Source organism: Lissotriton vulgaris, chromosome 4_1 (genome assembly GCF_964263255.1).
Source record: "Lissotriton vulgaris chromosome 4_1, aLisVul1.2, whole genome shotgun sequence".
NCBI lineage: Eukaryota > Metazoa > Chordata > Amphibia > Caudata > Salamandridae > Lissotriton > Lissotriton vulgaris.
In genome coordinates this window covers 729,512,116-729,656,294 of record NC_141691.1, presented here as the reverse complement: position 1 = coordinate 729,656,294, position 144,179 = coordinate 729,512,116, and positions in this window count along the sequence as shown.

The window sequence follows — 144,179 nt, the reverse complement described above, 5'->3', positions numbered from 1 at the left end:
AGGCCCACGCCAACGAGGTTCCAGGCAGGATTTTTGCAGGTGCTTCTTTACCAGGACCCAGTCACCAGGGCACAGGTCATGCCATTGCTTTTGTTGTACCGCAGTTGCGACATTTCCAACCTGGTGAGGCACAGAATGCACCACATCAGCCAAACCTTTACAATATTCTAGTACCAAGTCATTAGTAATATTCAGAAGCTGATTTGCTGAGACTGTAGGCTGTCTCATAGCCCTCCCAACAATTATCTCATGAGGGGACAGTCCAGTTTTTCTCTCTGGGATACTTTATAGACTCATCAACACCAAAGGTAGAGCATCAGGCTATTCCAGGGATGTGGATGCACACACTTTTGCCTAGCAGGACTTTAGAGTTCCATTCACCTGTTCAACCACTCCAGACGCCTCAGACTGATAGGCACAATGCAGCTTTTGTTCAATTTGCAAGCCAGCCCAAAGCATTCGTATTACTTCATTAAAATGTGTACCGCTATCCGGTTCCAAAGAGGACGTAAAGCTGAATCGTGGTATCAATTCTCTAAGAAGCAGTTAGGCTACTGTTATTCTGTCCTTGCATTTGTAGGATAAGCCTCCACCCAACGAAAGAATAAGCATACAATTACAAAGACATGTTTTAGTCCATTGCAAGGTTGCATTTCAACAAAATGAACCTGAATATGGGTGTAAAGACCTCCTGATTTTCCTAACTGACCAATGTTTTTCTTCCAGCATTTTGTTGATGACACAGACTCTCTGTAATGGCTTTGAATCAGGGATTATACCAGGTCTGTCTAAAGAGAGATTACATGGAATCTCTTCCCACATGTGCAGGATCATGGCAATTCCTTTCCATAGGTAACAACAGACTATCTGGTAACACTGGTTTCCCATACCAACACTTCATCCTCTTGTTGACGAGTGCATCCTGCTTTAATCCACCCTTCTCTTTCAATTTGGGATACTGCATCCTGTAATTATTTAATAATTTCCCAGTTTTCTATGACTGAAAATATTAGTCTGCATTATGTGTCATCAGACAGTTCCTTCAAAGGCTCCCCATTGAATGCATAAGAATTAAGGGTGCAATAGCACGCAGTCTCATCTGCATATCAATTGCTGACCATCACAGAATCATGGCCAGTTTGGTGGGTGGCACACTTCACCACCACAATCTGCACTGGAAGATGTAGTGCCATCAGTAGGTTTTTCACACACTCTCCTTTTCGTATGGATGAACCCAAAGAGGTCACAACCCCACCCTGAAACCACAACTGCCCAACGTCGCAGACAACTCCAAAACCATATTGACTGTCCGTAAATATGGTTACTCTCATTTGTTCAGTAATGCTGCAAGCTCTGGTACGTGCAATCAATTCAGCCACTTGTGCTGAATACACTCCTTTCAACCACATGGCTTCAACTATATCCACCACAGTACAGATAGCATATGCAGCTCACTAGGTACCTCCGGAATCTCTCAAAGAGGATCCATTCACAAACAAAACATGATCTGACTTAGGCAATGGGACATCTTGAATGTCAGGACGTGGTTTGGTACATAATTCAGTCCGTCCGAACAATCATGATCTGCTTCATCCATCACAACTTCATAACCTGGTAAAGGAATCAAAGTAGCTGGATTCAGACTCGTGCATCTCATCACAGTCACATTTTCGGTTCCCAAAATCACTTGCTCGTATTTAGTTAATCGACTACTTGTGAGATGTTGCGTTCTAGTTCAAGTAAGCAGAATCTCAACCAAATGTGGCAAATACACTTTCAAAAGATGACCCATCACAATGTTTTTACACTGCTCCAAACTCACACATGTTGCAGCAGCATCTTTCAAACACCAGGCAACACAGCAGCTACGGGATCTAAAGTAGCTGAAAAGTATGCAACAAGTCTGCGAGCAGTTCCATGCATTTGCGTCAGAACTGATAGTGCACAACCTTTGCGCTCACTACAGAACAGAGTAAAGCTCTTGTTAAAGTCGAGTATTCCCAATGCTGGAGCTCGACACAGATTGTCTCGCAGTTCATGAAAAGAGCACATGCATTCCTCATCCCATGGAACAGGATCAGACACATCTTTGTGTGTGAGTTTTTGAAGTGGCTTGGCTATCGGGGATAAGTTTGGTATCCACTGCCAACCATTCCTAAAAAACATGCAATCCTCCTATTGGGTACTTGGCGGATTCATCTGCAAAATAGCAGTGATCTGATCCTGTGACACTTTTCTGACTCCTTTTTCTTTTTTTTTTTTAAATTTGTTTTTATTGTTGCAGTCACAGTTTAAATATGCATTGGTATTCTTTTCTACTGCGCGGCTTCAACATTCTGCCGACTGCAGTCACTTGTGCAACTTTTCAATTTAACAATTTTCTCTTTTATAACTCAACCATAAAAAGGGTCTTGACATTTCCTAGTTTGTATACATTTACTGAATATTTTTGCGAGAGTATAGGTTTCCCGAAGTATTGTACATGTTACCTCTCCAGACTGATATCATTTTCACTTCTATTCGCAAGGCTCAAGCATCCTGCCTTAATTTATGTCCCTGTCTCAACCCCCATTCCTCCCTCTCACGCCAACTCTTCATCTTCCCCTTCACTATCAGTATCTTCATCCTCGGGTAGTGGCTCACAGATCTCTCCCCTATATACATTCCACGGTGACCATATTTTATTCCATTTTCATGGGTTGAGTCTCTGTTGGTAGACTGCCCCTTTCAGTAATCATTAACATATCCATGTTTCTACTCCATTGAGTCAGGGTCGGGGTAGTGCTTGCCCCCCAGTTCAGTGCTATGTCACGTTTTGCCAACATCATCCCAATAATTACCCATCCTTTCCCATGCTGTGTCAGGTCTGTCGGGTCCCATACATTCAGTAGGCAGAGTCTGGGTTCAGGTGTAAATGAGGTGTGCAATGTCTGGCCCATTGTGCGTGTAACCCTCCTCCAGTAATCCTGAATTTTTGGGCAGGTCCACAGCGTATGGAACAGTGTACCCTCCTCCCCACAATTTCTCAGACAGTATGGGTGATCTGCCCTCTGGATTCGGTGTAGTGTCGTGCGGGTGTAGTAGACCCGATGTAGGATTTTAAATTGTACTAGTCTAAAGCGTGTAGATATACCCGCCTCCTTGGGTGATGCCAATGCTGCATTCCATTCTGCCTCGTCCATTTCCCCAACCTCGTCCTCCCAGCGTTCTTTCAGTTTTACCAGCGGGTCCGGTAGGTTATTTAGCAGTTTACGGTAGGTAAGTGAGGTAGCACCCGCTTCCATGTAGTCTGTTAGTAGCCGGTCCTCTAACGGTGCTGATTCTGGGACCGCAGCGCCCGGTTCCAGCACAGACAGGAGTGCATGCCTGATTTGTATATATCTATATGTTTCAGTTATCTCCATCTCATATTGTTCCCTCAGGGCCGCGAATGTGATCACCCCATCCCTTGTCCACATGTCCCCCACTGTGGAGATCCCAATGTCGTCCCACTGGTCAAACCCCTTACTACGTCGTAGGTTACCTAGGCTTTTGGCATCCCATAGCGGTGTGAGCTTGGTGATTACTCCCTCCCATGCCAGTCGCCTTTGAGCTTTATGCCATATAGCCACCGTGTGTTTGGTCGGACCTCTCAATTTTGTTAGCAGACTTTTGTTATATAGCGGGGCCAGTAGGGTGTTCATGCCTAGTTGCCTCCTGTCAGCCATGTACGCGGGTCATCCTGTGCTATATGCAGCCATTGGTTAATCACCTTAAGGTGTGCTGCCCAGTAATACAATTCAAGGTGTGGGAGCGCTATCCCCCCGCTATACCAGTCCCTCACCATTTTCGCTTGTGCGACCCTGGCCGGTTTATCTCCCCACAGTAGGCCTGACACTTGCGCCGATACCTGTCTGAAAAACGATGGTGGAACCACTGCTGGCGTGTTTTCTAGGACATACAAGAAGCGTGGCAGTGCCATCATCTTGAAAAGCGCCGCCCTACCTAGCAGAGTCAGTGGGAGGGTCTTCCAGTGTCGCACGTCCGCCTTGAACCTATCCAGCAGTGGCTTAAGGTTCAGGTCTAGAAAGGTCGCATGTTCTCGGGTGATTTGGATCCCCAGGTACTTGAAGGAGTGGGATTCTATCAGCAACGGGCAGTCGGCAGTCAGGGGCGGTGGAGTGCCACTCAGCATGTAGAGTACTGATTTCGACCAGTTAATTTTATACCCCGATGCCGTGCCATGTCTCTCGCATAAGGCCAACAGGACCGGTACCCCACGCTCGAGGTCCGTGAGGTAGACTAACATGTCGTCGGCGTATAGGGAGACTCTGTCTTCCCAATCACCCCCCATTGAATGCCTTTCAGCAGCCGTGTGGTTCTGATGACTGTCGCCAAGGGTTCCAATACTAAGGCGAATAGCAACGGTGAGAGTGGGCACCCTTGTCTCGTGCCTCTTGCTAGTGGGAACTCCCTCGATATGTGGCCATTGGCCGCCACTCGTGCCACGGGTTCAGTGTACAGTAGCCTGACCCACGATATGAATTTTGTGCCAATACCCAGGTGTGCCAGAACTGCAAAGAGGTAGTTCCACTCCACCATGTCGAATGCCATCCTGGCATCTAAGGAGAGCACCGCCGCTTGTTCCTCCAGTAGTGGAACGCGTGCCATTACGCTGTGAAGCCGACGAAGGTTCATCGCCGTACTCCGGTGTGGCATAAACCCTGACTGATCCGGGTGTATCAGGTGCGCCAGATGTGGCAGCAATCTAGTGGCCAACAGTTTCGCCAGTATTTTACTCTCTGCGTTAAGGAGGGAAATCGGGCGGTATGATCCGCAGTCTTCCGGGGGTTTACCGGGTTTTGGTATTGCTATTACCGTGGCCGTACGCTGATCGGGCGGCAGTTGCCCTTTCCCCAGACACTCTACGTACATTTGGAGTAGGGGCGTAGACAGCGTCTCCGCCATGGCCTTGTACCACTCAATCGGCACCCCGTTGGGGCCGAGCGCCTTCCCTGGGTGTAATGCCGCTATCGCTGCCTGTACCTCCTCGATTGTCAGGTCCGAGTCCAGCTCGTCCCGTTTATCCTGTGGCAGAGTGTTGGTAGGTACGCCTTCTAGAGACCCCTCCGCCATTTCCTGGGTGACCACGAAGTCAGGGGAATATACGGATTGGAAATAATCCGCCAATACTTCCACTATTCGTGACGGGCTGGTCTGTACCACACCGTCAGGGTCCCTCAATTTCAGAATGGCCTTCTGCCCTCCCCTTTTTTTTTCTAGCCAGGCCAGCAGTTTTCCGGCCTTGTCGCCCACGTCGTGCACCCTGTTTGTTGTCGCTGCCAAACTGTCCAACGCCCTGCGGCGCTCATGGTCTGCGTGACGTTGCTGACACAGCCGGAGCATGTGTTTTGTGTGCTCGGTCGGGTCTCTCTCATGATCTCGCGTGGCCCTGTCCATTTGTTCCTCCAAGTCTAGCAGTGCCTGACGCTTTTTGTGCTTATGGTGTGTTATAGCAGAAACGGCCTGCCCGCGCAGAACTGTCTTGTAGGCTTCCCACAAGGTTGTATGGGAGCGCACTGACCCTGTATTCTCGGCAAAGTAAGATCTAGTGCCCCTTTTTAGTGCTTTGACCACTAATGGTTCACGAAGGTAGCATGGGTAGATAGGGTAAATGCGTTTGCGTGTATGTTCATGGCTGGAAAGAGACAGTGTCAGCGGGGAATGATCAGAGATCCCTCGTGGACGGATTTGGACTTCGGCTACAGTGAGGAGGCCCCCCCCCCAGTGTGAGGAGGTAGTCAATTCTTGATAGGCTGTCATGAACCGCGGAATAGTATGTGTACTGACGGTCTTCTGGGTGGGACTGCCTCCATACATCTACCAACCCCTGTGCTTCCATGAAGTCGTGCAATCGGGAGGGCCCCGGTGTTTGTGTGCGTACTGGGAAGCGATCCAGCGTGTTATGTGCCACGGCATTGAAGTCGCCCCCTATAATGAGATCTCCTTCCGGTAGTTCCAATAAAAAGTTCCCCAGCTCTGGAAGAGCAGTGGTATGTAGTGCCGGCGGGATATATACTGACACCACGTTGAGCGGTCTCCCCTCCCACTGCCCATGTATCGCTGCAAAGCGTCCCTGCGTATCGATCTTAGTGGATTGGGCTATGAATTTTGATGTTCGGTGCATTAAGATCCCCGTGCCACGGGAACCTTTTGTAAATTCAGAGTGAACAATCATGCTGTATCCCTGCCTATCCAGGGCCCGTGTCGCCACGCCTGTTAGATGTGTTTCCTGCAGTAGTACCAGAGCGGGATTCAGTCTCTTTATGCCCTGTAACACTAGCCCTCTCTTTATTTTGTCTCCCAGGCCCCTCACATTCCAGGACATAATGTTCAACGGGATTGCCTGTCCCACAACGTCACCTCCTCCCACCATGCTTGGACAGGTAGTGAGCATTCATGCCGTGTCTTGGTACCTTTACTCTACGCGCTTGCGCCCTGTACCTCCTTCCATCATGCTGGGACAGGTAATGAGCATCCCTGCCATGCCACTGTACCTCTACTCTGCGCGCTTGTGCCCCGTGTGTTCTGTCCAGACCCTGTGAACATTCTAAAACCCCAACATCTGTCCTACCCCCAACTCCCCCCCTCCCTGCCCCCCTGCTCAACGGACTTCGAACTGCCCGCCCCCCCAACTCAGCAGAGTGCTTGATCCCAACCCATAACATAGTACTTGCTCGCTGGGGTGAAGGATTCTCCGAAGTCGGCGGCCCCCTCCTTGGCAGCGGAGGCCCTCAGCCCAGTGTCCAAGGCGGCATTCTCGGGCCGCGGTATTTTCAGTTCAAATGGACAGCATCCGGGGATCACTGTTCTCCGTCATCGCCCCCCTCCTGAATTTCTTGCAATGGCGAAAGTGGCTCCGCCTCGTCACCGTTTGATTGCAGGCCCCGCTGGGATCCTCCATTACGGTTTTTGGTTTGTCTGCTGGAGCGACGGGGGAGGCCTGTCGTTCGCCAACCCTCCAGCCAGTCCTGTGCCGCCTCCGGGGTGTCGAAAAACCAAGTCTTATTGTCGGCCACAATCCGAAGTTTTGCTGGGAAAAGCATTGAGTAAGGGATCTCCCTGGCTCTCAGTTCCTTTTTGACCTCGAAGAAAGTTCTCCTTCTCCTCGCGACCTCCGCCGTGTAATCTGGAAAAAACGCTAGCGTGGCGTTTTGAATCTTAATGGGGGGTGAGGTTCTTGCCGCCTGTAAGATGACATCTCGATCCCTAAAATTAAAGAGTCGTGCTATAATCGGCCTGGGGTTGGCGCCCGTTTGTCGGCGCCCTCCAGGGACTCTGTGCGCTCTCTCTACTGTGAAAAAATTGGAGAGTCCCTTAGGTTGTAGGTGCTGTTTGATTAAGTTCTCCACATATAGGTCCATCGACCTCGTGTCTTCCGATTCTGGCACACCTATTATACGGATGTTGTTCCGTCTCGAGCGTCCTTCCTGGTCATCGAGCTTGTCTCTCAGTTCTCTGTTCTCTTTTGAGATACGTTCCATATTAATCTGTAGCTCCGACACCTCTTCCACCAAGGCTTTTGTCACAATTTCCATCGTGTTCACTTTCTCCGTCATCTTGTGGAAGTCTGCCCGAATCAGCGTGATTTCGGCTGAGATGGACCGCACCGTAGCCTGCACCTGTGTGAGGGCCCGCATGACATCGTCCAGGGTAGCCTTCTTGCTCCCCGTCGCCTCCACTGTCTTGCCCGTCTGTGTCCTGGCGTCTGGCGGGGGGGTAACGGGTTTTTCGTATGCGAAGCGATCAAGGCGGGATTGCGTCGCGTTGTTTTCGGCCCCTAGCCAGCCATTTTGATCGTGGAGCCGTGCACTCTGACCCCCGGTCGATGATAGCCGGCCCCCCACTCTCCTCCGGGGCAGCCCCTCGCCTCACCAGTCTCCCGGCCTCACACGGCGCACTGTTCACCCTCGGTCGTGGCCCTCAGAGCCCCGGTATGGCACCCCAGGCTCGTCTCCGGCTCTGACTCCTTTTTCAATGTGGTGTCCCAAATAGAGAACTTCTCTTTTGGAAAATAGGATTTTCTCTGGTGACACCTTATGTCCACTTATTGACACATCATCTGCGTATTGCACCAGCACAAAGTGATTTGGCCTTTTCAATCATTCCAGATTTCTTTTCAATATTTGGTTGAAAATCGAAGGACTCTCTGTATACCCTGGTGGAACTCGGCACCATACCAAGACATGGTTTCCGAACTGGAACGCAAACAAATATTGGCTATCAAGATGCAGGGAGATCGAGAAAAAGGCTTAACAATACATAAGACAATCACACAGCAGGATTTGGTATAATTGGGCAACATGGTATCACAACTTGATTTATTTTTCTTAAATCACGCATTATTCTATATTTTCCATTTGGTTTCCAAATACCCATGATAGGTGAATTACAAGGGCTTACCAAAATCTGTTTTAGGATTCCTTGTTCATTCAGGGTCTCAATCAAAGGAGTTATGCCTGAAATGGTTTCTGGGCTTAGATTATACACTTGAGTTCTATGAAATTCTGTATTTGGCTTCACTGTTATTTGAATTGGAGCTACCCCTTTCATCAAACCGATATCCTTTCCTGTAAAATCCCACACTTCATGTCCAAATGTATCTTACAACTCAAGTGGTAAATTGTTCTAAGTAAGTAAGGAATATAACCACTCTACTTCAGTCTTTTGTCTGGCCATTTTAAACACCATGTTTTCATCCTTTGTATGGAATTCTATTCCCTTTGGAGTACAATAGATGGAACAATTAATTTTGCACAATAAGTCTCGCCCTAACAAATTCACTGGACTAGAATCACAAACCACAAAGCTTTCTAAATCTTCAAAAGACCCAATGTGTACTCTTACAGTTTCTGTCACTTGGGTTGATATAAATTGGCTGGATACTCGTACAACTTGGATTTTTTCTCCCGAGAGGGGTAGGGTGGGAATTTCCACAGTTCTCACAGTAGAACGGGTAGCACCAGTATCAACAAGGAATGACATTGGTGTTCCATTTACCTTGCCATTCACATAGGGACCATTCTGATCTACCTCTAAGGATTAGCCAAGCATGCATTCCTCCTCCCCTCTCAGTCACCATCATTGAGACATTTCTGAGTCACTTTCATCGGTCTGAAAAAAGTACTGTGATACCACTTGCTCATTCGAATTTACCTGATTATTGGTATGAAATCCCTGATCAGCATTGTATCTCTGCACTTGTCCATTCAATTAATGCATGGGAGTTTGCAGCATATTTTGATTTTGACCTCTCGCCATCAGCACTGACTAATTTGGCATTTCATGATTTACCTGCGGCAGTAGAGTTCTACCTGTAACTGTCTGTCTCCTGCCTGCTTAACTGTGTTAAACTTACACTCGCATTTCCAATGCCCGATCTTGCCGCAAATGTGACACGGATACGTCTTTTTCAATACAGCTATTTGTGATCCCCTTCCTCTTCCTTGAGGCACAAACATTTGTGAAGGATTTCCTGCCACACCTCACATTCCAGTCATCGTATTGAACATTTCCCTGTACCATGCCTGAAAAATCAGACTCAAAACCCACACAACCTTTCTTGGCTTCTCTCATCTGTGCCAACATTAATTTCTCTTTTAATTTCTTGTGACGTGAATTAATGTCATCTCCACTGTATATTGCATAACAAAGAAACTCATCAATGGGCTTACTCTGTCAACAGATCAAGTTTTGCTGTATCATGGCACTTATCCCAGAACTTGAGCCGTACAAAAACCGATACACAAAATGTCCCATATCCTTTTCTGTTACATTCTTGATTCCGCTATATTGCTTAAATGCCTACAAAAGCCTTTCATAATATGCATGCACTGTCTCTTTTAGTTCCTGAGTAGGTATGTCTATTTTTACCCAATCTCTTTATTTCAGCAAAAATGTTCCTTTCAGATAAGTAATAACCTGGTTATACTTCCTAATTACTTTCACTGATGGCACACCAGTTTTTCAATCTCTCGCAGGCTCTGTTTCTGGCCAAACAACACCGATTTTACATTCAGTCCTCAAATCAGACGGAACTACGATGTTAAACAGGGTGTCTAAATCTTTTAACAGAACTTTTGAAACTTTCACAAATCTCTCCACTTGCTCATACCACTCAACAGACTTCTCTCCCAATTTTGGAAAGTCAATTGTAAAAGACAAAATAGCCTCTCAACTCCAAGGGACATGACCATATCCTCCTCCTGGTACTTCTCTCATAGGATATGCTGTTGCTTCTGCCTCTCCATTCCCTATCTCCATCATTGGATATAGAGGCAAGACCATCACCATATCTTTCTTCTTTTTAGCCCATCTGCCTTCCCATCTTTCCTCTTTTACCCATCATTTCAAAGAAGTTAACAGTTCTTTAATCCCCCCAGAAGGGTTTAGACTCTCTAAATCTTTGTCCCTAAAATCCAATCAATATGTTTTTGTAAAGCCCTAGATTTTTCTACAACCACTCCATATTTTTGAGCTAAATCAGCAAACTTTTCATGAGTATTCCTAGCTTTTCATGTTATATCTTTGCACTTGAAAAATAATTCTTCATCACAATATTTTGCCAATCTTTCTGGACTAATTGTTCCCAATATAATTTCTTCCAATTCCATTTTTAATCTGCTTAGGTCTATATTAGTATGGGGGTCGTTTTCCACTCATTTTACTTCTCTGCCTACATTACCTTTTGCAATGGCTGTAGGAACTATGTCCCTAATCTAATCATCATGCTCCTCTGGGGATGGCCCTATTGACATACATATCTCCTCTCTCTGAGACCCCCCACTAGTTTCTCCTGCTACATGAGTATTCCATTTTTGATTTCCCATCTGTAAACCCTTTCCTGTTATTACCTGGGGACCTCTATTTGGCGTTCCAAATGTTTTCTTAGTAATGTTAATTAATGATTCCACTTACCCTTCTACGGTGGAATTTACTCTTTCACCCATTATCATTCCCTCGTGTTACACTTTTCTCTCGGGTAGATGATGCATTCGGATCTGCCATCTTCTTCTTTACCTCTTGCGAGGGATCATTTTCTCCTTCTGTCCCACTAGGTATTGTTATAGCATGTACCTAGTCCTGTCTGATATAACGGGACAACGGATCTATAGTAACTGGGACGGATAATGCATCTGGACCATTTGTTATAGCAGAATTAGGAAATCTTGCTCCTTCTGGAGTTTGTCCTGCGACAGGAAGATATTTCTATGAGATGAATCTAAGGTTACAGGTGGTGCTTCTAGTGTCATACCCATGAACGGGGTTGTTTCTGAATGTATCTGTTCTTCATTATAAGGTGGAGGTCTGTGCAACAATAACTCATTCAGCAATTCATCATCTATTTCATCCAGATTCGCTTCTGTTAATGTAAGAACCTGTGTTTCTGGCTCCTCAATATGTTTCTTTCTCTCTTTTCATGTTTCTCCTTCCTTATTCTCAGTTACCATTACAGTATACATTTGTGCACCCTTGGCAACATCCGGTCTCCACATCTTTTTCTGTGAATCTAATTTCGCTTCTGCATATCGATTTAAGGTATTCTTATATCGGCCGTGAAATTTCTCTTTCTGTCTCGGATGGGCTTCATGTTCCTATTCTTTGAGAGCCTCATATTCCATGGGTCTAGGTGTCGGTTTCATATAATTCATCTGTCTTCTCATATTTTCTAAAATCCGTATATTAAATGTTACATATTATGGGAAAGCTAGGGGACCATTCGTTTTGGTGTATTTTACCCAATTCTCTAACCAGGTACAAGTGTGATATCCCCTCTCTAGAGACATGGGCAAAACTGGTGTACCCTCCATAGCTACAGGAACTCATTCTCTAGTAGGAATAGGCTCATCCTTGCATATTAAGGCTCTTAGGGCCCAATGTAGGTATCAAATACCGGTCGGAAACGGCCGATTTCGGCCGTTTCCGACCGGTATTTGGCCTACTGAGATGTAGGGGACCTTTTAATGTCCGAATCGGTATTTTACCGATTCGGTAAAATTACCGAATCGCAAAAATCCCGAATCGGTAATTTTACCGATTTTTTAAATTTGGGATGTAGGTGGGACTACTTTCAGTCCCACAGGCCCTTCAGATTCGGTATTTTAACACCCAATCCAATTGGGTGTTAAAATACCGAATCCAGGTGTGCATGCACATGTGTGCATGCACACCTATGCCATGTGACAGACAGACATGCCCTTAGGGCTCACATGGCTCACATGCCTGTTTTGGGGGTGCTAGAGGGTGTCAAAGTGACACCCCCTGCACCCTTGCACAAATCAGTAATTAACAACAATTGTACAGAGTTCCCCAGACTAGGTCTACTAAAGTGACTGAATCTAACCTTTCTCTAGATGAGTGTGACAAAAAGGGAATGTGATAGACCCTTTGCGGAATTAAGGATGCCTCACACAAGTCAACGGTTGGACTTTTTTTAAACTTCACTCACGCTCACTATTGCACAATTTTTTTCCTAGGCCCCTCACACTCATACACCCATTGGCAAAGGAATAAAAGAACTCCGCTAAAGTGCAGCACCCAGTGCTGCCCGACGGGCATTGCACCGCCAGCCTGCCGTAGGAGCAGGAAGCCAATGATGACACTGGACGATCATCGGGTGGGATGGTAACAGTCGTCCAACCGTTGACTTGTGTGAGGCATCCTTAATTCCGCAAAGGGTCTATCACATTCCCTTTTTGTCACACTCATCTAGAGAGAGGTTAGATTCAGTCACTTTAGTTGACCTAGTCTGGGGAACTCTGTACAATTGTTGTTGATCTCTACGTCACAGGACATGTACATTGGACCCCGTTAAAAATTGTCCGCATCTGTTCCCCCCTCTTGATATTATTCCTAGCGTGCACTCTGCACGGGAACCCCCCTTTTAGGTTATCATTGGTGAAGAATTTTCACCTTTTAGGTCCACTCCGAGTCAGTACTTACTGCGCAAAAAGTACCATTAAACACGCTCTGCTCTGGCTGGCGTAGTCCTTTGCACCGCATCCTTACGTACATAGAAAACCCGGTTGCCAACATGGAGGATGTTCCGGGTCTAAGCTTCGATGAGGACACCATAGCCGAGGCATTAAGAACAACGCCATCAATACTAACCAACCCTCCGGTCTCCACATCTGATGCATCTTCCGATGAATCGACAACTCTGACGGAGATGAAAAAAGAACTTATAAGAATTACGATCCACGGGATCATGATGACGGAATACTTGAGAAGTAACATAGCCCCACAGGGCTTAATTGTCAACATAATCCCAAGACTCTTTTTGGATGATAAACGTTTCAAAGTAGACTGGTGCCAGGTCTCCTGGAAATGCACCAAGGATCTACTATTTCTGATCACTCAAACAGCAAAGCGCCTCTCCGACGCGTTGCTAGAGAAAATCTCAGCCCTAGAGGCCACCATGAAGAATGCAATATCGAAGAATAACAAGACAGCTTTCACCACCAAGTTAACTGAGATCAATCAAGAAATGGCTGACCACCATGAGTTCTTACTCAAACAAAAGACAACAAAGCTTGAGAAGGATATTGCCAAGTTTGAGAAAGAAAAAGTATATCCCTATCTTAAAGATGATTTCAAAGGGAAAAAGAATAACTATTCATCCGATGATAACTCAGGCAGTGACAACAGACGTGGACCGACAAGCAGCGATTCCAGTGGTGGCTATTCCTCTAGGAATCCACGAGCTCCACCACGCACTTGGCAACAAGGTTACCATCAAGGCCCAGTATTCTACGGCCCACCTCATATGACACCACCATGGCAATACCCTTTCTATCCGCAAGCCCCCCCGCAATTTTACCCCCTCAATCCGCCACCTTTTCAAGGCAGAGGCTGGGGCAGAGGAAGAGGGCGAAAGCGAGGCGGGCAGAAAGGAGTACAATGGCAGGACCAGCCGCCAGTACCAACAGCAATGGAGACCAGGAGCACAGCAGCCAGGGGGAGACGAGTCTGATCGTTAATTTGTCAAATAGAATCCTTTCACCAACGGAGAAGAGTGTTTTGGAAAAGGGTCTTGGGTTTGTTCCCACCCCAACCCCTGATAGCTTCCAAGAAATGATTGAGCTTAAACAATTCTTCAGGAAAATACGCCTTCGGGCGTTCTTCGAGAATCGACCTGAACCTCCCAGTCAAGACACTGGTTTGAAGAAACCATCCACCTTCACCCCAACTGATGGGATGGTTCCACCAGAAGTCTTAACCTTCGAACGAGCGGTTCTGATGAGCTTGCGGAATAAACCAACTATCAAACCCTTCCACAATTTAACAGCTGCGGAAAGACAAGCATCCATCGATCTGGGCAGGGATGACTCCATCGTCATCAAACAGGCAGACAAAGGGGGAGCCACGGTTATACAAAACTATGAGGACTATGACCGTGAATGCAGACGACAATTGTTGAACACTACACATTACAGACCACTCATAGAGGACCCCACTAAACGGCTAACCACAACCATCACGAGTCTTGTCATTGAAGCTGAGACGAATGAGTGGATAAGTAAAAAGGAAGCTGAGTTCCTGGTGACATTGGATCCTGTCACACCTTATTTTTACACCCTCCCCAAAATACATAAGGGTACCACTCCAGTCCCGGGGAGACCTACTGTCTCCGGTATCGGATCCTTGTTGGAGCCTTTGTCCCAATTCTGTGACGCCTTCTTTCAACCTTTGGTGAAACAAATCCCATCATATTTACAAGACACCAGAGACGTCCTTCGTCTGATTAATGACATCGATGGAAGAGAAGACGTCGATCTACTCCTAACCCTAGACGTAGAGGCGTTGTACACTAATATTCCACAACAAGCCACATTAGAAGCTGTCGACTCACTGATGCGACAAGAAGAATGGATGTCCCCCACCCCAATAGCCTTCATCATGGAGCTAGCCCACATAGCCCTGACTGAGAATTTCTTCAGATACGAATTACAACTGTATCATCAGGTCCGCGGAACCTCGATGGGTTCGACATTTGCACCGAGCCTGGCATGTATTTACATGGCCTCGTTTGAAAAGAACCACATCTACCCTCCAGAACATAACCCCTTTTGAGAGAATCTTACTCTCTGGCGTCGATATATCGATGACATTTTGATTTTCTGGAAGGGTGATCGACCCAGTTGCGAGGCCTTTTGCACTTGGATCAACCAGCAGGACCCATTCTTAAAGTTCACGGGCACCATCTCTGAGACATCAATACCCTTCTTGGATCTAACCATTCAATTAGATCCGTCAACGATCAGTACCACCCTTTTTAAGAAGGAGACTGACAGAAACAGTTTACTCCTCTATAATAGCCATCACACGAGAGCCCTGAGGGATAACTTGCCCTTCGGGCAATTTCTCCGCCTTCGGAGAAACTGCAGTTCTGTTCAAAACTACAAACAAGAAGCGAGTATCCTTCAACATAAGCTCCAGGATAGGGGATACCCTACACGACTCCTAAAGACATCATTCAAAAGAGCACTAAATATAACAGAGAGTCATTGCTTGAAGTCCACACTAAAGAGAAAGATGACACAATTACGTGTGTAACATCCTACACCAAGCATTCCATGTTCATAAAAAAGACTGTGAACTCACACTGGGGGATTCTCAATACAGCGGGTATGGAACTACTGCGCCCCCGCTTTGCATTTAAGAGAACAACGAACCTTAAAGACACTTTGATTCACACTCGCCCCAAAAAATCGAGCACTCGCCCCGTCAAGACCTTATGGGACCTCCCACCGGTCACTGGACACTACCGCTGTGGATCATGTGTAGTGTGCCCCCAAACCATCCAGGGCAAAACCATTGAACTTTCGAGGGATTTCACCTGGATCATCAATAAACATACCAACTGCAATAGCTCAAGATGTATCTATGTTCTTATATGCCCCTGTAAGATGATCTATATTGGGATGACGATGCGTCCTGTGAAACAACGTATCATGGAGCATAATAGTAACATCCGCTGTCTAAAGACCCATACAAGACTGTATGACCACTGCAGAGAACACAATCACTCAGCAGAGAACATGCGATGGACTGTCCTAGAATGTCACTCCGCAATAAGCCAACAAGCCCTCTTTAGAATGGAGCAAAGATGGGTTCATCGTTTACATACCGATGAACTCGGCCTTAATGATGCGGTGCCTTGGACGATGCTAGCCAGATAATTCAAACTCGGACCTCACTATCCTTGTCCAGGTATACATTATCGCCAACAATTAATCTTCTTTCCCTGTTCCAAGATGGCGCCTACCTCTACCAACTCATCTATGCTTGGTAATCCTCGCTTTCCATACCCGCGTCGCGTTGCCTAGCAACACGCACTGGACACGCCTATCACGGCGCCCGCGCAACTCGCTATCTTGAGCGGCGGGTCCGCTTTACGGTTTGACCGGCTGTCCTGTGAGTGTACCGACGTGGGCGGGGTAGGTGTCTACATGCCCGATGCCAGAAGCGAGCAAGGTAAGGTGCACTGGTCCAACGCGATAGTCACCACGGGCGTTTCTTTGCGATCGCCGTGGTTGAACACCGATCGGCACCACAATAAACGGTAAGCTTCGCCGCTAACCAGCCCCATGACAAGCGGTGGATTTTACTCGTTTCAGGTGAATTTCATATAGCTCTGGCCCCACCAGGTCAGTCTGTGGGATCTCCGACCGGGGACTGCGGGTAAGACCTTCCCTGTTTACTACCTCCCCGGGGTGTCTCAATACGAAATACTTGTATTAAGGATGTTCATCACACTGGTGCTAGCCACGACTTGCCTAGTTCTAGTAGTTAGTGTGTTACAATGGTTCTTTCTTCCATTTTCAATTTTAATTGTTTTCTGTGTGTGAATGCGCACACTCACCAACGCCTGCATGACACACATATGACATCCAGCATGGTGTGATACGCCATATATGTAAATACTATTATGCATGCCAATTGCTGATCACATATGGCGCTAGCAGGACGTTTGTTCCACCTCGTTCTTACTTTACCTTCTAATCCTCTCTCACACGAGTGTTATCACTTTACGGGGTCTGTGTACCCCCCACCGGAAGACATCTCCAGCATGTTATTTTTACATGTAACAATGGTCTCAGAAACAGACATATCATTGACTGTACCCTTCTTTTGTCTCCTTTCCTAGTCCCAGGGAGGGCCTCAATAAAGGGTTAATCCTACGACACAATCCAGGTCGTATACTCGATTCCTTCAATCTCTGGGGAATCGTTAGCAATTTTATGAGCACTTTGGTCCTGATGAATTGCCTTAGAGGCATGAAACATGTCGACCACACTTCAATTGAGGGTTGAATGAGGCTTGATTACCTTATCCGTCACGCCTCGATACCCCTCATTTTTCACTTTTAATAAAGCAGTGAGCCATGCTATTAAAGCTTCGCCTAATGGACTCTACTGACTTTTTTAAAACTTCACTCACGCTCACTATTGCACAATTTTTTTCCTAGGCCCCTCACACTCATACACCCATTGGCAAAGGAATAAAAGAACTCCGCTAAAGTGCAGCACCCAGTGCTGCCGGACGGGCATTGCACCGCCAGCCTGCTGTAGGAGCAGGAAGCCTATGATGACACTGGACGATCATCGGGTGGGATGGCAACAGTCGTCCAACCGTTGACTTGTGTGAGGCATCCTTAATTCCTCAAAGGGTCTATCACATTCCCTTTTTGTCACACTCATCTAGAGAGAGGTTAGATTCAGTCACTTTAGTTGACCTAGTCTGGGGAACTCTGTACAATTGTTGTTGATCTCTACGTCACAGGACATGTACATTGGACCCCGTTAAAAATTGTCCGCATCTGGTCCCCCCTCTTGATATTACAAATCAGTAATTACCGAATCAGTAATTACCGATTCGGTAATGCCCATTGATTCCTATGGGCTTCAAGGCCCATAGGAAGCAATGGGGGATACCGAATAGGTATTTACAGAATCTGTAAATACCGAATATTACAGATTCGGTATTTACCGAATCTGAAATACCTACATCTCCCCCTCTCTAATTTACCACTTCATAAATACCGATTCGGTATGATTCGGTATTTATGAAGTGGTAAATGTAGATTTACCTACATCGGGCCCTTAGTCATTAAAAATAAATGAATGATATCTTCCTCTCAGTGCGGTCTAATCTTATTTCAACAAACCTTCCTTCAGTATTATTGTTTCAGCTTTCAATTACTGCACAATTTCAGCAACCAATCCTAGCATGGCTCCACACCAACAAACCAATTCCAGCGTGGCACTTGTATTTCACCAGTCTAACTCCTCACAGCAACTTACCCTTCCATTACAAATCTCGTCATCTTTTTTGTTTTTTAATCAATTTCATGCAAAACAGCACAGAATATAAAACAACTCTTGTCTGCTCCACTGAAAAGAATTATAGATCCTCACACAATCAGTAGTTTCATTCACTCCCAGTAAAATCTCGACCAGCACAATCTCACCCTTTGAGTAAAAATCCTTAGGTTTCCTCCTGGTGCATTCTAGAAGAAACCCCAACAAAGTTTTAACTCATCACACTTTCAAAAAGTTCCCTTCCTGGTGGCACTGGCAATGACGTCTCATGCACAGCACCCTCCTTACAGCAGACAAACTTACTTAGCGTATGCCACACTAAGACCCATCTGTAGGTGCATATAGCGGAATCGTAGGCCTCAACGGACCCGTGCTCAACTTCAGTACAACGCAAACATACAAACTTCACAATATGACATAATACTTCTATGATCACAATTCCACACTAGTCTCTGTAAGTTAATTTTTATCGTCAATTGAAAACTCACTGAACCTCTAGACTACAAAGGGGTCTTTATGACCACGTCTCCTCATATCCTAGTTTCAATCAGTCAAACTAACCATCTGACACACTACCAGAAAACTGATGCAGCGTGAAGCTTACCAGGTTTTGCTTCACCCTTATAAAAATCTTTAAATAACTAGGCCCATTTCATTATCAACCCCCAAACTCTCAATAGTCTTGATTGATACTCATATTAACACTAACCATGGTCCTCCGATGAATCTTTTGTTGAGCTGAGAGGTACTAGAATACTTGGAAATCATGAACAATTATTTTATGAGGGCCTGGAATAAAATACTTGTTATCTCAAATCTACTTCAAAACCTTTCTCAGCCACATACACAAATGCCTTGAAAGAGAGAAATATGACTAAAAGAATGAGACAGAATCAATAAAGATAATTTAGGAAAAACATTTATCTAATGCCTCATTTTGCATAAACAGGTCAAATAAATGCATTTCAAATCAGATTTGATGACAAAGTATTATTGCAAGTAACCTCATAGCCAAGTACTGATCATTATTAGACAGCTGTTATTTGTCTGTGGAGAGAAATAGGATACATTGAGGTTCAGCTATTAATCATGCAAACCAAAGAAAAGCTGATTGCTTCAGGTTCGTCCTCAGTCAGATCTGGTCAAGTCTGAACTACAGCAGCATGTGCCACAGTTGTAGTCGGCTAACATTTCCGCTGAAAGGTTATTTTCCCTGCACAACTTTACCAGCCAGCAAAGTACAGGATTAGAGGTCGCAGTTAGATATAGTTCAGTGTCATTAAAGTCTATTCCACCCAGTGTAGATGGAAAGGGTCGTAGAAAAGACAATCGGATCAAGAGTCTGACCGATGCCATGCCAGGCAGTATAGGAAAAAATGGCAGCCAGCCCCGACTCCTCCTCCTCTGGGGCAATTATACCTCAAATGTTCCAGGTTTACACCCCTTAACATATCAATTCCATCAGTCCATGGGGTTTTCACTGGTCACTCACAGTGAGCTGTTGAGGGGTGATCAGTAAATCACACAAATCCTGAAGAATTAAGTAATCCTTTTCACAAATTCCATTAAGATACATTAGGTCCAAATGTATTACCATTTCGTCACATCCACAGAAGTGGGTGGAACTTTACTTTGCTCATAGTCCGTCCGTTACCCGGTACTTTTCCCTGGTTTTGCAACAATATTGTTACAATTCCATCATATGTGCTTCTTAGCAAGTAGTGAGTCCATTGTTAGCTAATACAGAAATAAAACTTCACAGAAAGTTCTCATAGGGCGAGGTGACTGCCTCACATGATTTTAAATTAACGCAGGAAAAGAAAAGCATTTGAGGCCTACATGAACACTTAGCTGAATCACTACTATTTAAAATTATTATAAATCACAAATTCATAAATGCATTTTAATTTTCTCCATTACTTCAGTTATTGTTTTCTTCAGGAACTACATATCAATGTTTGGTACTATTAAAATATTTCTAGGCATTATTTCTATGTTATCATTTTCAAAGCATAATTATTAATGTGTCACTCTCAAATACATGTATTTATTGAATAAACGGTACAGAAGCTCAGGTTTGCACCATGTCAATTCTTTCTTAATTAAGCAATTTTACATTTCAAAAACCTCATTATGGATATTTATGCATATATATATTTCATGTTCGATGCACGATTGAATGTTATTAAAACTCTCTATGTTAACATGTATTTTTATTTTTCTCGCAACTCATAAATGTGTTTGTGTGTAGTTCTCATTGTTTATCTCTGTTTAAATTTTCATATCATCATTTTGTAACACAGTGCATGCTTTTACGATGCAGCATGTACTCCCACGTTTTTCGACTTATTAGGTTAACATGTCTTCATCAAGAACTATTTGTCATAATGATCTTTACTGGTGAGAATTGATAAAAGTAGACGTCAGATTAACATCCAAACTCCATCACTCTCAATAAGCAAACATTCATGATGAAAAATGTTACACTCCTTGAACATTACACACACCTGCTACATGTGTCTCAAAGCTCTCCTGAACAAGCACATGAAGCAGTAATTCACCAAGTGGAGTTAAGGAGCACAATGCATGCAGCAATGACCAATACATGTATTCACCAACAAAAGGAATGCTCTGAGCAAGCAAATTTGAAGATCTATCCTACAGCCATAGCAGGGGTCGTGAGAAAACAAGGTCGGTCATAACATCCATGCCTGTTGCCTTCTGTCTGTATTCTGCCCAAAAAGAACTGGACCTTCTTGGAATTTCAGTCAGACAGCTGCCACTGCACCTCTTCCTGCTGTATGGTCCGAGATGCCCGCCACCCCTTCCACCACCAATCCCAATGGTAGGAGACAGACACATTTTGAACTTTTGGAAGGCAGGGGCGCCTCGCGACCACCCCGGCCGTATTTATTAAAATATGAAACAAAATTTAAAACTTTAAATTTAAAACGTTTCATTTATCATGTACAAAATTCAACTTTCATTATACTTGATGAAGACAGGTATCCAAGCTAACCTTAACAAATCTCTAATACAAAATTTTTCTAACCGAGTCTGACATCATGCATTGCATACAAATTTTGTACATCCTATCGTTAGGGGCCAAATTCAAGGTCTTAACCGGTGTCAGATCCCCATTACCAAATTTCCACTCTCACGTGTGAGTGGCGCATGCGCAGAGGGCTTTACCCTCGTAGCCAACCGTAACTTCCCTTGTCATGGGGGCCCCCTTCCACTCGGCGCCATCTTAAGGACGTCCGAGTTCCCGTGCCGGGTAACCATAAGAAGGACAGCGTGGACTCCCCCCTTTCCCCGCACTCTCTTCCACCGCAGCGGATATCCGGCCCCCGGGAAATTCGTGGGAGGGGCATATAGCCGTCTCCCCCTGGGAGGGGCCTATGGCCGTCTCTCCCTGGGTGATCCCATCCGTAATAGGTGCCGCCCCCCCCGTGGGAGGGGCCAATGGCCGCCTCCCCCCGGGCGCTCCCATCCATAATGGGTTGGGCCTTCAGTAGGGACCTTGAAATCACTGCTCACCGATCATGACTTTACCGCCACAGGCCAGATAGTTGACCGACTATCTGGCCCGCCCACAACTCCTATAGGTCATGTCTCCTCAATCCCACTAGCCAAGCTATCATGTCTCCTATCAATATGTCATTCCCCACCCTGGACAGGTGTACCCCATCATCTGAATAACAGTGGTCCCCCCATATGCACCCGTGAGGTATATTTTGAAGGTGGTTAGATCGAAACAATTTCTCCATTTTATTGTTGACCCTCTTTACCGAATGGTTCAACGCTGTCGTGGACAACCCACCCCTCCATGGAATCTTGTGTGACCAAGCTATTGTGCACCCCGGAGTGTCTTTGCTAACCAACTAACTGCTGAAAGTATGTGTTCGATTAAAGCCCGTCTGCCCAACCTCACCAAGTCATTGCCCCCAATGTGCACTATGACTACTGATGGCGGTGACCTGTGCCGCCCTAACAATTCTTCCACAAAACTTTGCAGTCGGTCAATACACAAACCGCCCTTCCCATGGAAGGTCACCCTGAAACCATATTCCTCAGATGTGTGATTCGCATCACCTGCCCTGAATATGTCCGTGGCCCGTCTCACGTATGAGTGGCCCTCGACCCAGACCACTCGTCTTCCATTCCTCGCTCCTGAAGTGGTGGTTAGCTGATACTGGGCCGGTCCCAATTTCCGCCCTGCGTCACAGGCTCGTGAAACTGTAATCCAAACAAAAAACAACAAGCGTTAGTGCACTTCTCAAATAAATTACAACATGTGCAACCGCACGTAACGTTTGAAACAGTTTGAAGACCATCGCCCCAACTGTTTAACATTGTCTGCCTGCAGACCCCCGGCCGTCGCTTCTGTAGCGGTCCCTATCCTGAATGAATGAGTTCCAAAATCACTCGGGTTCAAGCCCGCAGCTGCAATCGTGATCGCCAGCACCCTTTGGAACTGAAACTTTGTTAACGGGGTGCCGTCAGCATGCTGCAGCAAGGCCCCCCCCCCACGTCGTCACCCTTTGTTTTAGGTAGGCCTCAACGTGCATCACCGGACAACAGGGACTACCATGAGTGCGCTGCAACACAATGCTACTCCCCTGGGCCTCCTGGTCTGTCTTTGACCTGGCAATCGTGATCAGCAGGGAATCCCCCCTCACTTGCGTGTGGTCCCTGCGCAGACCCCCCTCGGTATCCCTTTTATTGGCAGCCACTAGTTCGACTACACTCAGGGCCCCATAGAATGCCAGTGCAAATGCTGCCAGGAATAGGACAACCTCACTAGGTGAGGAGCACGTCTCCTCTAGTGTAGCCAGCAAGGCGGTCAACCTGTCAAATCCTATTGGATGCCTGGTATCCTTTTTGCGCCCCTCTGGGCGCCGCCAGCCGCGCAGCGCCTTTCTGACTATAAAGGAGTCCGTCGGGTCCCTGATCCCTTGGAGCTGAGCCATAAACGATATGGCGGCCTTATACCGACTGGCGGTTGCCGCCGACCGGCCCTCCTCATGAAGTGCCACTAAAAAATTGGGTAAAGGACCCCTCCTGACCCCATATATGCTCCCATTCAGGGCCCAAAAAGGCGCAGTACGAGCGGAACGCCCCTACATAAGCTTTCCTTGTCCTGGGCACTAAACTGGCTGCCACGAGGTTTTTTAGTCCGGGGCGCCGATTTGCCATAGTGCTTCGGGAAATGGCGCTGCCACTAGCTCCGCTGAGGGTAAACAATCCCTGAATGCCTGCATTTTGAAACGAGAGAGCGCATCAGCTGCATTATTCAGTACTTCCGGCACATGTTTTGCCCTGAATTGTACATTTAGCTTCAAGCATTTCAACACAATTTGTTTCAGCCTGCTGGTTAATGCACTCCACCACAGTCATGTTATCAGACCAGAATATCACTAAGTGGTTTCGGAACTCTTCTGGCCAGGCCGACAACGCTACCCAGATCGGGAATAACTCTAGGAAACCAATGTTGCTCGTCAAGCCACTTGCCTCCCATCCTGCTGGCCACTTCTGGGCCGACCATCGGTTACCAAGGATCGCGCCAAACCCCACACTGCCCGCAGAGTCAGTCCATAGACCTAACTCTGCTGACAAGGCCAGGGCTTTGCTCCAGACTACCCGGCCATTGAAATCCACCAGGAATGCCAGCCAAATGAGCATGTCCTGGCGAACCTCTGCCGACAGTCTTGTGCGATGGTGCCCTTCCTTGAGGCCAACCAGGGCCTGGGCAATAGATCGTGAGAAAGGGCGAGCCATCGGTATAACCCTCAGCGCAAAATTCAGCTGTCCCACTGTTTGCTGCAGTTGATGCAGGGTCACCTTGTCGTTCCTAAGACATTGTAGCAAGGAGGCCCTGAATTTGGCAATCTTCTCCGCCGGCAGACAGAAGCAACCCTCCACGGAGTCTAGTTCAATACCCAGAAACTCCAGGGAGGTAGTTGGCCCCACTGTCTTACCTGGCGCCAACAGAATCCCGAAACCCCACATGAGCACCCAAAATTCCTGCAATGCCCGTGCACAGTCCCGAGAGCCCGCCGGGCCGAGAAACAGGAAATCATCGAGATAATGCATCACATGTTGGTGCCCTGAGGCCCTCGAGAATGCCCACTCCAGGAATGAGCTAAACATTTAAAAGTAAGCTCAAGAAATTGAACAACCCATCGGCATGCACATATCCATGTAGTACTTTCCCTGGAATGCGAAACCCAACAAGTGCTGATCCTCGGGATGCACCGGCAATAATCTAAATGCGGATTCAATATCTGATTTTGCTAACAATGCCCCAGGGCCTAGGCGATTCAACATGACCACTGCGTCATCGAACGATGCATACCTCACACTGCAAATTTCTGCATCGATTGCCTCATTCACCGAAGCCCCCCTTGGCGCAGACAGATTATGTATGAGCCTGAATTCGCCCGGCTCCTTCTTGGGAACTACCCCTAATGGGGAACACACAAAATTGGCAGCTGGTATTTCACCAAACGGTCCTGCAACCCGCCCCAAGCGAACCTCTTTTGCAATTTTTGTGGCGACCACAGTAGGGTTGTGCGTAACGGACAGTTGGTTCCTGCATAAGGGGGCCCCCCGAAAATCACCCGCCGGGATCCTGAAGCCATACGAGAAGCCATCCCGCAGGATCCCGGCGGGCACATGATCAGGGTATTTGCTCAGCCAGGGGGTCATAGCCCAAATATCCACGGGTGATTGCTTAGTCATCCGAGCTACCGTGTCAATCCTGCTTGGTACCCCCTTTTCCCCCAGTAACATTGCCTCTGGCTCGGCAGCTAGTTTCGGGGTGGGAGCTGTTGCCACAACCTGCGCAGGCATGCCTTAACCTGCATGTTCCCTGCGGCCTACTACACGTTCCTTGTTAAAATCCCAACATACCCCTCGCTTGTTCCAATTCCCGCCCGATCTCGACTGAGTTTCTCCCCCGTGGGCTGGTCGAAAGGGCTGCGGTTGTTTCTGCTGAAAAGCCCTGAAACCATTCGCACTCGACCCTGTTCCTGCCGCCGAGCATGCCATGATACAGTGTCCAAACAATCCCAAGTCAGCGATTCATTAAACTCTTTCGCTTTTCTAAACGACACATTGCACCCTTTCCATGCGTCCCCCCCATATTTCTCATGGAAGCCCGTGATCCTGCTCTGGTAGCAAGCAAGGTCGCCCAACAATTCCGGTGTTCGCTCACCCATAATTGCCACAAACACAGAAAAAGCCCTGATCCAATTCATCATAGACTCCTCCACCCTGAATTCTGCCATTTTGGCCCTCCATTCACTTGGGTTCAACCATTCCTTCTGGGTTTTGGCATACTCTAATTCACGATTGTCCGTCAACAATGAAAACATATTAATATATTTGTTTGCCCACACCATCTCTTTCGTGGCCATCGGAACATGTTGTGCCAGGCATTCCCGCCTTGAAGGCACAGCGCCCTCCCCCATTATTGGGAGCGACCTCTTACCATTTTCCGTCGTACCTCCGGTCGTGTCCGTCGCCTTATTCTGGTTCTCGACCGCGGCCGTGTTCGTCACCTGCAGAGGAATAGAAGGCACGTTCCCTGCCCCAGAGCCCCTTGCCTGCCTGAGCTGGTCGATAATTTGCCTGGCCTCCTCAGCTGGATCTTCCGCCACCGCGGATCCCCCAGCTCCCTTCTTCAACCAAGGCAATACCGCCGCTAGATGCATCGCCAGTTCTGGGGGTACCTGTTCCTTATCCAGTGGTGTGATAATCACAGGGATTGGCAATCCCCCATCCGGTGCGGGCACTGGGCTGGCCACTGGGGTTACAGGGACCAGTGGGACGTCCATCGGGACAGGGACCTCGCTAGGACCCCTTTTCTCTTTCTTCTTTTTCCCCTTGTCCCCCCCTGGAGTAACGTTTGGCAAAGCAGGCCCCACAATCCTCTTAGGTCTCCCTGAGGGCCCCGCCTGAGCTTCCACTTTCTTCTGGAGTGCTGCTAAGCTGCGACCCATTTGTTCCACCTTACCAAACTTCCTGTCCATTGCCGACACTTGGTTTACCAGTGTGCGAAGCATCCATTCCATCTCGGAGCTCTTCCCATTCTTCTTTCTTCTCCAGGCATATCCGACGTTCTGTTTTTCTCTCTGCCTGTTTTCCAGCAGCTCTTCGGATCCCAGATAAGCCTCGACGACGGAAACAGAAAAAACAACGATTACCACGTTAAAAAAACTGCTGCTTGTTCCCTTGGGGGCTCACGAGTGGTGCAGCCTTCAGAGGGCGGGAACAAGAGGACGCCTGCCTGGACTCCCGCGCCTTTTAACTTGCAGCGGGTAGGCGGTTGGTTTTAATGTATATTGAATTAACAAGCTGTTTTAATGCTCATCTTTAAATTGCATAAATAGCGCCCCCATGTGGCAGCTGTCATAAGTGCAGGTTCCAGCAATAAAGTGCCAGTGCTGGCAATAAAGTGCTAGTGGCAGCACCAGAAACCTCTGGCTCAAATTAAGCACTGGTCCCTTTCTGCTCACTAAAGAGGAACCAGACAAGCCTCTTTATAATTTTTCCCACTGGGTGAAAGGCCATTCGCCCTTAGACGAATCTCCAAGTACAAGAGTCTTCCAAACTGTTGCCTTTTTCATATCTCGTTTTGGGGGGTCCTTATCCTTTCGGACTGTGGTGCCGTGTTTACTTCACCTTCGGATTTAAGCCTGCAGCAAGATTTAATTTTTTTTCTCTGTTTTTTTTTATAGTGTGAACTCGACCTGAAGGTATTACAGCGCTTTACATGAGCACCGGTTACATTACACAAGGTCACATTCAATTTTTTTAGGATAGAGAGATGAAGTAATACACCCAGAATACCAAGATGTTGTGCCGACGCCGAGACTCGACCTTGGTTCCCCAGTTCCAAATCATTTCCATATTTGCAGGCTTCCTCATTCACTTGCTTACTCATTCTTTCCATTTCTGCTCTCCAGCCGCTGGTCTGTGCCCCATCAATGGACTCAGGCCAAAGCTGCCCCATCACTACCACCAAATACTGTGCTGCCTTTCCCCGCTGACTCTTGTCCCTGCAGCAGGGCTCAGGCCCTCCATTGTTACTCAGCTCCCAGGGCACCATATCCTTTCCCCAGGCTCTCACTTCCTCACTATCACTATTAAACTACCAGGGTTGCAGTGCGCTCCAGGGCAGGATTGAGGAGATTTGGCACCATAGTCAGGGTCTATGTTAGCATTGCTTATCTCGTATATACTGACAGAACAAACTCAGACGTTAGACTCACGATTTTTGAAGGCGAAGGTGGCTTTATTGGAGCTGTCTGCCGCCTAAAATTGCCTCCTCGTTGGTGCAAGGCTATGAATAAAATACATTTCCCCGACTATTTTTTCAAACTCTCCCTCTTTGATATTTAGAGGCACTGGTATATATGTCATCTTTTTGCGATAACCATTACTTTTCACAAGGTAAAGACTAAGGGCCATATGTATCATCATGACCATTTGCGATTTCTAAATAGCGATTTTTAAGGAATCCCTATTTAGAAATCGCAAAATGGTATGTATGTAGGAAATCGCATCTATTTAGCGATTCCTTAACATTCCTAAATTGCGATTAGCAAATTGCTAATCACAAATTTCCCAGTCATTTCTATGGACCAGGAGGCCCATAGGAATGAAGGGGAAATTTGCGATTAGCAATTTGCTAATCGCAATTTAGGAATATTTTCAAGGGTGCAGGGGCGTCACAAGAACACCCTGCTGCACCCCTGAAAATTACATGTGTTGGCATATGGCGCCCATACATGCCCTAAGGGCATGTATGAGCGTCATATGGCCCCTTTGGAATTTAAATAAATTGCTTGTTTAAAAGAATTCGCAACTTACCACCAACTAGAAGTTGGTGGTCATTTGCGAATCCTTATGGGCATTTTTGAATTAATTTTCCTTTGATACATTGCATTTAAGGAATCGCACAATTTGCGATTCCTTAAGTGCAATCGCAAAATAAGGAATAGCAAATTTCTCCCTCTTTGATATTTACAGGCGCTGGTATATATGTCATCTTTTTGCGATAACCATTACTTTTTTCACAAGGTAAAGACTAAGGGCCATATGTATCATCATGACCATTTGCGATTTCTAAATAGCTATTTTTAAGGACTCCTATTTAGAAATCGCAAAATGGTATGTATGTAGGAAATCGCATCTTTTTAGCGATTCCTTAACATTCCTAAATTGCGATTAGCAAATTGCTAATCACAAATTTCCCAGTCATTTCTATGGACCAGGAGGCCCATAGGAATGAAGGGGAAATTTGCGATTAGCAATTTTCTAATCGCAATTTAGGAATATTTTCAAGGGTGCAGGGGTGTCACAAGAACACCCTGCTGCACCCCTGAAAATGACATGTGTTGGCATATGGCGCTCATACATGCCCTAAGGGCATGTATGAGCGTCATATGGCCCCTTTGGATTTTAAATAAATTGCTTGTTTAAAAGAATTCGCAACTTACCACCAACTAGAAGTTGGTGGTCATTTGCGAATCCTTATGGGCATTTTTGAATTAATTTTCCTTTGATACATTGCATTTAAGGAATCGCACAATTTGCGATTCCTTAAGTGCAATCGCAAAATAAGGAATAGCAAATTTTGCGATTCCTTATTTTGCTGCCAAAATGTGTCATACATACCATTTAGCAAATTAGCATTCGCAAAGGCCGAAATTTTGCGAATTTCGGCCTTTGCGAATGCTAATTTGCTTGATACATATGGCCCCAAGTCATGTTGCATGGATTATTTATTTCTGGAGTTTTATATAGGGCGAACTTGACCAAAGTTATAAGATTGCTTTACATGAGAACCAGTTGCATTACAGACAGACACATTCGTTTTGTTAGGCATGGCAAGATTAAGTGATTTGCCCAGAATCACAGGATGTTGAGCGTCCATGCCGAGACTAGAACCAGGTTTCCCAGCCTCGACGATCTAGCCATTAGGCTATCATCTCATTTCCCAAAGGCCTGCTTCCATAAATGGCCTGAGCATCGAGGTAAGGTTTATTCAACTTGCATGCATCCAAGACCAGTGATGAACCCCTACAAAAAATCTCCAGGATGTGTTTATTGTCCATGCATCCAAGACCAGTGATGAACCACTACAAAAAATCCCCAGGATGTGTTTATTGTCCATGCATCCAAGACCAGTGATGAACCCCTACAAAAAATTCTCCAGGATGTGTTTATTGTCCATGCATCCAAGACCAGTGATGAACCACTACAAAAAATCCCCAGGATGTGTTTATTGTCCATGCATCCAAGACCAGTGATGAACCATTACAAAAAATCTCCAGGATGTGTTTATTGTCCATGCATCCAAGACCAGTGATGAACCACTACAAAAAATCACCAGGATGTGTTTATTGTCTAATACTCATGTAAAGCGCTCTAATATCTTCAGGTCGAGTTTGCGCTATATAAAAACTGCAGAAAAATGCACAGGGATAAAAGCAAAAATTTAGCATAAAGACAATTAGATACCCATTTAGTGGCTGATTTGTACTGCAGCAGCAGGAGGACAACTTGTCACAGAAGCTAAAAGCACCGTAGCAGCAAGACCCACTTCCACAGTCTTTTCTTCATCAGCATCTTTGGGTGGCAAGAAACATCATCAGCATTCTCAAAGTCTCCCCTTATTATCACAGGTTGTGTTTTTATTTTAATTTTTTAATTGCTGTTTTATTTGCTTTGTATGGTTCTCAATTTACCTATCGTTGTTAAATTGGATTTTATGGTGCATCGCTGCTGATGATTTAAATTTTGTTTTGACAAATGTTCGATTTCTGTATTTAAATCATGATGATTTTTGAGTGCGATATATTGTGTATTCTTGTCTTTTATGCCGGATTGGCCGAATAAAGATTCTTTGGACTTGACTTTGATCACAGGTTGTGTACCCATGATATAACCTCTGCAGTGAGGTGAATCCCAAACAAACTTTGGACCTATTCTCTGTTCAGACCAGGCCCAAATCACAGATCTATAGATGTTATCACAAATTATACATATTACTGCTTTTTTTTTAATTTAGAGTATTTGCTACAATTTTGCATTGTAGTATTGATGGCAACAAATGAAACACATTGGCATGCCTATGTTCTCCGCATGCGTCTATTTGGTACATAAAATAGAGTCCATTCCAAGTAGGTATCTTCATGTATCTTTATTCAGGTAAGATGTTATATAGAGAGCCCCACCAGGAGCAGCCTCCCTACTACTCAGCCCATCCACCAACTGACTCAGGCACTCCATCATTCCACATACCAACATTCTCTCACACAATCATCCTGGCTGAGCAGCAGGTATAACAGTCTACCATTTCCTTCATGTACAGAAAGGTGAATTGCACCATAGTTAGTCCAAAAATCCCCAGGAGGTGTTTATTGTCACCCCTGTTCCTTCCATTCTTCTCCTTGACTCAAGTCATACACCTCGCCTGTAAGTTTCTCCAAGTTGAGCTGGTACTCATAGTTCTACTACACATGAGAAATGTTTTTCCATGCAAAGATGTTCCTTCTGCCGCATTCCCTGTGAAAATAAAAGAAATTGGTAACATTTCCCATACTTAGGCCTTGTTTACAAATGCCCCTGTGTTGGATGCAATAATATTTAACTCCAATAAAACTCCATGCTTCAAGGTGAACGAGCCACTGAAAGCTCGAGCTGGGGTCGACCCGGAAGCCTATCTCTGGCTCGGCTCGAGGTCCTGTTGGAGCCTCGAGCCCATAACGAGCCGTGTTTTGATGTGGCTTCTGCCTGCCTCCCCTCACCCAGGATACGGGGTTTCGCCATAGCGGCATACCAGATTCGAGTCTTGACCTCAACTCAACATCCTGTATTTCACTTAATCTGCCCCAGCCTATAAACAACGAATGTAAGCACAAAGCTTGTGTAATATAACTAGCGCTCGTGTAAAGCACTCCAATATCTTAAGGTCGAGTTTGTGCTATTTAAAAACTACTTTGCTTCATTTAATAGACAGTAGTGTTTCTTTATCATAATCTGGGATATGCACAAGGTTTTATGTCAACTGGCTTGCCTCTTAGTTTACCAATGGGTTATGCTAAAAAACTATCACTTTTAAAAAGCACTCTTCTGTGCAGTGCTGCAATATTATCAATTAATGTCAAAGCTTCATGTGTTAAAGAAATACACTTCTTGAATTTTGAAGCCGCTTTATCATATGCTCTTTGGTGCTGCGCGCATGAATACGATGTTTTGCAGTACAATCTATTTTTAATCACTTTGCCTGGAATTTTAAACGGCGCTGCTTTTAGCGCGCTCTGCTAACACTTACCTGTTTGATCTCCCGCCAGCGCCTGCTGCCACCACGGGTGTTCCCGATTGTCGTGGAGGGCGCCGGCGAACAGCTGCAGTCTCCATCCCCATTGGCCTGAGCGGGTCACGCTGGCAGTGGCACTGAAGCCCAGCCCTATTTTATTGGTTTGTGGCGTGAACCAGCGTTTGATGCTCTTTGTTGCTGCGCGCATGATTACGATGTTTCGCAGTACAATCTGTTTTTAATGACTTTGCCAGGATTTTTGAACTGCGCTGCTTTCAGCGCACTCTGCTAACGCTTACCTGTTTGTTCTCCCGCCAGCGCCCCGGTCCACCACGGTGTTCCCGATTGTCGTGGAGGGCGCTGAAGCCCAGCCCTATTTAATACTTTATGTCTATCTCCGGGCCCAGCGGACGTGCTCAGCGGACTCGCACCGAAGTCGCGCCAAAGTCCAGCACGTCTGCGCCGAGTCCGCGCTGGGGGCCGGGCAGGCTGGACCTCGGTTCCTTATCTCTCAGTGAACTAGTCTCTATTCAGCGGATTCTCTGTTGGCCTTGAGACCTACTAAAATCCTGCCGTCATACATTTCCCCCTGAGGCTCTATCTTATCTGCAGTGCAGTACATGTCACCGAGTACCCCGCAGGGCACGGAAGGTCAGGAGGCAATTTACGGATGTTGCAGTGACCATATCCACTCCTCCAGAAGCTGGAGTTGAACTGGGATTCCTGATTAATGCTAGATCCCTGATCAAGAATAACATTGCTTTTAGGGACTTTGTGTCGCTAAGGAAGCCTGCCTGGGTGTTTGTCACCGAGACCTGGATCTCGGACTCGTCCGGTCCAGACCTGGTTGAGGCGATCCCCACGGGCTATGCCCATGCGAAATTAGATAGACCTGGACGCAGAAGAGGAGGGGTGGGCATTCTGTATAAGGCTTCGTCTATCTGTCGAACTGAACAGCTCTCCACCCCTGCTGATTCCTTTGAAGCTCTTTACTTCTCTATTAATTCCACACCCACCATTTCCTTTTCTGGTATTCTAGTGTATAGACACCCTGGCCCTAGAACCTCCTTTAGTTGTGATCTGATGAGGCTTTTAGAACCTTTCATAGAGAGACCCAATTTCACTCTCTTGGGTGATTTTAATTTTCATTTAGAGAATTTGACCTCAAGGGATACTTTGTCCTTGATTGAACCTCTGCAGGCCTGTGGTCTGCTCCAACTTGTGGATAGTCCCACCCACTTGGCTGGTCATATATTGGACGGGATTTTCTCGAATGACCATAGATTAAAATCCGGTATGCCTATTCCTTTGATATGGTCAGACCATTTGGCTGTACCATTTGAATTTAAATATGAGAATATCCCCCCTCTTGTCCCTGACTCAAAGAAATGCCAAATCAGGAGGAGTCTAAGACACATTAACAATGAATTGCTTGCACCATTCCTGCATAGTCTCAGTCCCCTTGTGAATAAGGACACTGATTCTGCCGCAACAGAATTGTTTAATTCCATCGCCGGGGCGGTAGACATCTTAGCCCCTGCAAAACTTCATTATTCGGCCAGGAAGGCCCCTTCTGCTCCCTGGTTCTCTGACAATCTTAGAGAACTTAGAAAAGGATGCAGAAAGCAAGAAAGGCGCTGGCATGCTAATCTGGACTCCACTAAGGAAAAACAACGGTATAAAACCCTTTTGAAAGGATATAAAAATGCCATTATTGAGGAGAAAAAGTCCTATTTTCTCAATTTGACCACCTCCTTGAGTTCTTCTATGGGAGCTTTTTAAGATCATCGACTGCCTTTCTGTCCGTCGGTTACAGATGGTCCAGAATGCGGCAGCCAGGTAGGTGCTTAACCTCCCTAGACTTTTGTCAGCTTCCTTGGCGAGGAAAAACCTCCACTGGCTGCCCATTCAGGCAAGGATCTCGTTTAAACTTCTCTGCCTAGCCCATGGGGCCATTTATGGCTCAGGGCGGAGGGTATTAGGTCCCTGCTTGTTCCTTACCTTCCAACCAGAGCTCTTCGAACCTCTACCAAAAAACTCCTTCAAGTGCCCAGATTTGTTAAAGCCAGATGGGGGGGGGAGCTTTTTCCTTCATTACGTCTAAGCTCTGGAATTCCCTTCCCCCCCGACTTGATGACACAACCATCTCTGGCCTTGTTTCGCAAGGATTTAAAAACCTGGTTGTTCTGTGAAGTCTATCAGTAAGCAATGTTCCCCGCAACTTTGAGATCTTTTGTTTTTATTTGGCTTTGCCCTGCGCCTTGGCGCCCTTGGGCTAAGTTGCGCATTATAAAATTTGTTTCATTCATTCATATTTGACTTGATGTTTGCAGTGTGATGTACATAGTAAATATTTTCAGGGCTCGGCTCGTGCACGGCCTCTAAGATCTGAGCCCGAGCCTTGGCTTAGCTCGGCCTCAGCTCTCCCTGTAAATGTGTTGGCTTGTCCACTTTTACCCAGGCAAAGACATGCCACAACAGCTACATCTAAACATGTACCAAATAATCCGCCTGATGTCGCACAATCACAACTGGTGACATGCATGGGTCGGCACAGAAATGACCATCACACATTCACTGTTGAAGCAAACAATTAAACTTTATTGAAAGAACACAGAAATCAAATTTAGACACATGGCGGCTCCCCTCGACACATCCCGTGGATCACAGCCTACAAGATAAAAAGCATGATGAGAAGGAGTGTCCTGCGCACATTAAAGAACAGAGAGAGAGCAAAGGAGAGAGAGAGAAAAAGAGAGGGGGAGAGAGAGAGAAGAAAGAGAGAGAGAGAACAGAGGGGATAGAGAGAGAGCGAAGAGAGGGGGAGAGATGGAGAGAAGAGAGGGGGAGAGCGAGAAGAAACAAGGGGGAGAGAGAGAAGAAGAGAGAGGGAGAGAGAGAGACGAGAGGGGGGAGAGAAAGAGAGAGAAGAAGAGAGGGTGAGAGAGAGAGAGAGCCGACCCTGTGCACTCAGGCCACACTGCAGCCTGCACAGCTGCTCAGCCCAATGGGTGCTACTCACTCTGTGAGCCCAGAAGCGGGGCCACGTTGAGGTAGGCCCACGCGGGACACTGGCGCAGCCTACACTGTGGTCCAGCAAGGCACACAAATCCTGGGCAGTCCAGACCGCCAGGACGGGCCATCATCGCAGGCTGCACACCCACTCAGCAGCTCAAGGTGCCACTGACTCAGTGCACCCTAAGACAGCATCCTGTGGCGGTGTGCCGGCCGCAATGCAGCATCTGCCACAAACCATGTCCAACCCCAGTCAGCCTCCTGTGGCAGGGTGCCTGTGCAGGCCACAATGCAGCATCTGCCACAAACCCTGTCCAACTCCTGTCAGCGTCCCGTGGTGGGGTGCCTGTGCAGGCTGCAACGCAGCGACTGCTGCAAACCCCGTGCAAATCCAGTCAGCGCCACATGGTGGCAAGGCCATACCGGCCTCAAGGCCTTGTTCCCTCCATCCAGTCACCACCGGCAGAGGATTAGGAGATGTCGTCGGCCCTTTATATTTACCGGGTCACATGGCCTGTGACGCCTGTGCCGGGTGGGTGTGGTGTGTGTGCAGACCTGCCCTCAGGGATTGGCTGTGACATGCTGAGAACTAGACTAGTGACCTGCACACCACCAGCGAGTAAACCTGCTATGGGTAGCAACAAGGCCCCCCTAGGATCGTGAGCGGAGTGGTCTGGCCTGCCGTACACCGAAACAGGGCAAGGCTATCAAAAAAATTATCCATGGGCACTGGGCGTGGTTCAGTCCATGTTCCAAAAGAATGAAGGGCATAAGGAGCACTCCGTTATTGTTCTCTTTTAACACTGTATCCACTGGTGCTCCGATTTATCAGGGTAGTCAAACCTGCTTTGAGTTAATAGAGGTTACGATTGGTGTTGAAGCCAATCAAACCGGGCACTGTTCACTTGGCGCTCCGCGCTTTAAATATACTTAACACTCTTTTTCACTTTATACTTGTTTTTATTCTTATTCTTTAGTTTTTTATACTCGGTTACTATTGTTCATGTGTTTTTTTACTTATTTCATAACATAACACAAACATATGATTCAATTCATCATTTTTGTAAACATTGTGACATAATTGCACATTCAATACTTTGGCTTCATATTTATGCATAAAACAATATACAAAACATTAACAAAAGAGCCCTATGCATTTCGGCGCCACGACGGTGCCTTCATCAGGGGCGTGTCTGTAAATAAAACATATGAAAATGTGTAAGAGTCTTAATTCAAAGTTGTTCAAGGGGGGTTAAATGGCTGGGTATTATGTTGGTATTGTACCTGGTGTGTACTATGACTGGTTTGAAAAATCGTGTCGCCTCACTTGCTGGACTCAGTATCCTGTCTCTGCAAGTAATAATAAATAAATAAATAACCCATGTTGGTTTTAAATTTTAATCAACATGTGAGTCTAGAAATTAGGTTGTTAGGAAGATGGATTTGAACATACCTGTGGAAGATATATGTGATCACTGCAAGAATAAGAACGATATGCATTAGGACTGTAAATTTCCTATCCTATCTATCACTTGCTTTAAACAAATGGAGATGACAAAGTGTTTACCTTATCTTCACCCGGACTCTATATCTGTCAGATAACAGAAACAGAAACGCAATTACTAACTCCAAATCGAGCTGCTTGAAGATAATATAAAACCACGTTCAGGAAAAGGGTCCGTTCATACCTATGTTGCCAAAGGTTTTCCGTCGTATTAGAAGTCCCTCTCTCGACCGGTCTCCTCACGCTTGATAACTAAAGCGAACGCCATTTAAAACTCCGCGGTTACCTTCACGGTACGGGGTTAGCTGACATAGAAGACGGACGTGACCATGTTACTGTTTACTAGACAAGCCGATAATATGGGCGCCATATTAAAAGAGTTTTAAGAAACGATATAATTGCCCGTGCTGTGGGCTTAGTTCAATCTATGTTGCCAGTTGTATACCGTTTATTATATTGATAATCTATCGAAACTCCGAGATTATGAGAGAATGATATTATGCAGAAATACTGTCTGCGGTGAAAATCTCAAACGAAAAGATGCTGTGGCTGAAAGATCTCATAAAAGTTCTATATGACACACGAGTCATTTTATAGCAAGAAATCCTAACAAGTCATATTCCACGGATAAAGAGGGTGGATAATTGAGTAACGGACAAGATCATGCTCTGTAATGTTATGCCCGTCATATTTGAAAGACATTAGAGTGACGAATTGACGCCTGTGTTGTCAGCTTTGTTCGATCTATAGTGTCAGTTGTTGCCATATGTTGTTCAAAAGATCTGCCATTGTCAGAAGCTATGGGGAAATATTATTGTGCTGACAAGCAACTTGTAGAACATTTTTTTGACGTGGTGATGCTGTTGCTAAAAAAACCCGAATAGTGCTGTTTTACTCGTTATTCATATTATAACGAGAAGTCCATACAAGATATATTTCTCAGGTGATGGAAATAAACAAAATATGAGGCAAGCATAATCATACTCTAATAACTGAATGAGTCAACTGTTAACCCACTGAGGGAACGCATGTTGATGTGTACGTCAGATAAACATATGTCAAAATAATATGCTGTATCAGGGTAATAAACCATTCTACAAGTGTGCATATATATCATACGTTAATATTTGTTTTTGACACCTGTCAATGCGCATGACCAGTTCCACGCTATATGGTTATTTGAGCTCAGTTTTTGCTACTACATTTCTCATGTTGACATTTCTAGAGTATACAAACAAATTTTTAGTTGAATATTCAAATTTGCTACATGAAACTTGGCCAAGTCCCTCAAAAATATACGGTAATCATGACATAATGAGCTTTTCTTATTGTTATGGAGTAATTATAGTTTAGTTGGGTAAACTCATGTTGCTATTACATATTACAGATAGCATGAAAGGTCATATTTGTCATTCAGCCCTGTCGGTGCTAAAGTTTTTAAATATTTTATCCAATAGAGTTCACGTTGCAACAATCTCTGTTGATTGTCTATTCCTTCCTTTCTCTGTACTTTTTCGATGATGAAATATCTCAGTTGTGATATAGTGTGTTTTTGGTCTCTCCAATGGAGTACTAAAGGTGATGTTAGGTTCAAATTACGAATTCTACTTTTGTGCTCCGTGATGCGTACTTTCACTTTGCGTTCTGTTTTCCCTACGTACATCTTGCCGCAGGGACACTTGATCGCATATACCACATTGTTGGAATTACAGTCACTATTGTGTTTCAGCTGTATCAATTTCCCTGTCATTGGGTGGGTGCACGTGTTGCCTGTGATTACATTGTTGCAGTTGGTGCAGTTCAAACATCTTGTCTAGGATCGTGAGCGGAGTGGTCTGGCCTGCCGTACACCGAAACAGGGCAAGGCTATCAAAAAAATTATCCATGGGCACTGGGCGTGGTTCAGTCCATGTTCCGACAAGAAAGTGGCTGATGCGTGTGTACCTGTTGTGATGTCCACGGGACCCGTGACACAAATTGCCATGTTGCACCCTCTGACTGCCATCCCATAGGATGCCATCCCATAGGATGTCCCTACATTCATCCACACATACATACATAAATAATGAAAGACATGACTCAGCAGTGCGTCACTGGATGTTTCTTGCACATCCAGTGCTTTTCAGCAGCTGGAGCGGTACAGGGCACTGCCAAATATACCACACTATCTGGGCCCATTGAGGGCCAGCCAGAGTCCATCTGTGGAAGACAAGCACTGCGGAAGAGGAGGGGGTTCAGTCCGCAGTCTGGTGGCCGTGTCATTGGTCATCAAACAGGATGTGGCAGGCCATGTCGCTGTCCAAGGTGAGTGCATCTGAGTAAATCAGGGGTCAGTGGAAGGTCATGCGCCACATGAGGGACCAACCAGGAACAGGCTAGGTGGCGGAAATTGATGCCACTGAGCCCTTCTGATCACAAGCCCATCTACGTCCTCATCCCCGTACATGTGCCCTGCCCCATCTGGGGGTGTTGCTGTACTGGCTGCGGCACAGGGAGGCACTGACACTTCAGGTACTGGAGGTGGTCTGTCTGCCATACTGTGTGGCACTGACACCTCGGGTGCCGGAGGTGGTCTGTCTGCCGCACTGTGTGGCACTCAAACCTCAGGTGCCAGAGTGGTTAGGCCTTCTGCACAGGGAGGTATGACCGCACCAGGGGGCTGAGATTAAGTGTGGGCAGAAAATTTGTTCCGCTTGCGGAATTTGCGGATATTCCGTGATTTCGCGATCCGCAAATCTCGCGAAATCGCAGAAAATCCGTGAATTTGTGAGGGGGACGAATTTTCATGGAAGCACTTACAGGGTTACAGCAGCAGGTGCACAAGTTGAAGTTAATTTCTTTGTAACCATTTACAAAAGGGTTACAAAGAAATTAACTTCAACTTGGGCACCTGCTGTAACCCTGTCAGTGCTTCCTGAGCGGCGCCTCGTTGCCTACTTGCAACTATTCTCAAACCCTGCTCTGACCCTTGAAGCAGGGTCAGAGAATAGTTATAAGTAGACAACGAGGCTCCTGTCACAAAAATTAAACCTCAACCGGAAGCACTTACAGATACAAATAATTAAAGCTGGTGCCCGAGTTGAAGCTCAAATTCAGTAACTCCTTAATCAGCTCAAAAAAATGTGCGCTTTGTCGAGGCTGGACAGGTGTGCGTTCTCCCCATATCTACCGTCGAGAATTAGCTATGATGCTTGATGGAGGCCTTTGCATCCTTGACTTTCACGGGCGCAATCCCCGTGACAGTAGCTTCTTTCTCATCATCTGCTGCTCTGATCGGTGTCCGACCTTCTATACACACACAAGAGGCATGTGAACTCACATAGAAGCCCCCCGTTTGGCCCCGCCACTCACACTAGCAGTGTGCACCGTCTTCCCGCCCGTTACACACTATGATGGACAGCTCACTCGAGGGACCCCGGCCAGCGCGATGGCAAAGTTACCCACACATGGTCACTGGAGGCAACTCTTCTGGCCGTTTACGCAGCTGTAGTGTAGGAAAAGGACTTTACATTTACCCAACGAGGTAGCACTTACTGATTAGCCAGTAGAAAGTACTCCAGTTAAAAATGGTGCAAATCGCAAAAAAATCTGCGTTTTCGCAGGGAAATCCGCGAATTCGCGGATTTTTTTGCGATTTTGCACGAATTCGCAAAATTCGCCCATGCTTAGCTGAGATGTGAATGTTGTGGGGGCAGCAGCATTCAAAATCACCACACCTTGTGGCAGCAATGCCATGATGAGAATCTGAAGGGTATGGTAGATCTCAGCTACATTCTGCTGATGTTCAGCGGTGTCTGCCATCCTTTCCGCCTCCATCCACACCATGTGCTCCATGAGCCTTCGCATCTGTGGCAGCTCATGGCTGGTTTCGCTGGAGCAACTCTGAGTGGACAGGTGTCAGTCAGGGCTCATTGGAGACCATGTAGCGGGTATACACACCCAAGGATGGCGTAAACTTTGGTTGCCATGTTTCCGAAGCCCACACCTGCTCTGCGGTCTCTCCCTGGCACTGCAGCACACGGAGTTGGAAGGCCATGTGTTGTTCCTGGGGGTCTTGGGGGGTGTCAGGGTTGTGGGTGCCTCCTGCTGGGTGCTTTGTGTAGTGGGTGGGGTCTCCTCGATGCAGCTGACCCACCCTGATCCTGGAGGTGAGTTTTGCATGATGTCCATGATGTCTTGGATGGGTTGGGTGTCGTTGCTGGTGTTTTTCCTCCTCGTCATCAGTGAAGAGTTGCTGGGACAGCTCTACAGGAGGTGTTGATGGTGCCCCTGCGATGTGAAGGGAAGATGGTGTATTACGATGTGTGCACATGTATGTAGCTGCATGGTACATAGTGACCTTCAGACAGCATGGCATTGTGCATTGTGACAGTGTGTAGATCTGGGCGAGGACTCAGAGTCATTTTGGGTATGCACTGTGCTCTGCTTGATTGTGCATGTGTGCCGTTGTGCCCATCTACCTGGTGGTTGCTCACCCTGTTGCGGTTGTGTTGTGTCCTGTCGAGCAGTGTCCGATCCCTGACTTCGGCCACAGTCTTCACACTGATGACTGCCAACACCCGCACCTCCATGTCATCCAGCTCGAGCTGTGGCGCTGGGCCCCCACCTCCAGTCTCCATTGCTGCCTTCCAGTTGGAAGAGAGTTTCTCCTTGGTCCGCCTCTTGATGTCATTTCATCGCCTCTTGACCTCTTCCATTGTCCTCTTGTGCTGCCCGACGGCATTCACCTTTTCCACGATGTCTCGTCATATTCTGTTTTTGGTGCCCAATGACACATTGGAGGTGACAAACTGTTGTTGATGGTGTTCCATCACCTAATTGACTATGATCCTGTTCGCTTGTGGACTGAACTTCATCTTCTTCTTGTCCTTGCCTTTTCCTGTCCCAAGGTCGCGGGCTGGTCGTCCTGGGTGATTGAGGGATTGTGCTTATCCTCTGCACATGCTCCGGCTGTGTCCATGGTGCTTGGGTCTTGGTCAGTTTGTGTTTGGGTGTTTTTTCTACTTTTATGGTAATTTTGCTAGGTGTGGTTGCAGGCCTAGCGATGCTTATTGCTGGTTTCCTCATCGCGCTTGGGCCCATCACATGTTTTTGGTGTTGTGATTTGTGTTTTTGTCTCCATCGAGGTGATTGTATCGCAGACATTGGCTGTGGTTTGGGCAGACTATCGCATGCTACCACTGTGTTGTGAATTCCACGTTGACACAGGGTTATTTTCCCATGATGGGCTGCGATGTTGAAAGTTGCATTAAGCTACTCTTGCAGTAGTTATCACACGTTCTTGTGAATATACCCTAGAATTTGGTACTTTGCATACCAAAATCCACATGCAACAGTAGTTTTTAGCATTTTCCCCAGATAAGCATCAGCAGGTTAGACCCTCCCAATGTATCCGGTGATGCGGATTTTATTGCACCTGGTAATTGTTGCGCTATGAAATCTGCAAGAGTTTACTCACGGTTTGGAATTTTCTGTGCTTGTCAAAATATAGCCCGAGTGCTCTTGGCTTGGCCAATTATTGTTATAAAGTGCTTCTTGGATAGATGGCAGGCCTTCATCCTGCTTGAGTCATTTTAGAGTTTATTCTCAGGGTTAGCTGATTCAGTACAAAGGTATAGTAGTAAGGCAGCCCATGCTGAGTTCATATTTTGCTTTACGTACAAAAAGTTGGAGGTTGATCTACAAATGCATTTGTGAGTTTGGGAAGTAGTACTACTGGAGTACTCTTTTAAATACTCTTACCTGCCTTTATTAATTGGTCCCGAAAAGTTCAACTTCCTGTTAGTAAAAGTACAACGAGGGAACAGTGCTTCATCCTACCAATTGTGTAATAATATCCCCTTCATATTCACATTTTTTGTGTTATGAGGGTAATTCACAAAGGCATGTCAGTGTGTGTAAAAGAGTATTACCGGAGCACTAGTTTACATACTCCAAAATGCCTTTTTGAATAGGACCCAATGTAGTGATGCCAGCCATTCAAGATGAGCATGTTTGCATATTTATCGTACTTATATATAGGCTCGATGAGGTTATGCAGATGCAAATGTCATTATCTCGGGGGAAGGAGAAAACAAACACATCTGCAATCAGTTCAGGAATTTGAGTCAGGTTCTCAGTTATGCTGCACAATAATCTGATAACTAGGAAGAGCAGAGGGAGAGGTATTTACTGCATTTCATTAATAATGATGTGCATTGATATTTACATATGTAATTTCGAAATAATGTTCCTTAATATTTCATAGTAATATGTTTCTGCCTGGAGCAGTGCTCATAAAAATAAGATATATGTTTCATGAAACCTTTTTATTTCCTTTCCGTTTTACAGTCCATGTCCCTAGGATTATTAGCAAACAATGGGCATTTGCCCAATAGCTTTGCCACAGGAGAAGTGCAACCTCGTAGAATTAAATTATTTCATCATAATTGTTGAGACACGGTTTTTAAACTAAGGAAATCTGTGATATTTTATTGCATGTCGGTAAGAAAACGACGCGTCTAAAAAAAAAAAGAAAAAGAATTTATGATAACCAATGAGACCATCAGTAAAAAGTGATATTGAGTTTTATGTCTGGGATTAGCCAAGACATTTTGATTTTACTAAAATGATGTATATCATTTACTTTCTTGCAGGGACTTTCAGTCAGCCATCTTCACTCATTGGTCTGTTGCTGTGTCTGTCGTTCACAGTTTTCTTCCGCCACTACGTCATACAGCATGGTGCAAAGGGCCAGCCCACTTCAGCCACTGGCTAACTTAATTGTGAGTGAAAGCATTCTGTTCTTTCACAAGAAGCACGTCCACAGACAAAGAAGTTTCCGCCAGTACCTGGGAAAACTATGCCAATGTATGCGTTCTGAGACAAATAACATATATTAGCTTTTAGTCATTTTTTTCATATTGACAAAGTTCCAGCAGCTCCCAACCATAAAGTTTCACACAAATCAAAAACCACGAGAAAACGAAACAAAACAAGCACAGGTAAAAGCCTGACAGACAATTCAAGATATAGTGACTTTGTCCATGCTAGTTACATTTTGTGAAAGGGCAAAGAACATACAGTTGAACACAATAATCGTTTCAGCTGACATTTTTCTTTCTTCGAATAATCATATTGTCGATCTATTTTAGCTGATTTTTATTTCAGGAAACATTTGAAAACATGGGTATCTGAGGCATCTTAATACTTAAATTTGGTTTGCTCCTTGCTTCTGTTAGCGCCGGAACACCCTTGGTTGGGCAGCTGCCTCGCTCAATAAATCATTCATTCATTCATTCATTCACTACAATTAGAATAGGACACATTGCAGTTGTGTATATGTTGCACCTCTGATTTAAAGCAGCCTGTTTAAATTTAAATTAGTGCAATGTCAAGGAGCCATTGCCAAACCACTTTAAACCATTTTCTAGCTTTTGTTCTAGGATACCAATAGAGTAATAACAACAATTCCATGGTGGGCTAATGAGGACTCGAGGGTCTCCAAAATATGTAATTGTGAAGAAACGTAAAGGTCTAAATGCGTCCTGATTGGTTTCCGTGCATGAGGATGTATACACAGAGTTATCCTGTATTCACACCCATAGAAAATATTAATAAAAATAAACTTTAAAAAATAAAGAGCTTTCACATCCATAATAATTCCTTAAGGTCTGAGAGTAATCAACTGCATAAACTTAAAAAGGGAGAGGATAGTAACAACCCGTAAAGTTATGTGGCATTCTCAGATTTATACCACACACTCCTAGATTGCAAGATAAGGTCCAGCACAACTATGCAGATTCACCACACAATAGCATTAAGGCATTTAATGCTCCCAATGTGTACCCGCAGGTGTTGCTCATTTGATCTTCTTATTCTTCAGCATCATCCAGTGAGTGACTCCCTCTCCACCAGTCACATCCTGCTTCACCTGAAGAAACCCAACATGAACCTGATGACCTGACCAACTACCGACTAATCACACATCTACCATTCCCATGGGAAATAATAAACAATGCAGTCCTACCTAGCGCAGTGGACCCCACAGCACAAAGACAGACATTTCCAAGACAGTGACCCGTGTCTTCTTATTCCAGTGGATCTCTCCTCAGCTTTCAGTGCAGTCAGCCATTTAACCGTGTTAAGCACCATATGCTCCCTGTCCAATGAGCTTCAATGGCACCATCCTTCAGAAGTTTGCATCCTATCTAAACAACAGATCCCCGCTCAATCAAATGAACATCTCCTAATCCAACTATATCTCTGTAACCTGTGAAAATGCACAAATCTATCTACATTAATCATCAGCCTCATCATGGAATCTCTGAGAGTTTTTCGGGCTGACACTAACATCAAGGGCCATCAGAACGAGTAACATATCCAGCTCTACCTGAAAATATCACCAGGAAATGCAACACCCAGCTCAAAGATTTCCTCTCCACCACCTAATTCCCAAGAAATTCCTCACATTGCACATCAGTATCATAAGGACACTTTTCATTTCCTAATGCAAAAACGCTACAAGGACATCTGTCTGAGACACAGAGAAACACTCATTCATCAAGTGAGTCACAGGTTTATGGACACTCCAGTCAAAAATGCATCCCACTGGCCACAGAAGAGACTGTGTGAGCTGAAGGCAGCATGCAGCATTCAAGGATGTATCAAATTGCTGTAGTCCATCTCACACGAGGTCAGACTTCTTAAATGCTAATTCATAGTAGCAAAGTCTCAGTTGGAAAAGGAAGTACCACGTCATCACTTTTCATTAATTTTACTTCCCTTATATTCTCAATTGAAAAATAACTGTGATATTTGCTATAGTGTTTTTGAATGTTGCTATTAATGAAAATATCTGGTAATACTAGCTCAGATTTCTTGTATATATGCTGGTTTAGGATTAAGATAAAATGAACCCAGAAAAATGTTTCTTTGTTCTTTGGCTGGATTGTCAGTTCTTAATGGAGATCCGAATGGAAACTCCGGAATCTGAATATTAGATCCATTCTTCTTTACCGTGTGGAACGTAAAGCCATCTTTCAGGTCAGAACCTTTGTTTCCAAGACGATGGAAGAGATGTGGTAGGGGGCGGAAGAGAGCGTGCCCCTTGGGGCGAACGTGGCATCACCATTGGAGGGCAACCCCTCCACTCCGATGGACGTGTGAGGATTGCCACCCCATCCATACCTCCACAACAGAGATTGTTTCATACACCGAAGGGGGACCCCCTCAGCTGTCTCGGTCGTCAACCAGCATGATGGGAAGGCAGAGGGGAGTAGAGGTTGTGGAGCAGGCCATGTGCAGCTCCGAGGGACGTATACTCCTCCTTGGCCTCTGGAGGGGGTCCTGGTGGTCCCTTCACATCGTTCCTCCACTCTTTCTGCTGGGTCCTTCATGTGGGATGCACTACCAACATGGACATGTCGTTGGATATCCAGCACAAACATGGAGCTTCTCACTGGTCTACCATGCTGGGTTCACCACAGGGACCCGGGGGGCATTCTGTTTTACAGTGGCTTGCCTCTCGAGGTCCATCGGGTGTGACACAACACTTTTGGTTGATATGTAAGCATAACCGGTCTCCTCCATGGTATAAAGCTTTCTTTACTTTGCCTATTTACACACCCACCTCTGATGGTGACTTTTCTCGAAACTATGGGAACACTTTTGGCACAATTCTCCTAGAGAACACAGCTCTTGGGTGGTGGGTACTTCAATGATGTAGTGAGTTGAGATCATTCTAGGAGTACAGGTGACTCACTTACAGGGAGCAACACGTTGGCTGAGTACATGATGGCTCTGAGCTTTACGGACCCATGTACGGCGCTACACCCAGGGGAGCACAGTTACACGTCCTGTTCTGGTGCCCAAAAATCCTTATGCCTGTATTACTTTCTTGTACCCAAAGCTGACATTCACAGCTCAGATTCTGGTCCATGGGCTTTCTGATCATCCTACGTGGAACTCCAGTGGAGGCCCTAGGACTGACAGGCAGGGTTGGTGATTAGGCTCTTCGGTGCTAGTGAACGTGGAGCGCAATACAGAACGCCGATTTCCAATGCAGCGAGGCACACAAGAGATACACACGATCTCCTACAGCCAACAGACTACTTCTTCTGTTGAACACTCAGTTCCAGATGAAGAACTGGAAGATTTAAAAAAGGATCTCACATACCACATCATTATTTTGATGGATCAAGCTGTTTGACTACAGAGTTGAAAACAATTCTTGATACTGAGCCCTGAGGAAGTCAGAAATGCTGAAGCATAGTTAATCTGACGAAACACGTGTTGGCTATGAAGTGCATGAAGTGCAATGAAGTACTAAAAGGTCACACATGTTGAAGATTGAAGAATAAAATCTACAAAATCAGAAGAGAGACTGGACTTCTTCTTATATAAAAAGTGGTGCTCAGGATATTTTGTCTCTTGTTTATATATGAGAATCAGAGATCTGGTCCTCATTTTAGGGACAAAGTGGCTGTCCCTGTTCCTTGGAGCACACCGCATTGAGAGATACATAAATAAGTGGGGATTGATGTAACCTTATTGTGCGCAGAAAAAACCTTGCCATTGTTTTTGTGTCTATTTGAAGATAAGGAGTACGATGTTCACCAGCAAGTGGACCCACAATATCTATTGCAATATCCTCCCAAGGACCACTCAGAAGATTGCGACACACCATAGGAGCAGTATGAGAAACAAGAATCTTATCACTTACTTTACATTGCAAACACTCTCTTACTTCTCTTTTAATCTCCAGATCCATGCCTGGCCACCAGAATAAGCATCACATTTTTTCCTTGGTTTTAACAATGCCTAAATGACCTTGATGAGCCTCCTCAATTAACCTTTTCCTTAAAGAATTAGGAGGAACTAACTTAGAACCCCTTAAAAGAATCCAATTTTCCATAGATCATTCATTTATAACCAAATGCCAAACTTTAGACAAAGATTTGTAAAAACTAGAAATAATTAAAAACAAGATTAATCACATTTGAAATTTCACTATCCTTTCTGTTTTCTTCCAACCACCCCTCTTTAAGTATGACACCAGAAGTAATCTCACAAATATTAACCTAATTTTCACAGATTTCTTCCTCAACACCACCTTCAGAAACATTACCAACTAAACGTGAAAGACAGCCTGCGGTCACATTTTCTACACCTGGTATATAATCCACAATAAAATTAAATTCCTGAAGACCAATGACCCATTTTTTGATCCTTGAAGAAACACTATCCAAACCTTTCATCGTAAAAATTTCCTTTAAAGGTTTATGATCTGAACAAACTTTAAATTTTAAACCCCAAAGAAATTTTTTTAATTTTCTCAGAGCCCAAAAGATTGCTAGACCTTCTTTTTCTATCACCGAATAGTTTAGTTCTGGACCCCTCAAACTCCTTGAAGCACAAGCAATACGTTTTTCCTTTCCACCTCTTTTTTGTTTTAGAATAGCACCTAAGCCCTTTGAACTAGCTTCAGTTATAACAAAAGTTTCTTCAAAAGGAATAAATGCTTGCAAATCTGGAGCATCAACTAAATTTGTTTTATATCTTCAAATTCTTTTTGGCATTCTTCTGACCACATAAATGCTTTATTGTTTCCTAATAGAGTCCTTAAACTACAAGATTTACTTGCTAGATTTTTTATAAATTTACCATAATATTCGACAATACCTAAAAAAGAAACAATTTCCTCTTTGTTCTTTGGTGACGCTAAATTTTGTATGGTATCCACCAAATCTTTCTTAGGTGAAAACCCCAAAGCTGATATACTGTGACCTAGATAATTGACTTCACTAACTGAAAATTTACATTTCTCATATTTTTTTTTAACACCTTTATTAGCACACTCAGGTTTATACACGGCTAACAGCCTACAACCTCCAGGGCCGGCAGCGCAACCTTCTCAATGATCAAGCTTTCAACAAATTGCGGATACACAGCCATTGTGCCGACAACCTAAGGGTCCGGCGGCGTACAGTGTCCCTTGCATAGTGAATAGTTCCGAGAATCGGACTGTAAACGCAAAAGTCGTCGCAGGGTAACTAATCATCTATATGTAAATACAGTGTAAGGCTTATCTTAACAGCAGGATACAGAGGTGTATTTTCTGGATTAAGACAACCCTCGCTAACTTAAAGGCCCCTAAGTACAACCCCCCACCCTTAAATTACCAACACCCTATAACTCCCCCCCCCTGGTTCCTAACCTAGTCCCCAGGTCAATGTGTTGTCTAGCTAGCTCTCTACGTGATGCATCTGTTAGTGTGATGTCCTTCCATGTGTGCAGCCCTCCCAAAGTGTCTTAAGTGTACCTTCCCATACCGGGCCACTGGCAGCAAGAGTGAGAGAAACGCCTCATCTCTCACGGTGTGTGCGCATATCTGTTGGGAAGTGACCCGCATGCCTCGCAGAGTACCTGGCTGACCCCCGAACCAAGACAGCGGGATGCCTCCACTATGAGGTTATATGTGAACTTGATTCTACCAGCACTATCGTGTCTCCTCTTGTCCGTCAGGTTGGGTACCATGAGTGTCTTCTCTGGAACTCCTGAAGGTATTATACAGACCCCAGAAGTTCTTTGGGCGGCTCGTGGGGGGAAGCAGTTCACTGTAATGTTCTGACTGAGTGCAGAAGTATAGCATGTCCCTAGCCCACCGTTTCTTCGTCGGGAGGGGACCCCTCATCCAACATTGTGCCACCGCACGTTGGGCCAGTAATAAACCCATGTCTGCCAGTCGTCGCAGCGCCACTGGCAAATTCCTGGAGTGTCCCAGCAGCGCAAGGGCCGCATCCGCCGGCACCTCGAAATCAAGTATTTCTCCCAATTCCGCTAGCACTGACTCCCAGAATTCGTGTATTCTGGGGCATCCCCATGCCAAGTGGAGGAAGTCAGCCGAAAGGGCGTGACACCTCTCGCAGTCCGGCGTTTGTCTTAGACCGTACCTGTGTAAATGTTCTGGAGTGTAATAAACCCTCTGCAGAAACTTAAAGTGGATCAGCCGGTGTCTTCCATTTAAGGAGATCTTTCTGGTGTTCGTACAGCAGTATTTCCACATTGTGTCGTCTATAGTGATCTGTAGATCACTCTGCCAAGCAAGCCTGGCCTTCGAGGGTTCTTGGGCTCTGTGGGGAATGATCGCCTTGTAAAGGTGTGTCATCATGCTCCGATTTAATAACGAGGGAAAGTTCCGGTACCTCAGGAGGTTCCTCCATATCCGGGCCCAGTATGTCTCGCAGAGCACTACGAACTCTGTGAAACTGAAACTTCTGCATTAGAGTCGCGCTATCCGCTGCCTGAGCGACCTGTTCCCAAGTTTTTACAATGCTATCTACAAACAGCTCCCCGGCTGTCACTATTCCCAGCTCACGCAATGCTCGAACTACGCCCTTCTCCTCGACCGGCGGCAGCCACCGCATCCATTCCACAGCCATTAGGGGGGAATAAATCAAGTTGCCTCCTCTGGCCTTCAGTAGCGAATGCCACGCATGTTTCGTGGCAGTGATTGAGTCTAGCACTCCAACCCTGCGGTCCATGGGAGTACAAATCGTGGCTGGCAATGGAAGGGGGTCTGCAAACAATCTCTCCAGTTTTACATGTGGGATGGTTTCTTCTCCATGCAGCCATGTATGTAAATGGGTAGCCTGCGCGACTCTGTAGTAACGCTCCATGTCTGGAGCTCCGAGGCCCCCCAGCTCGTACGGGAGCGTGAGCGTGTTCCATTGCACTCTCGGCTGTTTCCCGCCCCAAGCTAAACGAACCATAAGTTTCGTCAGGTTCTTGAAGAAAGCCCTCGACAGTATGACAGGTAAAGTATTAAAGAGGAAAAGGAATCGGGGCAACACAACCATCTTCATGATGGCAATATGCCCCATCAATGATAATGGGAGTCTGCACCACCTCTCTACATCATCTTCACATTTACTAAAGGCCACCCCATAGTTCTCATGGAACAACACCTCTGAGTCCGAGTGAATCATTACTCCTAAATATCGCACCGGGTCAGTAGACCACTGCAGCGGATATTCCAAATCGAAGCGGGTCGTCTTCCGGGGTCAGCGGGAATACCACCGACTTGTTCCAGGTAATTTTAAGACCGGAGAGCGCTCCAAAGTGGACCACCTCCCGTAAAACTGCAGTCAGGTTCGCTTCAGGGTTGCGGACATACAAAAGTGTATCATCAGCGTAAGTTGAGATCACAATCTTATATGACGGGAAGATAACTCCTCGGTGCCAGTGGTATTCCCGTAGCGCACAGGCCAGAGGTTCTGCAACCAGCGCGTACAACAATGGAGAGAGAGGGCAGCCCTGTCTGGTGCCCCTACTGATCGTAAATGGGTCAGACACTCGATCTCCTAAGCGCAGTCTGGCCATCGGCTTCCAGTACAAAGCGCCAATCATTTGCAGGAACGGTTCCCCGAGACCCAACTTTCACAAAACCCGCAGCATGAATGGCCACTCCACGGAGTCAAAGGCCTTCTCCATGTCTAAGAAGATGGCAACCGCCCTCGAGTCCTGTCTGACGTGTTGAATGGTCCCCAGTACCGTGCGGATGTTGTAGTTCAGGTTCCTCCCTGGAATAAATCCAGACTGCTCTGGAGCCACTATTTCTGGAGCTATTAAAGCAAGTTGTGTTGCAAGAATCTTAGCGTACAGCTTCGCATCAATATTCAGTAAAGACAATGGTCTGTACGAACCACAGGCATTATGGGGTTTCCCAGGTTTGAGAATGGGAACTATTAACGCCTCTCTCATAGATTGTGGCATGTAACCCTCTTCACATATCTCATCGAAAAGTGAGGAGAGATGTGGAATTAATTTATCTTTAAACGCCTTTTAAAATCCCACGGTCAACCCATCTGCCCCCGGGGCACTGTGCACGCGCATGCTAGTCAGAGCTTCCAATATCTCGTCTCCCTGTATGGGAGACATTAAGAATTCCCTATCCGAGTGTGTTAAGAACGGCATTTGTATATGGTCTAGGTATTCGTCCATGTCTGCCTCCAGATTTTCCGTCTTAGATGTGTACAGCTCCGAGTAAAAGTCTCTTATTTCTTCATCTGACGTGACATCCTCCCCAGCGGTCGTTACCAGCTCAGTCAAATTTGGGGCCCTCTTACTGTTGCGTATTATGTTAGCTAATAGAGAACTAGGATGCTCACCCTCTCTATAGGTTCTCGCTGTCGCGTATTTACCCAGATGGTAAACTTCCCTGTCAGCCTCTTCATTGAAATCTGAGACAAGGGACCTGATCTGGGTCGCTATTGCGGGGTCCGGGTCAGACAGTTGTTTTTTCTCCAGTTCTAACAGTTGCAACTCCAGATATTTCAGGCGTTGACTGATAGCCTTGAGGACGCTGGAGTGTTTGGCTATGACCACTCCTCGTGCAAACACCTTAAACGCTTCCCACACTGTCTGAAAGCTATCAACGGAGCCAATATTTTTCTCAAAAAAAAGATCTATTTCAATTGCCAGTTCTCCTCTAAAGCTGTCATCTAGTAGTGAGTGCGGGGGAAGCGCCAAGTAAAAGGTGGGATCATACGTACCGGGGTCTCCAGGACCAGCAGTATAGGCGAGTGATCCGAGAGAGTACGTGCTAAAACCGTGCAGGACATTATGTATCTAGAGGTAGAATAGGAAGCCAGCCAATAATCAATCCTGGTGTGGATGTCGTGGAATGCTGAGTAATGTGTGTAGCCTCCGCTAGTGGGGTTTCTACCTCTCCACACGTCTACCAAATCTAGTGTCAGTAATTCAGCCTGTAGTGCAACTGCTGCCGCTGAAGGGCCGTGCCGTGGGCCCAAAGACCTATCTAATGCCGGATCAATCACTAGATTGAAGTCCCCTCCCCAGAGCATCTGGGAGCCGGGGAATGCCCTGATGTAAATAATTAATTTACTCTCTTAATTTCTATGCAGGTAAGTACGTAATCAATAATAACTCAATCGGAATGAAGGAAAACAGAGTCCGTGGTGTAAGAGTTTCTAAGGGTTTTATTCCTCATAAAGGAATCAGGATATCATGTTCTGACCACCACACAGGGTGTCAGAAGGGATAGATGAGCGCGCCGTCGTTTATTGACAATACATAGCTTATATACTTGATTTACATCATAATGTTCAATGTAAGAGGCGTAACAGCTGAGAGAAGACAAGATAACAGTATACACGTGGTGCTAGTACATCATCAAGAGGCGTAAACTAGGCGTGTGTGCTAGAAAACGTCACTGATAGGTGACGCAAGTGGGTGGCACCAAGGGGTGGTGCTAACAGAATGTTGCAATGTCAGCGGAAATCGGAAGCTTGGATGCGCGCGCAGCTGCATGACGTGTGATAGACGGGGTGCAGGGGACTTGACATTTACACTGACGGAAAGAGACAGAAGTCTGGCATGTCAGATCAACTTGTACTTCTATCATATCTGATATCTGATGTTTAGGAACTAAGCTATCTGGGCAGAAAGGTCTCTAGAGCAGAAGCTATTCTATACTTGCTGTGAGTGCGTGTATAAGCGCCTGAGTGTCTGTATGAGAGGCGTGGGGGCACGGGGCCTTCCATGGAAGCATGGCAACAGAGGCTATGAATTACTTGCATAAAGACAGGTCGGCCCTTTAGCCCTGTAGCTGAGGAAGGATGTTTACTGAAGCTAGTAGGCTGGAATGTATCTTCGGGGAGGAAAACAGATAACTCGAAGGTTATAGTCAATCTTGGCAGGCAGCAGGCTGAGCTGAGCACGGAGGGCCGCGCTAGAAGTAAGTCAGAGTTCACGGGTACGGGGGCTGCTTGGGCAGAGGCCCTCGCAGTCAGAAGCCAGAAAAGAGGCTCGATGGCAGAGATTCAGGGCCTACTTTCAGCCAGGCTGAAAAACGTAGGAGTACACTTCAAAAAGACGTTGGCATAGCATACTTAGGAACGGACCATCAAACCCATTCATGGTGGGTCTGAAAGAGGACAAGTTAACGTTGGACGCAAATGTATTTGCGTCTTCATAGCTGGTACAGGAGGGAAGTTACATGCACTTTTAACTCGTACATGGAGTCGGTGGGGTACTCGCTAGGGAACACAACATGACCATAAAATTTATATTACCTCATTCCCTCCTTGTTCCCTACGGACCCTTCATGATATGTCGATCCTCATAAATCGATCGGTTTGTTCTTGTAACATTATATGTTCGTCTTTCTTTCTTTGACTGTTTGAGAGGCAACTGGAATGCTCAATGCAGGATGTGGCACACAGTCCACATATCGCTGGCCCACACTGCAGGCATAGGCAACAACTGAATACTATAACAAGACCAATGCCTAGGAAGGATAAGATCTTCCATCCCCAAGCTGTTAACGTAGTCCAGAACCAACCGGACCAAGTCCAGGTGCCTGGATTCTGATGTATCTGATTTGCAATTTTATGTAAACGGGTGATAGCTTGATAGACAGATGGTGCATTTTGTGGAATGAAAACACAGCAACTTGACCCGATGACCTTACAGGCTCCACCTCTATCTGCCAAGATGACGTCAATCACAAGACGATTTTGAAGGACAACAGTCCGTATAGCGGACTGCTCCTCTGTTAGGTTACCTAGAGCGGAGGCAGTTTCGTTCACTACTGCTTCAAGTGTTCTCGTTAATCTGCGTATTAATTTACTGTTTTGGACAGGTCCTAGGAAGAAAAAGAATCCTTTATTGAAATCAGTGTACTGTTCCCATGCCGTTTCTGTGTAGTCGACAAGGGGAATATCTCTTTTGGGTCTATTCGGTGCTAGATTCGTGTTTCTATGGTAATCAGGAGGAGCTAGGAAAACAGGTGGCAGAAGGAATGCAATGTAACAGGTACCGTCCCAATCTGGGGGCAAACGTATGTATGCGGTATGACCACAAACAAAATAGGAATGACTGGTAGCTTTAAAAGACGATTTACCATGGTCACTGAACTCGACCACAGTAGTGCATTTACTATGACCTACGTGTACTGAACCTTTCTTGCTAACACATAATTCACCTGTGACTGGTAATACTAACATATGGGGCAAAACTGGAGCAGTTTCAGATTCAACAGTGAGGATCATAAGGCTAATTGTGTAATTACCTAATCCATATACTTCATTTTCTAGATCAGTTCCTATTCGAGTGGGAAGTCCCTCTTTATCAGGATAACAGACGTTGAGTAGGACTAAGTTCAAGTTTCCCCAAACCCAGCCCCCATCGAAAACAGCAATATCAGGATCTAAAGAGTTAATTATTTTAAACCATGCTCCACAAGAGCCATTGTGAGTGAATGGGTACGGAAAGAGAGGCAGAGCTCCCTTGTAATTCTGGTAGGGAGGGAGTCGGCCACATATCCAACAGTCTGTAGCATTACTTGTCTGATGGGAATGGTGTAACATACTAATGAATGTATTGTTGCGCAGCGCAAGTCTGTAAGAGAGTTCATGTGCAGGAAGTTCACTAAAAGTGTGTTCAGCAGAGGCATTGTAAGCAGATTGTTTACGCCTGAAAATAGGCCAGTACATAGGGAGCAGAATGCTGGCAATAATAATTAGAATACTCAGAATAAACATGATAATTAGTGTCACTATGCAGTGACTACGGAGTGATTTGCAATATGTTCTTCTCTTTTCCTCTCTCTCTCTAACTCGATCTAGGGGATACATGTCAGAAACTATTTAACCGATTCACCTAGGGGAGGACTTAAACAATTAAACTGTCTGACTTGCTAGATCGAAGCTTCATACGGTAAAGTTCTTGAGGAGTCTTTTCTCTTTTAGGCACAGTAACGTCTTGTGCTTCAACACAGTCTTTGGTGGGGGTGGACGAGTCAGAGTCCTGTTTCAGTCCGTTTTTTAGTTCATTGCATAGCTTGATGTGACTCGTGTGGACCCACCCCTTTCTCCCCTCGATTTTCACGGCGGTCCTGGTGGTAAGCAGAACGGTCTTCGGAGACTTCCAGCGGGGCTCCAGCGGACTTTTCCGGTCGAAGTTCCTGACGAGTACCAGGTCCCCTGGACGGACCTCATGCGCCTTTACATCGGTGTTGTCGGGGAAGGCTGCGGCGACCTGTGAACGACATGATTGGAGTGCAGACATCAAGGAGGCAAGGTAATCTGTCAACATGTTACAATCAATATCAGTGATCTTTTTCGGAACGGGCGTCCCCCACATATTCGGCGGTCTTCCAAAGACCACTTCGTACGGAGATAGCCCTGATCTCGAGTGGGCGACCATTCTCATGTAGAATAGTGCCACGGGCAGGGCGACTATCCAGTCGACCCCTTTTTCTTGACAGATCTTGGCAAGACGGATTTTTAGTGTCTGATTATGCCTTTCTACAAGGCCAGCTGCTTCGGGATGTCGGACACAGTGGAACCTCCACTGATATCCTAGCAAGAGGGAAACTTGTTTCATCAGCTCGGACGAGAACGGCTGTCCGTTATCTGAATACACGACACGGGGCAAACCGTACCGTGGGAAGAATTCACGAACCAACTGTCTGGCAGTGGTCGGAGCAGTGTAGTCTGGGACTGGGTATGCTTCGGTCCAGCGGGACAGAGCACAAACGATTACAAGAACATACTTAAATCCTCTACAGCTATTCATCTGGATATAATCCATCTGGAGGACTTCAAAAGGGTGATCGGGAGGATGGAATCCACCTTGCTCAACAGGGACGCTTTTACCTGGATTGAACTGACAACAGATCATGCAAGTACGCACTTTCTGTTTTGCTGCTGCTCGTAAGTGTTTGTTGTACCAGAGATTCTGTAAACTGTCTAACATGGCTTTCTCTCCAAGATGGGCAGGACTATGTGCTGTATTTATCATGACTTGAACCATTGAGTCGGGGAGAAACCATATAGATTTTCCCTTCGTCACCCAACCTTGGTCTGTCTGAATCCCTCCTAGTTCAGTCCATTTCTTTATCTCCTCTGGAGTAGCATGTGTCTGGATGTCAATTACGTCTAGGGCGGGATCTCTAACTGCCATACACTGGGTTTGGACTATTGTCTTTGTCACATCAGTAGTCTGGGTGTGAGTCAGTGCTGTATGTTTTGCTGTCTGGTCTGCCAGGTCGTTACCCTGGGAAACAGAATCTGTGACTTTAGTATGTGCCTTACACTTCATGACTGATATGCCCGAGGGCAAATGTATTGCTTCTAACAGTGCTTGAATGAGGGGGCCATGTTGTATCTTGGCCCCATGAGAAGTCAGAAAACCTCGTTCTTGCCAGAGGACTCCGAAGTCGTGTACAACTCCGAAGGCATAGCGGGAATCTGTGTATATGTTAACATTTCTGTTCTTGGCTAGAATACAGGCTCGAGTCAGAGCGATGAGCTCTGCTGCTTGAGCAGACAGTGTGTCAATACGATGTGTTTCTTTAATTTCAGTTTCAGTGGTCACGGCGTACGCGGCCACTAATTCTCCTGTACTTGTTCTCATGCATGAACCATCCACATAAAGTGTCAGGTCTGGATTTGTCAATGGGACATCTGTTAAGTCTCGTCTAGGCTTAGTTACTGCATTAATTATTTCTATACAATCATGCGGAGCTGGATCTGTCGTAACTGTAGGTAACAGTGTTGCTGGGTTCAGGATGCTGCAACGTCTGATTTCTATGTGTGGCTGGAATAGTGTTAATTCATAACCTGTCAGTCGTGCTATAGTTAAGTGTTGAGTCTGGGTTCTGTTTAACAAAACCTCTACAGAATGTGGTACTTGAACTGTTAACTGATGACCTAAAACAATTGAATCACTTTGTCTTATTGCTAACGCTGTTGCTGCTACTGACTTTAAGCACGCAGGGAGTGCTTGAGCTACTGAATCCAATGTACTAGAAAAATAAGCACAAGGCTTATGTGAACCTGCTTGGTCTTGAGTGAGGACAGACAACGCTGTACCATCACGTTCTGTAACAAAAAGTGTAAACAGTTTGCTGTAACATGGTGTCGCTAAAACTGGTGCTTGGCATAAAACTTTCTTTAATTCTTCAAAAGCTTGTGTGTGTTCCTGAGTCCAAGGGAGGACAGTCGAAGTTGCTGCCTCCTGTGTCGTTAACTGGATGAGTGGTTTAGCTAAAAATGCATACTGGGGAATCCATTGTCTGCAGTACGAGGTGAGGCCTATGAAGGCCCGCACTTCCTTTTGTGTCTTGGGTTGCGGCATGTTCACAATTAACTGAATGCGATCGGGAGTGAGCTGTCTCCCCACTTTGGACAGTAAGTGACCCAAGTACACAACTTGCTGAGCGCAGAATTGTAGCTTCGAAGGAGACACCTTGTGTCCCTTGTCGGCCAGGAAATGTAAAACTGTCAGTGATGCTTTTTCACATTCGGGCTCACTTCGTGCGGTGATCAGCAGATCATCGACGTATTGTAGTAAAGCGGTGTTAACTGGCATTTGAATACAATCTAGTTGTCTTTTCAGTGCTTGACTATAGATGCTGGGGCTTTCTGTGAATCCTTGAGGTGCGCGCGAAAATTTGAAACTGCGTCCATTTAAACAGAATCCGAAGAGATATTGGCTCTCGGGATCAATAGGCACGCTGAAGAAGGCGTTCTTGAGATCAATTACAGTAAAGAACGTTGCTTCTGAATCAATAGCAGTCAAGAGAGATGATATATCGGGGACCACAGGATACTGTGGGATAATGCATTTATTCAATTCTCGAAGATCAATCACCAGCCGATATACTGGCGGTGCATTGGGATCAGTACGTTTAAGAATCGGAATGATGGGTGAATTACAGATATTGGAGTCGGTTTCGACGACCACTCCTTGGGCAATGAGCTCTTCAATGATTTTCAGTAAAGCCGCTACAGCATCGGGTGGTAACTTGTATTGTCTGATTCTGGGTAATACAACACCTGCCTTGAGGGTAACGCGGTATGGTGTAATGTGCATACATCCTACATCAGTTGGGCCTTTTGCCCACAAGTAATCAGGTACATTTTTCAATCTGACGTCAAACTCACGAAGGACGTAATGACCCTTGAAATCCCGCAGAAAGAGTCTAACCCCCTCCGGGGAGCAACATATTATAGCTCCTAGAGCCTTCAGTGTTTTAATTCCTAACAGATTCTCCGGACATGATTTTGTTAGTAACAGGTCTGTAACGCGTGATAACGGACCCACAGCCAGGGGAACTGGTTCTGATACTTCATTTACAATAGGCTGTCCTGAAAACCCAAGGGAAACATTTTGTGAGCCTGAGAGGGGTGCCCCTGGAACTTCGTCATGACTTATTGTAGTGCGACTTGCCCCTGTGTCAATTAAAAACTTTCTATCTTTCCCCAATACTTGACTGTGTACATAAGGACCTTCTTGATCTACAGGAATCTCGATAAGAGGCAAGCCACCTTCCCTCTCTAGGCTGTTTCATGTATATCGGGAATATTCGGGGTAAGCAGACTGGGCATACTGGTACATCTGTTGTGAGACTTGCTGGGTTGCAGCAATGGGCTGTGGCTGTGGTACTGCTACGGTCTGTGCTGTCTGTGCGGATGCATGCATGGGCTGTGTATTCTGTGTAGACTGATGCTGGTTATGGTCTTGTCTAGGAGGATGCGGTCTCTCTTTAGTTTTACCTGTCGCTATGTTATGTTTCAGAACTGCACATTCGTGTACGTAGTGACCTGGCTGCTTGCAATAATTGCATGTCCCTTTAACAGGAGCTGCAGTGTGACTTGTCTGGGTCGTACTTTTTCTGTGACTGTCGGATGGGACCGTCTGGGCTACTAACATTTTCATTTTCGTGTCTTTCATGCGCTTCTGTTCCTGATCTTGTTCTTCCCTAATTCTATTCTGGTGATATTGTAACATTTGTAACATCTGGGATGGCGTATTTGCTTGCCATGTACTCTCGACTTTATACACTCTATTTTTAACTAACGGTAGGGAATTCTCTACTAACTTTGATACGAAAAGATGTGGGTACGACTCGCTACTTGGCTGGAGGCCACTATTGATAATAAAACATTTCTCGAATCTTGAATAAAAGTCGCTAGTATCTTCATCATGTTTCTGTTTACAGGACGAGATTGCATCCCAATCCTCCTTTCTAGTTGTCAATAATCTGGGCAGGACCTGTACTATTAAACCTGGTAATGCTTTAGTTTTGTCCCCAAGGCCTAACCCTGGAACCCGTTTCTTTTCTTCATCCTCTATTTCTGCCCAGGCAATCTTTGCGTCTCCCACCTCCCAGTCCTTTTCCTTTAATTTCTCGAATATACCCGTAGGCAATAATACTTTCAACATTTTCATGATATCATCATATGTGTAGTCCCCCATCAGTAACATGTCTTTAAGCTCTCTATGGAAACCTGCAGGGTCTTTATCATGGCATGGTACTAATTTCTTCATTTCTAACAGTTCTAATTTAGTTAGAGGCGTGTGTACATACACGCGTTTCAAAATTTTATCCTCACCCATAACAGGGTGCACTTCTCGCAAGGGGTTCTGACTTTCAATACCACCCCCGCACTGCATATGGTACATTTTCCTTTCTGGAGGTGGGGCGGGAACATATTCAGGACTTACAAAAGTATCATATCTGCGTCGTTGTTCTAGAATTATTTGAACTAATTTAGTGCTTAGGCCTCTCCATCTATCCATCAGTAGTGCTTCTAGTGTCTCATGTAAGGGACCTGGATCGGAATAATGTTTTCTGTACTTAATGAGAAGGTGCTGAATCATATATATACCTGCTAATTTCTGTTCGTCGGGGGAGAGGTTCAGAAATGTCTGGGCTACGGTGTCATCATTATATATGTCTGCATTTTCGGCCCATGATACCGCTGATCGGGCTAATTCTTGTTCATCCATAGAATTGAGTACATGGTACCCAACTCGATCTCGAAGCCGTTTATCAGTTTCCTGGAACTGATGTTCAGCAGAATTCGGATTCGTTAAGGCAGAGAAGAAAACTCTCTTGCTTTCTGGACGGATACCCTTCCTAAGATAAGTTCCCTTACCTACATATGCTATAGTGCTTGTAGTTGGTTCTGGTTCTTCAGATTCTTCTTCCTCCTCGGAGGGAGCCTTTTCTTTCTCTTTCTCGTGTACTGCTATCACTACTTTCTTAATCTTTTTATACATGGCCTCTATGCAATTTTGTCTGTCATGTTTTCCATCGGCTATATTTTGACCCCACTTGTTCAATGCATCCAATTCACTCTGCTCTGTTCCGGGCCTGTCTCGTTCTCTTATTAGACAATTTATGAAAAATCGTAGTATCAGTGCTTGCATGGTAACTTTCTGTTTCTCCAGGGCATCCTTAATACTGTCGGGGTCCTTTCCCGTTTGAACGAACTCATATATTCTATCTAGGTGCTCCTTCATTCCTGCATAACATAACAAACTATCAGTAGCAGATCTTAACCGTAAAGACGCTAATATCATTAAGTCGTCCTGTCCAGGTTCTGGATCATATCTACAAACTGACATATTTTCTTTTAGTGCATCAAGACGGGATGAATTAGAAGAACGGGGGGATCTGTGCGTAAAAGGACTCTGCATACCTCTGAGATTTAATCTGTGAGTCGGTGGCGGGGTCTGGAGACCCGCGGTCGCACCTTCTGAAGCGGAAACTTGGGCATTATCTCTGTGTGTAGTCAGTATCTGAATTTGTCTTTTAGTAGGATCTGATTGAAGTGGTTTCGGTAAATCAGTTTTAGGTGAGGGAAGTGGCGGAGCTGGCGGAACGGAACTAGTCTTTTTCGGTGTCGGCTGAGCGTGATCTTGGGGGCCAGTACCACCCCCGGCCCTGTCAGTAGGCAGGGCACGAACAGGCAGATTGGTGTAAGCTGGCGCTACATCTTCGAGATATGAATTTAGGAATATGTCTTTAGTAGTCTTATGCATTACTTTAGTTGGAACTAATGGTGACGGCAAATTTTTCGGTATTTCTGAAATGGCGTCAGGGGTACCATCGGCCAAAAGATACATGTTGTTCACTTTGCCATTTAGGATACGATCTATTTGTTCTACTTTTACTCGAATTCCCTCAGTAACTAATTCATTTTCTTGGGCTTTTTCTGATTCTTTAAGCCTGTCTTCTCTACGGAGTGCTCTATCAGCACGTTTACGTGATTCTTTACGCCAAAATTCTATGGCGTCTTTCTGAGATTGTCTAGCTTTCTTTTTCCGTAATATTTCTTCTACCTTTATGATGCACTCGGCATCCCATGTTCCGTTAACTGGCCATCGGTATCTTTCCTCTAGGTGCTTGGTATAATCTGTCCATAACTCTAGATACAAGATGGCGTCTATGCCATGCTTATTATACATGAAATTACCTGGAGTGTCCCTAGGGGGGATTGGAATCTCTTCCTCTAACATCCCTTTCCTAGTTCCTATCTGCTTTAATTTGTTGAAAAACGGCATTGTGCCTACTTGATACTGGAATGCTTGATCCTTGATACTTAATGTCAACTGTAACTATTTATACAAAAAACACAATAATGCACAAAAACGATCGCATTCATACCACGACATTAATCACATGAAACATTTAAAGACATAGTTAACTTCCCCCTACTCTGAATGTACCGCTCAACGATACAGATACACTGCTGTAACAGTGCAGAAATTCGGAATACTTTATATACTGCTAAACAGTACAGATACACTGCCTAAAAACAGTGCAGACCGGACTTGCGTACCCAAACCCGTCTAGATACGACCCAGCAATGGTACTCACCGGGAAGCACGGAAAACAGAAGGCCTCGGAAAACTCGACTGGACTCGACTCGGAACTTCGGAAAACTTCGGAAAACTTCGGAAAACTGGTGGGCCTCTTCACACCTCGGACCTTGCTTCCTTCGGCTGGGCTCTGGTCGGGATCCTCCGCACTCCTCACCGCCTCGTCTGGGCACTGATCGCAGTCTTCGTCACCTCCGTGTGTCAGAGGGGGATGCAGGAAATCCTGCCAGTACACGTGTTGTCCGTCTAACTGATGGCAGGGGACACGGATTGCAACGCACCTTCCGGCGCGTGAGGTGGGGGAGGGGTCCCTGTTCGGGCGCCAAAATGATGTAAATAATTAATTTACTCTCTTAATTTCTATGCAGGTAAGTACGTAATCAATAATAACTCAATCGGAATGAAGGAAAACAGAGTCCGTGGTGTAAGAGTTTCTAAGGGTTTTATTCCTCATAAAGGAATCAGGATATCATGTTCTGACCACCACACAGGGTGTCAGAAGGGATAGATGAGCGCGCCGTCGTTTATTGACAATACATAGCTTATATACTTGATTTACATCATAATGTTCAATGTAAGAGGCGTAACAGCTGAGAGAAGACAAGATAACAGTATACACGTGGTGCTAGTACATCATCAAGAGGCGTAAACTAGGCGTGTGTGCTAGAAAACGTCACTGATAGGTGACGCAAGTGGGTGGCACCAAGGGGTGGTGCTAACAGAATGTTGCAATGTCAGCGGAAATCGGAAGCTTGGATGCGCGCGCAGCTGCATGACGTGTGATAGACGGGGTGCAGGGGACTTGACATTTACACTGACGGAAAGAGACAGAAGTCTGGCATGTCAGATCAACTTGTACTTCTATCATATCTGATATCTGATGTTTAGGAACTAAGCTATCTGGGCAGAAAGGTCTCTAGAGCAGAAGCTATTCTATACTTGCTGTGAGTGCGTGTATAAGCGCCTGAGTGTCTGTATGAGAGGCGTGGGGGCACGGGGCCTTCCATGGAAGCATGGCAACAGAGGCTATGAATTACTTGCATAAAGACAGGTCGGCCCTTTAGCCCTGTAGCTGAGGAAGGATGTTTACTGAAGCTAGTAGGCTGGAATGTATCTTCGGGGAGGAAAACAGATAACTCGAAGGTTATAGTCAATCTTGGCAGGCAGCAGGCTGAGCTGAGCACGGAGGGCCGCGCTAGAAGTAAGTCAGAGTTCACGGGTACGGGGGCTGCTTGGGCAGAGGCCCTCGCAGTCAGAAGCCAGAAAAGAGGCTCGATGGCAGAGATTCAGGGCCTACTTTCAGCCAGGCTGAAAAACGTAGGAGTACACTTCAAAAAGACGTTGGCATAGCATACTTAGGAACGGACCATCAAACCCATTCATGGTGGGTCTGAAAGAGGACAAGTTAACGTTGGACGCAAATGTATTTGCGTCTTCATAGCTGGTACAGGAGGGAAGTTACATGCACTTTTAACTCGTACATGGAGTCGGTGGGGTACTCGCTAGGGAACACAACATGACCATAAAATTTATATTACCTCAGCCCAACAACTTCGTGCTAGCTTTTCGTAGAACTCCGGAGAGTCGTAGTTTGGCCCGTACACATTAACCACTAGTAGCTCGTGTCCCTTCCCCGAGCATCTAGAGATGAGGTACCTACCCTCAGAGTCTGCTTGCACCAGTCTCAGATCCAGATTAGATCTCGGATTTACCCAAGTCAGAACCCCCCTTGAGTGTGTAGTAAACCCGGCTACCGTGGGGTTTCCTGACAGACCCCTGTGTTGTAACATTTTACTAGTGAGAGGGAGATGTGTTTCCTGGAAAAGAGCCAGGTCAATATGGTGTCTTTGTAAATAATGTAACACCTTCCGCAATTTCCTGTAATCGTTCAATCCTCTAACATTCCAGGTTAAATCCCTAAGGGTTTCCATCGGGTTTCCAGTGTGCACTCCGGCGGTACTAGTCATCTGTGCCATTGGGAAGGACTACAGTAGAGAGTCATCACAGCACAACATTCACTCTTTCGGTCAGCTTGAGGAACCAGCATCAAAACTACAAACATGAATACCAATTGCCCATCCCTCCATCCCCCCTCCCACAGCAGACCCACCCCAAGTTGGTCCCTCCGGTCCCCAACCCACCGATCCCACCCCAACAACATTCGCAACACCCACAAAAGCAATGCACTCGGGGGCAAAGGTTGCAAGTCAGCGCCTACTCTACTACAACCTTTCCACACAGAGGCCTGACCACTCCCCCCCCCCGCCTCGCACCACCTCTACAAGAATCAGAGCAATGTCATGCACCATATCAGTATTCTCTACAGAAGATCAATGTCTATCTCTCCATCCCCAGTATAGGAGCAGGCTCCGGTCCCAGTGTAGTGAGAGTGGGGAGTGAGGTGCCGTGTCTCTTTCCTGCTTCGACTGATAATACTTCAGATAAGCATGCTCTGCTCCCCCAAAACCCAACCATCACTTATCTGCATGAAGTAGCCAGAGCGCGTTGTGGGCTGTCCGATCTTCTCTAAGTCCCCACCCGGCAGGGGGTCTCCGCCTCAACCAGAATCCACTGCGGAACCACCCCTCTAACAAGTAGGCACCCCCAGATCACTCCTGCTCATCCAGTTGGCCCCTGTCGTTATCCATCTGCTGGTCCGCGTTGCCATTCCTCTTTTCCTTAGACCAGGTTTTCAAGGCCTTTTGGAGCTCCGTAGGGTCCATGAAAATGTGCGAATGGCCCTGCTTTTTGACTCTCAATTTGGCCGGGTACAGCATCGCGTAGTCTAAACCCAGTTCCCTAAGGCGTTTCTTGTGGGGGGCAAAGTGTTTTCAAGCTTCCTGCACTCTGGCCGTGAAATCCGGGAATATAGAGATAGCGGAACCCTCAAATTGCAGATCCCCTTTGGCTCGCGCTAGCCTGAGCGCAGTGTCTCTGTCCCTATAGTTGAGTAGTTTTGCTATAATTGGGCGGGGAGGCAACCCCGGCTTCGGCCGCGGGCCCAGAGTCCGATGCGCTCGCTCCACCACGAACATCGCCGAGAACACCCCGTTCCCCAGGAGCATGGTGAGCAGTCTCTCAATGAAGAGTTCCATCTTACCAGTCTGTGTAGACTCCGGCAGGCCCGTGATTCGGAGGTTACTGCGCCAAGACCGCGCCTCCAAATCCTCCGTCTTGTCTTGTAGGGATCTCATGAGGGTCTCCACTCGCCTGTGAGCTGTGTCCAGCTCCGTCTGAGCCTCCTCTACCTCCGTGAGTCTTCTTTCAGCCATATCATGTTTCTCAGCATGTTTATCCAGCCGTTCCGCCATGCGGTCCATCCTGTAGGACATGGCGTCCATCTTTGATCCCAGCGCGGTTATACTTGATTGGATACTCTGTTCCATCGACCGGAGCATGGTTTTGAGGTCTGAGTCCTCCACCTGGGCCTCTTCCATTCGTGCGTCCTCGCTGTGCTGGGTCGGAGGGCTCTTTGTCGGCATCCACCGCTGCGAAAAAGGCAGTCTGCTCTGCTTGGTATCTCCTTTTCCCATGTTGGCACAGTAGACCGTGTCTGCGATTCCTCTCGGGAGAAGACAGCCTCTCAGGGGGGGAGGGGGCAGGAGAGAGGTCGCCGTGTGTTCAGATGTGCGCTCTAGGCGACACGGTGGAAGCCTGTACCAGTCCCACCCAACAGGATTCGATAGGGTATGGGGAGGGCGGCCCACGGACCGGGCCCGACTCCAGGTATGCCGTTGCCCACCAGGGCACAGCCCCCCAAATTGCTGACGACTCTGTCTGACCGTGCCTGCAATGCGGCTCCCCACCTAGCGCAAGTCCTGGCCTGCCGGGAAGTTCCTCCGGAGGATATGCGAGAGAACCCCCGTGTGAGCGGCTGTATGAAGGGCCCGGAGGCAGTGACGCCCCGCGAAGCGAACCTCCGAGGCCGTGGGCTCTCAAGTGAAGGTAGCCGTTCCTCCGTTGCTGACTGCCAGCACCCAGCCACACTAGACGGCCACTGCAGTGTCTCCGCTGTGCCCCCGCTCCTCCCAGCACATCAAGGCCGCAGCCCCGATCCGGCAGCGCCGGGGGCCCCAAAAGTGCACCCTTACAGAGCGGCGTGGTCTCACCGTCTCCCGGCGGTCTAAGTCCACTTTGTGTGTCCGCCCACCTCACTCAGGGGTCCGCGGTGTGTAGTCAATCCCGGGCCAGGATTTTCGTAGCTCCAGTCGCAGCACTCTGGATACAGGGGCCGGCTCACCTCTCCCGGCCGCACGCACTGCGACGTCGCCCGGATCCAGGAATCACTGGGGACCGCGGCTCGCGGCCTACCGCCTCCCGTTGTAACACCAACTCTCCGCCGCCCAGAACTTCAAGCTCGCTTTCGTGCCGTCGGTTCGGAAGGTTCCCGGGCACTTCCGATGCGTGACAATGCGATATGGGAGCCAAATAGCATGCTGTGTTGTAGGATTATTAAGGATATTCGGTGGTAACGGCAGAACTAGGGAATTAGGCGGCCATCCACGCTGCCTGTAAGCTCCGCCCCCCTACATTTCTCATATTTTAACGTAAGTCCAGCAGATTCTAACCTCTGTAACACTAATCTCAAAGTCTTGTCATGTTCTTCTTGATTGTTTCCATAAATCAATACATCATCTTGGTAACATTTTACTGATTTTATTCCTTTCAAAATAGAGGCCATAACATGCTGAAAAACCGACGCAGCAGACACAAGACCAAACGGCATCCTTTTATACTTAAATGCACCCATTGGAGTGATAAAAGGCGTTAGATCTTGTGAATCCTGCGTCAACTCAATCTGATGATAAGCCTGAGTAGGATCTAACATCGTAAATACTTTAGAATCACCCAAAGAAGTTAATAACTCATCTATGTTTGGTAATGGAAATGTATCCACTATAACCTCTTTGTTGAGTGATCTCAAATCACAGCATAATCTTATCTGGCCATTGGGTTTGTTCGCGACAACAACTGGCGCCAACCATTCTGTTGCCTCCACAAAAGCAATAATATCCTGTTCTTGTAACTTCTTCAATTCTTGTTCCACCTTTTCTTGTACAGCTATCGGAATTCTTCTAACTTTAGCAATAACAAGTACAGCATCTTTCTTTAACTTAATAATATGCTTGTAACCTTTAAGACAACCTAATTCTGAACGGAAAAGACGTGGAAACTCCTCTATAAAAGAGTTACTATTAGATTCTACCTCTTGAATTTGAACTTGAGGATTAGAATTAGGATTCAACATCACCCCCAAGAAGCGTTGATGTAGCCACCAAATTAAACAATCACCAATTTTTGAAACATAGATCTTTCCAACAATTATTTTCTTTTCCATTTCAATAGAAGCATTAAAGTAACCCAACATGCTTATGGGAGAACCACCATACCCCCCTGGACTCACATCCATTTTGCAAAGACTGTTTTTCATTTTAAAACATTTTTCATAAATTTCTTTTGAAATAATTGAAATATGTGAACAAGAGTCAAATTTCATTTCTAATACTATGCCATCAATCTTAACTTTTCCACTTGGATGATCATTACCACTTTTATCTTTTACCTGACATATAAATTCTTTTATCTCCTTATTAATTATTTTCTTATCTTTAGATTTACAAAATTTTACAAAATGACCCTTTTTTCCACACCCATGACACACAAAACTCAAAGCTGGGCAAAACTTTGAGTTGGCTTTGTGACCAGACTTTCCACACCTGAAACACGTTATAGTAGTAGATGCAGTTTCTTCTTTACTTAAATCTTTAACAAAGTTCTTCACATCTTTTACCTGAGAAATATTTTCCTTCACCTCTTCAACTATTAGCTCAGTTATTCCTTTGTCATTTTTTAACTCATTGACACATTTTAACATATGCTCCACCCTCTTAGCTATACCTATAACTTCTTCCAAAGCCGGTTCGTCCTTTAGCCACAAATCCTCTCTGATCTTATCCTCTCTACATTTTAAAACAAACTGGTCTCTTAAACGCTCTTCATTTGCTGCACCAAATTTACAAGTAGAGGATAATTTTCTTAAAGCAGTTAAATATTCCTCAACTGATTCATCCTTTCCTTGCTCCCTTCTTCCAAAATGGTATCTTTCCATAATTGTACTCATACGAGGCAAATAGTGCTTATCCATCTTTAATAAATATACCTCATACTCATCTAAACCTCGTTGTTCCTGAGGAGATAAAGCTGGTAAATTTTCTAGCACCTCCTGTCCCTCTCCTCCAAGACAATGTAACAATAAAGAATATTTTCTTTCCGCACTTAAGTTAGTGCCACATACCCTTGCATAATGCGCAATTTTATTTTTCCATTTACTCCATTTAACTTTTGGTTCACCCAGATCACTAAGGAAAAATGGTGGAGTAGTTACATTCTGCATCTTTAAACCTAAACTAAATTAGATTGATTCATCTTTATACTTTCTATTTTCACTATACCTATAAAATCATTAAATAATAATATAGTCAGCTTAAACTAAACTACTAAAGTTACATTAAATGATACGTCACAATGTTGTCACATAACATTTTAAAATACCAATTTGTATTCTCATATTCGTATTCAGATCAATAAACTCTAAATTTTAAATATTATATTATACTTATTTTGGTAACTGGACATAATATCGACTACATATTATCGAATGGACAAAATATCGACGGAAAAATATCGACATTACCTAAATATCGACTATAGGAATATCGTTGGACAAAATATCGACTGAAAAAATGACCAAAAAATATCGAATACAAATATATCGACTCAAAAATATCGACCAGACAAAATATCGAAAAATAGTGAATGTAAAAAATATCGAGAATATGTAGAAAAAAATGTTAAAAAAAAAATAATAATAATAATATAAATAAATAGTAGTTAATGTTTAGGAGCGGGTTGTGGGTTTATAGGGGAATAGGGTGGGAAGTAATTTATTAATAATTAATTAATTAACATATGTTTGTTAATTGTTTTAATTAGATTTTAATTGGTAATTAATTAAAATTAATTAGTTAATTGTTTTATTAAGTATTTAGCATATTATTTAATTGATTAATTGGTATATAATTAATAATAATTAGTGATTTTTTTTATTAGTGATGTGTATATTTTTTGTATTGATAAATTGGTTATTAATTAGTGATTTATTGTATAATTAATTAGCATATTATTGATTTTTAAAAATTGGTTAAAAATTAATTATAATGAGTTAATTATCTTCTTAATAATTTGCATATTATTTTAATTCATTAATTGGTAATTAATTAATAATAATTACTTAATTAAATTAATTGGATGCATTTAAATTTAATGTATAAATTAATGTTCATGTAAATTAATTAATTGGAATTAAACAATATTAATTAATCAAATGTATTATTATAGCTAATGTGATAATATATTTTCTTTTTGTTTTTGTTAATTATTTTTTATTTAAAATTAAATATTAATGTTTAATGTTGTGTACATTATTATTTATAGTGTTCAGGGTCAGTTAAATCATTTTTGGTATAGGGTAATTTTTTAGGGCGCTGGGTCAATTTTCTGTTTGTGAGTAAAGGTGTATTTAGTGGGATTTGGGCGTTTTTTCAGGTTGTGGGTAAAGGTGTATTTTTTGGGGTCAGGGTCAGTTTTTAGTTTGTGGGTAAAGGGGTATTTATAGGGTTTAGGGTCAGTTTTCAGTTTGTGGGTAAAGGGGTATTTATAGGGTTCAGGGTCAGTTTTTAGGTGTTGGGTAAAGGTTTTTTTTTTAGTTGAGGGTCAGTTTTCAGTTTGTGGGTAAAGGGGTATTTGTAGGGTTCAGGGTCAGTTTTCAGTTTGTGGGTAAAGGAGTTTTTTAAAGGTTCTGGGTCAGTTTTCAGTTCTTGGGTAAAGGTGTATTTTTTGGGTTGAGGGTCAGTTTTCAGTTTGTGGGTAAAGGGGTATTTGTAGGGTTCAGGGTCAGTTTTCAGTTTGTGGGTAAAGGAGTTTTTTAAAGGTTCAGGGTCAGTTTTCAGTTCTTGGGTAAAGGTGTATTTTTTGGGATCAGGGTCAGTTTTCAGTTTGTGGGTAAAGGGGTATTTTTGGGGTTCAGGGTCAGTTTTCAGTTCTTGGGTAAAGGGGTATTTTTAGGGTTGAGGGTCAGTTTTCAGTTTGTGGGTAAAGGGGTATTTGTAGGGTTCAGGGTCAGTTTTCATTTTGTGGGTAAAGGAGTTTTTTTAAGGTTCAGGGTCAGTTTTCTGTTCTTGGGTAAGGTGTATTTCTTGGGATCAGGGTCAGCTTTCAGTTTGGGGGTAAAGGGGTATTTTTGGGGTTCTGGGTCAGTTTTCAGTTCTTGGGTAAAGGGGTATTTTTGGGGTTGAGGGTCAGTTTTCAGTTTCTGAGTAAAGGGGTATTTGTAGGGTTCAGGGTTAGTTTTAAGTTTGTGGATAAAGGGGTATTTGTAGGGTTCTGGGTCAGTTTTGGGCTTTGGGGTGAAGGGGTATTTTTAGTGTTCAGGGACAGTTTAGGGTATTTTGGAGTGCTGGTGTATAGTGTAAAATAAAACACTTATACATTAAAGCTATTACAGGAAAATAAAAGAAATATAACTTTACATTATTAAGTTTTACTTTTATCTAAAAAATATATGTATTAGCATCTTTCCAGACAGTAGCTAGAGTGGAGTTGGAATTCTAATTATTAATTGGTTAGTGTCCAGCACCAACACTGATATTACCTACACTGCGGCCACATTTTATGATATTAGCTTGACTGGAGTAGCAATAGGACATATTAAATTGGTCAGTGTGCAGCACATTTGCATACATTTGTTTATTACTGTCTTTTAATATAAAAAAATAATGCTACATGGATGTTTTCCAAAAACTTTATTAAACAATTTTTAAATTTTTTATTGTGTACTACAATACAATCACAAACAAAAATAACATCACATTATTTTGAATTTTAGTATTCATAGAATAACTCATTTACATTTATATACATGTTGTCAATAATACAAATAAAAGTGTTTACAACATTATTTCAGTAAATTTAACATATTCCCATCATTCACTTACAGTTACAAGTATTTATATTGAAATACATAAAAAAAGGATTTTTAATACATTTTGTACATTAATATTTAATAATGTTAATATTAAATATTAATATCATTAAATATATATAAAACATTTTTTATTTTAACAAGTAACATGACTATTATTACATTTGTTAGAAGAAATTGAAATACAAAATAAAATATTTGTTGGTATATTTCTCAGAAAATGTTGTTTTACAATTAAACATAGAAATCTATTTGGTTGTAAACTTTATAATTGTATAGGGAAACAATATGTTTAATTATAATATCTGGTATTGCCAAAATATTAGTTAAGCAATTATATACTTTTGTTATACTTAGAAATTATTGTAAAACATTTTGTAATAATTAATAAAAATAATAACTTTTTTTATTTATTTATTATTATTATTATTAATTAATAAACATAAACATTCATTTATTATTTTCTAAAAAACATACATTCACAGATAAAATAAAAACTTTTTTTCTGGCCATTGTTTATATAGTAAATGGTTCAAATTGTTATATTAATAACAATAAATAAGTTATATTATTTATTATTATTAATTATTACCATAAACATTTATAATGTTTACTGAAAAATAAACACAAACTTATTCATATAAATGTACACAATAAACAAATATTTACATATTTTATTCAAAGTCTTACATATTTATTTAATATTATTAATATATAATAAATATTATATATTAATTTATATTAAATATATTTATTTTTCTTAAATAAGGAAAATTGTAATGAGTATAGTGTATTAATTTTTTACATTATACATGTGTATGTATTATATTTTTAAACTATTAAATTGTATTGTCTATTATACTTTTACACAAATGGGTTAAGGGGACTTATTTTTTTACCGCGTAAGGTTATTGCGCTCCATTCTGGACTGGAGAAGCTCGCGGTTGGGAGTTGCTTCGCGTGGAGAGAGGTAAGGTTATTTTTACCTACAAATTATAAGTAAGTGGTCATGTTTGAGGGTATAATCGAACTTTGTAGTGTATTTTGCTGTATGTTTTTATTGTTTAAGTAGCGTTTTGGTGAAAAGTCTCCGTTATAGATGTGTCGTGATTTTTTTGCTTCAACTGTTATTTTAAGTGTTACGAAATGTCTTCTTACATGGTTAATGTTAATTGTTAGTATATTTACAAATGTGAAGGGGGTATTTGTGGGTGGGTTTCGTTATGTATGTTATTTTACAGGTTCCGGTTCCTCGCATGAAAACTACATGGAAGGAAGCGTGTTTTTTTACGGAGAAACAAATGTTTGACTTATTATGCTTATATTTTGACATTTATCTCCTATTTTTCGTGTTTGCCAGGAGCGGTTTTAACACTTTTTCTACCTTTTTCGGGTTTTTTGGAGGGTTTCGAATCGGATTGATACATTGATATGCGTGACCGTTTTTTAAAAGTTGTGTGTATATCACTTTAAATACTAAAGTGTCCACACTACTGTTTTTGGGATTTCCTGGAGCGTTTTTTTAAGTTTTATACTTTATTTTCGGGTTTTTGAGGGTTACCCATATTGGAATTCCAAGATATTGGATTGGATTATATGGATTGCTTTTTGCTTGATTGCGTCTTTCTCATCTCCAAAAATTGTAAGTATTTAATTTACATTTATCATTGGGTGGGAAATGTTGACTTTTAATGTTATGTGTATGTGTGATGAATTTATAAACATTGCATATTTGTTACGATTTATTTTGCTAAATTTTAATATGTTTGTCAAACAAATATGTATTATTTATAATTGATTATATATGTTTATGACATTTAAATTTTACTATTATTGTAAGAAGACATTAGTATATTTAGTTGAAATTTTTATAGTAGACTTTTAGCTATTATTGACAGGTATTCTAATCCTCTAGTTGTAGGGTATAATGTGACTTGACTTTGAAGTAGTCGGAACATTTGTTTAGTTTGTTTAGTGAGTTTTGGACCTATTTGTGACACTGATTGTTCCATTCTTAGTTCCTGATAGCTTTGTTCTTTTTTCAAAGCTTCTAGAAGGTTATGGAATGTGGGTTTGCCTCTGTTTGTAGTTGCTTGGAAAGCATTATGCCACCCTTCTACACTGTTGTTTGTTTTAGCCTCTTGGTTTAAAGTACTAAGATAGACATTCCACCAAGGGATTTGGAATTTGGGCTGGCGTCGATGTCCAGATCTGTGCAACCTTCCCACCCAAGTGTCTTCAAAATAGTCCAGGAATGGGGTTAGTTTATCCTCATTCCTCTTGTAATATGTGCTGTCAATTAATAAATTGTAATGTTCCACTACATCTGTAACTGGGACGTAGGCCAGGGCTATTAACTTTTTAACTTGATAGGCAAAGGTGCTATCTGTAGAATATAGTACACTTAAAGTAGATTTTTGGAGATGCCTCCATATGCTCTGATTAAAATGATAATAGCAACCCTGGATTGCTGTGTGGGGAAATGTTCTCAAAATGCTATTAATCATAGCTAATTCGAAATCAATAATTATTTTTTCAGGAAAATAATTATTGATTTCCGTTTTGAGAACATTTAATATTTCTGTGTAAGTGTTTTGCTGTTTGTTGGGTAGCAAACAGTAAATGAAAGGTATGTTAGAATTATGGTATAAACCGTGGATGGAATACAGTTGATAAAAAGGTTTTGGGCATGGTTTAAATGTTCCATCCATCATCTATTGGGGACACTGTTGGATTTTTCGTAAATTACTTGCAGTTGCAAACATAATTATTCTGTTTGTACTGCTTTCATTATCAAAAAGGATAAATTTATCTTTATTGTGTGTGATGGCCATTTCTGGTGAAACAATTATTTCCTCAAAAGTTGTTGGGTTGGGTTGGGTTGTGCTAGTGAGTCGTTTAGTGCGTGCGATTCTGCGTTTCAGGGAGTCAATAGAGGGTAGTTGACCTGAAGCATGGGCTGGGACTTTTACCAGTTCTTCTTTAAGGATTTGTGTTGTTGCTTTATCACTTTGTGTGCTAGCACTTTTAATAATTTCTAAAGCATCTCTAATTTCAATTTCTGTGACAGTTGGGGGATGATTGTGTTCCCTAGTAAATAGTACATTAGTTTCCTCTGTAGTAGCCCTCCCATAACATTTGTTGGAGTAATATTTGGTACATTTCCAAAAAACTTTTCTACCACTTTGTCTTTCCTGATTATACACATAACCCATGTAGCATAATAGTAATTTATTTTTCTGAGACATGACAAATTCTGCACCTTCAGTCATTTTGATTTACTTGTTCTAGGAAAGAGTAGAAAGAAACAAAATCAAAACACATATTTTTACTTTTGTGCTGCTAACATCATTAATGATGTATTTATACTTACAGTTAATCAAAGTAGTAGTCACAAAAGCAGAAATGTCTTCTGAAGGATTTTCTTGTATGTATTTCTTTATTTGCTGTTGGTATGAAAATATAGAAAAGCCACGTTAATGTTTAAACATAACAAACGTATTTCCTACTAAAAAGCAGTTGTCATTTTAGCTTACTTGTACATTTGATATAAAAATTACATATACTTACTTCTTTAAATAGTACAGTTGTAGTAATTGGTGGAGTACATCAAGTTAGTACAGGTCTGATCTGTAGAGTAGATAGAAGAAATAAATGAAAATTATTATAATTTTTATATTGAACCATTTGAAAAAGGGAAATATTTAAAAGTATACTAACTTGTTAATAAGTCGTTTTCTTTGTTGTAGGCAGAATAGCTGTATGATGTATTCAGAATATCTGTAGAGGAAATATACAATAGATAACATGTTGTTAAGAACATAGTGTGTGTTATTTTTGGCAGTTTTAGAGAAATGACAAGTATACTTACATTTTTTACAAGGGTATTCTTGTATATTGGTATAGTTTGTGTTGGATGTTTTCATAGGATATGTAGAATAGATGTATGATGTTTTCTGAATATCTGTAGAGGCAATTCAAAATATATAACATGGTGTTAAGAATATAGTTAGCGTTTATGTGACCAGTTTTAGACACATTACAATTATACTTACATTTTTCAGAAGGGTACTCTTGTCTTTTGTTATAGTTGATGTTGGATCTTTCAAATGATCTATAGGGAAGATGTAAAAAGCAAGATATGTTACTTAGAAAAGGGCAATAAGAAAATTGGCAGTTTCATAACAAACACATCTATACTTACATGTGTAATTAGTGTATTTTTATCCTTTTTGGTGTAGAAATAGGACAATCTCAGTATATCTGTAAATATAATGTTTTTAAAAATTAAATACTCTTGTAAATTAGTGTTTAAAAACAGCAGTTGGTGTATAACAGAGCATTATTATATACTTACTAACTGATTTTGCACGTGAAGAAATATGACCATGTAATTGGAATTGTGTTGGAGTAGTTTCTATCAGAAATGTAGGAAGAGAAGAAAATAAAATAAGTGTAAGAGTTAGGAGATGTAAGGGAAACAGTGCACTTCTAATTTAGATTTCTAAAAAATGCAGTGTTAATTAATTAGCTAGTGAGCTGGATCTTTAAAGATGTTTATTCTGCAACAAAATCTTCAGAGTGTTGGCATCTACTTTCCAGAGAGGTAGCAGCAACAAATGGTAGAAAGCATGTATCCCTTTTATAGTATATGTATTATGTGTGCTTTGATTTGATTGGTTGTAGGATGTAAGGAAGCATTGTATAGGCTAGTTTGAATTTTTTTTAGTTAATTGGAGTGTTTGTTGATGTGAGAATGGTGGTATGTGGTGATTCCCGCATTAAAGCAGGTTTGTTTTTAAATGAAATAGATTTTTATGTGAAAATAAATAATGAAAATGTTTGTTAAATGCAAAGAATATTTTGAAAATGATAAAATGCATGTAATAGAATGTATAGCAAATGTTGAATAATAGTAATTTTATGTAAGTAACAGGTATTATATGTGAAATGTGTTTTGTATAGAGCAATGACTTTTATTGATGATTAAGATGGTATTTTGGAAATGAAAGTGTTCAAACATTAACTCGATATTTTTTTTTAACGATATTTTGGTAGTCTATATTTTTGTAGTCGATATTTTTGTAGTGTTAGGGCTAATTTCATGTCCAACGATATATTTGTAGTCGATATTTATTGAAGCGATATTTATGTATTCGATATAGTAAGTACTCAATATTTTTTACTCGATATTTTTGTCATTTGTGTAATCAGTATATAAAGTCGATATTTTTGTCGTCGATAATTTGTCAACGATATTTTGGTAAGTCGATAATGTGACCGTCGATAATATTTCAGTGATCCACTTATTTTAAGTGTTCGTTTCGTTCTTAAATAAATAACAAAGTGGATTTTAAATTGTACTTAGAGTATTCCTTAAATACCCTTCACGACAAATGTCCTTGGCAAACCACTAGTTGTCTCTTTTCTTTTAACTCAGACGTTGTGCCACACCGGTAACTCAAACACATTAACGTTGTGTAGTCTTTCCACTCTGTAATCTTCTTTAAGCAAGTTATTTCGTTAACTCCTTTCTCTGATGACGTACGTTGACTCACGTTTGCAACGCTTTCACCCAAATGCCGCGATCACACAATCATCACATTGCCACGTCGTCTCCTCACGCAGAGCGCTCTAAGCTGAATCCCTCAGAACATTCTCATACATCATCAGAAGTCTCGTACTGCTGACAGAAGAGGATCACCACTCGCTATTTCAACTGCCAGAAATCCGCAACTCTCCTTCTTCTACATCCACTCCAAGCATCAATTTTAACCATGTAAAAATACGAACTCCTCAAAATCTTCGTTTCTTCCCTGAATTATTGTTAATCTGCCGCTGGAGAAGATTTAACTTCTCAATTTTACTACAGCCGCAGGGGAAGAACTAACAATACGTTCATTTTACATTTTCGCCAATTTCATTATATTTATCTGTTTTTCCTCCGTTTCTTCCCAACTTTTAATTTAAATCTGCCGCAGGAGAAGCTTTACAACTTCCCAACTTTTATAACAGCTGCAGGGGAAGAACAAACAATACACTCTTTCTTTAAATAACGCTCTATAGTTCTAAATCTGCTTCTTCACATACTCTTTTCACATCACTTTTCCTCTCACCTTCTTTTAAGTTATATTAATTATTCCTTCAACGCACTCTTCATTTTACTTAGCTTGATGTTGAGGTGTTCATTTCTTCTTCTTTTTTTTCTCATCGACCCTCGTCGCCAATGAAAGGTTCACAATAAATACAGATATATTGTAGTTGTAGCATAGAGGTTTATTTATTAACACCCCATCCATCAGCTACTAGGCAGTAAATGACTCTTAGAGAACATTAACCATCAGAGCATTCCAGATTTCACAGAACTCTCACTAATGTAGAAGTCAGAGAGAGGACACTACAGCCAGCCCCAGCCACGCCGGGGGTGTTAACGACTTCGCATGATGCAATGAACTCATTTGGGTGATGGGACAGACTCTCAGTAAAGAAAACTCTCTGAGTTGGAAATTTACCAAATCAGTTAATTCAACTCAAGGGATTTTGGCAATGTGATATGTTTGGGATATCCACTCTGGGAGACGTGATGCGGTAATGGCCTTGAAGTCTTTCTCCATGCTATAGGGGGAGTTTGAACTCCATCTAGTCAATTTTTTCGATATATCGACCGCATTATGCCATGATGCACCATGTGAGAGACCTCTCGGAGCTGCGGGACTACCTCCCACTCAAGGCTAAAATACTGGTGGATGAACTTGGAGAACATAAATTTATAAATCATTTGTGATTAATATGTAGATTCTTTCCCACAGGTACGGGGGGCTTCTTTCTGAAGATGACTTACTCAACTGTACTATCCCTACCTCAAATACTCTATGAGATACAGGTTAAGGAGACAAAGGTCGGTGGTCTGTTCAGGCTTCCTACGGTGCTTAGAGAAGGTAGAGGCCTTGTTCGATATGGTGTGGAATTATAGGGTTAATAATAATAATAATAATAATAATAATAATAATAATAATAAAGCATTTATTGAGCGCCTGGCTGCACAGAACTGTGTGTCCCCACGCTAACTGCAAAATGCAAACCCATCGAGAGGAACTTGATCCATGAGATGACAGAAGTTAGTGTTTAGGGAAGAGGTGGGTTTTTAATTTGGCTCTGAATATCATTTCGGAGGGCTCCATCCGCAAGTGGATTGGCAGAGCATTCCAATACTTGGTGGCCAGATAGCGGAAGGACTTACCTCCCATTTTAGCTTTTGTGATGCGGGGGACTTTAAATAGCATCATGCCCGACGATCTCAGATCTCTCATCGGACGGTGAATGGTGATGAGACCTTTCAGATAGCTGGGGCCTTTATTTTGGGCAATGCGATGAGCATAGCAGAGAGTCTTGAATATAATTCTCTCTTTAATAGGGAGCCAGTGGAGTTTAGCAAGCGCGTTTTTAGTAGATGTTTTCCGAGGGAGACCGAGAACCAGTCGTGCTGCTGAGTTCTGTATACATTGTAATTGGTGCAGTCCCTTCTGATTCAGGCCTAACAGGAGAACATTACCATAGTCCAAGTGAGGGGATATTAAAGCATGAACTATGGTTTTTCTCGCTTCAGTCGGCAAGAGGTCAATTACTTTGCGAAGTATTTTTAAAGTGCCAAAGCATTTACTTGTTACCTTATTCACATGGGCTTTGCCTGAGAGGTCGGCGTCCAACATGACGCCTAGATTTTTCACCTTCTCCACGGGCGTGGGTAATTCCCCTAGTTCGCTGGGCCACCATGCATGAGACCAAGCAGAGACAAGTTTTAGTTCCCATCTGGGAGGGGGTCCGTTCAGCAATAGGTGGAGTCTTCGGCTGGCAGCTCCAGCAAGATCACAGGCTGTCCCTTTTACACATACAGGTAGCTCTAGATAGGAACAGATATAAGATGCCCCTACTCTGGATTTCCCTCCTGGTTGCAAAGGGAGACATTGCTCGGAATCGGAAAAGTACAGAATCCTCCTGGCTGGAAGCCTGGAAGAAGGGTTTGGACCATTCTATGTGTATAGAAGGTCTGATTTATGTGGCAACCCCATACAAATAGTTGAAGACATGGGGAGACTGGCTCTATTTCAGAGGGATGCTGATTTCACCCAGTAGGTGCATGCTGTGGACTTTAGACAAGTAAATTAAATCCTTTTCAACCAACAGTTACTGGGTATTATGTGTGTTACAACTGCAGACGGGTGAGAAAGGTAAGGGAAGAGTGATAATTATTGTCGTGGTTCGCTGATTGTTTTGGATGGAAACCTTGTGTGTCTGTGCTTTATGTTTTGGAGGAATCTCAATAAAATAAGTTTTAAACATTTGTTCCAAAGTCCCCAAACCCATTGACTATCTTGCATATGATTCTATTTCCTATGATGTCTCTTTTCTCAGCTCTGTGGACCTATAAGATTATTCACATGGATGCTAAGGCACTGTAAATCTAGCTATGGGGAGGACTATAGATTCCCTTAACATACACCAATATTAAAAAACAAGTAATTACTATGTGGCACTAACACCCTCACGAACGCCTTAGGGTAAAACTTCAACACCCCATCTTAATCAAGTGGCATTTAAATCATATGGAGTCTTCATAAATTCTCCTCTCCCAATGTCATTTGAAATTTAATATTCCAACCTCACTATAGTCTATACATTTCACCAATAACATTTGAAAATTACACAGCTGACAGGAGGCATAATTATGCAACAACACCATAGTCCAGCAAGCCTATCTGTGATTACATAGAAAGATTAAGCATACAAAATGTCGTTCCTCTTCGGGAAGGAATGTTTGCATGTTTTTAAAACTATCACATTTCAACCAAAATATTTGACCTTCAAAAATACACAATTTTAAAGTACTCCCAAAACACAGTAACATGCTCGTACATCATGTCCCACTATCTCCTATGATTCCATTTTCAGTTATGTTACTTTGTATGATGTTACTTCCTGTAACATCGGTTCCTATCATGGCACCTACATCAAAATGTGATTTAAAATGCAACCCCCCAATTCAGTCCACTCCATCCCGGAGAGTGTAGAAGTTGGCATTTGTGGTTTCAAGCTCGTTGTTTTAACTATGACCCCAACCCCCCAACACCCCCACCCTTGCTTCATGGACAGAGTGGAAGTCATGTCAGAATTTGATGTCATATCTCATAATTTGCATACTCATATTTTCCATCTTTTGTGCATGAAGGGACACCTTCTTATACAAAAACAATCCTTTGAGGCATTTCCTTCCTGCTACGCGTGCTGCAGAATGCAGCACAGATAGAAAGAGAAAATAACAAGGACAAATAAAGATATTTCTCCTTGTTACGTCTCGGTTGGGAAGGTGTAACATTTTGACGCAATCCCAGGCTTACCAACCTTAGTAAATCAGGGATTGCGTCAAAATGCATGGGTGGAGGGATGGAAGACCCAAATGCTCAAATCAAGGAACACCTTTCCAAAGCAGAGTAATGCAAGGAAGCGATGTGCAATACATTGCATTACTCTGGATTCATTAAGGCATGGAGAGCCACACAAAGTGGCTTTGCATGGCTTAGTAAATCTACCTTAAGCACTTGCGTTGCCTTGCATGGCTTTGAACAAGGCAACGGAGATGCAATGTTTTAGTAAATCAGGTCCCCTGTGTTTCTGGGAAAGTCACTTCATCTCCCAGTGCCTTAACATAATTTGGCTCCGTGGTTAAGCACTGAAAAACCTGTGGGCCAGGTTTGTGCTATAAAAACTGCTACAATTTGTGAGGGTGGTGGCTGTACAGCCAATCTTCACACATTCAAAATATATTAGGTGGAAAATACCTATACTTATAAAAACTAGCTGAACCCTGTTCCCACTACTGCCTCCAATCCTAGTGCCTTGTTCGATTATTCTACTCATAATGACATAAATGAGTTTCCCAACCTTTGTTCTCCTTTGTTCCTCAAACAAATCAGCTTTTCAATACGTACTTTCAGAACACCAAATTCTATTCCCCAGGCTGCTGATCGGAAGGGTTAGTGATACTCTCTGAAGGTTCTAGTGGTGCAGAATGGGTGCCTTTGGCCTAAATGTGAGGAAGAAAAATGGTAGGAGACCATGGGGCCATATTACATAAAGTGAGAACTGAAAATGCAAATTTTATACAGGTCTCTGCCACAGTTTGAGACTGACTGATGTCTTGAATGGTTAATGAGCTTAAGCAATGGTATTTTTGCACCTTATACAATGGTAAATGGTTGGTTGTACAGTAAAGGAATGTGCTACGCTTGATGGGAAATGTTGCATACTTTATAGACAACTCTAAAGTAAACAATAGACCAAAGCACAATGACAAAACACAATGCAAAATAGCACCACTACAAACTTGGCACAACACAAAAAATAGTCAAACAAAATGCAATAAAACACAATTCAAGAATGCAGCACAAAACACAATAGACCACTGTTAGAACTGGGGTCTCTAGTTGCCTGAGGTAGGTACCTTAGTCCAAATAGGCACCCTTGCATCTAGTCAGGGAAAGGAGGGACACACTCTTAGATAACCCCAGTGGCCCCATGCATTATTAAAGTACAAACAGTAATCACTATAGACACAATGGATACTATATTAGTTTTGGACATGTCCAGCCGGACAGAGGTCTCAATCTTCTTACTTATTCACAAAGAATACACAAGAATGTCCTTCAACAATTCTTCGTAGCGGGGCAGAAGCCTGTACCCTACCACATACAAATTGGCATGGTGAGGAGTGTCACAAACAGAAAACACAAGGCTTTTAGGCAAAAGAACTTCAGATTCCTGTGGATGAAAATGCAACAGAAATTCCAGTCACACCATTACACACATATAACACATGGTGTACATTATAGGTATATGATGTGCACCATATACCTATAATGTGCACCATGTGTTATATGTGAAGGAAATTCTTGTGTATTCTTTTTGAATAAGTAAAAAGATTGAGACCTCTGTCCGGCTGGACATGTCCAAAACCAATATAGTATCTATTGTGTCGAAGGGGCGTGGCCTGGAGCTGTTGATGGTGGACGTGTAGTTTGCCAGCTCCGTCCTGTGCCCTGAACACTAGCTAAATTATCCTATGATCCCCTGCCTGCAATCCACCTGCTTCATGCCTAGATTGTCTCCGGGGTCGAGCGGCGTGTAACGGTGCCACGTTGCCCGTCTGGAACCGCTCCTGTGGGAAGTTCGGCCGACGGACCCTGCTACGGCCTGCTGCGCAAAGTGAAGCCCCGGTCTCGCGTGCTCGACCTGGCCGGCCTACCCACATACCCCTTCGTGGTCCAATCGGGACCCAGGATCGGGCTGCGGCCGCTTTGCCGACCAGGGACACGGGGTGAGGCAAGGTGCCCACACCCCCTACCGAGGCTCTGTTGCCCCCCCCTCCCTCGGCTTATGATACACGGGCTGCCCGCGCTGCTGCGCAGCCCCACCGAAACGCAGGAGCGTCTTCGTGCAGTCCCCCGTAACCCGCCGGGGCCCCGGCGCTGCCACCGCTGGGTCCGAGAACTCGGGACGGGCGACACACACGGCATAGCCTGCGCCGCAAACCAGCATTGTCACGCACGGGATCCCGGAGTCGAGGAGAGGACCTGGCTGGCATCAACAACGCTCTGGCGCCATCTTGTCACCACGTTGGGGTAAGTGGTGCCTCATGAACCCCTACTCACTCAGGCCACGTGAAAACAGGGTGGCGGACATTGGAAACCGGCAGCACACGGAGGAGGGGGACTGTGGAGAGGTGGTGTGCCTCGCGCATTGACGCCTTCATGCAGCGCTGCAGCCCAGACATCATTGCGCTCTCAGACACGATACATTCACTTTGAAGCGCACTGGTTCCCATCACCCTTGTCACCTACGCGAACCTCACCAGGGCACAGGCGACGCACCGACTCATCCTTGGTTGACGCCTCATCTGGGTATCCTACATCACCCTTGCCAACACTGCCTCTACCTCTTTGCAGTACAGGGTGGACAGGCCATAACAACTGCCGTACATTTAAAGGGAAAAAGGCGGGCTGCTGCCTCTACTACAACGCCACCCTGCTGACAAGGTCTATGGGCAGGACGAAGAGCAAACGTCAGGACCAGAGCACCCGAACGGACATGCAGTCCACCGGTTCAGAGGACCCACTGGCCTCCTCCAGTATGGACATCATCCCGCCGACCGGTAAGGGAACTCAAGACGCCAAGCTAGATCTGATCCTGACTGAAATACGCGCGACGCGCGAAGCGCTCGAATTGCGCATGGACAATATGGCGACCGGCCTATCCTTACTTAAAGCGGACCACAACAAATTGGCGGATCGAGTGGCGGAGCAGAAAATAGCGCTAGACGACATTATCCCGCAGCAAACGGAACACTCCGCGAAACTAGAAAACGTGGAGAAGCAACTGAAGCAGCTGTGGGGAAGAGTGGATGAGGCGGAAGGACGGGCCCGCCGCAACAACGTCCGCATCCTGGGCATTCCGGAGAGAAGCGAGGGGAGAGACCCCACGCAGTTTGTGGAGGATTGGCTTAGGAAGCTGGTGGGCCAGAGAGATCTCACCGCTCTCTACAGTGTAGAGAGGGCGCATAGGATGCCATCACGGCCCCCACTATCTGGGGCACCCCCGCGCCCACTGATCGCTCGTCTCCTCCATTTCAAAGATCGTGACACTGTCCTTCGGGCGGCCAGGGAGGAAGCGCCGATACACTTCGAGGACAAGACCATCTCGGTCTACCCTGATTTCACGCCCACTGTACAGCGAGCCAGGTCCACCTTCATGGGGGTGAAGCGCAGACTGCGTGACAGGAACATGAAATATGCCCTTTTGTTCCCTGCTCGGCTAAAAATCCTGCATAACAACAAGTCCCACTTCTTTGACTCGCCTGAGGAAGCGTCTGAATGGATGGAGGTCGCCCTGACTCCGCCGACGTCGCAGGACCAGTTCACAGACCACCGCAGCAACGCCAGTAGGGGCTCGCCGGACCGACGGAACGACGCTCACAGCCCTGGACATCGCTCATCTCATGGAGCATCGGGGGCGGCGCATACTCTCGGACAACAGGCGCCAGACCACACGTCATCATCCACACATCAGCGTCTCACTGAGGCGGCCCTGGCTGCCCACGACGCGGGAGCAACCGGAGACAGACTCACCGTTACCACTGACACTCATACTGAGGTGTCTGGTTCAGTTGACAGCCTGCAACTTTTCCCGAAGATCACGGCACAGATGGCAGCGGAGTTCTGAGCCACGACACGATTACTCCTCTCCAAGTGGTAACGTATGTCAAATCCCCTCCCTCGCATATGGTGGGTTGAGTGTGCAGGGATCCATCATATTGTGGGCTCTCACGCCCACGCAGACAGTTCAGTGCCAACCGTCGGAGGTCCACCACCCCCCGGTATGCACACGTACTTGACTGTGTTGTGCCCACGTTGGACACCATGGTTTGGCTCCTGGGTACGTTGGCTCAGGGACCTTTTTGTTTGGGGGTTTATTGTTTGCGAGACACTCTTCAATTTTAGCACAGCAGAACATGTGGGGTCGCCCAGTTGTTACACCTTGCCACACCGCACAGATGGGAATGGGACCTCTTAACAATTACCACTTGTGCACCTGGAATGTTCGTGGCTTGGGATCAGTGCATAAACGTCATAGAATCCTTGCACAACTCAACCGGAGAGGGACACAAATTGCCTGTTTACAGGAGACACATTTGAACGCTGCTGAGGCGGTGAAATTGCGAAAGAAGTGGAGAGGACAGCTCTATGCCACCTCATATTCCGCATTCTCAAGGGGAGCGGCAATTTGGATGCGTGGGTCTCTTCCTTTCCAGTTGTTGGAGCAACGGGTTGATAAGGAGGGTCGCTATGTGTTTGTGAGGGGTCTGTTGGATGGGGAGGAAGTTGTTGTGGGGTGCATGTACTCGCCTAATACGAACCAGTTGGAATTCCTGTCCAGTGTCAACGGGGTGCTTGCAGACTGGGCTGACCTTCGCTGGGTAATAGGGGGAGATTTTAATGCTGTACTTGATGTTCTACTGGATAGGTCACACCCCCCCTTACTGGCTACTGAGAGCAGGAAACAGGCTGCTGCGCTTGCGAGTTGGGCTGAGGGTTGGGACCTGGCAGATGTGTGGCGTAGCATTCACCCCATGGACAGGGAATACACCTTTTTCTCCCCTCCCCACCAGCTTCACACCAGAATCGATCATATTTTCTGCTCAAGATCCCTTACTGCATTGATTGTCCAAACACAGCACATGGGGAAAACGTTCTCAGACCATAGCCCCGTGGAAATTACATGGCAGTGGGGTAGGAGGCTAGCCCCCATACCAACCTGGCGATTAAACCCTGACCTCCTTGAGGACTCGGTTTTCCGGTCCTCCCTCTCCGACACTATCGATACCTACTTCTCCACGAATGCGGGCACGGCTAGCTCCCGGCAGATAGAATGGGACGCTTTCAAAATATGTCTGAGGGGGGCTGCTATGACTACTAGGGTGGGAAGGAAACGGGAGGTACTTAGCCAGCTTAAGGAGGTGGAGGGCTCACTTGCATCCTTAGAGAACGAGGCAGTGGGTACCAACGCTCCCTTTCCCCCACTGCAGGAGGCACGTATTAGACATGCAGAGCTGCTGGAGGAGCTGCGAGTTATTGACTATAGGGAGTACACGAATAGGCAGCACACTCAGGCCGACCGGGCCGGCCCCCTACTGGCCCGCATCCTGCGGGACTCCCCGATCAGCCAACCCATTCTGCGGATCTTGGACCGCTCGGGCCAGCTGGCTACTACCCAAGTAGGGATTAATACAGCATTTAAGGACTACTATACCGCGCTATATGGCCCCCCACTACCCCTGTCCGAACCCGCATTAGTGACCTTCATGGCGGATCTGGTTCTCCCGCAGCTTACTGCAGATCAGAATAAAGACTTGAAGCGTGCCATAACATTGGCAGAAATCAGACAGGCAATCAGAACCCTCCCTAAGGGTAAGGCCCCGGGAACGGATGGCCTGCCAACCGACTTCTACGCCACTTACATGGACCTCCTGGCCCCGCGACTACACATTGTTTATCTGGAAGCTCTACGCACAGCCTCTCTACCACAATCAACCATGCAAGCTCTGATTACGTCCCTCTTAAAACCGGCCAAAGAAGGTCTGCAGTTGGCCGATTACAGACCCCTGTCCCTTCTTAATACTGACTCAAAAATTCTGAGCAAGATACTGGCATCAAGGCTCGTACAATATGTGCCACATTTGGTTCACCAGGATCAATGCGGCTTTGTCACAGGCCGTAATACGGCCATGAACCTTCGGCGATTGGCCCAGCTCATGCTTGGGAACGATGCGGGCGTGGGCACCGAGGGGTGCATCTCTCTGGACTTAAAACAGGCTTTTGATTCCCTGAGATGGGACTATATGTTTGCCACATTATCAAAATATGGGATCCCGCCGGAATTCCTCGCTTGGGTCAGATTATTATACACAATCCCCACGGCGAGGGTACGCACTTCCAACCAAATCTCGGGCCCCATGGCCATTGCCAGAGGCACCAGGCAGGGCTGCCCACTTTCCCCTCTCCTCTTCGTTCTTGCCCTCGAGCCATTGCTCTGCAGACTTAGGCTGTTAGCCCCCCATTACGGTATACGGCGGCATGGTACGGACCACATTGTCTCTGCATACGCGGACGATATCATATTATATCTCCGAGATTTGAGGGGTGAGCTGGGCCCAGTCTCCCAGGTTTTTGAGGATTTTCGAGAAATATCTGGCCTCACCATCAGCGAGTCTAAGTCCTACGGTTTCGCCTTCGTGGCTGCGGGTGATTCGACCCCCCTGTCTTTTGCCCCACATGAATTCCAGATGGCGGAAACCACCTTCCGTTACCTGGGAATACAGATATATAGAGAGGCGAGCATGATGATAGACGGCAACCTGGGGAGGGCCATTAGAGCGCTGAAGTCTCAAGTTCAATTTTGGCTTACATTGCCGCTCTCCATACCCGGCAGAGTGGCGATTTCCAAGATGGTGATGTTGCCCCGACTTATCTACTACTTTACCAACTTGCCGTTCCAGGTCCCAGCAGTAACATTCAAGACCCTCGACTCCCTGCTCACAGAACTTGTGTGGGGACATGGCCGCAGGCGAATAGGACTGGCTAAGTTGCAGCTTCCCTCCAACTCCGGAGGCATGGGCCTACCGGACTTTAGGGCTTATCATTATGCATGCCAGCTACAATGGTTGGCTTACTGGGTGGCGGGCCGCAATCTTCATGAGATTAATCTGACCCAAGAGGACCATGCTAAGGGGAAGTTACATATCTTGCTCCTGCCTGGATCGGATCTACCTAGAAACACTACGCCATTACTCAAACTGGCGATCACACTTTGGCGAAGGGCATTGAAATATACATCCACAGGGACACCTTATGCCCCCACAATACCACTCTTGGGCATACCACTGGGCCCGGGCACACTTACAACGACTCTACTGGAGCCCTGGCATGACGCGGGTGTGACACATGTGGGTGACCTGTTTGCGGAGGGGCACTTGTTGTCCTTCGCAGACTTCAGAACCACGCAGGGCGTACCCGGCGGCTCCTTTCTCCTGCATGCCGGTCTCCGACACTATATCTTGCGCAGCTGGTCACCCGACGGACAGGAGCCTACTGCAAATCCCCTAGTCACAATGCTTTACCTCATGGGGACGGGCGGCCATCTAACTAAGTGGCTCACTGTTAGCATTAAAGCGGGGAGGGCGCTTACACTAGCACCACTAAGGGCGACTTGGGAGGCGGATATTGGGAGGCCATTAAGGGATAAGGAGTGGGAGCGCATACTGCAATTCCCCAGAAAGGTAGCTAGAAATCCCAAGTACAAGTTCATACAACTGATGTTGCTGCATAGAGCTTACCTAACACCACACCGCCTGCATATGATGTTCCCTGCATCCAAGAGCAACTGCCCCCGATGTGATGCAGACGACGCATCTCTGATACACATGATGTGGCAATGCCCCAAATTGGGGTATTTCTGGACTACTGTCCATGGCTCGCTTGAGAAGGCTGGTACATTGACCCGATCACCTACGCTTGAACACATGCTCCTAGGGCTAGGTCCATCGACCCGCACCAGGACCGTGGCGGCGCGCTTCTCGGATCTGGCCCTGTTGCTGGCTAAGCGTGCCATCACGATACGGTGGAAGTCATCGAAACCGCCCAACCCTGACCTGTGGAGGGCGGAAGTTGTACGTTGGGGTAAGGCTGAAGGCGAGGCACTGCAAAGGGAAGAGAGTAGGGGCCTCCGCAAAACACCTATCTCACTGGAATGGTTTGACACTTTGGGGGTGTTTGAGGCTGGTAATGACAGCGATGAAGAGGATATTAGTGAATAGCCAGTTGGGGTGCGGATTCGCCCATACTCATTCTCATATGCACTGCCTCGAACAATACCTGCGGTGCACTATGAGGTAACACGGGTAGATCGAACCCGTCTGTCGCATTCCGCTACCTAACCGGACTCTGTATTGACCTTAACTATGTGTAATGACTAGAGTATGACCCGCATAGCGATATTTAGATCATATACCTGTTTAGAGAGTGAAGGGTGGGAACTCGCAGGGTGGAGGGTGGGATCGAGAATGAATGGGGTTTGTTAGATGTAATGTTTCATCGACAAAATGAAAAATCGAAGTTACCAAGCTTATATATTTGCTTTGAGCAACCGCATACATGTGCGACGGTGCTTAACATTAGTATTGTATAAACATCTCTATATACTATTGTTGCTCTACAACTTTGCTAATAAAAAGATTTTCAAAAAAATAGTATCTATTGTGTCTATATTGATTACTGTTTGTATTTTAATAATGCATGGGACCACTGTTGTTTTCGAAAATATGTTCCCCGAGGTCCTTTGCTGACTCGTAAGGGTGCCCTTGTTGATTTCTAAATATATCTTAGATAACCCCTGCTCACCCTCGGGTAGCTTGGTATGAGCAGCCAGGCTTATCTCCAAGGCAATGTATAAAGTATTTGCAACCAAACTCCCAGTAACACAGTGATAACACCACAATGGACACCACACTGATTTAGGAAGATAGCGGTATCTTTATCAAGAAGAAATACGATGAGACCAAACGATAAAAAATATCCAGCATATGCATATTTGTAATATTTCACTGGGCCGGTTAATAGGCCCACAATCCCTTGTAGATTCTTGCTGTATTAATGAGCAGTTCACGATGATCTAATGCAGTCCTAATGCAATGCTATGCAGTTCGTAATGCAGTTTGTCATGTAGAAATAAGACAGTCCATAATTCAAGTACTAATGCAGATTGTAAAAGCAAGTAATATTGCAGTTCGTAGTGCACCTATTAATGCAGATCGTAAAAGCAAGTAATAATGCAGGTCGTAGTGCAAGTACTAATGCGAATCATAAAAGCAAGTACAAATGCAGTTCGACACAGATCGTGGTGCTCGTGAAGGTCTCTATGCCACTCTTGGCTGACTCGCGGGCAGCGTTTGCCAAAATATGCCCCCAATACTGTTATAAAGGAAACAAAGTGCAGCTCCACAATCCGACCCCGGTACTGCCACTCCTCGGCGAGTACGGGCCGTGATACTGACTTGAGCGTAGGCTTGCGCTGCAAAGATGGGAAAGGCTGAGAGCTATCTCTTGTAGCACGCACTCTGCCCCAGGTGTGCGACACCCACGCTCGCTGAGCATTCCCTGGGGGAGGGCAGTGTCTCTCTCCTCTCCTCGCAGCTTGGGCGTCACACTGTGCGGCTTGGAGTTGGTGGCAGCTGCTCCTCGAGTGAAAGTCGGGCTACCAGGCAACAGCCTCGCAGCTGATCAGCTCCTAGCGCGACTCTGTTGATCTTGGGCAAAGGACCTCGGACCCACGATGGTGAAGGTTCACAGGTCTCTCCTTGACAAAGACAGGCTCGGGCCAGCCGCAGTGATTTCTCACTGCACCCCCTTGGGACGACGGTCCTGGCGGATGGCGATAACGATCACAGCACTTCAGGTCATGCTGTCGATCGAAGCAGAATGCAAGACAGCTGGCACACTGTCACTGGGCAATTCTCACAAAGGTCTCAGGCTGCAAAAAGCACACGCACACAGCGGCGCTGAGACACACTTCAAAACTTTTATGTTCCTGAGTTTCCACAACAGGAAGCCAGCTCCTCTCGGGCCCTTAGAGACAAGTTACTTCCGGACACAGCACACAGCAAAATCCCTTGTCCTCTCCTTAGTCAAATCAGAAAACTGCAGGCTAGCCCCAGAAGACACAGCAAGGGCAGTCCTTCTCTTCAGTCTCCTCAGCTGTTCTTCTTTCGCAAAGGTTCCTCTTGATCACAAAGTAGATTCAATCCTTTTTCAAGCTTGAGTACAGTCTTGAATTCAGGGGTTTCAGCACTGACATTTATACCCCTAAATGCCTTTGAAGTATTTGTGTTCAGAGGGCTCTGAGCCCGGTCCAAACCAGAGCTGGATGTCTTCCTGCCAGTGCATACCCTCTTTCTTTGGTAGTGTGGGTCTGGGCCCCAGAGGCTCCGTAGGAGGAGGAGCCATCCTTTTGTAGCAGCAAAACAGCCTCTTTACATCCAGGGGGCTACACCTCCCCTACACCAAATGCAGGCCATCCTGTTGCTGTCCCCATTCTGTCCTATGGGCAAGATGGCCTTGCAATGTTAAAAAACGAATTTGGCAGTATTTCACTGTCAGGACATGGTACGTACCTGAGTACATGTCCTACCTTTCACATACACTGCAACCTGCCAAGGGGGGTACCTTGGACTTACTATAGGGGTGTCTGATGTGCATAAAAAGGGAAGGGTAAGACATGGTAAGTGGGTGCACTTGTCAGGACAACAAGGCAGTTAACAAACTGCTCGCAGGCCCTGCAGTGGCAGGCCTAAGATCTCTTTTTAGGGCTACTTGTGTGGGTGGCACAATTAGTGCAGCAGGCCCACTAGTAGCATTTGCATTACCAGCCCTGGCTCACATAGTGCACTTTACTAGGGACTTTACTAGTAAGACAAACATACCAATTATGGATAACCAATTACCATAACACTTTATACAGGAAGCACTTTCTCTTTGAAACTGATCAGCAGTGGCAAAGTGCCCAAAGCATCTAAGCCAGTAAAACGAAATCCATCAAAGCATCAACAATAGAGAGGTATAATCAAAAAGTCAGGGGTAACCACGCCAAGAAATGCCAGGTCTAACAACTACAAAATAACACAGATCATCATCATCACAACAAAATAGAACACAACAAACATGCGTGAACATTATGGTCATACATTGCAACTTCCACAAATCACCTTTCATCATATGGTGGTGAACGGTAAGCACTGCTGTCCTTTCCACTAAGGACTTGTATTAGCACAGTCAAATGTGTTTTTTTTTAATTTTTTTTTTTTTATCCTCATTTGCCGTCTTGCCGCCCATAACTTCTTTCTAATCCACCACTGGGCTGTTTTTGTCTCTTAGGCTGGATTAGAGTAATGGGGCGTAGACAACACATATTCTTGAGCCTGGCCTTCCTCTAAACTATCCTTCTTGACCACCTGACCCAACATGCGTGTCTTCCACCATCTCTATTTATCGTCCTAGGATAGTCCATATACCAGCGAGACAGGCACGGGCTTAATCATCGGACTTTAACATAAATATAACTTAGCCAAAATTTAACAGGAAGGGTATCAAAAAACCTCTATTTCTTTTAGAGCGGTCTAACATATCAAGCTTAGCCATGTACCTCATGGCTAAAATCCAATCCATTAAGATGGGACTAAGTGGTGAGACCCATAATTTACATATCTCTCGACGTGCTAGCAACATAGCATAAAAAATAAGTCTAACATTATTATTCAAAAGTCTGTTTTGTAAATCATATCTCCCAGTAATAATTAATTCAGGGCTTACCTCAATGTATTGATTCAAAGATTTGGAGAGAGAATTACTCACGTCAATCCAGAATTGCTTGATATTTGGGCAAGATACAAACATATGTAAGTCATCAGCATTTGGAGCTTTACATTTTGGACATCTGACAATCCCTCCATCCTTAAATTTAGAGAATCTATACGGAGACCAGTATGCCCTGTGAATGGTAAATAAGAGGTTTCGCCTTAGGTTTGCAGGTTTAACAATTCTATATAGCATGCACATAGTTACTTGCCATTGGTCTTCTGTCGCGATCCTTGGCAAGCTATCCTTCCACAGGGTCTCTGGTAGGTCAAATGATCCATCCTCCATTTCTAGTATTTGCCAATACCAGAAAGCTACTTCCTTCTTGAAAGCCCCTGTCTCCAACTTTAACTCAAAGTCATTTTCCATTCCGATCTCCGATTCCAAATGATTTGCCCAGCTTTGAATCTGTAAGTATTTGTATTTTGAAAAAACTGGGCCCCACATTTGCTGACAAAAACCCCAAGAAATTAAATTGCCGTCTTGAAACAAGTCTTTCCACCTTTGCAAAGCAGGTTCCTTTTTCAAATGTAATGCTAGCGCATCTCTTGTCCATAAAGGGGCTCCAGGAGACTCCCATATTGGAGCCATATGGCTAAAATAGGGGAGCTTAGATATTTTCCTGATTTTGTACCATATCTCGGCCAAGTCTCTCAAAGTCTTGAGTCTCACCTTTTTAAAAAATTTGGGGTCTGCAAACTTATATAAAAAACCAAACTCGTGATATCCTGATCTCTTCAGCATTATCCCAAATAGTCCGCCGATCTGAGAACTAGAAAGGGTACCCAACAACATCCTGCAATTTTTTAAACAAAAAGCCCATGCATAAATTTGTATATCTGGAGCTGCCAACCCTCCTTTATTTACTCTCCTCCTTATTTTCTTCCATGAGATTCAAGAAGCCTTTGACGCCCAAATAAATGATGTTATCATACTTTTTAAAACCCAACGGAATAGTCTCAAACAAAAAGGTAATTTTAGGTAAAATCACCATTTTTACAAGATTCGATCTTCCGTATATTGACAGGGGTAAATTCATCCTAACTCCAAGGTACCTCATTTCTGCTGTAGTTTTTACCCCTCCCGTATTAAGATTCCAAGTCATTATTTTAGTTTTATCTTGATTTAACTGATATCCAGAGATCTTACCATAATCCTTCGTTGTCTTCACTAAATTTTTCAAAGAACCAACTAAATTAGTAGAATAAACAATAATATCATCCGCATATAACCCAAGTTTCTTTGACCAGTCCATCACAACAAAGGGGGGTATCTCTTCTGAAGCTCTGATTTTACATGCAAGAGGCTCTATATATATGTTAAAGAGCAAAGGTGATAAGGGGCATCCTTGTCGGGTGCCCCGCATTACTCTAATAGGAAGTGTAAGAGTTCCGTTTACAAGTACTCGCGATGTCGGTGCACAATACAAAGAAAAAATGGATTGCGTAAATTTGTCTCCTAGGTTGAGGTAGTGCAGGAGAGTTTTTAAGTATACAAAATTAACTCGGTCAAAGGCCTTGGCAGCGTCTAATGCGATCACTGCCAAGGGGTATTCATACTTGGAGGCTAAGTCTATCATGCCTATCAAAGAGTAAGTGAGTTCTTTTAGATTCCTCATTTTAATAAAACCTCTTTGATCTTCATGGATCAATTTATGAATGTTTTTACCGAGCCTGTCAGCTAGGATTTTAGAGAAGAATTTGTTGTCACAATTTAAAAGTGAGATCGGCCTATACGCATCCATATTTTTTGGAGATTTCCCTGGTTTAAGTATTAGGACAATAGTTGCCTCATTCCATGAGCTTGGAATTGTTACTTCCCCTCTAAAAAATTTTTTATACAGATGACATAAGGTGGGGACCATCGTGTTTCCTAGGGCTTTGTATACTTTTGCGGGTAGACCGTCTGGCCCAGGGGCTTTCCCTCTTTTACTTTCCTTAATCACTTTCACCACCTCTTCTTGAGTAATTTCATTATTTAACTCCAACATATCCTCAGCTGCAAGTGGTTTTATTAAAGGTAACCAGGTCTCAATCTCAGCCTTGTCTGGACAAAGGTCCTCTGTATAGACATTCGCAAAATAATCCTGAAACGCTTCTACAATTTGTTTATTTTCTGTTATGATTTGACCTGTGCCCGGTTTCTTAATCTCCTTAATCTGGTTCCGTATAACATCTTTCTTGGCTTTCCACGCTAATAACTTGCCACATCCCTCTCCATATGAAAAATGTGCCAACTGACTCGCTTCCCATCTTTCTTTGACTCTTTGAGTAAGTGTTGCAGTGAGTTGAACCTTTAAATCTAAAAGTTTTTTCTCCCATGGACCATCTGGAATGATAGCTCCCTGGGGGATTCGACTAATTTCACACTCTCGAATCTCTTTTTCTAAGTTTGAAACTTGGCTGTAATACAGTCTTCGCTTTTTTGCACCTTGAGCTCCCATTCTACCTCTCATAAATGCTTGGCACGTTTCCCACACTATGTCCTCCTTAGCTGAACCCACATTTACCTCTAGAAAAACTTGTATCTCCTCTTTGAGAGTTTCTAAAACTTCTACATCAGCTAAAATTGTACGATCTAGTCTCCAAACAGAACTCATCTCTTCAAATTCCAAACTTAGGTTTAAACTCACTGCAGAATGATCCGATAAATGTGCCCCTATGTGATCTATGCTTGTAACTCGCTCTTTCAACCTAGTGTCTATCAAAAAAAAATCTATCCGTGAATTATGTTTGTATTTTTTATTATAGAAAGTAAATCCTAGCTGCTGTGCTGCTTTAAGTCTCCAAATATCACAAAGTCCTAGCTGAACCATCACTGACGTTACCTTAGCAGTCATTTTACTGTTCATTATTGCCCTAACATTACCAGTTCTATCCAGTTTGCCATCTAGTACTGTATTGAAATCTCCTGCCATGATGATTTTACCTGAAAAATCCAGTAACTCCAATTCAATTTTTTCTAAAATTGTGGGATCATCTACATTCGGGCCGTAATAACCGACTACTACCAACACTTCACCCGACAATCGTAACTTACAAATCACCCATCTTCCTCTACTGTCTACTGAACTGTTTTCGACTACTATGTCAGCTCCTCTTCTAATCAGAATAGCCACTCCCTTAGTAACCAAGTCTTGGGATGAAAAAATAGCATTTGCAATCCACTTTTGAGTACTAAATATCTCTTTACTTTCCTTTTGTGTTAAATGTGTTTCTTGCAAAATAATAACCTGAGCTGGTGAATCTTCTAAATATTTCAAAATTAGTAATCTCCTTGATTTAACCCGGAGCCCATTAACATTCCATGTAAGGAACTTAGCTCCTTATTATTAATCCTGCTCATCATGCTTATCATGTACTGCCCAAATTTTCCTTCTACTTGTGACACAGCAAGACCGCTCATGAGGAATATATTTTTCTTTTTTCTCCCTTAACCCTTTCCCTCCCCTCCCCTCACACTCAATTCCCTCCCCGGAAAACCCAACCATTACTCCCATGGCCTAGGCCGGTGGATGTCTCAGTGGTGATGTCTCTTATTATTATTTTATATATACTTTGGTCAGTAATCTATTTCTATCCATCTTGAGTAACATCCAGAAAGGCATCTACCTCGTCAACTGTACGAAATGTATACATTTTATTATGCCACATTACTTTTAAAAAAGCGGGAAATTTTAGCTGGGCCGTGGCTCCTATTTCTCTTAAGGGTATCAATCGTTTTCCCATCTCCCATTGCCTATTTGCTGTAGCTGGAGACAAATCCGACCTAATGTCTACTGATACTCCGTCTATCATAATAGACTTTTTCTTAAGAGCAAGTGACAGAATTTTTTCCTTTAGCGAATATGTCGCAAAATTAATCAGAATTTTTCTTGGCTTCGCACGGTCTGGATTCAGCCTAAAAGGATCACGATGTACTCGTTGAATATCTCGGGCCAACATTTCCTCAGTTTCAACTAATGATAATTCTTTCTTCAACAACTGCACCACAAAAGTCTTTATGTCCGCCCCCTCTTTCCCTTCTGGAAGTTTTAGAATTTTTAGGTTGTTGCGCCTTTGCATGTTTTCCAATCTTTCTACCCTTTCATCCAATTCTCTGTCTTTAGAATATAATGCCTCTATCTCCTTGTGATTATCCAGAACTCTTCCCTGTACAACTTTCATCTCAGATTCCATCTCTCCTGCACGTATAGTCAATTTATCAATCTTATCCTCTAACAATGTACATGAAGCGCTTATACGCTCTTCATTCCTTTTAGAGGCTTCAAAACCTAGATGGATATCTTGTTCCAATTTCCTTAACAGTTCCATAACAGACACATCTGTTGAGGCAAATCTCTCTTGCTGATTTGAGCCGAATTCTTCTGAGGGAATAAAAGTTTTTCCGTTAATCAGGGTTTCATCCTGCCTTTTAAATAGTTCCTCTCCCGCATTCTCTTCCAGCTCGGCAGAGACAACAGTTAAGCTTTCAACTAATGGGTCTGATGTAGTGGATTGGAATATCTGCTCAATCGACGCCTCTGCGTCAAGACTAATAACTTTATCTACCTCCATCTCTATTTCCAAAACCTGAAAGGGGTTTGGTGTTAAGAGGGTTGACCAGTCCTGTTCGCGTTCCTCTTCAATAAAACTCAATGAATGATCAGCTTTCTCATCCAGCTCTCCCGCCTCACCAGCCCTGAGTTGAGATTGAGAGATAGAATCAGGTTTCAACACCAAAACTTTTGGGACTGGCTTAAAATATGAGTTAAGTGAAGGGGTTATTGGAGCCTTACATCCAGCTTTTTCTTTTTTTTGCCTTTTTTTTTTCTTTCTTTGAAGGAGAGACCTTAGGTTTGTAGGAAGTGGGCTTAGAAAATACTTCTTCTTTTGTCACACCCTTTCTTGCACCCTTCTTGAACTCTACCGAATAAGAGATCAAGCCTCCTTGCGTTTTATCACAATTATCACAATTATTCAGACCCACCAAACTGCCCTGCCCCTCCAGTCTGTTACTCCTCAATTGGTATCTTGTTTTACCACCCTCTTTCAGCCCCTTGCTTACTTGCTCCGTGCCGGTGCCCTTAACTTGCTGTTTAGCTTCCTCAGAGCAGATACTGCTGCTCCTCTGCAGTATAATGGGTGGAATGTTCGTGAGAGCTTCCACTCCTCGTCCTCTACCTCCGCTTGTTGGTGTTCCGATTTTCGCCAGCACTCGGCGTCCTCTGCTAACTCCTTGCGCCGCTCTCTTCCAGCTCCCAGCGGGCGAATGACGCGACTCCGCCCCCTCACTCTCGGCGGTTTGCAAAGCCGAGTTCTCCGCCATCTGCTGCAAGTCTCCCGAATCCAGCCGGCAAAACGGCCTCCAAAATCACTCGATAGCTCGTTGTGGTGTCTCCACGGTCCCCGCTCACATCAAGGTATGTGCGCCTCTCCAAATTACTGACAGCCGACCGCTGCTCTCACATCGACATCACCACTGCTCCGGACATCCGCGACCCGCTTCCTTCCCCACACAGTCAAATGTGTTTTGTGATCAGGCCACAATTTTTAAATTAGCACTTCCACTGCCCACTTATGCAGCCTGCTTTACAAAGATATGTACATCTTTGTCACAAATCGAACTCTATTCCAAGGGATGCATAGACTACGGGGCAGATTTATGTTAACTGGCGCATCCCCAGAGATGCGCCAGTTGATGTGCGCCACAGTGCGCCACAGCTCCGCCACCCATGGTGCAAGGCAGGGAAGATGCGTGACGCATCTTTCGGCGTACGCGCGGTGCATTGCTGGAGTCATGTCGCAAGTGCGACATGACTCCTGCAATGCACAGGGGCACCCCTACATTGCATGGTGCATCACCCTTATGCCTGCTTCAAGCAGGCGTAAGGAATTGACATAGAAAGTGACTCAGTGAAATCTTGTAGATTTCACTGAGTCACTTTCCAGGGGCGTTCCTGCGACGGAACGCCCACCCCCCCGGCACCGGAACGCCTACATGAAACCTGCCGCAGGTTTCATGTGGCGCAGGGCCTTACACCGTGATTTATCTCTATAGATGCATCACGTTGTAAATGCCTCGTAGGGATGCGCCACGTTTACACCGCCTTGCGTGACGCAACAGCGGCGTAAAGGTGGCGCAAGGGCCTCATAAATCTGCCCCTTATAATCTTATCTTTAACTGGTACCATTGTATTCCTACAAATCTTTCTAAAAGGTTTGATCACTGCCACCAGATCAAGAGGTTTTCTTTCATAATTTGTTAGGGCACCAGCCATTGTTTTTAAAGTAGCAGTGTTCGGTTAAGTTTCAGTTCAGCAAGCTTTATTCAGTATGTGCAACAACCAGAAAAGCATTAACAAAGCTAATATAAATACAATTTATAAAAAAGAACACATTAAGCCTCATATAAACAATCCCATTAATTACATAAAAATCAATTAATGATAACAATACTTTTTCTCACATTTTTGGATATATGACACAACATTAAAACATATCACTGGATCGCTCAGCCTAACGAGTAAATTCATAGCAGCATGGGTAGTTCTCACATTGTATTTTTTAAACAATGGCTTCAGATAAAATCGTTTAAGAAACAAGCAATAGTCACAAAAGAGCAAAAAAAAGTGCATAGCTTTGCTTGTTTTCTCATCACAAGGGCACAGGGATGTGGGCCGCGTTTTCTTTTCAGGGAAAGCAACTAGGTGATGTGCTATTCCTAATCTCAATCTTACTAATACAAAACGGTGTGAAGGCTTAGTAACTATACACAGATAATCTTGGAAACCGCTTCTGTGATCAATTTCTTTGTAGAATATATAAGTAGTTTGCTTCCCTACTGTTCTCCTGCGGATATCATTTTTGTGTGCCAGGAAGGTGTCCTTTATCTCCTTTTTCGATAAGGCTGTCACACGTTCTGGATTTACATGAATCTTAATATTAAATAATTAATTTATAAATCTGTGATATATTTTATCCAAGGAATGCGCAAACTGTTGTCCAACTCGAGACAATGCTTAATGATTGTTTGAGTGAATTTTGTCTCATCCTTGGCCCAGATAGAAAGCATTACTGGGCACATGGCAATCAAATCTGATGGATATTTTATTCCTTCTTCTTGGTGCATTAGCTCCGTGGATGCGGAGGGGGGTAGGCATAGAAGATGTTTTAGGAAGGAATTTTCTTCATGTTGTAATATCTGACTACAATTGTATCCCCACACTCCTGCACCATACAAAGCATTGAAAGCACATCTGGCTTTATATATATCTATCATATCCTTTATACGAGGGTCTCCTAGTTTTGATGTAAATCGGAAGATCCCATGTACACTCTTTAACATCTTTGAACGTACGTTAGTTAGTTCATGCGTCCAATTCCCCTTGCCTAATATGTTATTCCCAAATAGCAAAAGTTATCAATGGTTTCCACCTTAGTATTATCAATAAAAAAGGTTTTGTGTTTCTTAGGTTTAGGACCACATACCATAGTAAAGGTTTTGTTTTGTTGATTAAATGCTTCCTACTACTAATAAAATTATTAAACTTGTCCATTAGACGTTGTAGGCCAACCTGGGTCCTAGACAGGAGCACAGCATCGTCTCAATAGAGCAGAACCTGTACAGGGTACCTGCATTTTGGGGTGCATCTGCCTGCACCAACTGGAGGGCTTTGTCAACCTCATTTATAAATAACGTAAAAAGCAGTGGAGCTAAAACACAGCCTTGGCGGATGCCTCATTTGACCTCTAAATTTGGAGTGCACTCACCACGTTGCCCATACTGGACTTTGCAAGTAAGACTCTCATATAACCTCACTAGGAAAAAGATGATAGGTTCTGGAGCTTCAAGTTTAACCAAAGTTGGCCACAGAACAGCATGATTGACAAGGTCAAAAGCACTACTGAGGACTGAAATGCATAGGTATAGACTCCCCTGCTTAGCAAACGTGTATTTGCCTATTAAAAGCTCTAAATTAATACATTGCTCTATCTTTCTAGCTTTTTTCTAAACCCTATTGTGCTAGTGATATAATCTCATTCTCGGTGACTCACTCTTCCAATCTTGTCAATAACACTTTGCTCATCACTTTTACCGATGAGTCTAAAAGCCGAATGGAACGGTAATTTTTAGCTTCCGATTTATTCCCTTTTTTAAAAATGGGAATAATTACTGATTGAACCCAAGTAGATGGTGGACCCTCTGTCTCTGCAAAATATCAAACTCTGGTAAGGAGTGATCCCCAGAGATCTATAGCTGTTTTGTAAATGTCTACTGGGACCCCATCAGGTCCCGGTGCCTTCCCTCCCCTACTTCCATTCAGTCCAGCATTAACCTCACCAAGTGTAATATTTAAGGGCATGACAGGCCACTCGCTTTGTGTTGGACTATGAGGTCTAGATACTTAATGGTCTACTGGGTTAAAAATACAAGTAAAATGTATCACTCATGCTTCACAGTTAACATGAGTTAGTAGTTCTGGGAATGATTCACTTTTTAAAAATGGTAAATTAGCAGTTTCCCAGACTACGTTATAGTTAGCTGTGTCTGCTGCCGATGATAGTTTGTCCCACACTATCTCCTGTAACTCTCCTTCCCTTGCTTTAAGAGCTAGTTTATAATTAAATCTTAATTTTTGTATTAATTTGTTATTCCTGGGTTTATGGTTAAGGGCCTGTTTCAGTTGGTTAGAGGCATGTGTGCAGGTATGATCAAACCATCCCCTGCATTGTATATTTTTTCCCTAAGGGGGACAGTCAATATCCCGTCAATAATCCTATTAATTTTGGACCCGGGATCCCTGGTTGGCTGAGTTAGGTACCTTAGGCCGAGTAGGGACCCGCGCTCCAACATCAGGGAAAGGAAGGTCACCTTCTTAGATAGCCCCGCTCACCCCCTCCGTAGCTTGGCACGAGCCACCAGGCTTATTTTCAAGGCAAAAAATGTGTAAAGTATTTGCAACCACGCTCACAACAACCCAATGATGACACCACAAATAGACTCTACACTAGTTTTATAAAAACAAGTATGAACTTTATGTAAAAAGATATGCGATAAGACCACACGAATTAAATCCAACATACGAGGTTGTGTACTATTTCTCCTGGCCGGTTGTTAGGCCAGCCAGCCCTTGTAAGTTCCGGCAGTATTAATGAACACTTCTAAATATTCTCCTGTAATCCTAATATCATGTTATACACTTCATAATGCTAGAATCAGGCACTTTTGCAATGTAAAAATACTGTAAGGCGTAACGCAGCAATCAGACACTCTGCAATGTAAAAAGTATGCAATGCATAACACAACAATCAGGCACTTTGCAAGGTAAAATAATGCAATGTGTAATACAACCACCAGGTATGTCCTTATGTAGAAATAAGGCAATGCGTAATACACTAATGAGGTAATTTGTTATGCAGGAATAATGCAATGTGCAATACGCTAACCAGGTAGGTCGTCTTGCAGTCAGCCTTTCAACACTTGCCCCTAACACGGGTACGATGTGATCAAAAAGCGCAGCTCCACACGCTGGCCCCTGTACTGTCACTCCCTTGGCAATACGGGCCACAATTCGAGCCAAAGCAGAGGCTTGTGCTGCCGACACGTGAGAGAGGCAAAGAGCGTCCCCCTTCAAGCCCATGCCCCGCCCCAGGAGTCAGCACACGTTACCTGGGAGGTGCAAACCCACTATCCTCTCCTTGTCCAGCGACTGGGCCCTCAATGCAACTTTGTGAATTGGCAACAGCGGGCTCGGGCCGGCAACTCAGCTCCTCCGGGACTGCCGGTCCGGACCGCTACAGTTACGAAGATCTCAGGCTGCCACAGAGCAAACGCACACAGTATCGCTGAGTCTTCCTTAAGCTTCGGGTGCACGATCACTGCGCACTCCGCACACAGGTCTCAGGCTGCACAAAGATCATGCGCACAGCGTCGCTGAGTCTCACTTTAACTCCAGTGAACACGATACCAAGGCAAATCCTCACGAAGGTCTCAGGGAGCACAACGCACCCGCACACAGAGTCGATGAGACTCACTTGGATTCTGATGCACACGATAACAAGGCAAATCCTCACAAAGGTATCACGGTGCACAACGCACACAGCATCAATGAGACTCACTTAGATTCCGGTGCACACGATCACTGGACAATCCTTACAAAGGGGTTCAGGCTGCACAAAGCACATGCACACAGCATTGATGAGACTCACTTGGATTCCGATGCACCCGATCACTGGACAAACCTCACAAAGGTGTTCAGGCTGCACAAAGCACATGCACACAACATCGCTGATCCTTGCTTGGACTCCAGGTGCCCACGATCACAAGGCACACCATACGAGGGTCTCAGGCTGCAACAAGCAATTACACACATCGCCGCTGAGACTCTCATGGAAACATCTGTGTTCCTGTGTTTCCAAACAGGGAGCCAGCTCACCTCGGGCCCCTTGGGATAAGTTACTTCAGGACACAGCACACAGCAAAATTCTTTCAAGCAGGGGGACACAGCACAGAGTAAAGTCCCTTTAGCCTTTCCTTGGTAAAAACAGCAAATTTCAGGCCAGCTTCGGAACACACAGCAAGGGTCAGTCTTATCCTTCAGTCTCTTCAGTTGTTTCTTCCTTGGCAAAGGTCCTCTTGACCATTAAGTAGCCCCAGTCTTGTTCACACTGAATCAAGCCATTCCCCAAAGTTCAGGGGCTTCAGCTCTCATAGTTATACCCCTCAATGGCTTTGAAGTCTTTGTGTTTCAGGGGGCACTGACCGCTGTTCAAACCAGTTCTGGGTGCCTCCCTGCCAGTGACACTTGTCTTCCTTTGTTTAGTGGAAGTCTGGATTCTCAATCAATCAGCACAAGATGGGACAAGTGTTTTATAGCAGCAACCCAGATCTATTCACCTCTAGAGGCTTCTCCTTCCCCTACACTCCAGATGCAAGTCAGCCTGTTGCTGTCTCACCTCCTCCCCTGGGTCAAGACATCCCCCCGCTACTAAAGCTTTCAAATCCAGACAGTCAATCCACAGCCAGGCAGAGACACACTGAAATGTTATAGCAGAAAAACTCAGCCACATCTAAAAGAGTGGCTTCTAAACACACAATGCAAAAACCACCTTCATAAAAAGATGTGTTATTATATTGTGAGTTCAGGCATACTAAACTTCATCTTTTCATCTTAAGCCTAGGGAAGATAGGCTGGAAAACATATTACACAGCCTTCCCATTCTATCCCATGGGCAGATAGCCTTTCAACAGTGAAAAACGAAATGGAGATTATTTCACTGTCAGGACATAGTACACACCTTTGTACATGTCCTACCTTTCACATGCACTGCACCCTGCCCAGGAGGTTCCCTGGACCTACCATAGGGGTGCATAGAAAGGGAAGGGTAAGGTCTGGCAAGTGAGTGCACTTGACAAAACAGCATGGCAGTTGAACAAACTGCTCGCAGGCCCTGCAATGGCAGGCCTGAGTTCCCCTTTCAAGGCTACTTGTGTGGGTGGCACAAATAGTGCTGCAGGCCCACTAGTAGTATTTGCATTACCAGCCCTGGCACACATAGTGCCCTTTACTAGGGACTTTACTAGTAAACCAAACATACCAATCATGGACAGCCAATTACCATTACACCTTATACAGGGAGCACTTGCACTTTGACACTGTTTAACAGTGGCAAAGTGCCCAAAGCATCTATTACAAAACGCCAATGCATGTTTATGCGCAGGAAGGTCCCTCTTTCTACACATAAACAATCATTTTTTTAAATGCTTTTTTACAACTTCTATGTGTGCTGTATTAAGCAGCACACATTGAAGTAACAAAACAGCATTTAGAGATTGTTTATGTGCAGGAAGGGGGACCTTCCTGCACATAAACAATCTTCCTCTCAACACAGGCACCCTTGCACTATGGTGCAAGTGTGCCTGCATTGGCGCTAGGCTGCTAAAGTTAGCACCAGCGCAGGGGGAAACACAGGGCTGCACCATAGTCTGGTGAATATGGCGTAGCCATGCTTTTCTAAAGTGACGAAGCGTGTTGTTAGTCTTCTTGGTTTACCAATACGCTTCGCTACTTTTTTGTAAATATGCCCCTCAATTCTTAAAAGGTTTATTAAAAATGCTTAATTTGGTGTATTTTGCAGAAGCCTGTTAGTGCTATACAATCAGTGCACTTTGTTACTTGTTTTTATTGTCACTCTGTAGCTCCTTGATTGGGTTTCAGTTGTTTCTGGGGTTATCTGGAGGGATTTTACTGGTCGCCATGAAGCCTGGTGTCAGGTGTTATACTGTTGTGGACTGCTAATGGCATACCAACACTGTTTACTCTAAAGTCCTGGGAGATTACAATATTTCACACCATGTTACATTCTGATGTCAATCAATCATAATAGATGCCATATTCTGGAACACAAGAGAAAATGATGGTAGGTGATGACTTTGGAGGGGAAAGCTGAAGGCTTATTATTTGAGGACCGAGAGTACCTGAGTAGGCACAAGAGGTGGTCATTTTAAAGACAGAAAAAATAGCTCTTCTGGATGTTGCAGAGAAAAATGTGACACAAGTGATTCCGGTGAAGGAAGTGACTATGAGTGAAGAGGGTGGTATTAGAAGAGAGTTGCTACCGGTTCTGATATTGCTCTTTTTATGCAAGTATGAAACAAACTGGTTGGACAAGAGGGTACATGAGAGTAAATGGAATGAAGTGTTCACAATGACCTGAGGGGTGGGAGCCTTCTGTAGGGAATACTTGATTATTCTTGTTTTTACCGTCGTTTGTGGAAGAGGGGTGGCAGGAGAAGTGAGGGCTCTCACTCCTCAAACCTTTGTTTCGTTGTGATGCTCTTCCTTGTGATTGCTTTCAGGACTGCAGGCTGAAGTGTATGGCTGGGGATCAGGATCTCCAAGCAGTGCTTAATTTGAGATGCTGGTTGCTGGTGGTGCCCATCGGCACTCATTTCTGGAGACTGGCACATATTTGAACTCCTCAGACTTTGACCCAGAGCAAGATAAAGAAAAACAAAAAAGTGTAAAAGAAGAATGAAGACAAACACCGATAAACAGTGACAAAGAAAGAAAGCAGGTATGAAAAATAACATGAAATAGAGAAATAATAGGGAATGGAGTGCCTGGTGCTGGATGAAAGAGACATGAGGTGGAATCAAGCCTACCCAGCCTTTTTATTCGGCACCCCCAACATTCAGTAGTGCGAGCAGACTTTTGGACCAAGCACTTATTCATTTACAAATGAAGCACTGCGCCAAGCCCTATAAGTTCATCATGGCAACAGGAATTAAGTTACCCCAACATGTAATGGTGGGAAAAAGCAGCCCAGGGCAGTGCTATCCTCTTGCTTCATAAATCAAATTACCAATTATGGACAAGTGTGTTTGTGTCAGGTACAGTGAATGCCATTAGCTTCTAGCCTGCGGAGGTTCTTAGAATGCTAGACTGTACAATTTACAACAAACTTTTTAATTTAAGTGCACGTTCTCAATTGTGGAAGTTTCTCTGTGTCTGTCACGTTGGTGGTTTCTCTCTGGATCTTTTCATCTTTCCATTGTTCGGTGTAAATTCATCACAAACTCTCATAGTTTGTTCTTGCAAGTTTATTCATTTGTGTATATGCAAATGTACTTTGTTCTTGGCACCTCCAGGGTAAGATATATCTACCAGAATATTGAGAGAAAAAAGTATTTAAACATCATGGCCTAAATGTGGAGTTCAACATTTTTTTGTGAAGGTAAGTGTGTATCGGGAAGTATAAGTTTGCTTAGTTTCTCAAATATATACTTCAACAATGTACACATCTTCAAAATATGGGGACATGGATTTAAGCATGTGGAATCTATTCTCAGCTTTACTTATCTCCACAATATCTTCGTAGTCGATATTTAAGCCACAATATTATTATTTATGTATATTTTCCCTTGATAACCTGATATGTAAACATCATGTAAATTAAATGTTACATCTGTAGTGTTGGCTATAAATCGGTCAAATATTTGCTCTGTCAGACAATTACACTGCCTTGGTCTATATGAATAAGTCTTCTGTTCTGTACCTCTTTTCACTACTGGCTCACCCTTGGGCTTAACTTTTTACTAACCACCTGATCTAGCTGACTGTGTCTGAGAGTCAAGAGCAATGCACTTAGTGGACATTTCAGGCCTTATTTATGAGGCCTTGCAACAGTTTTGCTCTTCCTTTGAGTCACTTTTTGTGACCCATTGGCAGCGTAAAACATGCCTCCTGTTGCACCCTATTTACAAAGTGACGGATCTAAGTAGATGCGTCACTTTGTAAACCCCTGCGCTACATTATACCTGCGTCAGGTATAATGTATGTAGGGTGGGCGTTCCCACGTAAGTAAGCCTCGTAGAAGTGACGCAGTGAAATGTACCAGATTTCACTGCGCAACTTCTAGCGTGCAAATGCGTCAATATCTTACGCCTCCTTCCCAGCAGGCATAAGACTGATTTAAGCCCTTTCACATGGGTCTTGCCCCATGTGAAAGGACACATTGCTGGAGTTGCGTCACTTTTGTGACAAACTGCAGCAATGCATTACTTTTGCGCCATACAGATACGTCAAAAATACTGACGTATCTGTAACTCCTTGCGACATGATGCATCATACAGTAAATATGACGCATCAATCATGTTGCAAGGAGGGCGCAATAAGAAGTGACGCATCGCTGCTTTCACGCAGCGATGCGTCATTTCTCATAAATGAGGCCCTTCCTTTTTTGGTATTTGTTTCACCTGTGTGGGTTAAACCTGAAACTCGCGCTTCCCTCGTAGGACACTGGCGCCACACGTCTCTTCCTCAAGACCTGATTTCCCGTGGTGCACGCGCCTTGGAGTTCCAAAGTAGGTCACGCGCTCGTTTGTCTTTTGTTGATATGTTTTACTGAACCAGCCCTGAAGACCACTTATGGCTGGCTGCTGCTTTCATTAGTCACTGTCCTTCTATCTTAGATCAGAAATTGTGTTGTGAGTCGAATAGTCCAAACTTATTTCGTAAATGAAAAGTTAGGCCTCGAGTTGGCTGTCTGAGATGCGTCTCCTTGCTTTGCTTTGGGTGCTAATCATGTGCAAATTAGCCCATGTATATCAATGAGTGCCTCAAGTAACTAAATATATCACCACCCCCCCCCCCCCCTATTATTTTTAAGGTACAATTTGCTTCTCTTTTTAGTGTTGTCTGAGTTTTTAAATAACTGAAGGCTCTGTGTCTATAACATTTTCTTAGAAAGCAAATGCAATTTGTATACATATGCTCAATACACTTAATAAAGCACATTTACTATTTCAGTCACTGTGAACTACATGTGTTGATATTGTCAAGGTCAATGGCACTCACTGATTCGACCTCAACAAGGGAAAGGTCATTACTAAGAAGCTTGTGGAGTGGTCTCAATCAATCAATCAGGTGTCTTATAAAGCGCGACTACTCACCTGTAAGGGTCTCAAGGCGCTGAGTGGGGGAGGCAGTGAATCTGCGGTTCAGTTGAAGCTCCAGGCATTGAGGTCCTTCCTGAATTGCGGTAGCGATGGTGATTGATTGAGGTGCAGAGGACGGGAGTTTCAGGTCTTCTCAGCGAGGTAGGAGAAGGATCTTCCTCCAGCCGTGGTCTTGTCGATCCGTGAGATGGTGGCCAGGGCCAGTTGGGTGGAGCGTAGATGTCTGTAATATCAAGAATAGAATTCAGAATGATGTGTGATATCAAGTCATCAAGAAGAGAGATTTGAGTGACTGGATATTATCAGTACCAAAGCTCTGGGACAAAGGCCAGAGTGATCCTGAGCACTGTCAGTACTAGAACTTGTGGTAAAGAGGGTCAGGGTAACAACAAATAATTGATTCCAAGTAATTGAATGTCATTTTAAGAAAACAGCACCAAATGAGTATTTATTGTCAGGAATAGAGCCTAATAGGACTCCAGTAAGAAGCATTTTACGGCAATCTAGCTAAAAAAAAGAATAGCACATCGTGTGCTCACAATGCCAAGCTTTGCACAGACGGGACATTGTGTCTGGTTGCTTCTATACAAGGAACAGAGAACTGTTAAAAACACGTATTGAGTGTTTTTGCGGGATGTGCGAGCCATCAATATAGCTCTAAACTCTTTCAAGTGGCAAAGGTGATCTGTTCATATTTGTATTGCAATTATTATGATGAAAGTGTCTTTATTCCTGCAGAAGACTTATTTAAGGGCGTCAATCTACACCAAAAGATTTTGAGACAAAGTTTGGGAATATGTTTTTTAATGCATCATTTTTTTACCTCTATTTTGTAAAACCTGTTTAAAAAAAAAATTGTGAAACATCTTCTCGCTTCACCTCTTTTCATTATCCTTCTGTCTCGTTTTCTCTCATTCTCTTTCTCTCTCTCTCTCTCTCTCTCTCTTTCTCTCACATACACCCTCTCTCTTTCTCCTCTCTCTTTGTCTCTCTTTCTCTCTGTGCAAATTATAAATTTCTGCTCATCTGATAAAGTTAGTCCTGTGGTAACACAAGGATTTTTTAAAGGCGCTATGATTTTAGTGAGCTGACGTCATTAGCTGCCCCCCCCCGTCCCCACCCCTGCAACCAGCCCCCCCCCCACCCTCCACTATTAAAGTTATTCCAGCACCGCTCTCTTTGCAGCCACGGTAGTAATCCGTTGTCTCGCGTTGGTAGTCAAATCAAAATTTTCGTTATTGCTTTCAGCTCTGAGCCATTAATTTTTTTTTCCATTAGGCAAAGAGAGGAGCTCGTGCTTCCAGCTGAGCCAAAGCCCTATTTCTGATCATTTAATAAAGACGACCGAAGCGACAAGTTTTGGGGACTACAAGGAAGAACATTTCGAGGAAACAAGTACTTTGCAAGCGAAAACACTGATTTTTTTTTATGTACATGTTTTTATTGGCATTTTCGAAAATAACATAATGTTATCACTCTGAGATAGCATAATGAAAGTCAACAAAAGGTTCAAATAGAGAAGAAACTGAATAAAACAGCTAAACATGAAAGGTCTCAAGAGAAATATAAACATTTCCTCTACAGATTTCGCTAGGTTTTTAACCATAGACTGGGGAGCTGCAGATACTAGTGCCATATTGTACGAGCCTTGCCCCAAATCTAAAATAAGTAGAGGTATCGGAATATATCATGTGCTGGATTAAACAAGCATTGGCATAGCCAATAGGTCTCGCCTTTGGGACCCTATAAGTCTTTAGCCAGAGCTATTGGCTTTGCCATTGTGTTCAAGCTATGTTGTGGAGCATTGTGGCTGCCGTGCAGTATGTTGAAAATTTAGAACGAAAAAGGCTTACAAGCGTTTTTGTTACCTTTTATATAACCAAGAAAACATTATGTACAACTGAACGACATTATAAAAAAAAAGAATTATCATAAAAAAAGATTTCTTGTTTTGTGATTATTGTCCTACTATTGTGACAGCAACATTAAGATGTCTTTTTATGGTGTATTTACAGTTGCAGATGAGGTGTTGTTATAATGTAGCACACAGTTTCAAATAGGAAAGCTTGTTTTAATGAAAAAACAAAAATATATTAATTAAAATCCAAAGAAAAATGGGATAGTGTGTGTATAATATGGGCAACAATGTTTCTTAGAAGGGCTGTTACATAGTAAATACCCTTTTCCAACTGTTTAGTAACACGAAAACAATTGCTTATGGAAAACAGATACGTTGTGCACAAAATAAATCAGTACTTTAACAGCTGTTGTAAACAGACAAGAATAAGTAGTAATTTTTAAAAAATAATGTGTGTGCCGATTACTGCAATGGCAATAAGGTTATTTATAACATAGTAAATGTGCAAGCTCCACAGACCTTCTTATAAGTCTTTTCCACATGTTATTTGAAGCTGTACTTCGAGACAAAGAGAATGGCAACTGAAAACAATTGTTATTAAGCATGACACTCGAAAGCATAATTGGTCACTAATGAGTAAAGTCAATATATTACATTTGTTAACGTCCCGCATGTCTCTCCAAATGAGCAAGCAGAGTCAACACGGTTAGAATTTATCATCATCTTTGACCTGTAACCAACTGATAGTGCTTCGGATTGACAACTTAGTCTGCTTCAAAGTACTCCTGTTTGGTGCACAGTGACCAATATGACGGTGTTCAGCCTCCACCCTCTATTTGAGGGATCAGACCACACCAGCTGGAGTACCCCTCCCAATTCTGGGTCAGACTTCCACCTGCCTGCCCAGTGAGCGAGTCGCACTTTACAAGGCACTAGAATGCATGATTGTGTATGTAGACATACATATTTCTAGGCTGTGTTACTGTTAGGGTAGACCTGCAAAAGGTTGTGCCCAGAGGTGGAGGGCAGATCTCGTTTGTGCGGTTACTAGAGTGAGCGCTCAGTTGCAAATACATTCAAATACCGTCAACTCTGCGCCTCGCCATTGATAGTCAAATTTTGACACAAGTAATCAGATTGAAAAATCATTGATGGGGAGAAAAACAGAAGTGCCTGTAGCGGCCAAGGCACATCCAAGGGAGACAAAGATATCCTGTATGGGGGAGCAAAAGGCTCACGTCAGGCCCCTGGACGCGCACCCCACCTCAAGACTCGGCACTTCGACCACGTGTTGCTTACTTCACCCCACAACTGCGCACTTCACGACAGCACACTTTGGCCAAGGGTTGCTCACTTCGGCAAAGGAATGTGCACTTTATCCAGCAACTGTTCACTGCGCCGTCTAAAGTGGGAACTTCAGTCCGGGAGTTGAGCTTTAACACACTCCAGTCAATGATTGTGCTCCTCACCACCCAGCTGCTTACTTCACTCCGTGACCGCATGCTTTACGACTGCTCTCTTCAGTCCACACCTGCCTACTTCATCCTAAAGCTGCCCTGAACATCTTGTTCACCCTAGGACTTATGACCTTAAGCAGGGACTGCGCACTTCACCTGAATGAAGGTTGCACGTACTTTGGTATGTACCACGCATGTAACTAACACACCAGCATTAGGGATGCGTCCACACAACCCACTGCTGACCCTTCACAGTAATCCTAAAAAACACAGATCAGCACGGCACCGCCATCAGGTCTACTGGGGGTTATTTTTTAATATAGCACTTTAGAAAATACTTAGTTGCACTTTAAGCCTTGGCAAGGGAGAAGACGGCGAGAAGTAAAGATGATGGGCAAAAGAACGGGGCAGTGAGATTCCAATGCATCGAAAAAGAATCGCAGAGGGGACGCTTCAGTGCGCTTCTGAGTCTCTTCTGAGATGGTGGCAGGAAGTCGTTGTGGAAATGCAGAGACTGAGCTAAAGCGAAACATTCATGCTGGCGCAAGCAGTCTCCTGTTCCTCCACTCCACAGACAGCAAGTCAGAGCGAGAGAGCTCACTCTCAGGCCGGATTTTCTTTCACACTGCCAATTTACATTTCCAGAATCCCAGAGGTGAGGAGAAAGTATGTGAGCTTCCTGTCAGCACCTCACAAGGGGACTCTTTGTCTGATGAAGGCTGGAGGCCGCCTAACGTACAGAGGCACACAGAAGCCCCAAGCTTATAAGCACAGCACAGCTAAGTTTGCCCTCTGCCTCGGGAACCACATGAAGAATGAAGAGCCCAACTCTGGGAAATTTGCTTTGGGATGGGGGATGGGGAGGGAGGAGCGGGTAGGATTGCCAATCAGGAGCACACCCTCCTACATCATGGGAATCCAAGATGGCCTCGGCCTGTCCAGATGGGCCACCCTAAAATTGGACAATGCGGTAACAAAACGATGGCGCAAGCCAATGGAAAAGAGGGGCGGGCTTCAAGTCCCCTTCTGAAATCGTAACGATTCTAAGAAGCCCTCGCAGAGCGAGCAGCGCATGGGCGCTGCAATGCCAGGCGCGACCTAAAAATGATAGATAACCACAATTTACTTATAAAAATGTAATCTAGGTACCAAAGATCTGCAGACATAAACTTCTCTTAAAAGAAAAAGCTGATTATTGCTCATCAACAATGGTAGGGTGGCAGGCCCGAGACCTGGTGCAGCGCAAAGTTGCCCACTCTTTACAAATCACAAAAAACCTAAACGTGCACTTTGCATATGAGTCTTACCTGACACCATGATTTATGCACATGTTGCATCTGACAACACCCTTGTAGAGTGTCCTTATTATATAATTTATAGGCTTTTTCATAGAATGTATACTAATATTGAAAATAATTTCCTTTTGTACATTTAACCTAGGAACAGTTTACACTAAATAGAGATGTATTAATAAATGATCTAGAAATAATAATTTGATGTTGATTAATAAAGTGAATGACACGATAAACTATTGCATAAACTTTATCTGCAACTCAGAGATGTATGAATTTAATGTGTGATACATTTCAAGAACGAATATTAGTAACATGGATTTGTTTCAAAACGTCCTCTTTACTTCACTTACTAATGAACCGTCATTCATGATTCCTAAATGTGTGCCAGATTGTCTTAATAACTCATAGAAATATCATTATTAGCTCCCAACAATCCTTATATGTGTGGTATTTCGAAACAAGTCAAACAACAAATGTTTTACAATGTATGCATTAATGTTACACATATGTACTTTCAAATGTGATTTTGAGTCATTCCTATTAATGTGCAATGTGATTATTTCTTATATGCTAATGAACCTGAACTAAAAATAATAAAACGAATATATTTGTATATGTCTAAATGTGTAAACGTATATTTAATGTGCATTATTCAATTTACTGTCTTAAGTTAGCATTTTCTCAAAGGCCTGTATTTTATTTATGCAAAAAGAACAATTGATGGACATAATGCTGATCAATGCCAAACATTCACCCCAGTACAGAGATCTGGGCCTAAATCCCTCGTTTTTTTTGTTCCCCATGCCATTCCAGTTTTAACCCAGCCAAATGTAAATCAGTCTTGACCCTGTTCCCCATGGGCCCAGTACAGCCTGAACTGCCAGGCCAGGTTCTCCCTGGATCGGAAACAAGCATCCTAAGACCGGTTTCAGGGTTTTACCCCTTATCAGCCAAGCTAGCTTGACTCGAGTGGCATGGAGAGCACTGTATTTTACTTACTGCATTTTCATCGAGTTATCTTGAGGCTATAACCTACCGATGACTGTGACGGGGAAAAATCCCTGCAGAGCTGTCTTAGATATTGATGAACCATTCCCTGCTGATCCTTTGTAGACTTCTTGGCTGACCTTTCGTTGCGGACCCTATGCACTTGGACTTCCATTTAGAACCCCTTACTAGATACCTACTATCCCTTTGAGTAGAACTTATGAGGTTTGTTCCTCAATGAATCTCTGGATTTTGCCCCAAGTGTAACCCATTCTACCACTTATCTCTGACTATTTAAGACTCTTGACTGAACTTCTGTTGTGCCTACCTATGCTTCACTTTTTCCAACCTATTGCCCCTTGTCCTGTAATGAAACTCTTTGATTTCTGTTCTGGATTGTGCTTAGGTTGCTTAGACTGCTAATCCATACAAAGGAAAACCTAGGATTGTTTTCTGAGAATCAAATATTGATGTTGTTAGCCTGAATAGCACTTACTGAATTACTCATGTGTCTAATATTGGTTTGACTTAATTTCTTTCGGAGTCTAGGTCTCTCTGTTGTTATGTTGCACTTATATAGTATGGTCTTTAGAGTGATTTAGCTGAACCTATTTGCTACTTTGTAATAAACACAATTGAACTTGGCTACCAATTACTGGTCCCCATTGTGTAGCCAAATTGGTTGCACTGTTCATTAAATTAATGAAGAGTGATATTGTAAGATCCCCCTCAGTGCGATAAAAAAATTCCATTGGAGGACCAAGAGCAAGTAATGGAGCACTGAGTTAAGATAACGAGAATACAACTAAAGTGTTGGGCCCAGAAAATACTGGATCAGACTTAAAGGCATTTGCACTCCTAGGTTGTTCATAAAATGTGAATTTAAAGTTACAAACTATTTACTCGCAGGTAATATTGCACAATATGGTGTAACATTAAGTGCATAGCTCTGCTCACGGTGTGGGGAAGTAGACGTTGAATTAATGGGACACCGAGGAAACTGGAAGAATGCTATCACACTTCCTAGTTCAAGTTCAAATTCAGAAATTTGTATAGCGCACTGCTCACCCAAAGGGTCTCAAGGCGCTTGAGGGAGGGGGGGTGCTTTACTTATCGAATATCCAAGTTTTTAGTTGCTTTCTGAAGGAGAGGTGGTTCTGTGTAAGGCGGAGGTGGGTGGGGAGAGAATGCCAGGTTTTGGCCGCTAAGTAGGAGAAGGATCTTCCCCCCATGGTGGATCTATGGATGCGCGGAATTGCGGCGAGGGCTTGATTGGACGATCGTAGTTGGCGGGAGGGGGTGTAGAAGGACAGTCGCATGTTGAGGCATTCGGGTCCTAGGTCGTAGAGGGCTTTGTGTGCGTGGGTGAGGAGACGGAACGTTATTCTCTTGTTGACGGGGAGCCAATGGAGGTCTTTCAGGTGGCCGGAAATGTGAGCTTGCCGAGGGATGTCCAATATGAGTCTGGCTGAGGCGTTTTGGATGCGTTGGAGTTTTTTCTGTAGTTTGGCTGTGGTTCCGGCGTAGAAGGTGTTTCCGTAATCCAGTCGGCTGGTGACCAGTGCGTGGGTGACCGTCTTTCTTGTTTCGGTGGGGATCCAATGGAAGATTTTTTTGAGCATGCATTGCAGACGTTTGCCAGGCACATTCCCACCATGGATAATGTCTAAAATGTACTCCTGCTAAGGTTAGGAATACATCTGTAACAGGGACGGGCTATTGGACATCCTCTACGTTGGTGGGAGCATAGGGTTAGGGATTTCTTCATGGGAATTATTGTTTTTAGAGTGGAAAAAAATAAAATAGTTTAAAGTAGAACTGTACCATTGTGAAGTATGTTCGCATGTTAAATGGGCAAGTTACATTTACACTAGTGAAATGCCTTTGCATGGGAAAATCCAAAAGTCACACAAGAATTCCAGCAATACTCCTGGAAAGCTGCAACTCTCAAAAAAAGTCAGACATTTACTCTACATGCAAGGATAAACCCAATGGAGTACATTGGTTTGTTATGAAATCGATTTATGAAAAAAATGTATGTTGCATAAAGCAGGTACACACCAGGTGGCACACTAACACACAGTAGACATTAGAAAGCTTTTAGCCTTACTATCATTGGAATTATTTAGAGTACATTTATGACTTAAAAAAATAAATCTGGCTCATAGAGAGGTTTCAGATAACAAACCGAACACCATGCCTACATAACATTTGAACATGCTATTTCGGTCTTACTCCAGAATGCAATGTCACATGGATACGAGTGAGTTAGTGTGAGAAATTCAATCGTGCATGCTCCAAAAGACATTCAGCTTACATTAAAGGTGACAATTGCCATCAAGTCTTAAGGTGATAAAACCATTCTGCCAGAATAATTTTTGAATGCAAGTAGGGTTTACCCTGAGCATAGAGTTTACTGGAAAAAAGACCACCAGTCAATCTTCATGTTTACATTAATTAGAATACCAAAAACATGTCCACTAAGTTGATATGAAATGCAAAACATCTTATCCCACGAGTACCATCATCATTTTAGACTTATCTCATGACGGTGGCATTTTTGAAACTCACAGGAAGTTGGAGGATTGATGTCAATGGTGAGTGTTTTGAAGTGAATTTTGCAAACGTTCATGAGCTATGCATTAGTGCACAAAGGCATCCTATTTAGTTAAGTAAGGTGGCACCTGATAACACCTGTCCAAACCCCACTCACCAGACAGCAGAAGGTTCCATGTCATTCAAATAAGAAGGCCAAATGACCAGACTCCTATTGTGTTTAAATAACAAGGGCAACCCAATCTGCCCACGTGGACCAGGTAAGGTATATATTAATATAACAGTTGTCCCGTGGGACTCATTCAAATGTGGTACCTTCTTATGTGTCCTAGAAGGAACCCAGAACTACTCAGACTTATTCATCGGACCAAAATTCATTACTTCAGTGTTCAATCCCTTGAAGGTAAATTACATGTTACGGCATTTCAACCCCATGTGACTGGGCGGGTCTCTTCAGGACACAGTCATCTAACTTCCAGGCCTACACATAAAAGAAACAGAAATAAAAAATTTCTAAGTCCTGCACTTTTACATGCTGTAAAAATCCAATAAGCAAGCAATGAGCAACTTACCACCCAATAGTGAGTTCACTTGTCTAACAGGAAGAATTGCCAGGTATTCAACCTATGTATAATAGAAGGCAATACAAATCATCATCTGAGTTCATCAAAACTCAGTGCTCGTATACACGCTGATGGTTTATGAGCACAAAAAAGAGCGTACACCAACAGTGTGCATACAAGGGGACACAATCAGAAAAGGCGAACAGTAGGACCTCGAGTTATGAAAATGCAGCATGTCACAACAATACACAGTGAAACATCTCCTCTGTTATGCAGAGTGTGAATACCGTTACTCATACCATTGGTGAGTGGTCCAACACAGCTCACCATTTGCTCATACATTAGTTATACAAGAGCGTAACAACAACCAGTAAAACGTCACCCATGTGCCTACCTAATGGATCACGCCTTGTATAAGAAACTGTTGGAGTTGATAAGACGGTAAGACTTCATGTTCCAATGGAGTGAAATCATTCTTTTTTCTGAAACAATTGTCTGGTAGAGAGGTACTCATAAGCCACCAACCTCTGCTTCAAGTGAGGCCAGGCATGCGCCACTAGTGTGGAGCACACACAACCATGTTAGAAAAGTGCAGTTAAAACATCATACCTATCCCTGTCCAATGTTTCAGTGCCTGGGCGTATTCTTTAAGAACAAGTACCAATCCTCTTAATTCCAAACGCGGTGAAGCTGGTCCCATATAGATCGCACCAGTACCAACATTGAGGCAAATTGTAGCTTCAATTTATTCTAGAATAAATATGACAATATTGGAGTAGCCTATGCAAGTGGACCCGAGGTAAAAATATCCTATAACTACACCCTAACCTTCAACAAGAATGCATTGGAGCTAATCTCGGTCTGTTCAGCACCATTTAAGTGTGAAGAGACAGAGGGAAGACATGGCAGAAGCTGCTGGAATATCTACTCTGCAAACTCCTATTGTGTGCAGTTGAGTTTACATCCAGTGGCCACTATATAATGGCCACTGGTAACCCTATAAAGAGGTGTAGCGTAAAAACTTGCTTTGAATAGAGTAGAGTGAGTGAATCAAATGTGCCTGACTTCCTGGTGCATTTTATAGAAAAATCAGTAAAATATTCCAATACTTACATGATGTGTAAGTCGATCCGTACTGAAACTAGTGTTTTTTTCACCACCATATCCTAACAAGCATTTACAATGCAATAGGTCTCGCAGCATTGAAGTTTGAGTTACTGGCATTGTAAATGACAATGCTTTGCATTAATTTTTTTTTTAATTTGCAATTGGTATATAAACATTGTTTGTGAATGGTTAGCTGTTGCTTACTTATTTTATCAGCAAAAATCAGCATGTTGCCTCTGAGAGCTGCCCAACTCCTTGGAAGGGAGGGGTGTGAAGCAGAAGCAGATTTGTTACTGTTTCTGCATCGCTCTGTACATTTACCGAATTAAGTCTGCCTAAAGAAGCCATATGGTCGAATTTAGAAGGAAAGTATATTTTTTTTCTCCACGTTAGTAGTCCCAATGCAAAATCCATCATATCGTAGGTGGTAAATGCATTCAGTCAGTACACAGTCCGCAGGTGTGCTCAATCCTCAGAGGAAGAGAAAAGTTTAGATTAAACCAATGCTAGATCGTGTGAAAACAATAGGGTCTGACGTCAGGACAGGTGGCATTAGGTGCTAAATTGAAAGAGAACGACAGGGGGAGGGGCGGGAAACGGCAAGAGGCGCTTACACGGAATCTTAATGCGCTGCTTCAACGTCAGGTCTGACACAGCTTACGTAGATATTTATAACATGCAGATTAGGTTTTTATGCAATACTTCGCAGTCCCTGAGGCCCTGCTGAGATGCTCCTTGCTAATTTAATTTGTATCGTAATTGGGACTTGAGATTTTGTAATTTTATTTGAGGCACTGCATGGAGGGTGAAACTCTTGCATGGTCGGACACCACCAGATCCTGAAGAAAAGACACCCACCAATCTCAGACTGGTACAATGGAGAATGAAACGATTCTACATTTTCTACTTCAGTCGTGGGTTCTTTTCTGTAAAGTAAATACTGTGTGTTAAAAGGGTTTGTATATAAGGAAAAGCAAATCCATCAAAAGTTCTGTATATTTGGACACACCTCAGGAATCCAGATGGTAGCCGTGTCCGTTGATTAAAACGCAAAGGACTGGGTCGATTCAGATTATATGTTAAGCATAAATAGTTTTTCATGTCAGTTTTCGGTTTAATACACAGATCGGAATACACAAGGACGCCAAAGCTGTACAAAGATGTAGGCACTGGGGGAGCTCCTACCGGATACAAGGGATACGAACCCCACCGTTTGCTTTCATACAGCACCTGCGGGTGTCGAGCTTTCTTGGATTTCAGTTTCGGAATGGGATTATCTGTTCCATGTTTTAGGAAATATGCGCGTTGGCAGACTCAAATTTGCCTGGATTTTCTACCTGTATAACGAACAAACAGCATGAGCGAAAACATGGAGGAGAGGGGTCATGGCAGCAAAACATGATGTAGATCAAATACAAATCATGCCCCCTCTTGTAATTGCAGGCTCACTGTTCGTTCAGGAGTGGGAGGAATGGGACGAGGGTAGGACGAGTGTGCGTTTCATTCTTCCTTTTATATGTTACTGTGGAAAAGCTACAGTTTTCTTCTGTACAACTCTGAATAATTTCTGTCATAATAGATACGTTTGCAAATGCAATCCTTATAAAATCAATAAAGAAATATTAAAGAAAAACTGCCATGTAGCTGCCATCCTTCTTTCTATAAGGTGTATGTATTTTGATGATACTAAATATCTATGGGTTATTTACTAAGCAGTGTGTGTTTGCTGTGCAGCTGTAAACTGTGCGAGGCTTGCTTGAGGAGTTACTCGGGGCCTAGTGATGGTGCAAGTAATCACCCGGTGGCCCCAGCGGGCACCCACAGAGCAGCAGTGGCAAAAGTCACCTTCAAAACAGACGCCTGGACCTATAAGCCTCTCGGAAATAACTGACCACACAAATTTGATTTGGGCGCAGCATTTAAAAATAGCATTCCTATCCAAACGTCCCTTCACTCCCTCTGTTCAGAGTAGTCATGGGTGGGTTTAGGCGCCACTCCTTCCGACGGCAAGGTATACTTAATAATCTAACATGCGTTTCAGTGTCACATAACTAGATTTGAACGATAGATACATATTAAAACATGGCTGCCTCTATGAACTCCCGTGGCAGATGTTAAGTCTTAGCTGGCACACTACATCCTGAACAACTGTCACCATCACAAGTGATCATGAGGTCCGGCCGAGAAAGAAAGACTTAATTTGCCCCAAAGCCAAAAGCAACAACGAAAGGTAACGGTGGCGCCTCCTCCTGTCCACTTTCTTCCACCAGCTCCGGAGGCGCGGCGATGCCGGCCCAGAGGCAGAGAGCGCAGAGCATCAAGAGGGGCAACCGGGACCCAGGCATGCTGACAGCGAACACGGGCGCTCCCATCACATTGCAGAACGAGCGACGGGGCGGCGGGGGGGGGTAGGGGGAAGGTGTGGTGTGTGTCTGTATGTGTGCGCTCGTGTGTGTGCGTGCGTGTAGGTGCGTGCGTGTGTGCGTCTCTCTGTGTGTGTCTGTGTGCGTGTGCGTGTGAGAAAGCAGGGGGAGGCTGGGGAGGCGGTCTTAGTGGCGCGAGCAACTGGAGGCTTCCAACGAGCGAAAGTTAAAACGGGAGATGGGCACAGCAAGCACGTGTTCAAGCGCGCAACCAAATCCTGCTGCGCGTGCCCATCTCTTGTCTCCACTTTCGCTCATTGGAAGCTGAGGCGACGACTATAGTTCTCGGCGAGAACGTGCTTCGCACGCTTCTAGCCGAGACCTAAAAAGTGGCTACAAACCTATATGTATTGCTGGCAGTTATACAAATGTGCCTATGCAATGCTACATGGCTCATCTGTCACTCACTCATTCTGATTCACCTACCCACTCTTAAAATTTCACTATGAATATCACTATTGCACTCTATCACTCACTCACTCACTTTTTCATAATCATTCACTCACTCACTTTCACTTTCAGTTCACTGTCACACTATCTAACTTACTCAATTTGACTCTCTGACTTACTCTCTTTTTCGTTCAGTCACTCTCACTCTCTCTCATCTTTACTTACAATAACTTAGTTCCACTCTTTAACCCATACTCGCTGGTCACTCTCATTCACTGTCAGTCCTTCTCACTCATTGTCATTCTTGCTCACCCATTCTCACACAATCACCCATTCTGACTCTTTTACCCGTGATTACTCACTGACACTCATTCTCAATCACTCCCTTTCACACACTCACAAAATGTCATTCTCACTCTCTGCCACTCAAACTTGCCTCTCCTAACTTGAGTCACTGTCACACTCACTCACTCGTAGCCACTCTCTCACCAACTTTCACTGCCAATCACATGCTCCCCCTAACTTATTCTTTTACTCTCAATAGCCCAGTTACATTAATTCAATCCCATATACTTTACCTCAAGCGTATGCTCATTCTCACTGTTGGGATGGAAAAGTTCATCGCATGGTGACAGACATGCACCCTTGTCTTAAGTCCCCCAGTTGCAACAATGTCTGGATCCCTGATGCTGATTTTTGTTGTCATGGGTGAACAAGATCACATGTGTGTTCCATGGCAACGGCCTTTCTCATAGATTGCAGTCTTGTTGGACCTGGAGGGGCACACAAAGAGCTACCCTCATAGTTGTGAAGTCTACTGCCTTTGCCCAGAGCTAAGTAGCATGAGCATGGCAGTGGCATCCATCATGTAGTGATCAATAGAAGTAAACAGTCCTTTATACCTGTGACACTGCAGTGAGGCCTACCGTCTCACTCATGTAAAGTTCCTGCTGCTGGGTGCTTAACTCACCCTTAGTACACATCAAGTTAGTATGTAGTGCTGTACAGCATGCGTATGCTTGCATGTATGTGCTGTGTGTATATATGTCTGTGAATGATACAATATGTGGAATACTCTGGGTTACATTTTGGGAGGCCCAGGGCTAACTGAAGGAGCATGAGGAGGTATAGGAATCCCACAGATTTGTGGATTGCTGCATTCCTGTGAGCTGGATCGGACACACACGGAAGGAAGGAGAGCAAGGTTCTTCATTACACTTGGTGTAGCGGAAATCAAATTTTAATCATAGTGCTGCATTATAATCACACGTGTAGAGCGCACCCTCATATAATCCTTTGTTGTATTAACATGAAGTGTTAGAATTTCAAATTGTAATAACATGAAACTTGATGTATTTAGTCCATTGAACAGTAACTTGGAGAATTAATGTAGAAAGTGAATATAACTGGCAGCGACATTATAATGAAGAGTTCATGTTGTGCAGCTGACAGTCATTCATTTATTAAATGTGTTTATTAATTTTGTCATTTACTTGTAGGCAAAGATACTAATTGAATATGTCTTATTTTTTTATACAAAGTTGTAAAGCTCATATGCAATTTCTTATGTTAGCTGAATCTAGTAGGCCTGAAATCCGTTTTCCCAGGAATCTCTCGCTTTAGAATTAATAAGCTGAATTTCATGTGTGCTGTGGAATTTTTTCTTTCTCACATTTTGTGTCGCAGGTGAAAGAAGCACTCTTGTTAGCTAGAATAATGTCTTTGTTTGTTAGTCAGGCAAGGAGAGGAAGAGTTACATCACATAGTTTGAATCAATAAGAGAATGCTGTTGCGCTTCACACAGGAGAAGGCTTGGGAACCGAGGACGAAATGTATTGAGGAGAAAAACATCGTTGTTCCATGGAAAACTACCTTTAGGACGGTACCCAGAGCAGATGGCGTGACCTGCAAAAGATCTTGAGAAAGCGACTTACAATAATGTGTTGTTGGGAGTAGGGAAAGTTCCCATTCTTCTTCCTCTGCTTTCAGAGGGAGAGCATCTTAGAACTAGCTGTCTCACTAGCTTTATGCTATCTGACCCATTGGTATTGGAGAGCAGTGGCGGCTGGTGACATTTGAAAGTGGCGGGGCGTAAACTTATTGTCGTACTGCACAATGGCGAGCAAGCGTACCGAGCGAGCACGAACACCCTACAGGTTTTTTGAGGGGAAATTGTGGACAAATGATACATTTTCAAAGGTAAAGGAATTCCTAGCGGTTTCTCTATGGGGGCGTTTGGGCGCCGCCCCCCCCTGCTTTCTCGCTGTGCGAGAAGAAGGCAGAAACAAATGGTAGTTATTTATTTATAACTACCATTTGTTTCTGCCTGCCCTTCTCGCACGGCGAGAAAGCAGTCAGCAGATTAGAACTTCCTGGTTACTAACTCGAGCCTCAGGGCAGGGGGGAGTGGCTTGGGGGAGTGGCTTGCCCACTGTTATTAATACTGACTGTTTGGACAGCCTGAGAGGCTGTCCAAACAGACAGTATTAGCAACAGTGGGCAAGCCGCTCCCCCAAGCCTCCTCCCACTCTCCGTTCTGCAGGATGCAGACTAGGAGGAATGACGCAGTTAGGGCAGCCGGCCGAACCAATCAGCGCCGGCTGCCATGGAGGGGAGGGAGGCTGCCTGCAGCCTTCAGTGACGAGAGAGGCGGCATTCAAAATCCAGGATGGCGGGAGCAGTCTCGGGACTCGAGTCGGGAGTCAGCGTGGGAAGCCAAGGTAAGTTTTTTATATTTATTTTATAAATCTAAGCTTGAGTGTGTGCGAGGGGCCTAAACAAACACACACACACTGGCACTCACTCAAAGGAGCTCACTGGCAAACACAGACACACAAGGAATGACATGCAGCTGGGCTGCAAATTGAAATCAGGGGAGGCCGAAAGAGACAGGCAGGGACACCGAGAGATGCAGAGACAAGCCTTTTTTTGTGCAAGCATACATGCGTACAGGTGCATAAAGGAGTACAGCAATGGGCACATATACAGGTAGAGACACGCATGAAAGTGTACATAGAATCAAGGCACAAAAATGCACATCGTAGAATCCCAGATGCAGGTACATAACTTAGACTAGTGGATGTGCACAGATAACCATGGAACAAAGCATATTCCCCCCGGCCACACGCAAGCAGAATTACAAGCACTTAACAGATACATCCATGTACATAGAAACACGACAGATCAGAATTCAGATTGGCATGAAGAGATGTACATAATTACTATAGATTTATAAATGAATTTATTTGTGGTTTTTATATCAGCTTTTGCATACTTGCTAGAGAACTTAGAAACATATTTGTTTATTTGGGGCTTTTATGTAGTGCCAGTGTGCAGGCGGAATATAGCTCCCTGGTGGTTCGACAAGCTGTAAATCAGGCGAGAGAATTTACAAGTCTCAGGGGAATCGGTGGGTTTTCAGAAGCGTGCACAATGATAGCTTATGACAAATGGATCACAGGTGGTTCGAGTAAATGTTTCACAGGTAGGAGCCACCAATGAACAAGAAAGAAAGCCATGTCCGGGTGGCCGGAAGAAAACTCTACATAAGGAAGTGGGAAGAGCTTAGATTGTGATTCAGAAGATAAAGTTGCAATTTGCTTAAGGATGCAGGGTGAAGTATAGGATAGAGTGTCTTCAAACGCATCCTTTGCTGATGAACATTCAGTCTAGAAGTTCTAGGAATGGCCAATTTCATGAACTTGTCAGCATGGATCTTGCATCTTGGTTTTGGACAATTTGGAGTTTGGTGATACTTGTTTTGGTAAAACAAAAGCATAAATTGTTAATCTAATCTAGACCAGAAAGCACTCTGCGGACAGTGATGGCATGTGAGAACGGAAGGGACTTTCTGTAAGGCATACATAATGGTCCTCTCAAGCACACCAATAACTTGCTTGGAAAGAAATGCTTTTAGTTACTGCATTTATCTTTTCAAGACCTGAAGAAGTCATGTTGTTATAGCTGAGTGGCTAAACACGTTGGCTAGGTCAAGATTACGCGTGAAGAACATCATAAATAAGATCGATAAGAAGGAATTCCTTTACCTTTGAAAATGTATCATTTGTCCACAATTTCCCCTCAAAAAACCTGTAGGGTGTTCGTGCTCGCTCGGTACGCTTGCTCGCCATGGTGCAGTACGACAATAAGTTTCACTTTCAAATGTCACCAGCCGCCACTGCTCCTTTTGATTCCTTTTCCTAAGAATGCTTAATTAGGGATGTCATTTTAGCGTTAGTGTATGGATAGATTAATGCTCGATGCAGGGAAACCTATACTCATGCTTTCTGATCCTCTGCATCTTCTTTCTTGAATTGATTGTTTTTCTGATGTTACTTCATTTAAATTGGATATACAGATTTGGCTTTATGCTAATTCTGATGTATTTCTACACCCTCATCTTGAGGTGGCTTTATGTCCCCTTATTTTTTGCTTTTAAATAAGTTAACTAATCTTATTTAGGTGTCCGTGGTTCCTTTGTGGCAAATGGATTTTTTGTTCAATTGATTGGCTATAATAATGAATCTTCTCTTTTCTACCCTTACATGCTGCTGAAAAGAACCATCGGATTGTGAATCTTGAACAGGTCCAGAATTTATGGGCGCAGCCCTTTCAATTGGTAGCAGAGGATGGTTAGCACATGAAGCGAGGGTGAATCCAGAAATCAACCTAGAAAAGCGGAACCTAGTACCCCAAGGTCCCAAAATAGAGACCAATGACGAGAACGGAGAGTGAATGAATCTGGCAGAGACTGACGTAGTCTGATGTGTGGCGAGATCAGCAGCAAGCGATGGAGTGAGTATTGATAGGGTGTATGTCATGGGTTATATTGCGGGAAGGATTTAATCAAGTGATGTCTTGCAGAGTTGGTGTGATAGTTGAATAAATATGGTTTCGGCCAGATGTGGTCCTAGGATTGAGATTTGAGTTTCAGGTCCCGAAGTGGCCTAAGATCCCGGGATATTAAAAGGGTGTAGAAGACACCGAGATTTATTGAGATTGTCTGCCCAAAGAATGTAGGAGTTGTCATGAGATTTCGTCGGCAGGTCTTCTTAAGAAAGTGAAAATTGTGTAAATGCGAAGTATGGGAATCGTTTAGTAAGCCTTGTGTACAGAAGTGAGCTATACAGATTCAGGTGACCAGCGCAGGTCAAGGGTCACTGTGTGTGAATGCTCTTGGATGACTGAATTCTATTGGTCTTTTAGATGCCAGACAATTACAGAGTTTAAGACGATTGTGTAAACTAATATGCACTGAGAAATTGTGTAGGAGGGTGAGCTGCTGTGAGGAGTGAATGTGACGTTGGAGTGTGCCACGCTGTGATAGATCGGCTGGTGTAACACCGGAATGAGAAAGGTTGGTAGCCATCGGGAAGTGGTGGTTGGGAAATATTGTTTCATCGTAAAATTTTGAATAACTTGCAATTGAATCATGTGATGTTTTAGGGTGTTGCAGGATCTTTTCAGGGGTGACCAAGGGGTTGTTACCTGAGTGGGAGAAGAGGCACCACCCAAAGATACTCCAGCACATTATATGGCGAAAAAAGTTTGGCTCCACATTATAATTTGGCTTCAAAATTGGCATAAAATCACTGAAAAGGAGTGTGAATTGTCTTTCCCATGTTTTGGTTCATTTCAGTTGGATGTGTTGTACCAGTTGAGGTGAATAATGTTTGTGCTGCGACCTTTTCCTAGACCAACACAGTTTGAGGCGTTATCAATCAATCAATCAGGGGTTTGTGAAGCACTGCTGCTCACCCGCGAGGGTCTCAAGGTGCCAGGGGGGCTCCGTTGAGTGTTGGGGTCATCCGAAGAGCCAGGTCTTGAGGCCCTTCCTGAAATGGAGCAGTGCATGGATTTGCCAGGGGTGGAGAAGGAGGTTGTTCCAGGTTTTGGCTGTGAGGTAGGAGAAGGACTTTCTTCCTGTTCTGGTCTTGTAGATGCGTGGGATGGTGGCTGATCAGAGGTTTCTCTTGGGTGCATGGAAGGAGAGGCGGTTGTTTAGGTATGCTGGTCCGATGTTGTAAAAGGCCTTGAATGCGTTAGTGTTAGTGAGGAGCTTGAAGTTTATCCTTCTTTAGATGAGGAGCCAGTGGAGATCGCAGAGGTGTTGGGTGATGTGGTTGTGATAGGAGATGTCTAGGATCAGTCTGGCTGCGGCGTTCTGGACGGTCTGGAGCTTGCAAAGGAGTTTCTTGTTGATTCCAGCATAGTGAGCGTTGCAGTAGTCCAGTCTGCTACTGATGAGGGCGTACATGACCATTTTCATTTATTCTGATGCGATCCATCTAAATGTTTTTTAGAGTGTGCAGAGGGTGTTGAAGCAGGCCGAGGATAAGGCATTGATCTGGCGGTTCATCGTGAGCGATGAGTCGAGTACGAAGCCGAGGTTTTGTGTGTGGTCCGTTGGGGTGGGTGGTTACCGAGTGTGGCGGGCCACCATATGTCATCCCATGCGGAGGGGGTGGAGCCAAGGATGAGAACTTCTGTTTTCTCTGAGTAGAGTTTCAGGCAGCTCTTCTTCATCCAGGTGGCGACTGCTTTCATCCCTTCTTGGAAGTTGTGTCTGGGGATGTTGGGTTCTTTGGTGAGGGAGAGGATGAGCTGGAAGTCCTCAGCATAGAAGACGATGTTTAGCCCGTGGTTTCTGACGATGGATGCAAGGGAGGCCATGTAGATGTTGAAAAGGGTGGGGTTGAGGGGAGATCCATAAGGCATTCCACATCTGATCTCTGTTGGTTCAAGAGGTAGGGCGGGAGTGTGACTCGCTGAGTTCTGTCTGCCTAAAATGACCATATCCAGTCAAGAGCCTTTCCGCGGATGCCCGCGCCGTGGAGTCTGGTAGCTAGTGTGTGGTGGAGTAGACAGTGTTGAAGGCATCTGAGAGGCCCAGGAGGATGAGGGCTGCCATTTGGCCCTGGTTGAGGAGGAAGCGGGTGTCGTTGGTGGCGGTGAGTGGGGTGGTCTTGGTGCTGTGGTTGCTGCAGAATCCGGATTGGGAGGTATCCAGGACTTTGTTGGCTTCGATGAAGCTTGCTAGCGGGGTGTTGACCGCCTTTTCTATTACCTTGCCTGCGAATGGAAGCAGGGAGATGGGCCTGAAGTTCTTGAGCTCCATTGTGTCTGCAGAAGGTTTCTTCAGGGGGGATTGACTTCATCATGTTTCTAGTCATCTGGGAATTCAGCGGTTTCGAGGGAGCAGTTGATAGTCCGGTGTAGTTTTGACGCGATGGCTGTGGCGGCTCTGTGGAAGATGTGGGGAGGGCAGGGGTCTTAGGGTGCTCCAGAGTGGATGCACTTCATGGTCTTTACTCTGTCTTCTGTCGTGAGCAGGATCCAAGTGAGCAGGGTCTGTCAGTTGGCGTCGCTGGGGGGGAGCTTTAGCGGTGCAGAGGTCTTGGTTGTCAAAGTTGTCATAGAGCGTCTTAATCTTGAGGTAAAAAAGGTGCTGAGTCTGTTGCAGAGGTCTTGGGAGGGTGGGACGTCTGATGTTTTCTGCCTGGTTTGGCAAATTACTTGACGATGGAGAAGAGTTCTTTGGAGTTTTTGGCGTTGGTGAGGATTCTGTCTTGGAAAAAGTTCTTTGAAGGTGTTGTGGATTGACTTAAATACCGTTTGGAATTGTGGTTCCTAGTAATCTATGGTCTGCTTGTAAAAAAAGCCATTGAGTGGCCAGCTCCTGAACCGGAGAGGTATTCAGTGACTCATTGTCCTTCGTGATGTGGTGATCACATGGCTACAGCCAAATTAGCCCCTCAAGATATTGATTGGATTAAGATAGAACGCAGGCCCCAGGAGCCTAAAGAGCCAGTGCATGCTTATCATGAAAGGCTGTTACAAGTCTTTAAGCAGTTCAGTGGATTAGACACGGGTCAGTTCTTCTCAAAGTTTGTCACAGGGTTGAGGTCGGAGGTTAGCCTCATGATCCAGCAACATTTGATCTGCTGGCAAAATAAGTCTGTGGATGAAATTCTGCGGTATGCCTGGCATTGCAGTGATGAGGTGGAGTCGACACAGGAGAATAAAGGAGAAGTTGATGCTGGTTCAAATGCGAAATGCACAGGAAGGAGAGCTGGTGCAGGCAACAGGGCAACAGTAGTTCGCAACCAGGCAAATGTCCCATCAGGTGTTCAGGTTACATCAGGGGTGGCGGGACAGGTGAGAGGTAGAGGAGTCCCCATAGATCCTAAAACAGGGATAGATGTTGCAACCCTGAAAAAGACCACTGCTTGTCATTTTTGTCACTAGATTGGGCATTGGAAGTCGAGTGTTGTTTGAATCCTGCTAATCAAGTGCAGGAGAGAGAACTTGTGCAAGTGACAGATGTGTTAAATCAGTTGCTGACAGCGACTAGGCTGAGATCTCTTAATGCGGGAGGAAATCAGAGCTAGTTAGTGCAGATGCCCCAACCTCCGAGAATCTCACTGGGTAATCGACCCAGTGAGAAACGCTGCATAGATTTAAAAAGGACCTGTCCTTATGACGGTGCCTGAAGGAGGATAAAGGCTGTACACTTGGCAAAATCTTAGAGGTAGACCAGAAATTTGAATCATAGGCACAAATGTATTATAGGTACACTAATTGTAAGAGTAATTATAGTAATACCTGTAGTCATTATTGAGTCCATTTTAAGCGCACACAAGGTTGAGATACAGGGAGTGGGGGGTACATGGGACATCCACACCTACCACTGCTGGCTCAAAGGACGGTACATTATGATCTGATAAAGGCTTATTAGTGCAAACTAGTTGCTTTCTGCATGTAGATGTGTCTAAAGGTGATTACACATTGAATGCTAAGGTGTTGTACAAATATGTGAATACTATGGATTTCGAGAGATTGTTATGTGTGTATGCAATTGCCTGCTTCAGTTGAGGGGGGAATTAGGTATCATCACCTACCCCTTGCATAAGCAATACTTGTAGTTTGTTCCTTAGCATGTTCGATGGAAAGGGTCATTAAGAGCACTATTTCTCGAATTATGATTTGGTGTTTCAGAGATAACGGTCTATATGCATCTGAACAAATATGATTATTACAAGCAAGAGGAGAGAATGGAAAAGTATTTTGTACCCACAAAAAGTTCCTTCGTATATATGACAAAATATCGACTACAAAAATATCTACCTACCAAAATATCGCACCAAAAATATCGATTACATTAATATCGAGATCCTATCTCTAACAAGGTAAGTACAAAAATATCGAAAAAATAATATTGATGTCAAAAATATCGTTTTTTAAAAAATATAGTTTTTTTAATTAAAAAACATGGAATATTAACAAAATAATAAAAACTAATAATAATAAAGATATGACACATAGTATATACTTCATTAATAATACCTCTAATACAATTTTTTAATAACTTATAAATAAATGAAAATATAATAAATTACACATAAATGTCTATACATCAAATATAAATAACAATTAATAAAAATGTAAAACAAATAAAAAAAAATACATTTTGCATAGCGTACGGGTACAAATTACTATTACCACTCCAGAGAGTGTAACAGTAGGGAAAGTGTTGGATAGCGTAGGGGTAACAATTACTATTCCAACTCCAGAGAGTGCAACAGTAGGGAAAGTGTTGGATAGCGAAGGGGTAAAAAATACTATTTCCACTCCAGAGAGTGCAACAGTAGGGAAAGTGTTGGATAGCGTAGGGGTAAAAATTACTATTTCCACTCCAGAGAGTGCAACAGTAGGGAAAGTAACACTCGAACCCTACATCAGACACCTGATGGATATCTCCTTCTGCTCCAGCTCCATACCTGAGGACTGGAAACAGGCTGTGGTGCTTCCCCTCCGTAAGAAGCCCAACATTAGTTGTGAGAAGCTAGACAACCTTCGCCCCATCTCCTTGCTGCCTTATTTCTCTAAGGTAGCGGAGAAGGTGGTAAATAAACAACTAATGAAATTTGTGGAAGAAAGCAACCTTCTTCATCCTACCCAATTCGGGTACCGGATCCCGTCACTCCACGGAGTCTGCCCTTCTTAGGGCTACCGAAACCCTTAGGCAAGGGGCTGATGAGGGACAAACAATGGCCTTAATCCTCTTAGACCTCAGCGCGGCGTTCGACACTGTAGCACACTGTAGCACACTCCATCTTGCTACAGTGTCTGAACAAAGGTGGGGTGAGAGGGGCAGCGCTGAAATGGATCTATTCATTTCTCACAGGCCGAAGTTTCCAAGTGAGGCAAGGTGATTATTATTCGGAGCGAATCTCTTTGGATCAGGGGGTGCCGCAGGGCTCGTCCCTGAATCCGACACTTTTTAATCTTTATGTTGCCCCGATTGCCACCTTAGTAGAGAGTGACGGCCTCCGAATGGTGTCTTATGCCGACGACACGCAGTTGGTAATCTCCCTGTCGCGTGCGCCCGGTCCTTCAGCGGACATCTTCAGAGCTTGCATGCAAGATCTTGCTGCCTGGATGTCCGCCAATTGCCCTTAAGCTCAACGGAGGCAAGACCGAGGTGCTGGTAGTGGGGGGAGGCCAATCGGCGTGGACGTCGGCATGGTGGCCGCCTTGCTTAGGTCCAACACCCATCCCTTGCCAGAAAGCAAAGAACTTGGGCATTTGGTTTGATTCCGACCTTACCTTTGGCCCCCAGATTAATCAGGTGGTTGGATCATGCTTCGGGACTCTCAAAAGTCTTAGGAAGGTATTGAAGTTCTTACCTATCAGAGCCCGCCAAACCCTGGTACATGCACTAGTCACGTCAAAAATGGACTACGGCAATCTTCTCTACTTAGGGACCCTGGAGAAGAATCTGAGTCGTCTACAGGTTCTACAGAATGCCGCGGCCCGACTAGTGCTCAGACTACCCAGAAGAGCTGCATCCATAGCGGCCCTCCGGTCTTTGCACTGGCTCCCGATTAGAAGCAGGGTAGAATTCAAGGCACTATGTACGTGTCACCGGATTATCCATGGGAGGTCTCCTCTCCCACTAAAAGGGCTGCTGACATCCTACGAGCCGTCCCGCTCCCTGAGATCTTCCGGCTCAGGACTCCTAGTCGTTCCTAAGGTGTCCAGAGCTCGGATGGGCGGAAGATCCTTTAGGCACCTTGCAGCTGTTAGATGGAATAAGCTACCTACGGCGTTGCGATTGGAATCATCAGAACCACTCTTTAGAGCTAAGCTCAAAACGACATTATTCGCACAGTAAGGTGTTCCGCATGTGTAAGTTCCAGTAAATTCTGCTCCTCAGCGCGGGGACATGCCGCTGTGCGTCACCAAGCGCTTTATAAAACCCCCTAAATAGAAAAATAGAAATAGTGTTGGATAGTGTAGGGGTAACAATTACTATTCCCACTCCAGAGAGTGCAACAGTAGGGAAAGTTTTGGACAGCGTAGGGGTAACAATTACTATTCCCACTCCAGAGAGTGCAACAGTAGGGAAAGTGTTGGATAGCGTAAGGGTAAAAATTACTATTCCCACTTCAGAGAGTGCAACAGTAGCGAAAGTGTTGGATAGCGTAGGGGTAAAAATTACTATTCCAACTCCAGAGAGTGCAACAGTAGGGAAAGTGTTGGATAGCGTGGGGGTAAAAATAACATACTTAAAAATAAATGTATTTTTTTAAATAATAAAAAACTTAACTATTAAATAAATATAAACCATTTACAAATACCAATACATAACTATTTAAAACATGATTAGCAAAATATGTTTAAATTAAAAAAATATTAAAAATACCATTTAATAATATTTAATTACCAATTAATAATTATTTAACAATTATATAATTAACAAAACAATTAATTAAAAAACATTTCTCCTTAATTACATTTAAATTACTTCCCACCCTATTCCCCTATAAACCCACAACCCGCTACAGAACATAATTATCAATTAATCAATTAATCAAAATAAATTACCAATTAATTAAAAATAATTATCAATTAATTAAAATTAAGTTATAATTCCTATTAATTAATAATTAATTTAACATAATTAAATTACTTCCCACCCTATTCCCCTATAAACCTACAACCCGCTACAGAGCATAATTATCAATTAATCAAATAATTAATTAATTACCAATTATTTAAAAATAATTACCAATTAATTAAAATTAATTTATAATTCCTACTAATTAATAATTAATTTAACATAATTAAATTACTTCCCACCCTTTTCCCCCATAAACCCACAACCCGCTACTGAACATAATTATCAATTAATCAATTACTTAAAATTAATTACCAATTATTTAAAAATAATTACCAATTAATTAAAATTAATTTATAATTCGTACTAATTAATAATTAATTTAACATAATTAAATTACTTTCCACCCTATTCCCCTATAAACCGACAACCTGCTACAGTACTAAAATACAAACTTACATAAAAATTAATTAAAAACATTATAGATACATAATAATATACACATAAATAATATAAAAATCGATATTGGTAACATCGAAATTATTAACATCGATATTACTTACATCGATATTTAACACTTCGATATTACTAATATCGATACTAAATCTATCGATATTACTTACCTTCTATATTATGTCCCTTCGATATTTAAACTTCGATATTATTGTATATCGATATTTAAATATCGATATTTTGTCTGCATATTGTTCCTTCAAGTAGCAGTGACAATGGTGCCAGGAGTATATTTTGTGTGTGAAAAGAATGCATATGTTCGGCTTCCGAGTAATTGGTATGGTACTTGTTATGTGGCAGTTGTGTTTCCAACGATATATCATGTGGAAGACCTGAAGAGTTTGGAGGAAAAATCGAACTGTAGAGAAAAACGCGAACTGAGTGCCGGTGAAGTTGTGGGAGACATATATGGAACGCTGATACCTAGTTTGCAAGTAGTGTTGAATGACATCAAGATTAGAAGGTTGTCTACCATTGTGGATAAGTTATCAGTTAACACAGCTCAGTCGTTGTTGCTCATAGATGGAGAAATGGTTTTGATAAGGGTGATGATGATGCAAAGCCATCTTGCGTTAGATGTGCTATTGGCAAAAGAAGTCGAAGTCTGTCGGATGCTGAAGGTCCAACAGTATTATACTTACATTCACAATAAAAGTAGAGATCTGAGGGGATATATAAGTACCATCACTGAGATACACCATGAGATCCATGACTTGGCTACTGGGGGAATGTGGGATAAGATTGGAAAATGATTTGGTATGGTTGGAAGTTGGTTTTGCTAACCTAGGTAAGGGAATTCTGGGATATATCTTGAAACCCATCATTATTGTTGTGATCTGTGTTATCATCTTAATAGGCATGATAAGGACATACAAATGGCACAGGGCAAGGCAAATGGAGAATTCCTTTAGGGAAAGAGTGAGAAGGGATGAAAGACTGCAGGACAGACATAATGAGAATCTGAAACGGTTAGAGGAGTTCAGACAGAGGAGGCTAGCTATGATATTTGTTTAGATCGGTCTACTCTACAGGGATTTAAAAGTGGTTTGGGAATACTGAAGATATCAGAGGGGGGAACTGATGTAGCGGAAATCAAATTTTAATTGTAGAATTGGTTGCCGTTGCACTCAAGACGGTGTAAACAAAGTTAAGTAACAAAAAGCAATCCACAAATAACAAAATGACAGAATTATCCAAACAAAAGAACTCTCGATAGGTGAATCTTGGAGTCTTTAATGTTGCAAACAGCCAGCCGACACGTGTTTCATCGCACTCGCGATTCCTCAGGGCTGAAATGAATAAGGTTGACAATGGAGCATGTATCTCACAGAGATCAAGTGTACAATAAGACCTGGTTACATGGTCTAGCATGCTCAGTGATTGCTTCTACTAGATTAAGTGTCCAAAAAAGGAACTATCTGTGATTTCTAAGTGCCACCCCAACACATCCGTGTCGTAAGTGTAAGATTAGACACTGTTACCTTTAGCCGTGCAGTTCAATAGTGATTTTGTGTATAAACGCGTGGGTGTGACAGTATTATGAGTACTAGGAAACAGAGTCTATATTTGAAAAGTGATCCATTTGTGTACGACTCAGTCACACTACATGCTTCGTGAATCTGTGAGTAGGCTAAAAACTCTCAGCCTAAGAATATATCCGTCACATACCTAATAGGCTGTGTTCCAGTCAGAAGGTCTAATTATCCACACGAAAAAAAGATAAGCACATGACAACCAGAAAAATCCCATTACTATTTGTCCAATATTCATTTCTCAGGAATCGAGAGTTCTTTTGTTTGGATAATTCTGTCATTTTGTTATTTGTGGATTGCTTTTTGTTACTTAACATTGTTTACACCGTCTTGAGTGCAACGGCAACCAATTCTGTTCTTGCTAGGGTAGGTGCTTCTCTACTCTATCGAGTGGTTCAAGGTCTTGCACCTAAATAGGCAGCAATTCTATACTGATGTGCGCACATACGGGCAGTGCACCCAGAGCCTAACTGATCAAAAGCCTTCCCAAGTTCTCACTCAATTATCAGTTCGGGGTAGCCGCCACGCACAATCTTTAATTCTTCTTCATCCCGATATATCTAGAATACCCCTAGATAGGGAGACTCATCTTTCCATAACATGGATCGTACCAAAGTGGCAGAAGAGCTTTTTGATAACCTAGCCAAAGGGATGTCCACTCAATCCGCTTCTACTAGTACTAATCCCCCTCGTATAGAGGGTCTCAAGGATAAATTTCTGAAATTGGAAAGATTAAAGAAATTGGAAAATTCAAAATGGTGGGATGGGGTGACCCTAAAACAATATCTAAGATTAAAACGTATTCCTAGAGGGTTAAGAGGCCAAATATTCCCCACCTATGACGACCTAGATGCAGATCTCATGGTAAAATGGGAGGAATCTCTGATCAATAACTCCATCACTCTTATGGAAATATTGATTGTTAGTTCGGAACGTAAGGTAACAAAATTGCAGGCAGATATAGCCACCTTAGAACAAGAAATTAAGGATCTGAATTTGCCCGAACCAACATTCAAAAATTACACTATTTTGGATGAAATCCTTTTGAAACACCAATCGGATATCAAGAATAGAAAAGCTCGGCAACTTAGAAGGGACGAGTTGGATTACGCGCGTGGAAGAATTTTCACGTTTGATAAGAAATATGACTCCATGATCCCGAATAGTTCCAAAACCAATAGTAAAAATAAGACTAGCTCAGAACCTGCCTCCCTGTCCTCTAGTAATGCCTCTTTAAACTCTGTCAATACTACTGGGGGTGATTCGGATAACCAAGACAGACAAAATATGCCTGCATTTTTTCAAGAGGTTTTACGTATAAGGAAGGGCAACAGATACGTGCCCCCAAGAAACCAGCCCGATCAAAAACAAGACGAGGTAGGGGCAGCAAACTCAGAGGACTATCGAAGAAAACTGAGATCAGGAGCCAACAAGAATCAGTAAACATTGAGAATCAGGGTGTACAGGTTATCAATCTCTCAAAACTAATCCTTACTCCAGATATGATATCTCTCTTGAGTAGGGGTTGAACTTTAACCCTTACGCCACGGGCGATATCTGTAAACTGAAAATTGATCTTTTCAAATTTATACGGAATCTTAAATTGAAAAAGCATTTCTATGGGTCAGAGAATAGGGAGAGAGAAATGAGAATCACGCCTGTTCAAAGTACTCCTGATACATTATCAATAAAAGATGTACATGCAACCCACCTTCTGTTGTCATTAACTGATATGGAAGATTCTCCTCTAGACATGGACCAACTGCTGGAGGAGTTAGACATAGAATCTGATTTCAGCATTGTCAGTGGTTTGAGGTCTAAATCCAAATGGATCCCAACACTACCTGGTGGCAATGCAATAGACACGTTTCACAAACGAATATTAGAGGACTTGGACAACCTGAACAGTCATCGAAAAGACAGGATGTTTAAATACAAGGATAACCTTACTCATGGGGAAAGACATGCACTAACGAGACTTATGAAAGATAATACCATCACTATCAGGGAAGCTGGCAAAGGGGGCAACGTAGTGATAATGGATCGAATAGACTATCACCATGAAATCTCCCAGCAATTACAGGATGAGTCTTGCTACGAACACCTTACATATAACCCCATGGGTCCTTTAACATTGGAGATCAACTCACACTTACTTAAATGGAAACAATCTGGGCTACTGAACGAGAAAGAATATCTATATCTTAAAGTGTTCAGACCAACCTACCCATGGCTTTATACACTTCCAAAAGTCCACAAAAAACTCCCATTTCCACCAGGGAGACCAATTGTTTCTGGCATTGGGGGCCCGACCGAAAGAATAGCGGAATACGTGGATATTTTCCTGGGTCCTCTGGTCAGAAACTTACCTTCCTACATACAGGACAGTAAACACATTCTAAGTACACTAGCAGACATCCAGTGGCAAGAGGGTTCTCTACTTGTCACGTTAGATGTAGTCTCACTGTACACCAGTATCAACTTAGATCTAGGTATACAGACAGTAAACAAGTTTCTGCACAATACACCTGCAACACTCTGGCAACATACTGTAATGCTATCCACAATGATTGAGCTTATACTAAGAAACAACGTTTTTATGTTTGACAAAAACTGGTACTGTCAAAAGAAGGGAGTGGCCATGGGATCAAAAATATCACCCTCGTTTGCCAACTTGTTCATGGGTGCACTGGAATCTGACCTCATCTGGAGCAAGAAGGGTGCGCAATATATCGACTCCATTATTTTTTGGGGTCGGTATATTGATGATTGTATCCTGATCTGGTCCGGCTCTGAGGAGCTTTTACAAGATTTTTTCAGATATCTCAATGACAACTCTTGGGATATCAGATTTACTATGAATTGGAGCAAAACCAATATTGAATTTCTGGATTTTGAGTTTTATGTTTCAGCTAACTGTCTCCACAGTAGACTGTTCAGGAAATCCACTGCATGCAATGCAGTCTTGCATGCCTCGAGCTCACATCCCCCTCACCAAATAAACGCCATACCCTATGGCGAGTTCTTAAGGGCAAAACGGAACTGTAGTGAGGATGGAGAGTTCAGGAGATGTTTGACTGGCATGCAGGAAAGATTTTATAACAGAGGGTATTCCAACCAGACTATTGAGAAAGCCAAAAAAAGGGTTAAGAAAGTAAAGAGAACACATACCCTTACCTCTACACACAAGCCCTCCACATCTGGTAGGGAACAAATTAGAATGGTGACTGACTACAATTCACTCCATGATGCCTTACGCAAAAGCCTCACCAAACATTGGGGTCTCTTAAAGTCAGAAAGAGCTCTCGCAGATTGTATTACAGATAGACCCCAAATTACATTCAGAAGGGGTAATACACTTAAAAGTAAATTGAGTCCCACGGTACCTAGAGACACTACAACAACAACTTGGATGACACAACACAGTCTAGGCTTTTATAAGTGTGGATTTTGTAGTATATGTAAATGGGCTAAACATGGCACCACCGAATTCATGGGCCCTGATGATGTAACCTACACGATAAAATATAACATTAATTGTACCACCAAATTTGTGATTTATATTATCGAATGTGTATGTGGAAAATTTTACGTAGGGAGCACTATCAGACAACTGAAAGAAAGAATGATGGAACATGTCAGGGCAATACTCAACGGCGATCCCAAATATCCGGTGGCCCTACATGTAGCCTCCTGCCAAAGTGATAGGGCCAACAAAGTGGTTAAATTCTTTGGTATTGACACTGTCCCCCAGGATGTAAGAGGAGGCAACCGGGAATTAAAACTCAGGCGCACAGAGGCAACTTGGATCATGCGTCTGAGGTCCGTTGACCGGGGACTCAACTATGATCATGAGATGCAGTATTTTTTGGGCAACTGACATATGAAATGGGATTATGGACATGATACTGTCATGCATTATATTTTGTATTTTTTTAAATTAAGCAATGTTATGGATATCAGAATGGTATGATTATGGTATGATTATGGAATTCCCTCATGCTAGAATAACCCTCCTGTACGTGATTTTGACGTTTTATGATGTCCTACTTCTGTATATTTAAAAGGAAATTGTATATATACAAATGTGATTAAGAAATGTAAATGTACTAAAGTTAGAATTGTATATTGTAAATACCCACGTGTGATTGGGATGAGCACCGATAGTCTGTAGATTGGAATGCACGGTGTTCACAAATTTAGCTCACCAGCCTTAAACACGGCTTTCTGTTGATGAAAATCGACCGTGAATATGTGGGGAAATTAATTATTCCCACTAGGTCGTACCTTTGCGCTTTGCCAATCACATAGACTAATTTATAACATTTTAACCTCCCCAATTGGTTATTTGCCTTTAATGCCTTGAATACGGATTAGATACAATACAATATTTATTGTCATGGGAAAAATGCGGTACGTGACAAATCCTCATGAGGATGGTGGATAGTAAGATTTGGAAGAGAACCCAACATGGAGGACGAACCATACGATGCGAGCGGTCTAGTTTTCAGTACGCCACGGTGAAACGCTACTTAGCGTCGTGGGTACGCCAGTCACGTGTCCAAACAGGAACACGGATCCGGACGCATTACACGCCGCATCTCCGCTTTAACGAGGTAAGCGGCTTAAATACATGCCGGCAGGATTTTTCATAGTGAGCATTTCTCATATTAACTTAGGATCATTTCAGGAGCATAACTCCTCCTTTATTTTGGTGTCTTTATAGCGGGAAGCGCCAGATATATCGGACGTAAACACGGCATTAACAGTCCACTTCTTACCTAAGGTAAGACTTTGTTTTAACGAACCGTTTTTTTATCTCTATATTCCGCATTCCATGGGATATTCATTAACTGGTATCACGCATAATCTCTACAGAGCACTACTCGACTCGCCGTGGGCAACAAATAAAGAGGGAAATGTAATAATAATCTTGATCTCCAAGCGGGAAACCACGGACATAATGTAAGTCTAGGGGATATTTACTTCAAACAGAATCGTTTTTTGATAAATAGATTGTCGTAATAAACCACAGTTTGAGTTAGGGGAAGGTGCACTTTGTATTTGACGATGAAGATATTGGTTGTGTGACAGGCAAAGGGGCGCGGTTATTTCTGATGTAAAGGAAAGTGACTGTATTCTAAAACAAAAGGACATGTTTTTAACTGGCTGCAGTTTGGTATGGATGAAATGCAGACCCATGTATAGTAATTTGGACTACCAATCTGATTACAGAATTGATTTCATATTGGATACTCGGACTGGGTATTTGCGGTCAAGAGCCAGGCTGGGTTGGAAATATCACCAGCTGAGCGGTGAGCTTTTAATACTTTGTTCCTCGCATTCTCACCACTGTACTGTTTCTTGCCTGAGAAATGAATATTGGACAAATAGTAATGGGATTTTTCTGGTTGTCATGTGCTTATCTTTTTTTCGTGTGGATAATTAGACCTTCTGACTGGAACACAGCCTATTAGGGATTTGACGGATATATTCTTAGGCTGAGAGTTTTTAGCCTACTCACAGATTCACGAAGCATGTAGTGTGACTGAGTCGTACACAAATGGATCACTTTTCAAATATAGACTCTGTTTCCTAGTACTCATAATACTGTCACACCCACGCGTTTATACACAAAATCACTATTGAACTGCACGGCTAAAGGTAACAGTGTCTAATCTTACACTTACGACACGGATGTGTTGGGGTGGCACTTAGAAATCACAGATAGTTCCTTTTTTGGACACTTAATCTAGTAGAAGCAATCACTGAGCATGCTAGACCATGTAACCAGGTCTTATTGTACACTTGATCTCTGTGAGATACATGCTCCATTGTCAACCTTATTCATTTCAGCCCTGAGGAATCGCGAGTGCGATGAAACACGTGTCGGCTGGCTGTTTGCAACATTAAAGACTCCAAGATTCACCTATCGAGAGTTCTTTTGTTTGGATAATTCTGTCATTTTGTTATTTGTGGATTGCTTTTTGTTACTTAACATTGTTTACACCGTCTTGAGTGCAACGGCAACCAATTCTGTTCTTGCTAGGGTAGGTGCTTCTCTACTCTATCGAGTGGTTCAAGGTCTTTCCACTCGCCGTCTTGCACCTAAATAGGCAGCAATTCTATACTGATGTGCGCACATACGGACAGTGCACCCAGAGCCTAACTGATCAAAAGCCTTCCCAAGTTCTCACTAAATTTTAATTGTAGGGGTGCATTTTAATCACACATGTAGAGCGCACCCTCATATAATCCTTTGTTGTATTAATATGAAGTGTTTGAATTTTAAATTGTAATTATATGAAATGTGATGTATTTAGGCAATTGAATAGTAAAATGGAGAACTAACGTAGAAAGTGAATATAACTAACAGCAACATTAACGTGGAGACTTCGTGTTGTGCAACTAAGGGTCATTCTTTTATTAAATGTGTTTATTCATTTTGTTGTTTACAGATATTAATTGAATGTGCCTTATTTTTCTATGCAAAGTCGTGAAGCTCATATCCCATTTCTTATGTTAGCTGAATCTTGTAGGCCTGAAATGCTATTTCCCTGGAAGCTCTTGCTTTAGAATTAATAAGCTTAATTTCATGTGTGCTGTGAACTTTGTTCTTTCTTCTGTTTTTTATTGCAGGTCAACGAAGCACTCTTGTTAGCTAGAATAATGTCTTTGTTTATTATTCAGGCAAGGAGAGGAAAAGTTACTTTGAATGATTTGAAACGATAAGGGAAGGGTGTTGCTTGTTGCAAACAGCAAGCAACTCCAACGTTGTATGTTTTTGTGTTCCAACTAGATAAATATAGCTGAACCACTAGTATGGTCGTGTTCTCCTGTCAACAAACAACAAGCAACTCCAGGGTTGTATGTTTTTAGGTTCCAACTAGACACCAGACAATGGGGACAGTATCTGTTACATGTTACGTGTTACGTGTTTTCGAGATCGTGGGGCAAAATAAAGCCGAACAGTCAAACTCATCAGATCGACCCAACAGGCGGACCATCCAAGAACATCAACCTTATATGTATGTTGTTAAATGTAAACTGTAAATACCAATAAAAAGATTTAAAAAAAAAAAAGAAAAGCGACTTACCATAATGTGTTGTTGGTAGTGGGGAAAGCGCCCATTCTACTTCCTCTGCTTTCAGAGGGAGAGGATTTTAGAACAAGCTCTGTCTCTATAGCTTCATGCTATCTGACCTATTGATGTTGGAGAGAATTCTTAGGAAGAATCCACATGCGGATACTCCTTTTAATACCTTTTCCTGAAATTATTAAGTAGGGATGTCATCTTACCGCTATGTAGGGATAATTTAATTCTTTATATTCATCAACTCTCGATACAGGGAAACTTGGACTCATGCTTATTTCTTGAATTGATTGTTTTGCTGATGTAACATCATTGAAATTGGATATACAGATTTGGCTTTATGCTAATTCGAATGTATTTCTACACCCTCATCTTGAGGTGTCTTTATATCCAGGTATTTTTGGCTTTGTGGTAAATTAACTAACCTTACTTAGTTGTCCATGGTTACTATGTGTCCAAAGGATTTCTTGTTTGATTGATTGCCAATAATAACGAATCTTCTCCCATCTAAGCTTACATGCTGCTAAAAAGAACCATTGGGTTGGGAATCTAGAAATAGGTCCAGAATGTATCGGCCCAGCCCTTTAACACTTCAAAGGGTGCCTAAATTCAGGGAGAGGACACTGGAAAGGCACCAGGGGATATCTCAGGAAGGATATGGGGTGATGAGAGAATCATAAAGAGCAGGACTAGGGCCCTGGGTTAATCCTTTGAGGCACATACTGTGGCTGACATCCAGATGTGAACCTCTTGTCACTCCCATGACCTGTTTTGTGTGTCTTTCAGATTTGGAGTCGCTCCTCCTGCTACAGACTGCTTTCTGGAGGAAGGGCAATACAGAGGAGTAGGCACTTCAAAAGGAAACAGACACCCAACGCAAATTTAAAAGACTCAGGGGCATCAAGCATACATTTTGCAATTCTGAATTAGCAATTTTTACCGAAGTGCTATTTTGGAATCGCAAAATGCAGTGCATGTAGAAATCGCAAAACATTTTGCGATTCCTTAACATTAGCTAATAGCGATTCCGAAATTATGGGCCACTCTTAGCTAATGTGACTCCATTCATTCCTATGGGACTACAGACCCATAGAAATGAATGGTTTTGCATTCGCAAATTGGGATTACCAAATTGGTAATCACAAATTTTGAATTCAAATCCAAGGCTGCCCGGGGGCCTACGGCCCCCTGAAACACCCCCTCAAAAAAGGTAAGTGCGCACATGTAAAGCACATGTGCTATGTGGCACTTTGAAAAAAGCATTTTTGTGCATTTTTCAAAGCGTGCACAAATTACCATCAACTTGAAGTTGATGGTAATTAGCTTTTCCTAAATGCACAGTTCGCATTTCGGAAAGGCTACATGCATCGCCTTTAGGGAATCGCAAATTGTGATTCCCTAAATGCATTTGCAATTTGGGTAATCGCAAATAATTGTGATTACCTAAATTGCGAATGACAAAAGGTACATGCATTGGAAAAGGCCTTTTCCGTTTGCAAACAGGCCGATTCACAGAATTGGCCTGTTTGCAAACGGAAAAAGGATTGATGCATCTGCCCCTCAGTCTCTAAATCACATTTAATGTCTATCAATGGACTATAAGAAGGGGAGCTCAAGGCCCAAATTTGCAAACTGTCTAGCAGCCAGCCAGGCTGTGCAAGAAGGAGAAACTCTGCAAAACTTTTGTCTGGTTTCTCAGCCGAGTGAGGGGACATTACACAGAGAAATACAAGACCATCTGCCGCTGGCACCTGGACCATTGGTGCTTGCCTGCATGCCAAGACCAGTGTGCAATGTAGGGAAGAGGAGAGAGCTTCGAGCGAGTAAGGTCCAGTAGGGAATTCTGGTTCATGGATCTCGATAGCAAGGTGTGAGGAGAGGGCAGCTTCACTGATTGATCCTTCACCCGTGTGGATTCCAGTCAGTGACCATGTATGCCAAAGGGGGTTGCTGTGAAGTTAGCTGTGCTGCACCAATTAGACTATGGCACATGTGCCAAGTAACATTCGCGACCCCGTAAACCAGAGAAGGCTACTGTGAAGATTACTGCTGTCAATCCGCTGGAGCCCATTAGCAGAGTAAACTCAGTGACCTCATTTTCCATAGAAAGCTGCAGTGAAGTGATCGTTACTATGGTGCCGATCGGGTTGTAGTACATGTGTAGAGGGAAGTTGGTGACTCCATATGCCAGAAGGGGTGCGTTGAAGTGAAGATACTGCTATGCCGATTCATCTGTATTCTCTGTGCAGAGTGAAATTGGCCACCTCACATGCCAGAGGGAGCTACAGAGAAGAAGACATTACTGCAATGCCGATCAGGGCATCGCCCATGCAGGGAGTAAGATTGGTGATCCCTTATGCCAGAAGAGGCCGGCATGAAGAAGAAGGGACTTTGCCTGGTTCAGCTGTCGTCGAGAGGAGAGGATGCAGTGATGACCTGTGCATGCCCGAGCCCTGACTGATGATCAGGATCTGAGCGATTCGCCCCCCCATCTCTTAGAAGGACCAAAGGAACTTATCATCTTGCTGGAGGAAGTGCCATGGATGCCCAGCCTCTGCCCCTGCAGAGCTGTGAGTGATACTCACTGTCAGCTGCTTCTGCAGCCCTCCGTGACGTCCAAGAGTGAAATGCTTCCGTGGTCTTCAGGAACACAACCCATGAAGGAGCTGGTAAGACTGGTTGCAGGGCCAGAAAGCCCCAGAGGAACCTGTTTTGTCACGGTAACTGGACATAATATCGACTACATAATATCGAATGGACAAAATATCGACGGAAAAATATCGACAATACCAAAATATCGACTATAGGAATATCGTTGAACAAAATATCGACTGCAAAAATGACCCAAAAATATCGAATACAAAAATATCGACTCAAAAATATCGACTAGACAAAATATCGAAATATAGTGAAAGTAAAAAATATCGAAAAAATGTTAGAAAATATTGATTTAATAAAATATTATATATATAATATATTAATAAATAGTACCTAATGTTTAGGAGCGGGTTGTGGGTTTATAGGGGAATAGGGTGGGAAGTAATTTAATAATAATTAATTAGTTAATATATGTTTGGTAATTGTTTTAATTAGATTTTAATTGGTAATTAATT